The sequence below is a fragment of the Typopeltis vanoorti genome, chromosome 16, assembly GCF_054136105.1.
Source record: "Typopeltis vanoorti isolate ZY-2024b chromosome 16, IOZ_Tvanoo_1.0, whole genome shotgun sequence".
Classification (NCBI taxonomy): Eukaryota; Metazoa; Arthropoda; class Arachnida; order Uropygi; family Thelyphonidae; genus Typopeltis; species Typopeltis vanoorti.
This window is the reverse complement of record NC_143564.1, coordinates 61,150,275-61,277,500: the sequence shown is the minus strand read 5'-3', so window position 1 is coordinate 61,277,500 and position 127,226 is coordinate 61,150,275. Positions and strand designations below refer to the sequence as shown.

General features: G+C 35.3%; 1 protein-coding gene across 2 annotated transcripts; it reads right to left on the bottom strand.

Annotated features, from left to right (window-relative positions):
* Positions 1 to 19,365: 19,365 nt before the first annotated feature.
* Positions 19,366 to 103,391, bottom strand: LOC150098061 (uncharacterized). Of its 2 annotated transcripts, none has more exons than XM_090406422.1 (9): positions 102,551 to 103,391; positions 88,850 to 89,092; positions 83,009 to 83,126; positions 65,516 to 65,629; positions 56,458 to 57,305; positions 48,422 to 48,509; positions 42,397 to 42,669; positions 33,028 to 33,185; positions 19,366 to 19,717 (listed from the first exon to the last, which is right to left on the bottom strand). In XM_090406422.1, exons 2-9 carry the CDS (start codon positions 89,079 to 89,081, stop codon positions 19,524 to 19,526), a joined length of 2,025 nt encoding a protein of 674 aa, XP_090262548.1. In that variant the 5' UTR covers positions 89,082 to 89,092; positions 102,551 to 103,391; the 3' UTR covers positions 19,366 to 19,523. The 2 variants fall into 2 exon arrangements, with proteins under 2 accessions (XP_090262548.1, XP_090262549.1); XM_090406423.1 differs by lacking the exon at positions 102,551 to 103,391 and adding an exon at positions 89,816 to 90,030.
* Between the last annotated feature and the right edge of the window lie 23,835 nt (positions 103,392 to 127,226).

Sequence of the window (127,226 nt, the reverse complement as noted above, 5' to 3'; positions counted from 1 at the left end):
CTACAACCCACAAATCTTCAACCTGTTCTCATATGGTTTATTCCATAGGCCACTTATCATCTTAGTCACTCACCTCTGGATCCTTTCCACCTCCTCTCCATCAAGAAGGAACCTAGGTGACTAAATCTGGGCACAGTAGTCGAGATGAGGTCATATTATGGCTCGGTACAAAGGTAAAATAACTTGCTTATCTCTGCTTGTCGAGGCCTTTTTCAACAACCAAGTGAGTTGATGAGCTGATTTAACTACTTTTGCAATGTGCCCCCTAAACTTCATCTCCCTATCCACCAACACTCCCAAGTCCCTGGCCTCATCAATCTCCTGGAGTACAGTTCTACCAATGTGGTATACTGCTGCTAATCTTTTAACCCCAAAATGCATAACCTTACATTTTGTCACATTAAATTGACATCCATTCTCCTTAGCCCAGAACTCCAATCTATCCAAGTCGTCCTGCAAGATTTTGACATCTTCTGCATTCACTATTGCCTTACCCAACTTTGCATCATCAGCGAACAAATGAACTGTTCCTCTTAGATCCTTCCATATATCATTAATGTACAACTTAAAAAGCAGTGGTCCAAGAACAGATCCTTGTGGCACACCACTAGTCACAGGCCGTCTTGTGGACTCTACTCCTGAATAAACTACTCTTTGATCGCTCTCCCTCAACCACCCACCTATCCATCTCACCAATCCTATATCCATTCCCATATGTTGTAGTTTACGGATTAGAATTCCATGTGGTATCCTGTCAAAGGCCTTAGCAAGGTCCAGCAGTATCACTATAAACCCATTACCCTTATCCAGTTCAGCTGTCACCATGTTATAAAACTTGAGCAAGTTACTGAGATTTACCCTTCAGAAAACCATGCTGTCCCCTGTACAGTATCTCATTTTCATCAATCCATTCCTGTATTTTTCTCTTGACTACTTTCTCCAAGACCTTGACAACGACTCCTGATATGCTGATCAGTCGGTAATTTGCAACCATAGTCTTGGATCCTCCTTTATGCAGTGGAACTATTTTCCCCTCTTTCCACACCTAAACCAGACCCAAGACTCAGATTAAACAAGGACAAGGGCACTGACAGTTCTTTAGCCGCTTCACGTAAGACCCGTGCCGGTATACCATCCAATCCCACATATATATTAACATTAAGGTTCTGTAATAGACTATTCACCTCCACTTCATTCAGCACAATTCCCGTATAAACTAATGGTTCCTTCATTCTTTCAATGTCACCACCTGGATGATATACTCTTGCAAAGTGCTCACTCAGTAATTCCACTATATCGACTGATTCAGTGTCCTCCTTACCATCATCATTCCTTAAAATCATTTTGCCGTGTCCAGTTTTTTCTTGCTTGCAGCATATGGAAAGAACTGTTTGTGATTCTCTTTAGCTTGCATTGCTAGTTTCCTTTCATAATCCGCTTTTGCTTTTTTTACCACACTCGTTACCCTTCTGGCCTGCACTTTATACCATTCGTGTGCCTGCAGGTCACCTCTTTCTTTAAATTCCCTCCACAGTTGTTTCTCTTTTTGCAGCTCAAGCTTAATGGTGTTATTCATCCATTTAACGCCTACTTGTTTTACTATTCGGACTCTAGGTATACAATCAGCCATAACCTCCTGTAAATGCTCCTTGACCACTTCCCATGCTCTATCGACATCCAGCCCTTGCAGTTGTACATGCCATGGCACTGATCCAAGCAATCTCCTAAGCTTGTCATACTTGCCAGCACGGTAATTCCACATATACCCTGTCTTAATCGAAAATTCCACACCTTTAGCCACCTCGCAGGTCAAGACCTTATGATCACTCTCACCAATAGGTGGCAATATGGTCATATTCATTACAGTCAAATTCTGAGATGCTATTACCAGGTCAAGCACACTCTCGCACCCCTAGTATTTTCAATTACATGCTGTCTCAGATGGTTACCCCTTAATAATTGAATAAAATCCATTTCCTTCCTCACATGTGTCCTCTCCTCCTTCCAATCAATGTTACCATAGTTGAAATCCCCCATAATAATTACCCTCCTTCCACTCATTTCATCAATTTGTTTATGCATACTTTCTCCACCATCTATTCCATTACCTGGTCTAGAGCAGCATCCAACTGTATATTTTATTCTGCCAGTCTCAATCTCACACCAAATAGCCTCAAATGAGCTCTTTTCACTATCTTGCGATACAACTTCCATTCTCCTTGACTGCAGTTCATCAGCTATCATCAATAACACTTCTTCCCCATTATATTCTCTCTGTCCCTCCTAAACACACTATAACCTACACATTCTATCCTGCTAACTATATCATCTTCCGTCAGCCATGTTTCACTAATGCCAATAACCTGTGGCCAGGAAGAGCCAATCATGACCAAAACTTCTTCCTTCTTGTTCCTAATACTCCTGGCATTAGTATACATGAAATGCAGTGATCCCTTGTCCCACCCCTATTTTGCTGCGTTATTCTAACTATCCCATTCCGATTTTTCGTCCTTAGTACTGGCTCGGGTACGTTATATACATTCTTACACTCAACTGTCTCACTGATGTACACATATCCACCCCCCCCTTCCTTGGTAGCAGTAGTTTCCCTGGTTCTGCACTTCCATTTTCACTTCATTCAGCAACACTTTTTCCAGTCTCCGCACACCAAATCCATTCAAATGCAGGCCATCCATCTTGTATAAATCCTTTCGTCCATCAAACTCGTTCCACACCACACCGTCTGCATAACCTGCGCATAATGTCATTGCGATTATGGCCCTCCTTCTAAACTCCTCTCTGTCATACCGCCGCAACAGGCTCACCATTCTAACTCTGTCACTCATTTCTTTTGCTACCTTTAACAATACTTTCAAGTCCTCTCTCATAAAAAATTTATCTCCTTTCAATTCACCGTACCCGCCACAACTATCAATTCTTTCACCCTCTGTTTTTGCACTCTAATACTCTCACTTACATCCTTTAATTTCGCACCCGGTAAGTACGATTTAGATAGTTACTATCATAGATAAAACTATGATAGTTTTATTTTCATTTTCAATTTTACTTGGTGAGTGATATGTATGTACCAAAAGTGCCGCATGTGGCTCGCGAGCCGCAGTTTGCCAACCCCTGATCTAGATAATGTCTTTGAGTCACTACATGACATCCAAGTTCATAACTTTATTTCTTCACAAAAAAGCACTTTCTTCAAACACAATTCGCTTAGCGCAACTTTTGCCTTTTATCCTGTTGTGCTACCAAGTAATCCCTTTGCGCCTTATTCGAAAATCTGTCGGTGCTTTCTACTCGAAATCGTCATTGTACAAATTGCCACAAGATAAATCGTCTGAATTTGTAGTTGTAATCTTCAGAAATAATCTTCGTCCTTAGGTTTTCGACAACAGTGTAATAATTTCAATGGAGCTATTGAAAAAAATGAAAGAACAATACACTCTTCTAATGGGAAAAACATCGTATGATAAGATTATGAGACTTCTTCTTCTGTCTTTTTCTCATGATCAGATTAGGAGGAGTTAGCGAGCAGACGAAACAAATAACAGGTTTGTTTTTTTCATTTTCTCATTTATGTGAAAAGTATTATTATTATTATTATGGGCAACAACTCCAGGGAGTCCTTAGACTTATCGAAAGAGGCCCCAAATCATATTCATCACAACTATTCGACATTCATACAGTATCTATAATACCGTGCCTTAAACTCATTCACAGTCACAGCACCGACCACAGACTCTGGCAACCCATTCCACTCATTCACCATTCTAAAAGTAAAGAACCCAGCTCTAACACCCTTACTAACCACACTCTTGCCCAGCTTCCATGGATGTCTCCTACTCTTCCCACAACCAGCTCTGTTCTCAAAAATATCTTCTGAATTAATTTTATAGAAACCTGTCAGTAATTTGAATGTCTCAATCATATCTCCCCTCCTCCGTCTATCAACCAATTTTTGCAACCCACAAATCCTCAACCTGTTCTCATAAGGTTCATTCCACAGACCTGCTATCATCTTGGTCATTTGCCTCTGGATCCTCTCAACCTCCTCCTCCTCAAGAAGAAACCTAGGTGACCAAATCTGGGTACAGTAGTCGAGATGGGGTCTTATCAAGGCTCGATACAGAGGAACAATAACATGCTTGTCTCTGCTTGTCAATGTATTCATCAGCAACCAATTGATTTGATGTGCTGATTTGGCCACTTTTGCAATGTGCCCCCTAAACTTTAACTCCTTATCCACCAACACTCCTAAATCTCGTGCCTCATCAATTTCCTAGAGTACAGTTCCACCAATGTAGTAAACTGCTGCTAATCTTTTCACCCCAAAATGTATAACCTTACATTTTGCCACATTAAACTGACATCCATTCTCCTTAGCCCAGACCTCCAATCTATCCAAATCATCCTGCAAAATTTTGATATCATCTGCATTCACTATTGCCCTACCCAACTTTGCATCATCCGCAAACAAATGAACTGTTCCTCTCAGATCCTTTCCTATTAATGAACATTAATAGGAAAGGATTAATAGGAAATCCCATTAATGAACAAATTAAAAAGCAGTGGTCCAAGAACAGATCCTTGTGGCCCACCAGTCACAGGTAATCTTGCAGACTATACTCCTGAATAAACCACTCTCTGATATCTCTCCATCAACCACCCTCCTATTCATCTCACCAACCCTATATCCATCCCCATATGCTGCATTTTTCAGATTAGAATTCCATGTGGTATCCTGTCAAAGGCCTTAGCAAGGTCCAGTAGAATCACTGTAAACCAATTACCCTTATCCAGTTCAGCCATCACTGTGTTTTAATACGTGAGCAAGTTACAATAAACCATGTTGTCCCCGATACAGTATCCCATTTCATCTATCCAATCTTGTATTTTCCTCTTGACTATTTTCTTCAAGACCTTGATAACGATTCCTGTTATGCTGATTGGCCGGTAATTTTCAACAGCAGCTTTGGAACCACCTTTATGCAGCGGAACTATTTTCCCCTCTTTTCACCCCCCTTGGGACTGACCCAGACCCGAGGCTCAAATTAAACAAAATAGTCAAGGGCACTGACAATTCTTTAGCTGCTTCACGTACGACACGAGCTGGTATACCATCCAATCCCACAGATGTATTGACATTCAGGTTCTGTAATAGACTATATACCTCTACTTCATTCATCACAATTTCAGTATAAGCTGTTGGTTCTTCCATTCCTGCAATGTCACAACCTGGATGATACACTCTTGCAAAGTGCTCGGTCAGTAATTCCACTATATCGACTGATTCGGTTACCTCTCTACCCTCAGCATTTTTTAAAATCATTCTGCCATTAACATTTTTCCTTTTACTTGCAACATATTGAAAAAACTGTTTGGGATTCTCTTTAGCCTGCATGGCCAATTTTCTTTCATAATCCGCTTTTGCTTTTCTTACCACCCTTGTTACCTTCCTGGCCTGAGCTTTATACTGTTCCTGCACCTGCTGGTCATCTTTCTTCTTAAATTCCCTCCTCAATTGTTTCTTTTTTTGCAGCTCAAGCTTAATAGTGTTATTCATCCATTTAATCCCTATTTGATTTATTATTCGGACTCTTGGTATACAGTCAACCACTGCCTCCTGCAAACACTTCTTAACCACCTCCCATGCACTATCAATACTTGCAGTTTTACATGCCATGGCACTGAGCCAAGCACACTCCTAAGCTGGTCATACTTACCAGCCCAGTAATTCCACTCCTTTAGCCAGCTCCCAAGTCATGACCTTATGATCACTCTCACCAATTGGTGGCAACATGGTCATGTTCGTTACAGCCACATTCCCAGATGCAATTGCTACGTCAAGCACTCTCTGTCCCCTAGTATTTTCCACTACATGCTGTCACATAGTTGTCCTTTAATAACCGCATAAAATTCAATTCCTTCCTCCCTCCCATGTGCCCTCTCCTCCTTCCAGTCAATGTTACCATAATTGAAATCACCCATAATAATTACCCTCCTTCCGCTCATTTCTTCTATTTGCCTATGCATAACTATCCCCACCATCTTTTTCATCACCTGGTATATAGCAGCACCCAATTGTATATTTTGTTCTGCTAGCCTCTATCTCACACCAAATAGCCTCAAATGTGCACTTTTCTCTATCCTAAAGTTCCACTTCTATACTCCTTGGCTGTAACTCATCAGCTATCATCAATAACTCCCCCCCCCTTTTTATTCTCCCTGTCACTCCTGAACACGCTATACCTGTCGCATTCAATCCCACTAGCTTTATCATCTTCTGTCAGCCATGTTTCACTAATACCAACAACCTGTGGCCTGGAAGTGCCAACCAAGGCCAAAAACTCTTCCTTCTTGTTCCTAATACTCCTGGCATTAGTGTACATGAATTGCAGAAGCCCGTTAGTCCCATCCCTACTTTCATGCCTTATACTAACTATCCCATTCTGATTTGTTGTCCTTCGTACTCGCTTGGGCATATTATACTCATTCATATACTCAAATGCCTCCCTAAAGTCTGCATATCTACTCCTCCTCCCCTTTAATAAATCTAGTTTCCCTGAGTCTGTACATCCACTTCCACTTCATTCATCAACATTTTTTCAAGTCTCCATACATAAAATCCATTCAAATGTAACCCACCCATCTTATATAAATCCTTTCGCCCATCGAACTCACTCCAGACATCCACAAATTCCACACCACTCTCCATGCAAAACCCACGCATAAAGTCATTGGCAATTATGGCCCTCCTTCTAAACACTTCACTGTCATACCGCAGCAAAAATACTCACCATCCTAACTTTCTCACTCTTCTCTTTTGCTACCTTAAGTAATTCCCTCACATCCTCTATCATTTCCATTTTGTCTTCTTTCAAATCATTTGTTCCTGCCACGACTATCATTTCTTTCACCCTCTGTTTTTGCACTCGAATCTGCAAATTACAAATTTTGCAAATTGTAATTGATAGCAAAAAGTAGGAGGAAGAATAACTTTAATGAGTGCAAATGGTAGAGGTAATGGAGTCAGATAAAATTGATGAGCTACTGCGTGATCATTTTGCAAGGGCATATCTTCCAAGCGAAGATGTTGTTATGAAATCTTCCAAGCGAAGATGTTGTTATGAAAGAGGTGACAGGGACCGATGTGAGAACAGAAGTTGAAGAACTGGAGGTACTTAGGGTATTGCAGAACCTGTATGCAAATACAGCTGTGGGATTGAATGCAATATTGGCTCGCATTTCACGAGAATGGGAAGAAAAATTGGTGATAATAATACCCTTGACTGGGCTGTTTAATTTAAGTCTCAGCTCTGGCAAAGTCTCAAGAGAGTGGAAGGAGAGCAAAATACAAGTAATTCCTTTGCCTAATGCTGGATCTAACTCTATGATAGCAAATTGTAGGCCAATTAGTATCTCAGGAATAGCAGCAAAAGTACTGGAAAACTTATTCAAAAAGAGAATTCAGGAATGGGTGGATACGAATATGACACTCGTATGAGAGGAATCACGGGTTTGTGAAGGGACATCATGCATTAGTAATGAGAAAATGATAAACACTGAGAGGAAATAGTAGAAGTGTTAAATGAAAAAATGATTTAAGTGTTCCATCCTTGTGATTGTAACATAATGCAGAACTTGAGGGCAATGGGAATGAGGGAGGAACCACTGATGGTGACTGAGCAGGAGGTATATGAGGAATTGAGTTAACGTTATGTCAATAAGACCATGGAACTTGACGGTATCACTGCGTGTCTTGAGAGAATATTCCAGGTTGTTAACAACACCTTTCACATACATTTTCAACACGAGTATTAGATTAGCTCAGGTTCCAAAGGTTTACCACCTTTGCTTCATAAAGAGAGGGTGATAAGACTAAGCTTTGAAATTATAGGCAAATCTGCTTGCTGGAGTTGTGGTCCAGGCGTTAGAGAAGCTAGTAAGGACAAGGATTCAGAACTGGGTGGAGAGCACTAGAATTATCTTTATTGGACCCTTTAGCAAATCCATAGCATGGGTTTGCTAAACGAAGATCATGTTTTAGCAAATTGCTTACTTATTATAACAAGGTGTCGAATACACCGGGAGAGGGAGATGCATATACGAGGGTTTTAATCCTTTTTCCCACTACATGCAGGCACAAACTTGACTTACTTGGGGAAAAGGATTAAAACCTAGCTTATAAAATTGCTTGGTATCTTTAATATACTATATACCCAAGGTAAAAAACTTTCTACATCTTTTTTTTTTTTTTTTTTTATCACCAAAATGAAGCCTATTGGCTCTTTATATTTAAGTAAGTTTCTACATCTTACTCTCATCCTGAGATTTTTATTTAATAAGGTCAAAGCACCTTGTTTAGGTAAAATTTATAAGCTCTGCATTACTTCAACCTTGGCATGTTTAGGTCTGGCTCCCACTGACAAGACCTCAATAAATTTCGAAACCGGTCTGGGTAGTGACCCTTGCCTTTAATGCATAGCATCATACATCTCCGTAAGGGGATGTGCTTTGCATTAGGGGAAAATACTAAGGAAAGTGATCGGAGCTTAGTCGACCTTTACCATGAGTTGCCTCAGACTTGCACTATGTGCAGGTGCAAACTTGACTTACTTGTCTGTTTGCTTACATGGGAAAAAAGGATTAAAACCTAGCTTATAAAATTGCTTGGTACACATACACAATATAGCCTGGCGTGTTTTGGTTCAGAAAGCTGTACAGTTTATATTCCACATTGTTCATTCTGCAGCTACTCGCTGGCTGCCCATATCTACTATGTACTAGTCAATATGGGCAGTGGACCTGAGTATAACGTTTTTTTTTTTTTTAATATAAAAACACTTGTATTGTAACAAAATATAGTTAACACATACAAATTGAAATACACTTCTCCAAATTATTTATTTTTATGATTTATGATAGTTGGGCTCACTCATATATTTTCTAATGGGGAATAAAAGACGTTCTAGGTTTTTTGGTTTCGTTTATAGCAAATGCAATTTTTTTTAATGTTAGATCTAGAGTAAAGATCAGTTTTCTTGTTTAGCCTGAATTAATATAACATTTGATTAAAGGGAAGGGGGGAAAAAAGCTGACTTAATCTTCTCCGATTGTAGACACTTAGAAATTCTATTGTTTAATACAACTTCTTGCTTTTACAATTTCTAAACATTTTATAAACCCCCAATTTATGTGTAACTTTAAAATGCTGTTCTCACATTTGGAGTGAGTTAATGCTGTCCTAAAGAAGGTAGTCTATTTAACAGATGATGCCTCTCCCCCTCTCAAACCCTCTCCACTTACTTTCATATTCGAGCTCTGTGTATTGTTTTTTTGTATAGCTGTGGGCACATTTTACCAAAATATACATTTTCATTCCTTCAGCTACTATTTGACACTACACAGAAGTCAAAATTACCATTTCAACTTTCATTTTCTTTGGTTCCATTTACGCCTGTATCTTAGACCAGCTTTCTCAATGTTTTCCATAACCACAGTTCTTTATTATTATTATTATTATTATTATTACGGGCAACTCCAGGGAGTCATTAGACTCATCGAGGTAGGCCCCAAATCATTTTCATCACAACTATTCGACATTCATACAGTATCTATCATACCTCGCCTTAAACTCATTCACTGTCACAGCATCCACCACAGACTCAGGGAGCGCATTCCACTCATTCACTACTCTAAAAGTAAAGAACCCAGCTCTAACACCTTTACTAACCACACTTTTGCCCAGTTTCCATGGATGTCCCCTAGTCCTCCCACAACCAGCCCTGTTCTCAAAAATATCCTCTGAATTAATTTTATAGAAACCCTTCAGTAATTTGAATGTCTCAATCATATCTCCCCTCCTCCGCCTATCAACCAATTTTTGCAACCCACAAATCCTCAACCTGTTCTCATACGGTTCATTCCACAGACCTGCTATCATCTTGGTCACTCGCCTCTGGATCCTCTCCACCTCCTCCCCATCAAGAAGAAACCTAGGTGACCAAATCTGAGCACAGTAGTCGAGATGAGGTCTTATCAAGGCTCGATACAGAGGAACAATAACCTGCTTGTCTCTGCTTGTCAACGTATTCTTCAGCAACCAAGTGATTTGATGAGCTGATTTGGCCACTTTTGCAATGTGTCCCCTAAATTTCAATTCCTTATCCACCAACACTCCTAAATCTCGTGCCTCATCAATTTCCTGGAGCACGGTTCCACCAATGCAGTAAACTGCCTCCCATCTTTTCACCCCAAAATGCATAACCTTACATTTTGCCACATTAAATTGACATCCATTCTCCCTAGCCCAGACCTCCAATCTATCCAAATCATCCTGCAAAATTTTGACGTCATCTGCATTCACTATTGCCCTACCCAACTTTGCATCATCCGCAAACAAATGAACTGTTCCTCTCAGATCCTTTCCTATATCATTTATGAACAAATTAAACAGCAGTGGTCCAAGAACAGATCCTTGTGGTACACCACTAGTCACAGGCCGTCTTGTGGACTCTACTCCTGAGTAAACCACTCTCTGATATCTCTCCGTCAACCACCCTCCTATCCATCTCACCAACCCTATGTCCATTCCCATATGCTGCAATTTACTGATTAGAATTCCATGTGGTATCCTATCAAAGGCCTTAGCAAGGTCCAGCAGAATCACTGTAAACCCATTACCCTTATCCAGTTCAGCCGTCACTGTGTTATAATACGTGAGCAAGTTACTGAGGCATGACCTACCCTTCACAAAACCATGCTGTCCCCGATACAGTATCCCATTTTCTTCTATCCAATCTTGTATTTTCCTCTTGACTATTTTCTCTAAGACCTTGATAATGATTCCTGTTATGCTGATTGGCCGGTAATTTTCAACAGCAGCCTTGGAACCACCTTTGTGCAGTGGAACTATTTTCCCCTCTTTCCACCCCCTTGGGACTGACCCAGTCCTGAGGCTCAAATTAAACATAATGGTCAAGGGCACTGACAATTCTTTTGCCGCTTCACGTACGACACGAGCTGGTATACCATCCAATCCCACAGATGTATTGACATTGAGGTTCTGTAACAGACTAGTTACCTCTACCTCATTCATCACAATTCCAGTATAAGCTGTTGGTTCCTCCATTTCCGCAAAGCCACCACCTGGATGATATACGCTTGCAAAGTGCTCGCTCAGTAATTCCACAACATCGACTGATTCAGTTACCTCCCTACCCTCAGCATTTTTTAAGATCATTCTACCATGAGCATTTTTCCTTTTACTTGCAACATATTGAAAAAACTGTTTGGGATTCTCTTTAGCCTGCATGGCCAATTTCCTTTCGTAATCTGCTTTTGCTTTTCTTACCACCCTTGTTACCATCCTGGCCTGAGCTTTATACTGTTCATGCACCTGATGGTCACCCTTCTCCTTAAATTCCCTCCACAATTGTTTCTTTTTTTGCAGCTCAAGCTTAATAGTGTTATTTATCCATTTAACCCCTACCTGATTTATTATTCGGACTCTTGGTATACAGTCAACCATTGCCTCCTGCAAACAGTTCTTGACCACCTCCCATGCACCATCAACATCCAGCCCTTGCAGTTTTACATGCCATGGCATTGAGCCAAGCACACACCTAAGCTTGTCATACTTACCAGCCCGATAATTCCACATATACTCTGTCTTAATTGTAAATTCGACTCCTTTAGCCACCTCCCAAGTCATGACCTTATGGTCACTCTAAAAGTAAAGAACCCAGCTCTAACACCTTTACTAACCACACTTTTGCCCAGTTTCCATTGCCAATATGTATACTTCTGTTATGCTATAGATCTCGTCATTTTTTGTGTTAGTTGATAAAAAGAGAAAATTTTCTCTTATCAGCACATGCACTGTTATGACATTAGTTAATTGCTGAATTTTTACACTTTGTCTAAACTACATATCTATTATTCTAATTGTTCCCTCACTTCCTAACATCTATATATGATGTTTTTGCTTCATGTTCAAGCTCTCTGTATTGTTTTTTTGTATAGTTGTGGGTGCATTTGGATATATAGATTTATTAATTTATATATCCAAAATAGTGTGCAATCAAAATAGAGTCTGAGGAAACGTGAGTAAATTCAATCTAAAATGAAAAACTTGGGAAGTTGTAAGAAATAAAAACTAATTAAAGACTTTGCTCACCAGGATTTGGGGCTAGATTTATTAATAAAATAGAAGATATACATGAAAGAGAGGACATATCCTATAAAATATTAAGGAAGTTAAATAATAAAGAAAGATAGCATATATCAATATAAGAAAAACAATGGAAAGAACATCATAAGAATATAGGAATTTATGGTATGGCCATAAATTGGTATATTTTTTGTATACTGAACATATACAAAGATAATGAAATAAAAATAAATGGAAAAAATGTCTGAAAAAACATTTTTGCTTCTAATCTATAAACCAAGGAATAAGACAGTGATGTACTCTGTTTCCAACCCGGGGCAGAGCTGACTACTACCGGGTGCGTCCCCAGGTGGCGGATCGGGGAACAGCCTTCAGATATGGAGGCTAGCTGCGATATAAGCAGAGCAATCTGGCGAATAAGCAGCCGTGGACCAACAGCGACTGAGCTATCAGGGCGTGGGGGACCAGAAGTGGCAACTCTGTCTCACTTAAAACCTCACAAAGCCCAATGACAACTCGGTGACATGGCGAGTAGTGCCGCCATTAAATAAGTACCTGCTGGGGTCACTGCCCCTGACATTGGGAAGCAGCATTGTCAGTACTGACACAAGGTTGAAGCCAAATGATGACGGAAAAGCTTGTGATCAGAGATTTGCAGATGGCAATATGATTATATTGTGTACGTCTGTAATACTGCGGAGCAGAAAGCAAACGGAGAAACTACTGCTCTACCTTATCTCCAGAATAACCACCATTTATATTAATGAAATATTAATACTGTGGAACACCTTAAATAAACCAGATATAGAAATTTCCTGGAATAACAAAATAAATAAGCTATTATTTGCAGAATCAGGTAATATCAGATAAGGAAGACAATTTACAAAGAGCAATATATAATTTAAATATTATAGTAGAACAGTTTGGAATGAAAATATCTATAGATAAAACTAGAACAATGGTATTTTGAAGACAAACTCCACTTAGAAGCAAAATAGTTGTTAATAATAAAATAATACAACAGATAAATACTTTCAATTATCTTGAATGCGAAACATGATATTGGCAAGGAGAAAAAGACATAAAATTAAAAATGTCAAAATTTTTATTATAGGCCTGATAAACAGACCACTCAAATCCGAATATTGTACCCCCCCCCAAAAAAAAAAATGCTTGAAAATATACAATACTTTAGCAGTGCCTACATTATTATATGGCAGCGAAATTGGGCAATAAACACACAAAATAAACAAGATAAAGAATAAAAATAAGTGAAATGAGAAATTCATGAGAACTGCAAAATACACATTAGATAAAAAAAAAAAAAAAAGGAATGAAGATATTTTAAAAAAATAAATAAATAAAGAGAAGAAAATCTAAACAATTACAGACAAAATTGGATAGAACATGTAAACCAAATGGACAATACCCAATATCCACAATTAATAAACTATAAACCACAATTGGAAAGAAAAGGGTGGGCAGACCTCAAAAGGAGGATATCATATGGATAATGAGACTGGAACAGACAAATATGGTCTATATCCATAATTAGCATTATGATGATGAAATTGATCCAAATTTATTAATAGAAAATAACAATGAACATTAGTACAGATATAGAACCAAAGATTGGAAGAACTAAAAGAAGAAAAACATCAGGGGTGAATACTCCATGCTTGCTGTGCAAGCTCATTACTTGAGAAAGAAGTAATATTTATTTGTTAATAAATGCATGCATTTATAAGCATTCCATTTAGGCTTTTATTTTTGTACACAGAAGACATCTTAAGCTTGCATGGCAATAACTGAGCTTTGCGTTGTGTATCGAAGGCTGATGCTTGCTTGTCTAGTCAAAGCTACCTTGGCTTGCTCGGTTGTCGGAGCTTCCAGGTACTTGCAGCAGCAATGTGATTTCATGCGCACGCATAGCCATTTCCACTCCCTTCTCGTCGTCTTAAACACAGGCCATACACAGTCAAAGTAGCTCTAGCCAGTGACCTTCAGCCAGCCTTTACAAGTGTGCATGTTGCTTCGGAAAATTAAGTTACAACCAACTTTTTATGACGATGCTATTGACCAGTTCATAAAGAAGAACCGTAGGGTAGAATTTGTATTCAAGTAGCTAAATTGAAAAGATAGAATATCATTTGTAAAATAAATGTTGTATTTCTATGATTAAATGTACATAAATTTCTAAATATATAGTTTTAAATGGTCGGTAATTCTTTACTCTGCTAATCAGACTTTAATCACACCTCTCACTCCCTGAATGATAACAAGAGCAAGCGTGAATTTCAAGACCAGCATTCGCCCCTGCAAAACAGATATCAGAAAATAGAAAATCAACCAGATTAGATGGCATAAATACAGAGCTTTGGAAGTATGGTGAAGAATATTTATCAAAGATTCTTAAACTTAATAAATAGTTCTTATAGGAAATGTGAAATTCCAACAGATTTATCAAAAGCTAAAGTTGTATCTGAGAGAAAGTAAATGTAGTTCACTGTAAATTAGAGAAATAAGTTTACTAAATACTGGTTACAAAATTTGCAAAAATTTTACAAAAGTTTGAAAATTCTCCTTTCAGTTTGCTGAAGCACTGAAGGGAGAATTTCCAAACCTAATTTTCAGATTCATTAATGTTTACAAACAGCAATAACACAACTTAGACAAATCAGTTCAGTGGGCATCAGCACAGGACAATACAGTCTTTGTTGTCTTTGAATACCATATTCAAAAAAGAAAAAAGAAAAAAAAAACAAGCCATACTATTTACCATGCTTAAAGTTCATAGGATAGCAGATCAAAAGCAAATCAACGAAACACACACTAATCCCTTTCTTATTAATTATCAGCTTTTGCATGTCTTCTGTTGGGTATTTTCATTGATTCTCTTCACTAAATCTTGAGTCACCATTCCTGTACTTTTTCCACCCCTCCAATCGTGTAAGAACATAAGCAACTGACATCAATATACAGTTCAAAAGTATGTATCAATTTCTCATTCTCTTTCATTCAATCTACCTCTGTTTATTAGAACAACCTCCTCTACCTTTTCCCACAATAACCACAGCCTCTGGTTCTTCAATATATTGATTCTTTCTCTCTATTTTTGATAACTTACCTCATTCCATATACAAATGTTTAAATGGACAGTGCTGACCTTCAACAGCATCTCTTCTCTGCCTAATTCATTCATAATAACCTACTCTTTTCTCTGCCAAAAACAATTTTAAAGCTGCAATAACTATGACAATTAAAACTTTGTTAGAAATGAAACTTCTCAATTGAGACTGTTTGTAGGATTCATGTCTAGAAGACGGATTCTTGAATATCTAACATGATTCCATTATGCGACTATTTCATTGAAGTAAATGATGAAATGGTCAGGTTTTGATTAAAGAAGGAGGTAGCTTACAGTTAGAACAATGGCTAATGAGGAACTGTGAACATTGCTTGTATGGTGCTGAACTACATTCAGCAGTATCAAATCAAGCATCAAATTTAAAGCGACTGACATTTCATATAAGGGATTAAAAATAACCAATAATGGATTTCCTAAGTGCAAACTTAGGAAAATCCTTATTGGCATCCAGTGAGATAAAATTTCTGTAATTGTTGGCAGCAATTTACTCACAAATATTTCAAGCACATTCTTTATGTTGTTGACAGCTTCCAAGTATTATACTTCTATTGAATTTGTTGGGATCACAAGGGCAACCTCTAAAGAAAAATTTATACAAAAGCTATCTTCTGATGACATACACGTCTCCTGATTAAAACGGGGTGCTTAAGGGTCAAAGCTGTATAACTGAGAGGAGACCTCCACATAGCCTTTAAAGGAATGTGGAGAACCGACCAGGGCTTCTGACCTAATGTCCAATTCTCACCTTCTCATGGTGCACCCTGTTGGGTATCTACTTTGATACTGAACGAACGAGGATGGGCTGGCAATTTGGGATTTAGCCGACCAAATTGTATTCTTATTGGTTAAACCAAAATAAAAAATGATGGTACAACATGACAAAATTTCATGCCGGCTGGGGCGTCACCCGGTTAAACAAGGCCCCAGTTGTTTACGCCAGGGAACCAGGGCGAACAGCGAAAAGTCAGCTACTGGAACAAATCTGAAAACAAACCGCAACTCAACATCACCAGAGTTAAAGATCGGTACTATCAACGTAAGAAGCCTGAATGGCAAAGAAATGGAGCTAGCTGAGGAATTAGATAAGTACCAGATCGACATAATAGGGGTGACTGAAACAAAAAAGACCAAAACTGGTGAGATCTTTCTGAGCAATAAATACAAAATGTTATATTCAGGCAATGACAATCAAGGAAAAGAAGGAGTAGCCATAGTATTCAACACAAAATACGAGGCTAATCTTCTTGAATGGCAGTCAGTCTCAAGTAGAGTAATGTGGGCAAATATGAGAATGGGGAACTGGACAATGAGACTTATTTGTGCCTATGGTCCCACAGAAGGTTCTACTAAGGTAGAAGTGGAGGAATTTTTTGAGGCTTTAGAAAAAGCAACTGACACAATGAAAAAGGAAAAGTTGGTCCTTGTTGGGGATCTAAATAGTAGAGTAGGAAATGATTGTGAGACATACAAAAATATTTTGGGAAAATTTGGAGAAAAGAGCAAAGCTAATAATAATGGCAAATATCTGTTGGATTTCTGCTCAGGACATGGACTGGTTATTACTAACACCATGTTCCAACATAAAAATGTGCACAAATTCACATGGAGAGAAGAGGCTAGGAATAAGAAAAGTCTCATTGACTATGTTATTGTTGATAGTGATGTTTTCTCCCTGGTGCAGGACACCAGAGTGTACAGAGGATTTGAAATTGGAAGTGATCACTATTTAGTGTTGAGCAGGATAAAATTGAATTTCATATTGAAAAGAATAACGTGAAAGATTTAAAGCGAATAAAATTTGAGCAGCTCTCAGATGTGAGCTGTAGACTAAAATACAGAAATATTATTGAAAAGAAAATGAAAGAGTTTGAGAACAGGAATCAAACCTTGGAGATTCAGTGGCAAACTCTGAAGGAAACATTGATTGATTCTGCCAGAGAGGCATGTGGTGAGGTTGTGTGCAAGGATAAAAAAAATCAGAACTCCCTGGTGGACACAGGAAGTTAAAGAGGCAGTGAAGGAAAAGAAGAAAGCATATCAAAAGTTCCTGGCAAATAAGTCAGCTTTTACTCTTACAGAATACAGAGACAAATGTAAGAAAGCTAAACAGTGTGTAAAACTAGCTAAACAAAAGTCATGGGAGGACTTTGGCAAGAATATAGAAAATAAATATCAAGAAGGTGGCAAAATATTCTGGAGGTTGTTGAAGAAGCTTAGGAATGGAGGAAAGACTGCTGTAAAAGGAATTAGAGATGATAAAGGTGAAATGAAAACAGGAGAAAAAGATATCCTTGAAGTATGGAGTAATTACTTTGAAAAACTGCTAAATGAAACAAGCAGTGATGACAGCACAGTGATAAAAAACACTGACCAGGCATGCAGTCAGGAATACATATCCATACTTGAAGTAGAAAAAGCCATCAAAGGCTTGAAATGTGGAAAGGCAGCAGGAGTAGATGATATTCGACCAGAAATGCTGAAGTATGGTGGTATAAGAGTCTTACAGTGGCTGCACTGCATAGTTCAGAAAGCCTGGACAGAGGGAGACGAATTCCCGATGATTGGAGTAGAGCTCTCATAGTACCCATACATAAAAAGGGAAATAAAACTGAATGTGAGAATTACAGAGGTATTTCCCTACTGAGTGTTCCTGGCAAGATCTATGCAAGTATACTTGAGAAACGGTTGAGAAGAATTGTGGAAGAAAAGCTTGGTGAAGAACAAGCTGGATTCAGGCCAAATAGAGGCTGTCAGGATCAGATCTTCACTTTACGACAAATAGTCGAGAAAGCATGGGAATATAACAAAGATCTGTATTTAAGTTTTGTCGATTTGGAAAGGCATATGACAAGGTGCCAAGAGAGAAGCTATTCAATATGCTGCAGTTATATGGTGTCAATGGGGCATTATATCAAGCAATACTTAGTCTTTATTTGAATTGTGAGTCAGCAGTTAGAATTGAAGGAAGTACAGGAAGATGGTTTAATGTTAAATCTGGTGTAAGACAAGGATGTACATTATCCCCTCTGTTATTTATTATCTATATGGATCACATTATGAAGGAATGTGGTATTCAACCTTATATCAAAATTGGAGATGTTAATGTCAGCTCTTTGCTTTATGCGGATGATGTTATACTTCTAAATAAATCCGCTACAAGTCTGCAAGATTCTCTGACTAAATTGAATAGCTCTTGTAATAGATATGGTATGAAGGTCAGCAATAAAAATAGGCAGTATCATTGAAAATGTCAACTGTGTTGTGAATGGAGAACCACTTGATTTTTATAAAAAAATGGTAAAAAGAATTATTTTGAAAAATCTAAAATCCTTTCAAATTTCTGAGGGGAGGGGGTGAATGAGTGGTTAATCAACAAATTAAAATTTTTTTGTTTCAGTGATAATTTTTATACTAATCACAATATAAGCTACTATCATCATTCTCCCTGACAAAGCATTTATTTTAATTCTTGCTTCAAAAGATGCTAATGCTTTTAAATTATTATTATTATTTCAATTTTCCAGTAATATTTAACATTTTAAAATAAGTTCATGAGTTTAATATTAATGAACTCTAAAATAAGCAGAATTTCATCTTAATTTTATATATTTTTTTATGTGTCTTTTATTTGTACTACTGAAAAAGCTAAGTTGACTTTTCTTTTAATATTACTCTCAACAGATTGTCAACTAAATTCATTATTCTACAGCACAACAATAATTATTTGTTGTTAATTTAAATGATGCTATTTATAACATAATTATAGTATGTGTATGATTTGTGCAAAATTCATGGTATATTTTTGTACACAGACTATATGAAATTCAGACTTAGATATTCACAGAAATAACAAAAAAATAAAAAATAAAATAAATAAATAAAATAAAATAAAAACAATTACTCTCTTTATTATACAGAAAACAAGTGTTTAAAAACAGCAGATAAGGTTGTTTTGGTATCACAGAAATGTCCTTTCTCTCCCCCCCCCACCCCTCCCCAACCTTTTCATTTTCATAATGTCCTAAGTCTCTTTTAAAACTTTTATCAAGCAATATTGGTTTGAAGAATGAACAGAGCTTGAAGCTTTTTTTTTCCCCCTTCTTAACTCTTTTGGAAAATACATAACATTTAGCATATCATTTACAAATCAGAAAACATTAAGAGATTTCTTCATTTTCAGTTTGCATCATGTTAGCTCTTTTTGCAAGCATAGGGAAGAAGTGTAAGTAATACTGTATCATTTTCAGACATAATGCTATTTATTTGCTCTATGTCAGCATCCTTAACATTCATACCATTTATCTGCAGAATTTCATCTCCCACATCAATGAGACCAGATAAAAGAGTTTGAGAATGTTTATCCTTCATTCTGGATACAAATATTCCTATTAATGAATGAATAAAGCATGTGAATTAATAAATTCATACAGAAAGTTATTAGCAGGTCATGACAAATGCTGATTATGAAAATATAACAATAAATAATAAAATAAATAAAATGTTATAATGCACAGGGAATAAAAATTTTATGCTTTTATAACTGAGTTGCAGTATACCAGACATTATTATAAAATTACAGCATTTTGTGTACACATACATAACAAAATTTATAATAATCATTATGGCATTTAAATTTATAAAATTATTACTATAATAATGAATAAATTATTAATCATAATGTTTATAAGTTTTCAACTCATATATAATTTATTCCTGATATGTACACTCAATGGTGTACAAGAATACTCAGACAATAATAATAATGGAAACTTAATTATGTAGTAAAGTGATGTCAATAATTTTTCCTCCAAATTATTCCATCACTTGTCAGCACTCCAATGTTATCAGTTTTTATATAGTTCTAACTGAATGACTCCACCTAGATCTTGGTCTTCCACTTTCATGAAAACTTGGCATCAAACACCTGCAACTGCTAACCTTTCCTCTCCCATTCTGTTTAAGTGACCACTATCATAGGTTAGCTCTGTTCATGCATTCTTAAATGCTGAAAATTTCCTTTCTAATAAAGTTCCTTCCTAATATATTAATTTTTAATATGATTATGCCATTTGTTCGCTTCCCTAATTTTTCACAGAACTTTGCTTATCTGTGATCTCCAGTCTGTGAGCAACAGTTTTATATGTTACAACTAATTTGAACACTGTTGGGTATACTGCTACTTTAGTGTTTTGACTAATTTCTCTCTTATTCCATATAACTTTATTCAGTTCTCTTTCTGCTATGACCTGGCCATAGCAGGTATGATTATTTTTTGTCTATTTCCATATTTAATTTCTACCTTTGCTAAAAATTGTGCCTAAATAATTGAAATATTTTACTTGTTCTATAGGTTTGTTCTCAAGTTCATATTTTCAAGTTCAAGTTTGTTCTCAATTGAAGTTCATAGAAAACTTCAACTGCATTGAGAATGCAGTTGAAGTTTTCTATGTTCCTGACTATTTTTAATTTTTCTTTTTATTGCTAATTTTTATGCCAAACTGGTTACAGCTGATATCATTTTTGTTAAAGAGTCCTGGAGACTTGCACTAGATTTGTTAAGGAGTATAACATTATTTGCAATAAGCAAAATGCTAAGTTTGATATCTCCAATTCAGATATCAGAATTAATAACCCATGTTTCCCATCTTTTACAGCCACTTGCATGTACTTCTTTCAATTCTAACTGCTGACTTACAATTTAAATAGACTATATATTACTCCATATAATGATTCATTTATCCTATATAACGAAAGTGTTCTGAACAGCTTTTCTCTTGGCACCTTGTCATATGCTTTTACCATATCTAGAAAACTTAAGTACACATCCTTGTTATATCCCATTATTTTTTGAAGTACTTGTCATAAAGTGAAAATCTGATCCTACCAACTCCCATTTGGCTATTATCCACCTTGTTCATCTTCAAGTTTCTCTTCTACAATTTTTCTTAGCTTCTTCTCAAGTATGTTTACATATATTTTACCTGGAACACTCAGTAGGAGAATTCATCTCCAATTCTCATTGTTTTATTTCCTTTATTACAGATGGAAACTATGAAAGCTTTACTCCAATCATCTGGGATTTGACCTTCTGACTAGGCCTTCTGTATTATGCAGTGCAGTCATTGTAACATTCTCCATATTCTTGTCAAATATCATCTACTTCAGCTGCCTTTTCACATTTCAGGCTTTTGATAGTTGTTTGTATCTTTATATATACTCCTGAATTCATTCCTCTTGAATATTTTCTACCACTCTTCTCTCAGTACTCATTTCATTTAACAGTCACTCAGTAGTTACTCTAGGCATCTGAAATATATTTATCTTCAGTTTTCATGTCACCTTTATCATCTCAGATTCCTTTTACTATATTCTTTCCCAGGGGTGCGCCGGCCATATGTGCAATGCACACAGGTGCCAGGATAGTAAAAGGCACCAAAGAGGAGGAAATACTTTTAAAAAAAAAAACGTTTTTTGAAAGTGATTGGGGGGGGGGGGCACACAGGTGTCGGACACTACTGGCATGCCCTGCTCTTTCTTCCATTTTTAAGCTTTTGCAATAGACTTCAGAACATTTTGTACCATAGGTTTACTAATAACTTTTCATGGGTAGGAATCACATAAACAATAAATAAATAAAATAATAATAAAAACTGACTACAGGAATTCTCAATAAAGTAATATTTTGGATTAATGAAGAGGGATGGAATGCATGGATAACTGAAAAACACAAATAATATGAACTTCATATTGAGGATTACTAGTAAATGAAGCATGGGAATATAACAAAGATCTGTATTTAAAGTTTTGTCGATTTGGAAAAGGCATATGATAAGGTGCCAAGAGAGAAGCTATTCAATACGCTGCAGTTATATGGTGTCAATGGGGCATTATATCAAGCAATACTTAGTCTTTATTTGAGTTGTAAGTCAGCAGTTAGAATTGAAGGAAGTACAGGAAGATGGTTTAATGTTAAATCTGGTGTGAGACAAGGATGTACATTATCCCCTCTGTTATTCATTATCTATGTGGATCACATTATGAAGGAAAGTGGTATTAAACATGATATTCAAAATTGGAGATGTTAATGTCAGCTCTTTGCTTTATGTGGATGATGTTATACTTCTAAATAAATCCGCTACAAGTCTGCAAGATTCTCTGACTAAATTCAATAGCTGTTGTAATAGATATGGTATGAAGGTCAGCAATAAAAAGACAAAGACAATGAAAATAGGCAGAATCATTGAAAATGTCAACTGTGTTGTGAATGGAGAACCTGTGGAATAAGTAAAACATTTCAGCTACTTAGGCACGATTGTTACTGAAGATGGTAAATTAAATATAGAAATAGACAACAGAATCAGCAAAGCTGGTATGGTGGGAAGTCAATTGAATAAATTCATATGGAATAAGAGAGAAATTAGTCGGAACACTAAATTAGCTGTATACAAGATAGTGTTCAAACTAGTTTTAACTTATGGATCTGAGAGCTGGATCAGAAGTAAAACACTTGACCAAAGACTAGAGACAGCAGATATGAGAGTCCTAAGAAAGATTATAGGCGTGAACAGATGGCATCAATGGCAATATCATATTAAAAACGAAGATATTAGGAAAGAACTTGACATTGTCTGCATCCAGGAATGTGTTAGCAGAACTAATCTCAGGTGGTATGGTCACCTAAACAGAATGGGTGAGGAAAGATTAGCAAAACAAGTGTTCTTTGCCAGGTTGGCAGCAAAACGACCCAGATATAGGTGGATTGATATGGTACAAAGTGCCTTAGACGATAGAAATATAAGATCTGGTAATGTTGGAGTCTGGACAATTAACAGACTGATTTGGAGGAAAATTGTAGATAGGAAGTTAGTAATGATATAATTTTTTCATGTAGTACTATCATATCCTGTACACCCCTTGTGGGTACATTGGAGGAATTTGATGATGATGATGATGATAAATGAAGTGGAAGAAAAGACACTTTGCAGTAAGAATGAATGAGATATGTTCCTGACCTAAAAAAAATCATGCTCCCCCTCCTGAATTACCTTTCCATCTATTTTAGTCAAAGATATTAAAATTACACAGAAAGCCTTTACATGTGACAATATTCACTCTCATCTATAATTGTATCTGAAACATGCTGGAAACTTTTTTGCAACTGCCTCTTTGCAGCTTTCCAATATTATGAATTTAGTTTACTGTTTGAACTGAAAAAACCATCTGCTGCTTGTAGTAAAAGACTCATTTCCTCCTTCCTCATTCAGTTCACTGAACAAAGTCATGGCCTTAATCGTGTAAAGTGGATTTATCACTCCTAAAGGATAAGTAACTTTTGCGTATTTTAGATGATAATATTAGGTTCACTTATTGTAGTTTTTGTTTTAAAAAAGTGTGTGACTGAATGAGCTATTTAGTTTGTGAGTAAACCTTGTACTGTATTACTTTTTTTTCTTTAAATACAATATTATGATATGGAATGGTGCCAATGTGTGGTAGAGTAATGGTGACCAAGACTACATTGTTGGGTGATTTGAATTTGTGGGATTTTGTGCAGTGCAGTGCAGTGCAGTGTGTGAAATGTATTCATCGAGAAAATTAAAGGATATGTGGAAGGAAATTGAAACTGGATAGAGTTTGTGTGTATTAAATGTTTCAAAAGTGAGTGCCTGTTAGATGATGAGAATGCAGCAAATGTAGTAGAGTGGATAGTACCGAAGGTAGGATGGTAAATGATGTTATTAATGTTTAACATGTGGGGGTGAAAATAGAGGAGAACGAAATGGACATTAATAAAGAAATAGCACACTTGAATGTTATCCTTCATAGGACAAAGCACGAAATTAAAAAATTGCAGAAGCGGCAAGAGATTAGCAGGGCTGAAAAGAGAAAGAAGCAGGTAGTCTGAAGTAATAATAAAGACCTAACAAACAAACAACAAAAACAAGTTAAGGAGAAAATTATATACAGAGACTCCATGATCAGGAGAGTACTTAATGAAATTGTGACAAAATCGTGTTTCCCTAGGGCAAAAATTCACGATATCGGTCATGCCATACAGATGCAAAAAGGTAAGCTGAAGGAAATGATTGTCTTGATTGGCACAAATGATTGGAGAGGAGAGAAGTAATCTATGAGGAAGAATGTAAAGGAGTTGTTAGCAGAAGCAAAACTGAGGAGTGAGAAGGTGAAGAATGTAAGTCTCCTACCATGCTATGACAAAGACGAACTGAGGAGGAGGAGGTTACTAGTGAATCTATACATATCGTGGATCTGTGATTGATGGAAAGAAGGATTTGTATAATGCTGATGGACTGTATCTAAATGGTTTTTGGTGTTAGGTCTCTAGAGAACTTTGTTCTCTGAGCATGCTGAAGTGCAAATTCAAAGCAATAAGGGTGGAAGCAGGTCAGGTGAGTTTGTGTGAAGGCACCCATGAGGTGAGTGAGTGTGAGAATGACTAAGTGCAAAACCTAGTCTCTCAAGCAAAAATATTGAATAGAGTAGTCAATTCAGAAAGTAAAGGTAGGTGGGGGGCCTAAAGGGATGCTGCAGTTTCTATATACTAATGCCAGAAGTATCAGGAACAAGAGGGAGTTTTTGGCATTGGTTAGTGCAAAATTGGCAAAAGTTATAGGCATTAGTGAAACTTGGCTAACAGCAGATGATGTAGTTACAGGGATAGCATGTGAAGTGTTTAGCATTTTCAAGGAAGATACAGAAGATAGGATGGGGGGGACATGATTATTATGGGGGAAACTACTGTTTTTCCTAAAGTCCTGATGGTGCCTTCTAGCGGGCTATATTAGGTATTCTTCCTAATATAGCCCGCTTTTTGAGAACTTTCAGCCATTGGGCTGAAGTTCTCAAGATGTACGTCTCCCAAATTTGGGGCAGTCTCATGCATCCAAATTTGTTGAGGTTTGGCATGTTTCTTAGGGCTGAGGTTGATTCTATTAATAGTCTTTCGAATTTAAACTTGCTGCGGTGTATTACTGTGGCTTTCTTCCACTGTATTCTGTGGCGTGTATCCAGAGCATGGTCTGCAAGACCAGGGTGGCTGTACTGATGAAACATGTGCCTGCGTACATGTGTCTTAATCTTATATTCCCGTGAAGATGGCAACATGACGTTGCTGAAATACAGGAAGTATATATTAAAGTTTATTTTAATTTATATTCCAGTATACGTTGTGAACTCAAGTTATTTAGTAATTCGACAATGGAGATATAGACTGGAAGAAAGAAAGATCACATGGCAGGAAAGAAATGGAATTCATACACTGACTAAGAAATAATTACCTGAGACAGCATGTGATGGAGGGAACTAGCAATGTGAAAGTACTGGACTTGGTCATGGAATTAGAAAAGCTATTCATAACCATGGTGACCACATTGCCTCTGATTGGTGAAAATGACCATGCATTCTTGACTTTGGAGATTGTACAACATGAGGAATATTTTGTCAAGAAGGGTATATGTAGGACTACAAGGTAGATGATTATGACAAGCTTAGGAAGAAGATGCATTGGCATAAACACTGCAGGGTAAGGATGTTAGTAGTGCATGGGAGGTAGTTAAGGGTCATCTAGAGGAAGCAATATTAAATTGTATACTTGAGGTAAGGAGGGTTAATCAGGTAGGCGTTAGATGGATTACTAATATCATTAAGCATGAGCTGCAAAAGAAGAAAATGCTGTGGAGGATATATAAAGAGAAAGGTGACCAGCATAACAAGGAAGGCAAAATCAGATTATGAGTTTAATGAGTGATGATGATTTAACCTTAATGAGTGATGATGGTCACGAGGTGACAGAAGCAGATAAAATGGCTGAGTTATTGAGTGGCCAATTTGCAAGGGCATATCATTCTAGTGAAGTTATTGCTTTAACATATGTGACAGACACTAATGAGGGAACAGATGTGGATGAATTGAAGGTTCTCAGGATATTGCAGAATCTCGATGTAAATATAGCTGTGGGATTTGATGAGATATCAGTTCAGGTTTTGGGAGAATGTGTAAGAGAATTGGCAATGCCTCTGACCAGGGCCTTTAATTTAAGTCTCAGCTCTGGCAGAGTTCCAAGGGAGTGGAAAGAGGGTAAAATAAGACTGCAGTAACAAATTATACACCAATCAGTATCTCAGGCGTGGTGGTAAAAGTACTGGAGAAATTGATCAAAAAGAGAATTCAAGAGTGGGTGGATAAAAATATTATATTGTATAAGGGGCAACATAGCTTTGTGAAGGATCAGTGCTTTAGTAATTTGCTGTCTTTTTATAATAGAGTAAAAGCAGAGTTGAATAAAGGAAATGGCTACACGATGATGATTCTGCAAAAGCATTTGACAGAATACCACATGGAACTCTGTTATGCAAATTAGAACAAATGGGTATGGATATGACACTGGTTAAGTGGATAAGAAGGTGGCTGCTGGACAGATAGCCAGAAGTGAGGCAAAAACAGATGACCAGTGGGGCAATGGGACCATTGGTGTTTAATTTGTACATAAATGATATAGGAAATAACATAAAAGAAAATATTCAGTTGTTTGCAGATGATGCAAAATTAGGTAGAGTAATAGTTAATCAAGGAAATGTGAAGAGCTTGCAGGATGATTTAAATAGGCTGTCAGTATGGGTAAAAGATAATGGGTATCAGTTTAATGTGGAGAAATGTAAACGTATGCATTTTGGGATAAATAGATGCTGTATATCACATTCATGGCACTGCACTCCAGGAAACAGATGAAGCTATAGACTTAGGAGTAGTGGTGGACATATTGCTAAGGTTACTTAGCTTTTGAAGAACACATTATCAAGTAGAGATAAGGAAGTTGTTATTCCTCTTTTATAAGGCCTTGATACATCCACATCTGGATTACTGTGTTCAATTCTGGTCTCCTGGGTTTCTTAGGGGATGAGGAAGTGGCAGGGAGGATTCAGTGGCGAGTGATCTGTGGAATGTTCCCTAAGAAGATAGATTGAGGATGTGTGGATTGTAGAAGTTGGTTAATAGGAGAAAAAGAGCAGATATGATAGAAACATTTAAGCTGCTTAAAGGGTTTTATAGGATTGATGCAGGGGGAAATGTTTCAGCACTTGGTTGGAGGGGGCCAGAACAAGGAGGGTCATCCTTGGAAGTTGAATAAAGGTGTGGTTAATAGAGTTGTGAGGACTAGATTTTTTGCTTGGAGAGTTGTGAATGAGTGGAATGGATTCCAGAGTCAGTTGCGAGTGTTTTATCTGTTAATGGGCTCAAGGAGGTAGGATAGATTGTGTGGATACAGTGGGTCTCCTGCGATGAGTCTTCGGACTCCATGGAGGTACCTGTACAATAATAATAATAATAAATAACACCTATATTATGGGGATATTTGTATTGATTCATGTCATCAATGCACAAAATGAGCAATTTTTCATCCTCTCCATCATGCTCCCAAATGAATACACCATCTTGGAGGTACTAAAATGAACTGCTGATATGAAATTTTCTTTTTTTGTTGTTGTTTTTATTTTCTAAGAATTCTTCATTATGGCTGTAACAGTTCAACAGGTGAAGCTGAGCTCTATACAAATTAGGACTCCTTTCACTAGCTTCCATTCTTCTCATAACTCCCATTTATTCCTCCAAACTTATGGACTTGCATACTTTCTTATTCCTGTGTCTTCTGGGCCTTTCACTACTACTGGACATCATTTAACTTCTTTTACTTTATAAATTTCACAAATTTATTTCTTAGTATTATTACTAAAGACAGCTATATGCACAGTTTATTATGTGCTAAGAGTTTAATTCATTTATAATATACAAGTACAACACAGCTGAAACAGTGCATGCAATCACATTTCAAACACACTACATGGTTTGGAGGAAAATTGTAGATAGGAAGTTAGTAATTATGTAAATTTTTCATGTAGTACTATCATATCCTGTACACCCCTTGAGGGTACATGTCAGGAATTTGATGATGATGATATATATATATATATATATATAGAGAGAGAGAGAGAGAGAGAGAGAGAGAGAGAGAGAGAGAGAAAGAGACAGAAACAGCAATACATAAATATATAAGCGAAAAATGGCTCTGGTTAAATTCTGCAATAATAAATAACATTACAGAAGATTAATATAATTAACGGCTATTTTAGCCTGTTTTTGTTTAGGAGTGTCCCTTATATTTAATACATTGGCTAACATAACTCAAAAGGGGTATATATATATTTTAGGGCATTATGGGCGAGTATAGAAGGCAATTATGGCAGAATAAAAAATGTGGAAAGATTATATACATACCTTGATTTTGGTTTAAAGATGCCTTCTAAATCCAAGCTCTTGTTGAAGGGGGGGGGGGGGGGAAGAGAGGGAAAGAACATGGGGATGTACTTGAGACATGGGAAAATAAGTTTGGGAACCCGGGTTACTATTAATAATATATATATATAAATATATATATATTATTTTGTTGTGGGGAGGGGGGGGAAGAAGGGGAAGGGTATCCTTATGTGGAAACTGGGGCAAGGGTTTACGGGGTGTGGACCGTTTCGGTCATCGTCGGACCATCGTCGGAACTTTGTGGGAATGACTGTAGGGCTATGTCAAGGCTGCAAGATGTATCTGCCAATTGATTAGCGACAACAATTGCCCAAATTTGGCAGATACATCTTGCAGCCTTGACATAGCCCTACAGTCATTCCCACAAAGTTCAGACGATGACCGAAACGGTCCACACCCCGTAAACCCTTGCCCCAGTTTCCACATAAGGATACCCTTCCCCTTCTTTCCCCCCCCCCTCCCCACAACAAAATAATATATATATATATATTTATATATATATTATTAATAGTAACCCGGGTTCCCAAACTTATTTTCCCGTGTCTCAAGTACATCCCCATGTTCTTTCCCTCTCTTCCCCCCCCCCCTTCAACAAGAGCTTGGATTTAGAAGGCATCTTTAAACCAAAATCAAGGTATGTATATAATCTTTCCACATTTTTTATTCTGCCATAATTGCCTTCTATTCTCACCCATAATGCCCTAAAATATATATATACCCCTTTTGAGTTATGTTAGCCAATGTATTAAATATAAGGGACACTCCTAAACAAAAACAGGCTAAAATAGCCGTTAATTATATTAATAATGTTTAAGAGGAGTAGCATGGGAATTTCCCAGAAATTATACTTAATTACAGAAGATACTTGCTTATGTCTAAAAGTACATTAGCATTACTTTCAAGAGAAAGGAATAATACTGTTAAAAAAATCAGGAAAAATAAGATTTGTCATTAAAAAAAATTTCCTATAAGTGTGGTTCAGTTCCATGAATGATATATTGGCATTCCTGAGAAACATCAGATGATTTCTTTAACAGTATAATATGCACCTGAATAAATTACTATTTCATTAGCAGCATCTTCTTTGCTATCTTCAGAATATAGCATAACATGTCGAGTTAAACAAACAATACTGAAGTATGCATTTACACCCTCTGTCCAAAAAGAAAGCAAACTTTTGATAGAAAATAAAACACAGGCCAATTATAGTTATTCATCATTTATTTCAATCAATATACTCTCCTTCAGCTTCGATAGTGTTGGTCAGTTAATCAGAGGCACGGTCAATTAATTTGTTAAATGAGTTTTTTATATCAGTTTTTGGGATACTGTTGAGAGTCATGGTTACTGCCGCTTGCACATTTTCAATGGTGTCGTATCACTTTCCTTTCATCAACAAATAAAGATGGGGAAGAGAAAGAAGTCACAGGGTGCTAAATCAGGTGAATACGGCGAGTGATTCAACACACAAACTTGGTTTTTGCTCAAAAACTGTCTCACAATCTTCGAACGATGAGATGCAAAATGACCAGCTGCCTGCATCACAATATTCATGCCGTACTTGACGAATTCTCGCTATCAATCTTTTCAAAACTTTGAGGTAAAACTCACCACTGGCCATTTCACTAGGCGAAATGAATTGTTTGTGGATAACGACCCTTGGAATAGTAGAAACAAATCAGCGTTGTCTTTACTTTTGACTTCTCCAAGCAAATTTTTTTTGGATGCCCCTCTTCTGGTGGTCTCCACTCAGCCGCTTTGTTTCAGGCTCATACTCAAAACACCACATTTCGTCACCAATAGCAATGATTTCAAGGAAGTTTGAGTTCCTTATGAGTGGTTTTAATGAGTTCAATTCAATACATTTTTTGTATTGAATTGAACTCAACTTGTGGGGAATAAATTGCTAATTCAATTTACGAAGGTCCAACCTCTTGGTCAAAATGTTGTGCAGTTGATTTTGGAATCACCAATTCATCTTCAATCAATCTCACGGATGTTTTTGGGTTTTCTTTGATGAAATCATACACTTTTCGGATATTAACTTCGCTCAGTCCAGTTTTTGGACAGCCCGGCTTTTTGCCGTCCTCAAGCATCTCACGACTACTTAGAAATCGCTTAACCTACTCGTAAACTTCAGCACGGGATAAGCATTTGTCACTGTATGCTTTTTGAAGCATTCGATGCGTTTCGGTAAAACGTTTACCAAGTTTAACACAAAAGTCAATCGCAGCTCTCTGTTTGAAACTCATTTTCCAACCGTTCGTCAAAACATGCTGTCACTCTTGCTACTATAACTTGGCTTCTAATGAAACAACAGCTGACATAATACTAATGAAGGTTGTCACTTTTGACAACAAAAAGATACATGTAAAGCCACTAGTTTTTTCTATTTTTGAAAAGTTTGGTTTCTTTTTGGACAGAGAGTGAGCACTATTAAAGTTCATTGAAATGGCAGCGATAATTTTAGTATGCTAATTTACAGTAGTATATAAATGTTAAAAAAAAACTTCTGGAGAAATGCAATTCTAATTTTATGTGAATTCATTCTGATTTCTGCTGACTGACTTGAAAAAGAAAAGCTGACATGAGCATGACATGGGTGGCTGCTTGTCCTTCACTATGAGTTCTGATGTTCCCTTTAAATAACAAATAGAACCCTTTTTGATATCAGATAGAGATTCCTTTGATATCCTGCACCATCAGATATGCAATGGTGGGATCCTGTCATGAACATCGTATTCTACCATATCCTAAAGACACTTAATGGGATCAAGATCCAGTGACTGAGGAAGCAATCTATTAAGGCAAAGTTATTAACTTGTTTCTGTAAACATTCCTGTTAAACATATGCCCTGTGACATGATGAATTATTTTCCTGTTGAAAGTGTTCAATATGAATGGATGCACCTGGTTTGACAATGATGTTCTTGTAGATCACGCTCTTCAGCACTTTCTCTTCTGATATTAAGGAGACTAAGGAGTGTCAGAAAACAAAGCTCAGTTTGAATGTGCATATCAAACCTTTGCCTCTCACATCAATCACCTGTTCTAGCCATGTGCTCAATGTGGACTTGGTGTTTTCTGCTATCATACTATTCTTGGTATACTCAAGAAGGTGTGTGTGTGTGTGTGTTCATCTTAACAGGACGGCAGTTTCCATGTACTCTTAATGACTATCATCCTCCATGGAAAGTCAAATCCCATTGTTGCACACACATGAATGCTGATGCTGTCTACTAGTGACAATTTACTGTTTCTATTTATAGTTGGTGCCTGCCGCATGTAGTTATTTATGTATTACTGATTGATTCCATTTGACATCATACTATACCTTTTTCATCCTCCAAGAAATTCCATTTTATTATTATTATTATTACATGATACCTCAGGGGAGTCCAAAGACTCATCGACAGAGGGCACCTACTCTACAACTCTCTATCTCCACCACTCCAATCCACCAACTACAACAAACTGCAACTATACCAAGAGCATCTGCTGCCCACCACCACCAGTATTTTAACAGATAATCACAAACATCCATGCCCACAACAGGATTTGAACTCGCAGCCTTTTGGCTGGAGAGCGGATACGCTAACCACTTGGCCAACCAAGCTGGCAATTTTCTTTTTGGAAAGCATTTTTTCCAAAGAAGCATTACTTCTTTCCAAAGTTTTCTACTAGCAGTTTTCTGATACTGTACAAATACTTTAGAAAATTATTTTCACATTTGGTGTGATGTGCCAAACTTTCATTAAAACCCTTGACACTTCACTCAAGTACTTACATAGTTGTCATTCAACTGAAATGACATTTGAATTTCTCCATTTTCACATAAACTTAAAAAACATAAATGTCATTTGATCAACATCAATTCATCGCCTTGGAACCCACAGATAATTAGATTCTCTCTCCATCTTCTTTCATTCCCTCTTTTTTTCCAGGAACAACTCATCTCATCTAATATTTCCAAACAATTACCAAACACAGCTGTTCAAGAAAAATATCCCACAGATCATAAAGTCCTATCTGTGTACTACTACTGATGTGTGAGAATGATATTAAGAAAAGACCCAAGAAATATCTCTGCTGAAAATTTAGTATTTATGAGTTCTAAAAGAATTAGACAAAAATTTCATTCAACTTTCCTTCTTTCTTTCACTGTGCATTATTCCCGCTTCCTATGCAGGATCTGCGTGTTACTTAGATGCGACTACTTGTTAGTACCACTCCCAACCGACCTGTCGCCTAGTCTGCCGCTGGGACAAAAGTTTTATTCAACAAAAAACTGAAAATTACTTCTTATATTACAGTGTAATATTTACTTTCTGCAAACAAGCTAGACAAGAGACAAATGACATACCTTCACTTTTTCCAACAGTACCTCTAGCCAAATAAAATCCATATAACTGCCCATGAGCACGGATTAACTGAATTACTTGAGATCCATCAGGATATAACTGGATTAACTGACCAGTAACATGCTGTTGTTCAACATTTGATTTTAAAGCAACCTGGGAGCTATAAAAACACACATATTGCAAAATAACTATAATGTAATAGCAAACAAGAAAGTATAATGCAACAGAAAGTGTCTACTTTACTTATAAAATGAATAACTAAAAAAACAAACACAAAATTCAAACACTGATATTGAATAAGAATATTTCATTTTATGTATCTAATGGTTATCTTCTCTATAATATGCATTTTGACAAAATGATGTTTGCATGAAAAAAACTAGCCAAATGATAAAAATATTAAACATTTTGAATAAAAAGTTCAACAGGAACAAAAATTCATTTACAATTAGATCTGTGGCTTTATTTTCTGCCTATTTAAAATAATCAGTCTGTCTTTATTAACTTTTTTTTCAATTATTCCTTATTAACAAAAGTTTTTCAATCATTTTAATATTCAAACAATGAAGTTTTTATTGGTGCGAGACTCGTAAAAAAAACTAATATCCTGTCAAGTTCACAATTCCTGGATGGTAACATAGCCATAAATTGCTGAAGTTCAAGGAATTTTGTTCCTGATACTAACTCCAAAAATACTCTCTCTGACTTTATTATTATTATTAACATTTGACATCCATGGAGTCAAAGGACTTATCCTCTCTCTCTCTTGTGCAAAAAGATCATTGAAACATGCCTTAAAATTCATAGTTTCCACATAAACCACACTTTTAGGCAATACATTCCACTCACCAATCATTCTCCATGCAAAGAACTGACTTCTCACTCCACTGCTTACACCCTCCTTATACGGCTTCCATGGATGGCCTCTAGTTACACCTTTGTCTCCTATAAAAAAATCTCCTCCACATTAATCTGGTAACATCCTCTCACTATGTCTCAATCATATCCTCTCTCCTCCTTCTATTCACAAGGCTCTGCAACTTACATTCCCTCACTCTCTCCTCATATCTGACACTCCATAGACCTGACATGATTTTGTAAACCTTCTCTGTACTCCTCTCCAACATATCTTCATCCCTATGAAAACCAGGTGACCAAATCTGCATACAGTAGTCCATATGTAGCTTGATCAAAGCCTTATACAAGAAAGCCATAACCTCTTAGCTTCTGCATGTCACTGTCCTCCTCATTATTGCCATAATCCACTGTGATGTTCTTACAATTTTAGCAATATGACCCCTAAACTTCAAGTCTCTGTCCACCATCACTCCCAGATTCCACCTCCTTTAAAATTTTCCCATTAATTGTATACTCTGTACTCATTTGCCCACTCACATAGTCTGTTGAGATCCTCCTGCAAGACTACAACATCTGCTCTACTTGTCTCATAGTTCTTCCTAAACTTTGTATCATCAGTAAACAGCTGCACATCTCTAGTTAAGCTGGTCACGATGTCATTAACTGAAGAGTTAAACAATAATGGTATGAAAACAGTTTCCTGTGACATTCTACTATTACCTTTCTGTTTTGGGATATGACTGCTCCATACACAACTTGCTGATACGTATCTGACATCCAATCAGCTATCTGACGGACTAGTCTGTTATCTAATTCCATCTGTTTTAATTTAGTCACCAGCTTTTATGCGGCAGTCTATCAAAAACATTAGAAAAAGTGTATCGAAATCCAAGTACACCACTGTATGTGCATTTCCTTTATTTAGTGAATTTTTCACCTTTTTGTAATAAATGAGCAGATTGCTAAAGCATGACCTCCTCCCCTAACAATCCCATGCTGACTATTATAAAAAATACCATTATCAACCCATTTCTCAATTCTAGTCCTTGTCCACTTCTCTAACAACTTAACAACAACTCCAGACACAGAGATCAGTCAATCTTTGGTTTGCACCCTATTGTGACTCATGTTAAGCAGGTGTGCTATGATGCCATTAATTCTTTACAACATTCTTTCAAGACATACTATACTGTCTTATTAAGTTTACTTAATTCCTCATATACTTCCTCCACTATATGCTCTACACTCCAGCTTCTCAATGATATTGTCATGATGAGGATGAACAATGATAATCTGCAACTATATCCTCTGCATCAGTCACCAATCTGTTATGAATTAGCATCATCCTACCATAGCCATTTTTTGATGCTACTTGCAACATATTGAAAGTGGCATCCAAAAAATGTCTAAGAAATTAGCCAGTCAAGCTAAGAAAAATCCACTAGGATTTTTCTGCTTGATTGGCTAATTTCTTCTCATACTGCATTTGATGTCTTTACCAACCAAGTCACCCTCCTAGCCTGCTCTTCATGCAACTGATTATTACAAATGTTCATCTTGTGTTGCTTCCCCAGTGCCTTCTTCTTCCTGATTTAATACTTAATCTCTTCATTCATCCATTTTACTTGTACCTTATTGAGTATTTTCACAATTGGAATACATTCAGACATTGATGCTGTTAAACAACTCTTGATCAATGCCCCAGCAGCATGTCTTCTTTTTGCTCAACTCCAATTTTCAATGCTATAGCTCCAAGTTGTCTCCTAAACTTTTATAATCACCAGCCTTATAGTTCTACATATATTTTACCTTTGTAGAAGTTCTCATTTGACTAGCTACAACACAGGTGATCACTTCATAGTCACTCTCACCAAACAGGAAAAAGATTACACACTCCATTCCCAATCACATCCTCTGATGATATAACCGGAACTAAGACTCTTAATCCTCGTGTACCCTCCACTTCCATTCTCCATTACATATTGCCTAAAGTTGTTGTCCCTTAAGAACTCGAGAAATTCATTCTCCTTATTCCCTAATGCTATCTATCTCTTCATTCCAATCAATACTGCCATAATTGAAATCACTCATAATGATCAGCCTTTGCATGCTCACTAAGCCAAGTTACCTATACATTTCTTTGTCTCCACCCCAACATTTCCTGGCCTATAGTAACACCCAACGAAATATCTCATTCTATCAATTCCTCACTCTGCCACTTTTTTCCTGCTTGTATCTCAACCTTGTGTGGACATAATTTCCTCACTATAATCAGCAGATCTCTCTTTTCCTTCTTATCTGCATTAAAATATCATATCCTTCCATTTTATTCCTATAAAGATATCATTCTCACCAAACCAAACTATTTTCAGGCAAATAAACTCAATCAACACAAATTTCATCTCCCTAATTTCTGATATTTCTAGCATTTGTACATAAGCATAACAATTAATTTCTTGGTCTATAACCAGTTCTACCAATGTAGTCCTTCATTTGTGACTTCTCCACTTGCTCCTGTCTGTTTACCATTTATCCTCCAAGAGTCAACTATTCCCATGTACTCCAGGCTGTTCCATTCTTATGCTAACCATCCCCATTCATGAATTCATTACTGCTTTCATAATCCACTCTCCTTACATTGTGTCTCCCTGACCTTCCTGGACCACCCCCATTTCCTTGTCCAACTTGCATTCCTGTTCTCACATTCTCACCTCCATTCAATATTGGTCTCACCTGGTCCACCCTCCTGCTGATTTACATCATCTCTGACTTCTGCTGCTATCTTACTTCCACTCATTATGCTTCCTCCCAGCAACAGCCTTTACAGATGACTCACTCAAAACCATTCAGATTCAGTCCATCACTCTTATACATTTCCATTCATCATTCAAGCTCATCCCACATGTTCACAAACTGCACTCCTTTCTCTTCATGTTCCCACTAACATTCCAGTCAAGACCTTTGCTCTCCTCTGGACAACACACAAACTACTCTTCCTACCACACTGCTGTCTTACACTCTCTCAATAATCTCCTGATATCCATCCTCATATTCTCCTTATGCTCAACCAAATCATTTGTTCCAACCACAACCACTAATTCCCTCACATGCTTCTCATATTCAGTGCCTCAATCAACCTGTTCATCTTCCCTCCTGGAAAACAGACTTTGTGCACCCTCTCATCCACCACACCTTTTATAACAGAATTTCTATATAGTACTACTCTTGAGTCATTTGTTACTTCTTTTCCTCTACTATCTTTCATTTTAACTTTCGCACTCTTCCGTTTGTATCCACCATACATCTAATTTCATGTTATAAATGCCTTGTCTCATTTCTCATCTTAATCACTTCATTCTTCAATTCTTGCATTCCGGCAATCAATCCCACTATTGCTCTCTCAGTCATGCTCGATTCAGCATTTACACTCACTTTTCCTTTTTGTATTCACTATCACATTCTCCACAATCATATTCTCACATCGTTATTCTGGACATCATTCTCAAAACACGTCACAGTGAAGGGTCTTGCAGAGTTCCCTGCAGTTAGCAATGTTCTCAAAATGGTTGAAGACATAGACCCAATGTTGAACACTACTTATTAGTAGAAAGGAAAGTACATAATGCATTTACTTTTTATAAACAAATTTATGATGAAAAGGAGAAGAGAATAAGCAAAGTACATTGGACATTTTCATCAAAAAAACAAACATTACACCAGAAGAGCCACAGTCTGGTCCTTCACATAGGGAAGGTAATGAAGATGTGATTATAGAGGAAGATTTGGGTGATCATTCTCGTTTTATAGTGGCAGTAACGCACAGTACAGTTTTATAATAAGATTTAAAAATTAAAATGACAGTATACTTATTACTATTAAGTCCCTAACCCCTGTAACTCTGTTGATTTAATGTATCGACTTAAGTCCTGCCTGATGGAACGGAATCCCGGCGTAAGTCGAGGGATGACTGAAGTCTGTTATAGCACAAAGTTGGCAAATTTGCTTAGGGAATTTAGGAAAAATGCTGCCTCCCAAAGAAATAAATATTAAAGAAGGTGCTGGAATTCAGTCAGATAACTACAGCTTCTTGAACTAGCTCATCAAACCAAGCTTTAGCAGGTCAGTGCAATTACACTCTCCCCACACACACACCAAAAAAAAAAACTTAATTGGTTCTTAATTTCCTTCTCCCCTCACTCCCTCACACACACATTTGTTGAGTTTCACGTGTTGGTAGTTGGCAATTATGAAATATGTTAAGCTCTGAATAGCTAAAGACTGAACTAGATTATTTTATCACCATATAATAATTTTATATTGGGGTTGCTTAAGGGACAAAGCCAAATAAAAAGATGAGCTCTTACTAAATAATAAGTACAGGAAGTTATATTCGGGAAATAATGATGAAGGAAAGGATCAAGTAGCAAACAGCAATAGTAGTATAGTAACACCAAACATGAAGATAAACTACTTAATTGGAAGGAAGCTTCAGGGAAAGTTATATGGGAAAAACTTCAAAATGGGAGAAAGGGACATTGAAACTTGTTTTTGCCTAAGGTCCCACAGAAGGTTCTTCTTAAGAAGAAGTTGAGGAATTTTTTTTTAATCATTAGAGCAGGCAGTTGACATAAAGAAAACAAAAAAGTGGCCTATGATAGAGATCTAAACACAGTAGTGTAGGAAATGAATCCCAGGCATACAGGAATGTTTCAGGAAAATTTGGAGAAAAGGACAAAACTAATAATGACAGTAGGTATCTGCTGGATTTCTGCTCAGGATATGAACCAGGCATTACTAATACTATGTTCCAGCATAAGGATGTCCACAAGTTCATGTGGAGAGACAATGCATAAAATAAGAAAGCCTCGTTGAATGTCATCATTGATAGTGATATCTTCAGGCTAGTTCAGGATATAAGAGAGTACAGAGGATCAGTACTCTCTTGTATCCTGAACATGAATATCACATTGAATATCTTGTATCCTGAAAATGAATATCACATTGAAAAGAACGGTATATAAAATAAGTTTTAAAAATAATTAAAGTTGAACACCTTTTACAAGTAAACTATAGACTCAATACAATAATTATTGTAGAAAAAATGAAATAATTTGAAAACAAGAACCAAACCTTGGAGTCTCGGGGACAAACTCTGAAGAAAACATTGACTGATTCATCTAGAGAGAGATGTGTTAAAGTTGCCTGCAATTATTAAAAAAAAAAATAATAACAACCCCGTGTTGGACAGAAAAAGTTAAAGAAGCAGTTCTGGATAAGAAGAAAGCATATTGAAAGTTTCTAGCAAATAAGTCAGTAGATGTCCAAAAGAAATAAAGAGAAAAATGTAAGAGAACTAAGCTATGTGTAAAAGTAGCTAAATAAAGATCATGGTAAGACTTCAGTAAGAATATAGAAAATAAATATTAAGAAGATGGCAAAATGTTCTGGAGGCTACTGAAAAGGGTTTAGATACAGGGAAAAGAGTCACTTGAAAACTTGAAACTGAAGATGATAATATCCTAGATGTCTGGAGTAATTACTTTGAAAGACATAAACAAAACCAGCAGTGACAGAAAAGTAGTAGTAAATTTGCAAGAGGAAATCAAACAGGAGTATATGTAAATACTTGAGGTAGAAAAAGACATCAAAAACTTGAAATGTGAAAAGGCAGCTGGAGTAGATGATATCCAACCAGAAATGCTCAAATATGAAGGTATAAAAGTTTTAATTGCATAATTCAGAATGCCTGATCAGAGTGCCAGATTCTAGATGACTGGAGTAGAGCTCTCTGATAGTTCCTATCTATAAAAAAAGGGAATAAAGCTGAATATGAAAATTACGCAGGAATTTCTCTATTAAGTATTCCAGATAAGATTCATGCAATCATACTTGAAAAGCAGCTAAGAAAAATTGTAGAAGAACAACCTGGGTTTAGTCTAGAGGTTATCAAGATCAGATTTTCAATTTACAACAAACAGTTGAGAAATCATGGGAATATGATAAAGATCTGTGTTAAAGTTTTGTAGATCTGGAAAAGGCATACAACAAGGTGCCAAGAGAAAAGCTTTTCAAAACATCGCAATTATACAGATAAACGGAACACTGTACAGAGCAATACATAGTCTATATTTAAGTTGTCAGTCAGCAATTAGAACTGAAAGAAATACAGGAGGCTGGTTTGGAATAAAATCAGGGGTAAGACAAGGATGCATATTATCTCCACTCTTATTCATCATCTATATGGATTGCATTATGAAAGAAAGTGGCATTTAAACCTGATATTAGAATTGGAGATATCAAAGTTAGTCTTTGCTTTATGCAGATGATGTTGAACTCCTAAACACATCCATTGCAAATCTTGAGGGTTCTTAACTGCATAACAACTGTAACAAATTTGGCATGAAAATCAGCAACAAATAGATCATAAGTATGAAAACAGAGCAAACAGAAAACTTCAGGCACATTCTCAATGGAGAACCTATAGAAAACAAGTAAAATATTTCAGCTATTTAATCACAGTTTTTAGAAAAGATGGCATATTAAATTTCAACAAATAACAGAATAAGCAAAGCTAGTATGATGGGGAACCAGTTGAATCAATTTATGTGGAATAAGAGAGAAATTAGCCAAAACAAACTAGCAGTATTCAATACTGTTCAAACTAGTTATTTTTTAAGTTATGAATCTGAGAGTTGGGTTAGAAATAAAGTACTTGATCAAAGACTATAGACCACAAATATGAGCGTTCTGAGAAAAATTAGGAGAATAAACAGATGGCAGCAATACCAGAATCATATTAAAAATGAAGATATTAGAAAAGAATTTGACACTTAGCATTCAAGAATGTGTGAGTTGAGCTAATCCAAGGTGGCATGGCCACTTAAATAGAATGAGAGAGGAAAGGTTAGCAAAACATGTGTTTGATCCAAGATGGCATGAAAGAGATCCAGAGTAAGACTTAGGTGTAGGTGGATTGATTCAGTCAGAAGTGCCTTAGAAGCATGAAATGTTAGATATGACAATATTGGAGTGCTCACAAGTAATAGACTGATTTGGAGGAAAATTACTGATAGGAAATTAATAATAATGTAAACTTAATCATGTAGAGCTGTCAAAGTAGCCTGAACACCCCATGAGGGTACATATCAGGAAAGTGATGATAACGGTGATAATTTTATATTTAGTACTTTATCATTTCAATAAAAAAAAGATTTAGATTTTAACTTTGGGATACTGATCTTCATTTTAGACTTTTGTATAGACAGTGGTGTAAATCAGATTCATACTGAAATGGATAAACATAAATTCTGTTAGTGAGAGCTAAAAAGAAAATAAAGTAAAATGGGAAAAAATAGGAGGAAAAGGACAATTGGGGTGCCACAGCAAATGGAAGTTTGACTGCACTCAATTTTATGATGAACACTGTTACTTGAAGAAGGCCAATCAAAATAAATACCCAATATTATTATAGCTGAGATAACATGACTTACTGAAGAGTGATAAATTTGGAGAGAGAACAGTAGCTGAGGTCAGTAAACAGAAATCATGCATGGAACACAAACCAGCAAATGAAAAATGTACAAATTCAAACAGTAATGGGAGATATATAAATAAGAACTAGAAAAGTATGAAATTATAAAACTGAAAATCCAGAATTAATCGATGTTTAATGGATTAAGAGCTTAATGTCCAGATTAACAGATGAATTCAGGTAATACAAGAATTAATGTTTGTGTGACTAACAATAATTCTGGTACCTGAAATCTTCATAATGAAGTATATATATTGCCTACAGCATTAAAATCAAAAATATTCTGTAAACTTCAGAAGTCCACCAACTATATAACCATTCTATTTTATTACAAATGTGGAGGGGGGGGCATAATGAACGGATAACCTGTATTATTCACCTAAGAGGAGGAAAAGTGATTGGCACAGTTGGTGTAAATATGCCAGCTTCCTAATTGGAGAGTAACCTAACAATGAACAGCAGGCATTAATTTAGCTTGATTTGCTGCAGTTTAACTACACAAACAGTGGAATCATCTTCCTAGCAGACATGAATATTCACAACTCCAAGTGACTTCTGAAGTACTTGCTATTGTCAATGACATCATGTATATTGCTTACTTAACAAATCAGAATATCATATAATTCTCACCATCTTCTTTTAATTCTTGAACTTTTCATAAACCATCTCCTACCAGATATACCATAGATGTCAGCTCTGCTCTTAGTAACTCAGACCATTATCCAAGTTTCCTTTTCTATGGGATTAACTTTCCTCAGCCACATGTCTTTTGTTCCTTTGTATCACTGGACATACCATAATTATAGGACAAGACCAATATTATTAATATTAAATCAGCCATGCATGCCCACACATATATGAACAAATGAACACATTCTGATAGTGACAAAGAATTACATTAATAATTCTTATTAATTACAAAAATAACTTTCTTTATAAACAGAATAAGGGATTTAGATTTCAATTTCAAGGAGGTACTCACAGTTGCTGTTTTTGCTGTTTCTCTACAGGAATACTTCGCTTTTGTTTGCTATATCTTCCTTTTAATCTTTTAAGAAATGATTTCCTATTACTACATTTAGATAGACTACTACAAGGTTCATCAAGATTGTCAACTTCAGATTTAGCTTTTTGATTAGATAGACTTCCAGCTAGATCCTTTTTCCTAGGAGAATATATCCGTTCACTTGCGGTCCGATACAAAGATAATTTGAAAGAATTCGCCAACGCATGCAAACATCTTAAGATAGGTAACCTATGAGAAAAGATAGGAGGAAATTTTTAAATTATAATATAAACCAGGTAAACTAAGATGTTACTAATCCACAAAATGGCATCTACACTATGTTGCCAGAAGTGTCCAGATAGCAACAGTTTGTATTCCCCATTGCTACAGAGATGAGTCTCCATACCTCAGTTGGTATAGATGAAGCCCAGTTGGAAAGACCTGGGTTCGATTTGTCCAGGACGTGAGGAACCTTTATCTGGTCTCTTTCAACTAAAGGTGAGTTAGCCAGTCTCATACGGAGGTAGAGGATTTTTTCACCCAGAAACTCAGGTTGTTCATCCCTCAGAACAGGCAAACCGGCCACACACACATGGATCTACAGTCATAAAATACATACTTAATCCCTCACAAGGAGGGCTCAAGGGACAGTCGAGGAGCAAGGGGGAGCCCAACATGAATAAATAAATTGCTACAGAGTTGCTGTCAATATGAAGTCAGGCCTCCTTTCATTCTATTACAGCCATTACTCTTCAGGGTAGGCTCTCCACTGAGTTCCGGAATTTGTTTCCATTCCTCCTGTAGTATGGTGAACAGCTGAAGAGTATTAATTGGATGAGCAGGTTTGGCATGCAACCTTCGCTCCAGCTCATCCCAAAGATGTTCAATAGTGTTGAGGTATGGACTTTGGGCTGGTTAGTTCTTCCACCTCTATATATCTTCAAACCTTGTTTTGTGAGCAGATACATTATCGTGCTGATACAGGCAAGGGCCTATTCCAAACTATTGCCACAGTGTGGGAAGAACAGAGTTGTCAAAAATAGTAGGCATCAGCATTTGAAGATCCAGAGACAAAAAACCAATGGACCCAGACCATTATGCTACTGACTCCAAATTCCATGGTCAATACAAGACATTCCTGTAGGTATTCCAGATGATGTCTGGCATTGGCAGGTGTAACCAGGTGAATAGTTCTGTCACTGGCATCTATTTCAGAACTCATGTGGAAGTCGTTTGAAATGGTTGCTAAGGCTGACTGATGATTTACTGTGACAACATGCTTGAGAATTTACTGGTCCCAATTTGTCAGTTTCTTGGAACTACCAGCTTGAGAGAGGGACTTGGTGGTTCCATCATGTTTCTACTTCATGATAACCTCACTGAGAGTAGACCAGGACACATGATGTGGCAGAAATCTATTGGACAATGACTGAACTTGTGTATTGAACTCTAACTATCGTACCATGTTCAAATGGACTCGATTCTTTTCTTCCATTCATTCTGACAGCAAAAAATGACCTCACTGCTAATGCCTACATGCCTATGCTTATATAGTGTTGTGGACATGTATCTGCATCATATAAGCAAAGCAATGTACAGCTACGGAGATGTCTGGACACTTATGGCAACATGATGTACTTATAGCTTTACAAAGAAGCTGATAAGTACAATAATACCTAAATCATAGGAATCTCAAATTTGTGACATTTGGACTACACACATCCTGCAGTAGGTTTATGCAATCACATTTTTTTTATGATAACAACAGACAGTAAGATTTGTCAATTTCTGGATCTAGAGGTATTACCTGGTGTAACCACCAGCACCCTGCTTATTAAAGGCATGAAGTGGCTTAAAAATTACTGTTTGGTCTCTAGAGTAGGTTTTTTTGGATAATCCATTCTATGGTACATAAATACCAGGGGTGAGCATTCCAGGTGTGTGGTGCACATCCATGGAATATCAATATCACTGATATTATATTTTTGCATTTATTCCCGTTAAAGACTACCTAATTGTTTCCTGGCTTCATGTAATTCCTAAAATTAAACACGATATATTAATGATTCGTGAAGAGAACACTTTTCGATGCATAAACATTGCATCACATTCGTGTTAATAGCCCAGGTGTGCGTTCAAATACACACACCTTTGAGCCCTTTGATCAGATGTACAGATGGCACACAGTGGGTCAAATTCTTAGCGTTCCACTGCTTTTAAACCTCCCAGAAGGAGAGGCAGGGTGAGCGCTGAGACAATAGCTCCTAGAAATCAGTGACTGTTGATTGGTTATTGTGTCAACCAATCCAATTGAACATTATCATTTGTTATGAGTTGCTGTTTTTGTTTTCTGAGTTATCTGTTTTGCATGCGTGAAGTGCAAACTGACATGTTAGGAAAGTTTTTATATATATAATGTAGACAAGTTTTTAATGTATAATTTTCCATAAATGTATAACTTTTTGCCCATATTTACAATGGAAAACAATTTTGAAAATCTAATGAATGCCCTGTTTTCTGCTAGAACTTGTGGATTGTATGACTGTAGTCAAAGGCTGTTGTCTTCCTCTACCAAATTTATTGAGCAAGCACAAAGGTGCAAAAACTGAGTACATGAGACACTTCTCTATTTCACAACACAATGCAGTAGAATGGATTACTGGATGTGAAGTGCAGTCAAGACTTTTTTTGCTGACCTTGTTTATTATTCTTCAGAAAGAAAAGCATTTGGAATAAGCATGGATATTCCAACCTTAATCATTTAACAGCAGTAATGCAAAAACATGAGTACTCCCAATCACATGTGCGGTCATTTTTAAATCTGAAGATGTTTGGAAAACAAGGAATTGACACTCTCATTGACAAACAAAGAAAAATTGAAGTTACCCATCATAATAAACAAGTAAAGAAAAATAGAGACATTTTTAAAAAGATTAATTGATGCTGTATGCTATTTGGCTAAGCAAGAGCTTCCTTTGAGAGGAAGCTCTTGCTTATATTCGTGATGACCTCTCAAAGGAAATTATATAGAATTTTAAATGTGCTCCGTAAGTATGCTCCTCTTTTAGACAGTCATTTAAAGGATTCAACTGTATTTCAAGGAACTCCTTCCACAGTTCGAAATAATATCATTTGCGCTATATCTGATGTGGTTAAAGATGTTACATGGCATGTTAGTTTTGCCTCATTTGGTAGAATTTTATTTCTAAAATTAGCATTTGTTAAGTGTCTGGATGATATCAAATATCTCAAATGCAATTCAAATAGGTTTCAAGTTGTATGTATATATTCATTTTGGTTTTCATAAATTGGGCACTTTTTGTATCCAATGACTGTATTATAAACAGCTGTTACACATATTTTCTGGAACCAAAACTTTGAAAGTGGATGTTAGGACAAAGGTCTTTAGTTAGCTGTTATGTTTACTGGTACAATAAATCTGTTGTTGCAGATTTATTATAGCATAGTCTACAGGAGTGGAGTGTTTTTCCATTAAGTATGTTATTCGAGTTGTCTCTAATTACACTAATTGTTCCTAAATATAGTACACAGATGTTAAATATTGGAAGTTTTTTTCACTTGGTTGTGCTATAAATTAAAGATACCAAGAAATTATATACTTGGTTTAATCCTTTATCGAAGTGTAAGCAAACAAAGTTTGTGCCTGAAATATTTTCAGGACTGGGACAACTTGTATATAGAACAGCAGCAACCCTTAACTTCGACTTTTATTGAGGTCTCTTCAGTGGGAACCAGACCCAAAGGTGACACTAAGGTTGAAGTAATGCAGAAGTCATATTTTCATATACGAGTTTCCAACAAGGATTTCCAACAACTTTCTCTAATCCAGAGTAATTTAATAATAAGATATGACACCTTTTGGCAACTCATATATGAAAATATGACTTCTGCATTAATTCAACCTTAGTATCACCTCTGAGTCTGGCTCCCACTGAAGAGACCTCAGTAAAGGTCGAAACCAGTCTGGATAGTGACCCTTCTCATAATGCATAGCGTTATACATACCCATAAGAATATGTGCTTTGCATTATGGGATACTAAGGCAAGTGATGTGAAGTTATTAACTTCTATATACGAGTTGCCCCAGTATTTTCAGTTTCCCCTGAAAATACTTCAGGCACAAACTTTGTTTGCTTACACTTTGATAAAGGATTAAACCAAGTATATAATTTCTTGGTATCTTTAATTTATAGATGTTAAATATCTGTTTACTGTATTTAGTGATAAACAAAGCTACTACTTGTTTTTCTTGCTTGTGCAACATAGCATCTGTTGAGGTTGGAAAGTTTTTTTAACAGTATAGGGATGTTTTTATTCTAGTCTTCAGAAACAACAGATGTAATAAAAATTTATCTATTCCTGAATAAAAATGAATACTTCTGAAATGAAAGCCTAGAAGACATGATTGAAAAGCAATGAAAAAATTTTAAATGGTATATAATGAAGTTACAAGAGATGGTTTGGGTGCTAAGAAAGAAAAAAGAACAAGGCCTGGTTATCAACAAGACCTGAAAACTCATAGAAGAGAGGCATAAATTAAAAAAGATGTTTGAAAATGGCAAATCCCAGAGAGTTAAAGAAATTAATTTGGGCAATTATAGAGAGAAAGACAAGTTAGTTAAAAGATTTGCAAGAGAAGAGAAAAGGAATTATGTGGACAGTTTGGCAGGAGAAACACAAAAAGCTGCAATATTAGGGCACATTGAAAGACTATGAGATGACAAGAAAAAATATGCTGTAAAATATGAACACAAGAAAAATGTGTCCATTAGTATGCACTGATAAGGATGTTGAATGAACAAGGGTGAAGTAGCAATTTGGGAGGAAGTCAGTCAAACCATAATGTCTAAAATCAACAGGTGTATATGATGTATTTTTAAATTTAGGTAGCAGCTGACATCAGGCTTTACAGTAATGATGACAGATATGGTGTATCATAATTAATACTTATTATTAATTATGTATTAATTATTAATACATAATTAATAATAAGTATTACTTACTAAAGCTAATATTTCCCTTGCTTCTAGTCTGACTATAGATGAACTTTGGATAATACAAAATATCATTTGTGTTTAAAATGGTATTCTATATCATCTGAAGTTCTACATATTTAGGCACATGGATCCTTGTAGATACTAGAGAGCATGAAAGGGTGGAGAGGCTTCTTATAGGATTTGAGTCAGGGATGACTACTACTATGCAGTGTGAAAGCAATGATGAGAAGGATATATTTTTTTAATTCTTTATCTACTTTTCTGATGTGACCAATATAAGATAATAACAGCTTTACTGAGGTTTGTTGGAGAAGGGTACAGACACTGAGGATTTCAATCTATTAACTTGGAAATTATATTTATTGATTAAAATGTTTCAGTATGTGTTTGAGTTTGTGAAGACCAGATAGTTTTGCACTCTATGATAGTATCTTAATGAATTCTGTAGTGTCAGTTCTGGAAAGTTGTTTCTCTACATGGAGAGGAATTTCCTTTAGACTGCAGATGACAATATGATGAAAAAATATGCAACATGTATATAAAGAAAAGGAGTCTTGTTATTTTCCATTTCTATAGTGAAGTGCATTTGGAAAGTAGAGATGGGGTGTTAAGTGAACCAGCAACACTCTATGCCATATTGCCTTAGCTTTTTCAGTGTTCCAGTTAAACAGAATAGGAGGGGAATCTCTAATCAAGGCTTCAATCATTTTCAAAATTTTAACTTGCCACATGAAGAAAATAGCAGTTACAATAAATTTAAATAAGGAATTAGGTTGCAACTGATGTCATTGAAAAATAACTTCAAAATTTTTAAAGAGTAAAAAGAGAAAAGTTTGTTTCTAGTGAAAGTACAGAAATATTAAAAATGACTGAATCTAAGATAATCTATGGTTTCAAAATTTATTAATCTTTACTGCTATTTTGTGAATACTAATATAAGATGTTTTAATTTTTTTTATTTAAGTATTTAGTTATTTATATACCTGTTTTGCACAGATCCTTGGGAATGTGAATCATGTATGCTAGCTGAAGGCTGAGACAAGCACTGTTGGTGACTAATGGAATGGTGACCTATAAGAAGTCAAAATGAATCCTCTTGGCAGATAATTTATCCCAAAATTTTGAAATATTATTCCAAATTACAGTATACGTATATAAAGTAAAGTCACTAACAATTAATGACAAAAAGAGATAGTAATTAAATTAATTTTACAATAAGACACTGAAAAAAATGCATAATTTTATAATTTTATAGAATTAAAAATTTTTCATTCAGCAACCTATCTAACTACATGTTAGACTAAATTAATCTAAACTGTAATTAGATCAAGATTTACTTTTCATAACACCATAAAATGTTTGGGACATAAACATGGTCCCAAATATTTAACAAATGCAAACTCTATTATCCATTGCTGTAAACAAAATGAAAAATGAAATATTTTGTTCTGCATAGACATAGGAAAATAAGTTCATATGATTAAAGCTGGAATGAAACAACACAAAATACACTGCATTGCTTTTAATATCAACACAATTTTATCCTAATTATAAAGATTTCTTCATGTTGTATTAGAGACATAAAAAAAAGAGAGAGAAACTGCAAAAGAATAACATGGTATCAACAAATATGATATTACGTAAGATTCTGGCTATTCAAAAGAGTAGTTTGCATAGTAGGCTGATCATAAGGATTCATATTAAAATATACAGTCTACCATGATCTCAGTAGACTCCTTGAGACAACATATTGGCTGAGGAAAACAAGGGTTGATAGCACTGTGGCCTCACATCAGTCATTCTCATTGTTGATATTTGGGATTATGAATAAAGCAGCAATTTTGGCAGTGCATGCAATTTCTGTGTATGCAAAAATAATTAAATCAGAAAATGTTTCTTCCTTTTTTTTTTTTTTTTGGACATCTTTAAAAATTTATTTCACATGACTGTTTAGCCACTGTTCACAATACTGTTTCCCAACTGCTGATTTAGGGAATGGGAATTTTCTCGAAATGATGGAATACATGAGAATATGCAGCTGGCATCAGAGAAAGATCTACAGTACATTACATGCAGTAGTAGTAGTACTACTACTACTGCTGCTATTACTACTACTTTGATCTTTGCTTTTACTTTATGAAACAAACTAATAAAAATTAGTTCAGTTTGTTTTCTTATTCATAAACAAATAGAAGATTTCAGAGATAAGAAATCAATCTGTGAGTTAATTTCACTTATTTAATATCACCACTCATACATCCATTGCTATTGACCATAATGTATCTACATCCCCTAGTGGTCAAATGCTTTGAAGCTTTTATAACACAATCTTTTCCTCAGGTATAAGTGGTTTAAGGTAGTAAGAAGGCATGGTATTATCTGATTTTAAATGTGATGTAATTTAAAAAGTATTAGATAAGAATGGTTTAGCATCTCTGTGGGTATCCATTTTTATGTTCAGGCATTACACATTTATTACATCATATTTTCCTGATGGAGTACTTAAGGGGTCTAAGCTGTATAACTGGGAGACATCCACATAGCCTTTTATGACTGGTCATGAAACATTAGCGCCTCCGTAGCACAATTGGAAGAACGACGGTACATTGCGCCCTTCAATTGAAATAGGCCTAAGTTCGATTCTCGCCGCGGAATCTTTATCTGGACGATTTCGATCGAAGGTGAGTTAGCCGATCTCATACGGAGGTAGCAGAGTTTTTTCTCCCAGAAACTCGGGTTTTTCATCCCGCATACAGACAAATCGGCCCTTCAGAACACAAGCAATTTACAGACAAAAAATACTAGTTGTGGTGGTGGTGGAGGTTGGCAGTAGATGGTGTTGATGGAGATGATTCATAGTAGAGGTTCGGTGTAGTGGTTGAGACAGTTGTAGGTGTCCTCCCGAGATGAGTCTTCGGACTCCATGGAGGTATCAGGAATAATAATAATAATAATTAATACCAGCATGAGCCTGAGAGCAAGCAACAAAATTTTGAATGAAACCACACTACAGAACCCTCATCAGGGCAATGTTCAAATCATAACTTAAACAAAAAAAGTGATGATCACGCTTTTCTGAAATTCACAAGAATTAATCATTGAACATCTTTAGAAAAGGAATAAAAAATTAAACAGTGTGTGAGATATGAGTGATGAGCTAGCCAGCAATTTGGAATAACTACTGAGGATTGCTGCCTATATGGCAGCAATCATTACACAACCATCATTCAGATGGTCAGTAGTTATTCCAAATTGCTGGCTTATTCCAAAAAGCCCTTTGGTCAGGAAAGACCTCGGTTTGATTCCTGTCTGTGATGTGAGGAACCTTTATCTGGTCTCTTTCCATGAAAGGTGAGTTAGCCGGTCCCATACTGAGGTGTGTGTGTGGGGGGGGGGGGAGTCATCCAGAAACTCGGGTTTTTTGTCCCCCAGAACAAGTAAACTGGCCCCATGAACACACAAGGATTACAATTAGGAATACTTAAGACCCAGCCATAGGTTTGATTCGTCAACTATGCTTGTCTCAAGCCTGGATAAAAATGGAGGGATTCAAGTGGTGCCATACCTCCCCATAAAAGGGGTTCATGGCCGTTGTATTATCATACAAAATAAAAATTTTAAAAATTCAGACATTACACTTTGAGATCCATAAACATTCCCTATATAGTTACAGTTGGAGATCCATAAACATTCCTTATATAGCTCAGACCTTGTTCTGTCAAACTGTCATCTATCTGTATCATTCAGAAGGGATTTGAAAGGTCATCATTATTTGCTAGGCTCTAATACAGGGGTCGGGGAACTTTTTTACCTATTACCCCAAAATATATTTATTTACGGCGACGTTACCCCCTTGATTTGAAAGGGAGAAAATCATAGATTATTTAAATTCAAAAGGTTTATTGAATCTATTTATACGGAGAATACAATTATAAATATAAAAAGTATAAAATAAATGTGATAAAATAAATTAATATCCTCATTATGAAATAAACGGATTTCTTTGAAAACTTTTTCACTTCAGGTTTTGGAGAAATTATGTTGTTTCATTTTTGATACAATAATGTCAAAATTGGGGAATTTTGATGTCAGAGCAATTTGGATACTGTCTCCAGGATCCAATCAATTTCTCTGTTTTGTTTTTTTTCATGTTCATTAGAGTGGAAAATCCTTGTTCGCAAAGGTAGGTTGTTTGACTGCCTCCTTATGTGCAATTTTGAAAGCCTATGCAGCTATTGACATCCAAAAATATGACAGATCTGCTTTGTTTTCAAATTTAATACGTGCTTCACTATTGGATGGAAGTTCAAGAAGTGCCTCTGTCAACCCTTGAGGCTCTTCTGGTACATCAGCAATTTCACATTTAAAGGGATCTACAACCCAACTGACAGTATGTGAATCAAGATCTGGAAAGTAATCAGAGAACCACTCTTTGAGTTTGGTAAGATGCCTTATAACTGTATCCTTGATGTCATCAAAAGTAATATTTTCACAATCTTCCAAAAACAAAGCTATCTTGTTTTGTTCTGCTTTCTGTCTCCAATATAAAAGCTTTGATCCAAATGCTGAAATTATATTGATGTTTTTTCCTTGCAATTCTTTGTTCAATGCATTCACATACTCAAAAATATCAGCTAAATATGCGAGATGTGCAACCCACGAGGAGTTTGTAAACTTATCTTCGAAAACATGCTTTTGATCAACCATAAAAATTTCAAGTTAAGTTTTGAGAGCCCACACTCGGTTCAGAACATTTCCACGTGAGAGCTACCTCACTTCTGTATGATAAAGTAGGTCTGTATATTCAGCCTCACCATCTTTACATAATTCACGAAATAGTCTTGTGTTTAGTGCATTTCCTTTGACAACATTGACAACCTTGATAACATCATGCATGATGTTATCAAGTGCAGGTTCCAAATGTTTCACAAGCAGTGCTTGGCGATGGATCATACAATGGTTAACTTCAATTTTTGTATTATTCTTTCTCTCTCTCGCCAAAGCCAAAAAACCACTTACATGACCCAACATAGCTGGAGCTCCATCAACAGACACAGCAATGCAGTCTTCCCACTTTAAATTAACGTTATTAAAGTATAAGTTAAAGAGGCAGTGAAGGAAAAGAAGAAAGCATATCAAAAGTTCCTGGCAAATAGATCAGCTTGTGCTCTTAGAGAATACTGAGACAAATGTAAGAAAGCTAAACACTGTGTAAAACTAGCTAAACAAAAGTCATGGGAGGACATGGGAGTCATGGCAAGAACATAGAAAATAAATATCAAGAAGGTGACAAAATTTTCTGGAGGTTGTTGAAAAAGCTTAGGAATGGAGGAAAGAGTGCTGTAAAAGGAGTTAGAGATGATAAAGGTGACATGAAAACAGGAGAAAAAGATATCCTTGAAGTATGGAGTAATTACTTTGAAAAACTGCTAAATGAAACAAGCAGTGATGACAGCACAGTGGTAAAAAACACTGACCAGGCATGCAGTCAGGAATACATATCCATACTTGAAGTAGAAAAAGCCATCAACGGCTTGAAATGTGGAAAGGCAGCAGGAATAGATGATATTTGACCAGAAATGCTGAAGTATGGTGGTATAAAAGTCTTACAATGGCTGCAGTGCATAGTTCAGAAAGCCTGGACAGAGGGACAAATTCCCGATGATTGGAGTAGAGCTCTCATAGTACCCATATATAAAAATGGAAATAAAACTGAATGTGAGAATTACAGAGGTATTTCCCTACTGAGTGTTCCTGGTAAGATATATGCAAGTATGCTTGAGATACAGTAGAGAAGAATTGTGGAAGAAAAGCTTGGTGAAGAACAAGCTGGATTTAGGTCAAATAGAAGCTGTCAGGATCAGATCTTCACTTTACGACAAAAAGTGAAGAATCATGGGAATATAACAAAGATCTGTATTTAAGTTTTGTCGATTTGGAAAAGGCATATGACAAGGTGTCAAGAGAGAAGCTATTCAATACACTACAGTTATAGTTAATGTCATTGGGGCATTATATCAAGCATACTTAGTCTTTATTTGAGTTGTAAGTTAGCAATTAGAATTGAAGGAAGAAGTACAGGAAGATGGTTTAATGTTAATTCTGATGTGAGACAAGGATGTACATTATCCCCTCTGTTATTCATTATCTATATGGATCACATTATTAAGAAAAGTGGTATTAAACATGATATCAAAATTGGAGATGTTAATGTCAGCTCTTTGCTTTATGCAGATGATGTTATACTTCTAAATAAATCTGCTACAAGATTCCCTGACTAAATTGAATAACTGTTGTAATAGATATGGTATGAAGGTCAGCAATAAAAAGACAAAGACAATGAAAATAGGGAGAATCATTGAAAATGTCAACTTGATGTGAATGGAGAACCTGTGGAACAAGTAAAACATTTCAGCTACTTAGGCATGATTTTTAGTGAAGATGGTAAATTAAATATGGAAATAGACAAAAGAATCAACAAAGCTGGTATGGTAGGAAGTCAACTGAATAAATTAATATGGAATATGAATTTATTCAGTTGACTAATTTCTCTCTTATGGAATAAGAGAGAAATTAGTCGGAACACTAAATTAGCTGTATACAAGACAGTGTTCAAACCAGTTTTAACTTATGGATATGAGAGCTGGGTCAGAAGTAAAACACTTGACCAAAGACTAGAGACTGCAGATATGAGAGTGCTGAGAAAGATTAGAGGTGTGAACAGATGGCATCAATGGCAATATCATATTAAAAACGAGGTTATTAGGAAAGAACTTGACATTGTCAGCATCCAGGAATGCGTTAGCAGAGCTAATCTCAGGTGGTATGGTCACTTAAACAGAATGGGTGAGGAAAGATTAGCAAAACAAATGTTCTCTGCCAGGTTTGCAGGAAAACGACCCAGAGGAAGACCAAGACATAGGTGGATTGATACGGTACAAAGTGCCTTAGACGATAGAAATATAAGATCTGATAATGTTGGAGTCTTGACAAGTAACAGACTGATTTGGAGGAACATTGTAGATAGGAAGTTAGTAATGATGTAAATTTTTCATGTAGTACTATCATATCCTGTACACCCCTTCAGGGTACATGGCAGGAATTTGATCATGATGATGATGATGATGAAGTATTCATTAACTTTATTGAAGACATCAATTCCACGAGATCACAACTCGAGAGGAGAACAAAACAACAATTCCTTTTCAATTGCATGTAAACCTTTGTAGCGAACATACACCATCAGCTGCAAATTACTACTGACATCTGTAGTCTCATCAAGCTGAATAGCAAAGCATTTACTGTCTTTTATTGAAGAAATAACTTGTTCCCTCACATTCTGCTATAATAGAAATTCTTTCTTTCACAACTTTTGCAGACAAGGGCACTGAATTTAGTTTCATGGCTTCTTTCTGACCATACATAATCTCTGCCATTTTCCAAGCTGCTGGTTTAACCAATTCCCCACCAATAGTATATGGTTTCTTGTTTCGGGCAATCAACCAGGTCACTTCAAAGCTACCCTTTGATGCTGAACGTTGATTGAATGTACCTCTCAATTTGCTGTCCAGTCTTTGTCTTTTGACAGACATTTCCAAATTCACAAAGTATTCCTGCAGTTTGGAAGACAGATGTGGGTGCAAATTATCCAAGTGTTTTTCAATTGACTCTTTTTGAAAGATTCTGCAGTCAGTACTTGCAAACAGAAAACACACTGTGGTTTCATTATTCCTTTATCTTCTATTTGTGTAAACCCATAATTGAGGAACTCTTCCTGGTATATTATTTTTCTAGTTGATGTCATCTGAAGGGTAAAAAAGATAGTGACTGAATCTAAGTTTTTAAAGTTCATTTAAATTTACAATAATTTAATTGGTAAACATGGCACTAAGACATGTCCTCAAGATGAAGGCAGTATTTAATGATTGTATTGACCATCAAAATTTAATCGAGCAAGGAGAAAAATATTAATCAAATTATCGAACTAACATAAAACAAAAATATGGTTAATAAATGAAAATCTTACACTTAAAATAGAACTATTGAAATAAATTAAATTAAATAACTACTTAAATCGACTTAAACAGAGCAAAAACACATGTGTCAAAAAAATAAGGTTAAGGCAGGTAATAGACAACTGACAAATAATATCTGTTTAACCACTTGACAACACCTTAGCAACCAAATTGTTTGGGGTTCAACATGGCGTGACGTCTCCTAAAAACGTATATTACATTGGCCAGATGCAGTGTTGCCAGAAGAAAAATTTCTTCATAACAAGGAACGTGCTTTTTATATAATTTTATTTATGTCTATTGAGTCCTCATTATCCCCAAGAATTTCATTTTTACCCCACTTGGGATAATTTACACTGGTTTGCTGACCACTTCTCTAATACATCATTATGTATTAGACTGCATAAATGAATGACCTTAGCTCTTGTTCAAAAAAAAAAAACTTTTATAATTCTGCTCTCTTCATGGCATAATTAAAACAATACACTTATCTGCATTGAAAAAAAATCTCTATATTTTCTATATGAAAAAAATTCTCATACGTACTAGGAAAAAAAAAGTACTAGGCTTAACACAAGTAAAAGAAAATAGTTTTCAGAGAAGCAATGATGCTGCCTACAGTAAATGTGCGATAACACAAAATCTAGACTGCTTTCATAAGGCAAATAAAAGAGCTTTCTGGATATACATATAATACAAATACAAATACATGGGAGTTTTCCAGAAATAATATCCATAACAAATACAAAGTTTTATTTACAGGCAGGTTTTACAAGCTGAATGAAGCACTCATCTCCACCCACATGAGGGCACAAGTGAGCCTTCAGAATAGGCTTCAGCTATTGTTTATAAAGTACCAAGAGAAAGTGAAATATTACTGACTGAGAATAACGCATTTCAGTTGCAAAAATTATTATCAATGCATGCATTACAACAAAACACCCATTATTTTATAATACTTACAAAAACATCCATAGCTAAAACAAATAACTTCAGTTACTTACTAGAAATGCAGCTGTCTTGAACGTTGTCATTCACAGATTCATACAGCTGCAAAGAGCGTTCATCTGATTTCTCACAATTTGGTTCTTTTGATTCTATATCAGTGATGTCTGTTCTGCAAATCCTATGCTGGGAAGGTGAAAAGGCTGACTGCTTTGAATGTTCATCAGTAATTGTAGCAAGTTTAGTTTGAACTTCAACATAATCACTAGGTTGCATACTATATGAATAATTTTTAATATTAAAAGTTTTCCTAGTTATTTGGTTCTCAGAACAAAAAGATTTTGTATCAGAAATCCTATCACTTTCTGTACACAAATGACTGACATCAGGCCGAAATGAGCTGTTAATATTTTGATTAAATAACAATGATCTTCCACTTCCAACTGCTCCTATTTTTGAGATTCTCACAGGAAGATCACAGACAGAAGCTAGATGTGTCATACTCGAACTTCCTTTTTCTATAAAATCATCTCCAGTCATCTGGAGATTTCTCTCTGAAGAACTTTTGTTTGAGTCCATTTCATTATCTTTACCAAATGTTCCTTCTTTAATTGTTGACATACTAGATGCATTAGTCTGTATTCGATATCCCAAACGTAATGCTTTAGATGGTGAAGGAAGAGAAGAAACATTGTAATTGACCCCTGGAGTGCAGCCTGGATAATGAATGGAATTACTATTGGGCTGATGATGCAATTTTGAAATTGAGTTGCATTTCTGTGAATAAAGAGCAGCATACAGTTCTCTACATGAACGGCGAAGACCCTGCTCGGAAAGAGGTAACTGATCATCAAATCTAACTCTCTGAAGAGAAGAAAACTGACTATGTGGAAGATAAACTGATTTTCTGAAAGAATAAAAAATTAACAATATACATTAATGAAATTAATGACAAAATTTATTACAGGCTTAAAACAAATCATGAAAAAAATTATATTAAAAATCATGAACTAATCACATATACACTAAACTCACAATACACCAAAAAAGGTGCCTTGTTACTTGATCAAAGGAGGTCAGTCAATGTCTGTACAAATAAATGAGAACAATATAGATCTCACCAAGAGTCTGAAATATCAAGTGGTCTTGTCCAGTATGCAATTTCTTCTACTTACAGAAGCCAACAGACATCTACAGAACTATTTTGTGTAAAAAAGATTTTATAAAGGGAGTTCAAGGTTGAAGCTTCACTGTGCAGGCTTAATCTGAAAACAAATTGCCTTAAATTCACTTCTCAATTCTGTGAAGTGATTTTTTAAACTCTTTTTATCATTATTTTTTTATGAATCTATACAACTGTTTAGTTTCTGTTGGACTAATAGTAGTTCAGATTTTTAAATTTTATTAATTGACCATAACTTTGTTATTGCATCTTTCATACAAACTGTTTCTCATGAATTGCCCTGAAGATGGCCATAATATTGGTTAAAGATTCTGCAATAAATAATTCACCTAAGTTTATACAACCCATTTTTTAAACATGACTCTTGTCCACAAAACATACTAACCACAGTACTGTGAGTCAGCTAAAGGTTAGATAAATCCAGGAACCATTCTCCAGAGATTAATCATGGAAGTTTTTCATTCACAAACATCCATGTTCACAATGGGATTCAAATTCACAGCCTTTTAGATGCTATCCAAGCCAACCATGGTTAGCAAATTTTATTACTTCATTTGAAAAAGTTATACTTAGGAGCCATAATTTAGTCTCAGTACTATGGTTAATAAATAACTTCATTAAACAGCTAAGCTTTGAACCAAAATTTCCAAATTATTTAATAACCAATGATTACACAATTTTTGATGAATTAATCACAGCTGACTCTCACTACAGCAAACATTATCATCAATCATCAAATTCCTGTCATGTACCCTCAAGGCAGGTATACAGGATATCATAGTACTACATGAAAAAAATGATATCATTACTAACTTCCTATCTACAATTTTCCTCCAAATCAGTCTGTTAATTGTCCAGACTCCAACATTACCAGATCTTATATTTCTATCGTCTAAGGCACTTTGTACCGTATCAATCCACCTATTTCTTGGTCTTCCTCTGGGTCGTTTTGCTGCCAACCTGGAAGAGAACACTTGTTTTGCTAATCTTTCCTCACCCATTCTGTTTAAGTGACCATACCACCTGAGATTAGCTCTGCTAACGCATTCCTCGATGTTGACAATGTCAAGTTCTTTCATAATATCCTCGTTTTTAATATGATATTGCCATTGATGCCATCTGTTCACGCCTATAATCTTTCTCAGGACTCTCATATCTGCGGTCTCTAGTCTTTGGTCAAGTGTTTTACTTCTGACCAAGCTCTCAGATCCATAAGTTAAAACTGGTTTGAACACCGTCTTGTATACAGCTAATTTAGTGTTCCGACTAATTTCTCTCTTATTCCATATGAATTTATTCAATTGACTTCCTATCATACCAGCTTTGCTGATTCTATTGTCTATTTCTATATTTAATTTACCATCTTCAGTAAAAATCGTGCCTAAGTAGCTGAAATGTTTTACTTGTTCCACAGGTTCTCCATTCACAACACAGTTGACATTTTCAATGATTCTGCTTATTTTCATTGTCTTTGTCTTTTTATTACTGACCTTCATACCGTATCTATTACAACAGCTATTCAATTTAGTCAGAGAATCTTGCAGACTTGTAGCGGATTTATTTAGAAGTATAACATCATCCGCATAAAGCAAAGAGCTGACATTAACATCTCCAATTTTGATATCATGTTTAATACCACTTCCCTTTATAATGTGATCCATATAGATAATGAATAACAGAGGGGATAATGTACATTCTTGTCTCACACCAAATTTAATATTAAACCATCTTCCTGTACTTCCTTCAATTCTAACCGCTGACTTACAACTCAAATAAAGACTAAGTATTGTTTGATATAATGCCACATTGACACCATATAACTGTAGCATATTGAATAGCTTCTCTCTTGGCACCTCGTCATATGCCTTTTCCAAATTGACAAAACTTAAATACAGATATCTGTTATATTCCAATGCTTTCTCGACTATTTGTCATAAAGTGAAGATCTGATCCTGACAGCCTCTATTGGCCTGAATCCAGCTTGTTCTTCACCAAGCTTTTATTCCACAATTCTTCTCAACCGTTTCTCAAGTATACTTGCATAGATCTTGCCAGGAACACTCAGTAGGGAAATACCTCTGTAGTTCTCACATTCAGTTTTATTTTCCTTTTTATATATGGGTACTATAAGAGCTCTACTCCAATCATCAGGAATTCGTCCCTCTGTCCAGGCTTTCTGAACTATGCAGTGCAGCCACTGTAAGACTCTTATACCACCATACTTCAGCATTTCTGGTCGAATATCATCTACTCCTGCTGCCTTTCCACATTTCAAGCCTTCAATGGCTTTTTTCTACTTCAAGTATGGATATGTATTCCTGACTGCATGCCTGGTCAGTGATTTTTACCACTGTGCTGTCATCACTGCTTGTTTCATTTAGCAGTTTTTCAAAGTAATTACTCCCTACTTCAACGATATCTTTTTCTCCCGTTTTCATGTCACCTTTATCATCTCTAACTCCTTGTTTAATGTTAAATCTGGTGTGAGACAAGGATGTACATTATCCCCTCTGTTATTCATTATCTATATGGATCACATTATGAAGGAAAGTGGTATTAAACATGATATTCAAAATTGGAGATGTTAATGTCAGCTCTTTGCTTTATGCGGATGATGTTATACTTCTAAATAAATCCGCTACAAGTCTGTAAGATTCCCTGACTAAATCGAATAACTTTTGTAATAGATATGGTATGAAGGTCAGCATTAAAAAGACAAAGACAATGAAAATAGGCAGAATCATTGAAAATGTCAACTGTGTTGTGAATGGAGAACCTGTGGAACAAGTGAAACATTTCAGCTACTTAGGCACAAGATTTACTGAAGATGGTAAATTAAATATGGAAATAGACAACAGAATCAACAAAGCTGGTATGGTAGGAAGTCAATTGAATAAATTCATATGGAATAAGAGAGAGATTAGTCAGAACACTAAATTAGCTTATACAAGACAGTGTTCAAACCAGTTTTAACTTATGGATATGAGAGCTGGGTCAGAAGTAAAACACTTGACCAAAGACTAGAGACTGCAGATATGAGAGTGCTGAGAAAGATTATAGGCGTGAACAGATGGCATCAATGGCAATATCATATTAAATACGAGGTTATTAGGAAAGAACTTGAAATTGTCAGCATCCAGGAATGCGTTAACAGAGCTAATCTCAGGTGGTATGGTCACTTAAACAGAATGGGTGAGGAAAGATTAGCAAAACAAGTGTTCTCTGTCAGGTTTGCAGGAAAACGAACCAGAGGAAGACCAAGACATAGGTGGATTGATACGGTACAAAGTGCCTTAGATGATAGAAATATAAGATCTGATAATGTTGGAGTCTTGACAAGTAACAGACTGATTTGGAGGAAAATTGTAGATAGGAAGTTAGTAACGATGTAATTTTTTTCATGTTGTACTATCATATCCTGTACACCCTTTGAGGGTACATGGCATGAATTTGATGATGATGATGAACTCCTTTTACAGCACTCTCTCCTTGAGGGTACATGGCATGAATTTGATGATGATGATGATGAACTCCTTTTACAGCACTCTCTCCTCCATTCCTAAGCTTCTTCAACAACCTCCAAAATATTTTGCCACCTTCTTGATATTTATTTTCTATATTCTAGTCAAAGTCCTCTCATGACTTTTGTTTAGCTAGTTTTACACAGTGTTTAGCATTCTTGCATTTGTCTCTGTATTCTCTAAGAGCACAAGCTGATTTATTTGCCAGGAACTTTTGATATGCTTTCTTCTTTTCCTTCACTGCCTCTTTAACTTCCTGTGTCCACCAGGGAGTTCTGATTGTTCTATCCTTGCAGACAACCTCACCACATGCCTCTCTGGCAGAATCAATCAATGTTTTCTTCAGAGTTTGCCACTGAATCTCCAAGGCTTGATTCCTGTTCTCAAACTCTTTCATTTTTTCTTCAATAAGCTTTGTGTATTTTAGTCTACAGTTCACATCTGAGAGCTGCTCAACTTTTATTCGCTTTAAAACTTTCTTACATGTTATTCTTTTCAATATGAAATTCAATTTTATCCTGCTCAAGACTAAATAGTGATCACTTCCAACTTCAAATCCTCTGTACACTCTGGTGTCCTGCACCAGGGAGAAAACATCACTATCAACAATAACATAGTCAATGAGACTTTTCTTGTTCTTTGCCTCTTCTCTCCATGTGAATTTGTGCACATTTTTATGTTGGAACATGGTGTTAGTAATAACCAGTCCATGTCCTGAGCAGAAATCCAACAGATATCTGCCATTATTATTAGCTTTGCTCTTTTCTCCAAATTTTCCCAAAATATTTTTGTCTCACAATCATTTCCTACTCTGCTATTTAAATCCTCAACAAGGACCAACTTTTCCTTTTTCATTGTGTCAGTTGCTTTTTCTAAAGCCTCAAAAAATTCCTCCACTTCTACCTTAGTAGAACCTTCTGTGGGACCATAGGCACAAATAAGTCTCATTGTCCAGTTCCCCATTCTCATATTTGCCTACATTACTCTACTTGAGACTGACTGCCATTCAAGAAGATTAGCCTCGTATTTTGTGTTGAATACTATGGCTACTCCTGTTTTCCTTGATTGTCATTGCCTGAATATAACATTTTGTATTTATTGCTCAGAAAGATCTCACTAGTTTTTGTCTTTTTTTGTTTCAGTCACCCCTAATATGTCGATCTGGTATTTATCTAATTCCTCAGCTAGCTCCATTTCTTTGCCATTCAGGCTTCTTATGTTGATAGTACCGATCTTTAACTCTGGTGATGTTGAGTTGGGGTTTGTTTTCAGATTTGTTCCAGTAGCAGACTTTTCACTGTTCGCCCTGGTTCCCTGCCGAAAACAATGGGGGCCTTGTTTAACCGGGCGACGCCCCAGCTGGCATGAAATTTTGTCATGTTGTACCATCATTTTTTATTTTGGTTTATCCAATAAGAATACAATTTGGTCGGCTAAATCCCAAATTGCCAGCCCATCCTCATTCGTTCAGTATCCAAGTAGATACCCAACAGGGTGCACCACGAGAAGGTGAGGATTGGACATTAGGTCAGAAGCGCTGGTCGGTTCTCCGCATTCCTTTAAAGGCTATGTGGAGGTCTCCTCTCAGTTATACAGCTTTGACACTCTCTTATAGTGTTTATTTGCTTTCTATGTTCCCACATCTGAAGAAGTCAGACAATTCGATGAAACATGTTGCGTTTTGAATAAATTTAATTGTTATTCTAGTCTTGGTTATAGTCAGTATATATAAATATGAATATATATATATATATATATATATATATATTGTGTGTGTACGAGAGTTAACTGGTAAACAAGGTATAAAAAGTGGATTTTCTCTAACATGTGAAAAAACTCTGGCTAAATGACCATACAAAAGGATATGATTCTTGACTGAAAGCCAGCTGCTGTTCACAATTTTGTGTTAATATATGGCTATAATTTAAGTACCCAACATGTAACATGATATACAGGACAGAGGATGCCAAACTTTTATGCTTTGCATCACCCCCTTTAAATAGTTTATAAATTTCATGTCCTTCTTTCAGAACAGGTGCAAACAAACAAATGTGACGTGAAAATTTGGCAAGGAGCATACAGAGCCATCATTTTGTATATTGGTTTAAGCCAATAAGAATACAAGTTTGGTCAGCTAAAAATTACCAGCCCATCCTCGTTCGTTCAGTATCCAGGTAGATACCCAACAGGGTGCACCACGAGAAGGTGAGGATTGGACATTAGGTCAGAAGCCCTGGTTGGTTCTCCACATTCCTTTAAAGGCTATGTGGAGGTCTCCTCTCATTTATACAGCTTCTGACAATGTTGGAGTCTTGATAAGGAACAGACTGATTTGGAGGAAAATTGTAGATAGGAAGTTAGTAATGATGTAAATGTTTCATGTAGTACTATCATATCCTGTACACCCCTTGAGAGTACATGTCAGTAATTTGATGATGATCAGGGCTGCCCCTAGGAATTTTGCCACCCCATGCAGTAGCATATTTTGCCATCCATTCTCCCTTATTTTTCATATAGTTCATGACAACTTTGCAGCCCCAAAAAAACTTGCCGCCCCGTGCAAATGCACGTCTTTGCACCATCGATAGAGCCGGCCCTGATGATGATGATGTATACAGAGCCTCCATAGCTCAGTCAGTATAGACAAAGCCCTTTGGTCGGAAAGGCCAGGGTTTGATTCCCATCAGCGACGTGAGGAACTTTATCTGGTCTCTTTCGACTAAAGGTGAGTTAGCCAGTCTCATACAGAGGAAAGGGGTTTTTTTCACCTGGAAACTTGGGTTTTTCATCCCCCAGAACAGGCAAGTCAGCTGCGTGAACACTTGCGGATTATAGTCATAAATGCTGCCCTTAGGGGATGCAGCAAGGAGTGGTAACCCAGCTGCATTAATTAGCTGTAAGTCCTTTTGGTGGGGGTGGGGGAACTCAATCTGTTCCAGGTGGGGATGGATGAAGGGATATGATGATGATGATATACATATATTTTTACAACATAAAGCTAAATATCAACTTTTCAAACATAAAATATTGTTGCAAAGAACTGGCTTCTTGTTTGTTATACTGCTGGCAAATTTAAATTTTAAAATTTCATTTGAAATATTTATAAGAATGTATATTGTAATTTACTTTGTGAAACTAATGAAGCTCTATGAGTTTGAAATTCCAGTAATATATAACAACTAAACTATCTTAATGAAGCAAAGGATTTTTAAAATATTTCTCCATATATCATTAAAAAAGTGTTTCATATCAACAACACAGCAGCTCCAAACCCCTCATCTCAAGAAAAATACCTTTGCGTTGGGTATTTTTATCTGATCTGTAGTAATTTTATTTTCATTAGATTTACAATTATAAAATTTTTTTTTTCCACATTTAAACCTGCCTGCAGAAAATTCATAGGAACTAAAACTATAGTGAATTTCCTTTAGAAGAATAGTGATGCTAAAGAACTTTAGTTGAGACTTTTTAAGTAGCTTGCTACAGTGAATGAGTTCACCATAACAAACTACTGAACCGGCTTTATGAATGTTTCAAAGTATCACAGTATGAAGTTAAATAATTTAAAATGGTAATAATATTACATGTTAGTCACATGCATCATTACATGATCACGACTAACAAATTTAAGTTGTAAGATTACATAATTATTATACATAAGGATTCTCCACATGCAAGACGACGAAAAATGAAGAAACTTACAGGGAAAAAAAAAAATATATATATATATATATAGTCTCCTCAGAAAATCAATCCTGTAAGTTAAAAAATCACAATTTCATGCAAGAGTCATATATAAAAAATAGAGTTCTCAGCAGGTAAACTATAATAATATATATATAGAGAAATAAAATATCAGTGGGGATAATGGAAACTAATTCATTTTGACAATCACAACTGAGTTACCTTTCTGGTATAAAAATTAACTACTTTATTATGCAGGATTTCAAGTAAACTTTAGTGTTTACTTTATGTAAATGAAACAAAATTTATGAATATTAACTGTATCCAACTTTTAAACCATTTTTTTTATCAATTAATATGAATTTGATGGCATCCTGATGTTAAGTTTAATATCTAGAAGCAACCTTTCATACTACATGTTACCATGAAATCATGTTCATTATGAAGCACATCATTTTCAAGCAGAGCTTAAATGAATAAGCCTTCAATAAGCAGGCAGAGGTGTTATGCTAAGCAATGAAATTTGTCTAAGATATCACTTAAACTATATCAAATTAAAAGATGTGTTTTGTTGCATACTGTGATTACCGATTAGAATTTTTTGCCAAGTTATCTAATCACAGAGGTCTGTGAATCCTTAACTTAAGAACCATCTATATCCATCTTGTGTTAAATGTCTTATTATTACTTACCTTATCATTATTATCACTTATTTTATTTATTACTTACTGGGAAACAACTGCAGCAGGACTAGAAAGATTATTAAGAGATGCTGACTGATAAACTGCAGGTGGTTTTAAGGTAGGCTTTAGCAGTTTTTCACTGGGTTCTTGAATTTCTGCACTGGAAAACAAAAACGAAAATAAAAGTCACGCAAGCTGCATTAACTACTTAGGTATTAACAACAGCTTGAAACCATAGTGATAAACAGCAATTCTTTTAAAAATAATAATAAAGCAAATTATATTTTAATTTGAAAGATCATGAGGAACTGAAATAAACATTGGACATACAGCATATATACAGAGTTAATTAAACACGGAGAAAGATAAACTACAAGATGCAAAATTGCTAATGTGGAGGGTTGGTTGATTATTTAGATTAATCCCATGACTTTGAGATGTCTATGAACAAGTGTTTACAATAAAACTCGATCATGTTCTCTGGATAAAAAATACATACAAATGGTTATTGCAGGATAAAAAAACAAACAAAAAAAATCGAAGTTTGTGGAAAAGCATTACCATCTCCTTATTTATGAAAATGGCTAACTCACTTTCACTTGAAAAGTTCTTATAAAGGTTCCTTTCATTTGAATAGGATCAGAATTTCGGTCTTTTCAACCAAAAAAAGACAGGAGTATGAGTAAAAGAAAGGTCAGAAATGCTGGAAAAACAAAATGTCATAAATGTATGATAGGCAGGTTTAGACAGCAAACTATACAGATTAAAAGAATAGTCTATTACAGCAAATTTTCTTTAAAATAGCACTAATGAGAATGAACTTTCACAGGCATGAAGATCATGAAGTAAACAAGTTCACTATATGCCCTATATGAATACATCCTTAGCATATCAAAGCCAAACTTTAGTTTTTAAATTTACAGATTAACAAGCTTTTTGCTGGAATGCTTCCATAAAGAAGTTGACAATGGATAGGGAAACTGGAGCTAATAGCCATTTCTTTTTTTTAAAGGTAGAAGTTATTTTGCCACATGAAGTAATAAAGCAGAGCATGTAGACAAAGAAGGTTATTATGTCAGACAAAAATTTCTTTTGTAAAAGGAGATTTGCATTATTGATAGGGGTGTCGTAAAGAGAACAGTAATGTCAAAACCAACTAAGAGAAAAGCGGAACAACAAAAAAAAGTAGGGATACTAAATACCTCAAAAAGAGAGCTGTAACAATCTACTCCAATAAAAATGAACTCAAAATGGATTAATTTACCTTTTTTAACAAACAGATATACCAAAAAGAAAACTGATAACACAATGAACAAAAAGATAACACACCAAAAATAACAATTTCAGCAAAGCTATATCTATTCCTTATATAAAAAGGATATCTGAAAAAAAAAAAAGAAAAGAAAAAAGAAACTGGTAGAAATTTAAGAAAGTATGACATCAAAACAACCTTAAACCACCTATAAAATTAAAACATTTATTTGCTGACCAGGTTGGCCGAGTGGTTAGCGTATCCACTGTCCAGCCAAAAGGCTGCAGGTTTGAATCCCCCATTGGGCATGGATGTTTGTGATTGTCTGTGAAAAATACTAGTGGTGATGGTTGTCGGTAGATGGCGTTGGTGTAGTTGCAGTTCATTGTAGTTGGTGGATTGAGTGGTGGAGATGGAGAACTGTAGAGTAGGTGACCTCCCTCGATGAGTCCGTGGACTCCCTGGAGGTGTCATGTAATAATAATAATAATTTTTTTTTTAATTGTAATAACATTTTTATTTATCATCATACAGAGTAGTTACATATATGTAATAAAGTATACTATTACATTTTCTGTTCAGTACAAAATGTAGAGTACAGCAATTTTTTTTTTTTAAATATAAATGTACATAATTTTTTTTTCAAAATCAATATCATAGATTATTATTATACAGCCTATTTACATGTACACAATTTTTTTTTTAATATCAGTATCTTCATTATTGTTATACACCTTACTGACTGATGATAATATAATAATAATTTTTATTTTTATTTTTTTTAAATTTTTTTTTTCAATGTAATAAATTATTTTTTTTTTTTCTTTCTGTTGATCTCGGTTGGGATGTAATGCCTCAGCTTGCATCTTTGAAGCTTTGTAATTAACTTATCTGAGGGTGACACCGGTTAGATATATATTTTTTTTTATTGATTTGATTGCTGTGTTGGAAGTAGGCAGTTGTTTGGGAGGTCAAATGAAGGATCTGAAAGGTTTGATTAAAGTAAAATTGCCAATATATTCTGGTGTTATTGCATCTGTCTTGATGGTTCACATTCTTTTTTTTAATGTGGTCTTCTTTTTAAACTAATTAGGAGGCTTATTTTTTTTTTTTTTTCACTGTGGCAGCCTCTCTATGTCTTCTGAGCTTTTAATTTGTATCGGCTTTGAAGTTTGTGACTTCCTTAAGAATATCTTGGCATCTCTGATCCAAAAAAAATTTGCAATTTTTTTCTGTTTTTGCTTTTCTTGCTTGGTACAACAGATTATGGTTGAATAGTGTTAAATATTTGGATAGGAAGATCGGTGCACTGTCTTGCAATGCGTTCAAGCCCTTGGCAACTGGTTTTTTCTGTCTGCTGGCTTTTATGAGATTGTCTCTTGTGGACTTGCTTGTAAAACGAACTACGACTGGGGCAGGTCGTGGCAAGCCTTGTTTTTTTGCTCTTCCTAGGAATCGGATTTATGGTCTGAATGTCATTAAGCTGTAGGGGGATATCAATTGCATGGTCTAATTTTAAAACTACGTCTCTGAGGTTTTCTGTAGGTGCAGTTTCAGGAAGACCATTTATGAAAAGATATTTTCTATTGTTGCTGATTTAAACGTTCGTATTGTAGTTTCAGAGAATGAAGTTCCTGATGGAGTTCGGATGTTTCTTTCATCGAATTGTGTTGCCTGTCATTTAGTGCGTTAATGCTGATTTTAATGTCTTCTATCACTGATAAATTATTATGTTCGACCAAATCTTCATATTCACTAGATTTTTTTGTTATTTGTTCATTCTGTTTGTCAAAGAGTTCTTGCACAAGATCTACTAAGCTGGCTTTTATAGTCTCTAGACTGTTTTCTATTAGTATATTTAAAGAGTTGAAATTATAGGACTCACCTGCATTTTTTTGTCTATTCAGTTCATTGTCTGATTTTGCCTCTGGTATAATCAGCTGCATCATAAGTGCCTGCCTTAGGTGGGTTTCTTTGTTCCTCCTGCAGAGTACACACTTCCATTCCTCACATGTTGCATTGGATTTGCGTTGCCAGGTTGTTTCTGAAAAACCAGCACATTTTAAGTGTAGAATCCTACTGTATTTCGTACAGGTTATATGATTTCCATCGGATGATAAATCCTCCAGGCACTTGATACACTTCATGACTCACCTTTCTTCCCTTGAGCAACTGTGGTGTGATTATAAAGATGGCAACGTCCTTTGTTCTTTGCTCGTTGTTGACCACGGTCCTCTCCGTTCACTTTTCAACACTTCAAAATTTGGTTTCTTCTTAGCTGATTTCGGTGACTTTTATATCACTGTCTTTGGCGTGACAAGTACAGTTACTTGGGAACACTTTCAAATTAAAAACAGGAATTGGAACCACTTTAAAACTATAAAAAATGGAAGCGCGATGTCACCGTGCACCCGTTCGTATGCCTACACAGTGCCCGCTCAAAAAGCTAAATAATAATTTAGCACATCGAAATAGCTTCCCTCCCTTAAATTTAGTAGTGTACCAAATTAAACGTATCTTTCTGTACATAGGTGAAACAGTAAATATCAGAAACGAACAGACAATCCTTATCACTACACTACAACATGGGAGAACAGGCTTTTCCAATCATGCTCTAGAGACATTCCATAGGATTCACTGGAAAAGCACAAAACTTTTACAAAAACGTTTTGTGCTTGGTATGAAAGAAAATTTAGAGGCATGTGAGACTATCATAAAAACAGTCAAATTTAGACCTTGACAACAATATTCATTCTCAGATTCCCTAGAGCAGGGGTGGGGAACCTTTTTAGTATCAAGGGCGAAAATTGCTAATTTAAAAACTTCTGCAGGCGACTGGAAAAGAATATATTTTTTATTCAAAAAAAATAAATTGAATAAAGTTGTCAACCGGTTAATTACAAGGCACTCGCAGTACTGCATGAGAAAAACAAAGTTAAAAGTCAATATGTTTTGACACGCGGGAAAATGTCATGGCAGTAATTGGGAAGCAACCAATCAGAGAAAGTCTGAACTTTGCCAGTGAGAAATGCTCCCGATTTCTTTTTATGTTAATGACTGGTCTCGATTTGATGGTTTCCAGACGTATGACGATCGTATTTTATGTAATATGGTTATTTTTGATTTTGTATATTTAATTACTTAAATTTAAATAAATTTAATTATAATAAATTTAAATTATTATAAAATTTTATTTACATGTACATACGAGTACATCAGCAAAGGGGCGAACTGAAACAGACTTGTGGGGGAAATTTCGCTTGTGGGCGAGGGGTTCCCCCACATCTGCTCTAGAGTATCAAATTATAGTAACACTAATCTATACAAGGAAATGTAATGAAGATTACATCACCTATTGCCTATTTGAAAGTGGATAAGGTAACTTCAATAAAGAAAACTCAATGAGAGGTCCAAGTTTTTCAAGGCTTTTGGCTAAATACAATAAGTTGGACAAAGAATTAACAGAACTAAGCTGTGAATGAATACATTAATATTAAGTGGCAAGACTAATATAAGGATTTAAGAACTGGATGTCAGAAATAGAAATTTTCTGAATGTCTGATGTAATTAAGTATTTTTAATTTCTTCCATTTAATTTATTTATTTTATTTTTATTTACTGTTTTTATCTCAAGAGGTCAGGCTACGTAAGTTAATTACCTAGTTAAGTTAGTTTTAGACATTATGCATCTTACTATAGTACTGCTAGTTGCTTTAATGAAGATCATTTTAATGAAAAGATCAAAACATAAAATTTTAATATTATTAAAGTTTTTTTATCGCAAATGAGAGAAAATCTAACAAGTTGTATTGACAATTCTATTACACTGGCCAATGTAACTTTGCCACAGGAAGGAGATCTTATAGACACAAGGATATTTTTGGAGGAACACTGTCTTCTGGAGATCTCCTAATGTCTATGCTTGCAATATAGAAATTATCATCATCATCAAATTCCTGCATATACCCTCAAGGGGTGCACAGGATGTGATAGTACTACATGAAAAAAATTACATCATCTCTAACTCCTTTTACAGGCCGGCTATTTGGAATTTAGCCAACCAAATTGTATTCTTATTGGTAAAACCAAAATAAAAAATGATGGTACAACATGACAAAATTTCATGCCGACTGGGGCGTCGCCCGGTTAAACAAGGCCCCCATTGTTTTCACCAGGGAACCAGGGCGAACAGTGAAAAGTCAGTTACTGGAACAAATCTGCAACTCAACATCACCAGAGTTAAAGATCAGTACTATCAACATAAGAAGCCTGAATGGCAAAGAAATGGAGCTAGCTGAGGAATTAGATAAGTACCAGATCGACATAATAGGTGACTGAAACAAAAAAGACAAAAACTGGTGAGATCTTTCTGAGCAATAAATACAAAATGTTATATTCAGGCAATGACAATCAAGGAAAAGAAGGAGTAGCCATAGTATTCAACACAAAATACGACGCTAATCTTCTTCAATGGCAGACAGTCTCGAGTAGAGTAATGTGGGCAAATATGAGAATGGGGAACTGGACAATGAGACTTATTTGTGCCTATGGTCCAACAGAAGGTAGAAGTGGAGGAATTTTTTGATGCTTTAGAAAAAGCAACTGACACAATGAAAAAGGAAAAGTTGGTCCTTGTTGGGGATCTAAATAGCAGAGTAGGAAATGATTGTGAGACATACAAAAATATTTTGGGAAAATTTGGAGAAAAGAGCAAAGCTAATAATAATGGCAAATATCTGTTGGATTTCTGCTCAGGACATGGACTGGTTATTACTAACACCATGTTCCAACATAAAAATGTGCAAATTCACATGGAGAGAAGAGGCAAGGAATAAGAAAAGTCTCATTGACTATGTTATTGTTGATGTTTTCTCCCTGGTGCAGGACACCAGAATGTACGGAGGATTTGAAATTGGAAATGATCACTATTTAGTCTTGAGCAGGATAAAATTGAATTTCATATTGAAAAGAATAACGTGAAAGATTTAAAGCGAATAAAATTTGAGCAGCTCTCAGATGTGAGCTGTAGACTAAAATACATAAAGATTATTGAAGAAAAAATGAAAGAGTTCGAGAACAGGAATCAAACCTTGGAGATTCAGTGGCAAGCCTTGAAGAAAGCCCTGATTGATTCAGCTAGAGAGGCATGTGGTGAAGTTGTCTGCAAAGATAGAAAAATTAGAACTCCATGGTGGACACAGGAAGTTAAAGAGGCAGTGAAGGAAAAGAAGCAAGCATATCAAAAGTTCCTGGCAAATAAGTCAGCTTGTGCTCTTAGAGAATACAGAGACAAATGCAAGAATGCTAAACACTGGGTAAAACTAGCTAAACAAAAGTCATGGGAGGACTTTGGCAAGAATATAGAAAATAAATATCAAGAAAGCGGCAAAATATTCTAGAGGTTGTTGAAGAAGCTTAGGAATGGAGGAAAGAGTGCTGTAAAAGGAGTTAGAGATGATAAAGGTGACATAAAAACAGAAGAAAAAAATATCCTTGAAGTATGGGGTAATTACTTTGAAAAACTGCTAAATGAAACAAGCAGTGATGACAGCACAGTGGTAAAAAACACTGACCAGGCATGCAGTCGGGAATTCATAGTCATACTTGAAGTAGAAAAAGCCATTAAAGGTTTAAAATGTGGAAAGGCAGCAGGAGTAGATGATATTCGACCAGAAATGCTGAAGTATGGTGGTATAAAAGTCTTACAGTGGCTGCACTGCATAGTTCAGAAAGCCTGGATAGAGGGACGAATTCCCGATGATTGGAGTAGAGCTCTCATAGTACCCATATATATAAAAAGGGAAATAAAACTGAATGTGAGAATTACAGCGGTATTTCCCTACTAAGTGTTCCTGGCAAGATCTATGCAAGTATACTTGAGAAACGGTTGAGAAGAATTGTGGAAGAAAAGCTGGGTGAAGAACAAGCTGGATTCAAGCCCAAATAGAGGCTGTCAGGATCAGATCTTCACTTTACGACAAATAGTCGAGAAAGCATGAGAATATAACAAAGATCTGTATTTAAGTTTTGTCAATTTGGAAAAGGCATATGACAAGGTGCCAAGAGAGAAGCTATTCAATATGCTACAGTTATATGGTGTCAATGTGGCATTATATCAAACAATACTTAGTCTTTATTTGAGTTGTAAGTCAGCAGTTAAAATTGAAGGGAAGTACAGGAAGATGGTTTAATATTAAATTTGGTGTGAGACAAGAATGTACATTATCCCCTCTGTTATTCATTATCTATATGGATCACATTATAAAGGGAAGTGGTATTAAACATGATATCAAAATTGGAGATGTTAATGTCAGCTCTTTGCTTTATGCGGATGATGTTATACTTCTAAATAAATCCGCTACAAGTCTGCAAGATTCTCTGACTAAATTGAATAGCTGTTGTAATAGATACGGTATGAAGGTCAGTAATAAAAAGACAAAGACAATGAAAATAAGCAGAATCATTGAAAATGTCAACTGTGTTGTGAATGGAGAACCTGTGGAACAAGTGAAACATTTCAGCTACTTAGGCACGATTTTTACTGAAGATGGTAAATTAAATATAGAAATAGACAACAGAATCAGCAAAGCTGGTATGATAGGAAGTCAACTGAATAAATTCATATGGAATAAGAGAGAAATTAGTCGAAACACTAAATTAGCTGTATACAAGACAGTGTTCAAACCAGTTTTAACTTATGGATCTGAGAGCTGGGTCAGAAGTAAAACACTTGACCAAAGACTAGAGACCGCAGATATGAGAGTCCTGAGAAAGATTATAGGCATGAACACATGGCATCAATGGCAATATCATATTAAAAACGATGATATTATGAATGAACTTGACATTGTCAACATCCAGGAATGCTTTAACAGAGCTAATCTCAGGTGGTATGGTCACTTAAACAGAATGGGTGAGGAAAGATTAGCAAAACAAGTGTTCTCTTCCAGGTTGGCAGCAAAACGACCCAGAGGAAGACCAAGAAATAGGTGGATTGATACGGTACAAAGTGCCTTAGACGATAGAAATATAAGATCTGATAATGTTGAAGTCTTGACAAGTAACAGACTGATTTGGAGGAAAATGGTAATCATGTAATTTTTTTCAGGTAGTACTATCATATCCTGTACAACCCTTGAGGGTACATGGCAGGAATTTGATGATGATGATGACTTAAAGATACTCCACAGGTTTCTTTATACAAGAAAATATATATCACAAGCTAATCTGAAACCTATCACTATGTGATAGGTGACAATGCTGTCTCTTCAAAACTTTTTCATGTAAGTTTGTGATAGCTAATGCCAATGAAAATTCCACAGTCAGACATACTGTTGGTTATAGGTCATACTTTCCATCTGAAGAAAAAGAAGCAAAGACAGTATGTAAAATGTTTAGTAATGTCAGTGGCAACAGTTCATCTAATTCAAGCCAGCTAAAATGTCAGAACAGTTTTACTTGAATTCTAGATTTTTTTTTCCTTTATGAGTAATTTTTGATGCATGACCTGTGTCTTTTGGGCCAAATATTTTGAAAGTCAGAGAATTCATATTATCCACTATTTTGGTGATGGGATGGACCAACTTTTTAAATTTTTTGGTAAATCATAGTCTATGAGTAAGAAGGCAGCAGGATAATCCGAAGCTTTAAAAAAAAAATCCTCCTAAACAGTATAGTTTTCAAACTGCTTCAATGTTTGTATAATCAAGTCTGCAGTTTATCCGTAAAAACTACTCAACTATAACACATAGTGTTCTTTTCAATGTAACATCTATTTTTATCATGCTTAGCACTAAGTGATGGTCATTTCCAATTTCATATTCTCTTGAATCAGCATGAGGATATCACTATGAACAATGACACAGTCAATAAGACTTTTCTTATTTCTTGTGTCTTCTTTCCATGTGAACTTGTGCATATTTTATGTTGGAACATGGTGTTGGTAATGACCAATCCATGTCCTGAGCAAAAATCCAGCAAATACTTACCATTATTATTAGTTTTGCCCTTTTCTCCAAATTTATGCCCTGGTAGGATTCATTTCCTACTCTGCTGTTTAGATCTCCAACAAGAATCATTTTTTCCAATTTCTTTGTTAGCTGCCTGTTCCAATGACACAAAAAAATTATTCCTTAGAACAACCTACTGTGGAACCATAGGCACAAATAAGTTTCATTGTCCATTCCCCCATTTTGAAGTGCACCCACATCACTCAACTGTTTTCCAATCAAAAGTTTATCATCATGTATGGTGTTGAATGTTATCGCTACTCCTTCCTTTCCTTGATCATTATTGACTGAATATTGCCTGAATTTTTGTCTTTTGTCATAGTAATGCCAATTATGTACATGTCATACTTTTCTGATTCTTTTGCAAGTTCAATTTCCTTTCTATTAACACTCTTTATATTGATGGTCCTACCTTCAGTTCTTCTGACAATGGGTTTATTCTTATTCTTCTAGATGGTGAATTCAAGCTTGTTCCAGTAGCTGACTTTTCACTGGTTCTCTGCATATGCATATCTATGATATATATATGCAAGAAAATCAACCGGAGAACAAACAGTCAGTTAACAGATTAAAAATATATATATACAGTCATACCCCGACTTATGCTACCCGGACTTACGCGAATCCAGAGTTACGCAGTTTCTTATATGTATGTATTCTCTTCACGCCTCACAACTAGTTGTATCTTTCAGGTGCCGGCCGCATTCACAAGTGTCGCACATGCTGTGAACAAGCACTGACGTGTTTCACGTAGTCTCCATTCATACACGATTTTTATAGTCTACAAACCTTGCGATTGTTTAATGTTATGTTCTTGATAAAAATTTTATCACATAAAAAATAATAATATCGTCCGATTCTTCTATTGCTAGCAAGAAAAGAAAAACATTGACTTTGGAAACAAAACAACATTATTAAGGATTTTGAAGGCGGAATGAAAATTTGTGAGCTAGCAAAGAAGTTTGATCTACAGGAATCCACAGTAAGAACAATCATAAAAGAAAGGCTTACAGATTTTGGAGGACATAGATTCTAACGAGGAACGAATTGTAGCCACAAGGCAAGGAATAAAAAAATCATTAGCTTGCTATGAAGAAATTTTGCGTGACAAGAAAAAGACATTATGCCATCAGACGAATCTATTAGATTTTATGAAACCATCGACATCGAAATAACTTTCTTTTTTTTATGTACGAAAAACTACAATTATGATTATATTTCTTAAAAAATATAGGTGTTTTTGTAAACCTTTGGTCCCAGTTGTATGTTTGTATATATAAATTACATGCAAAATTATACCCCGAGTTATGTGAATTCGACTTACACGCTTATTGTTGGTCCCACCTACTGCGTAACTTCGGGGTTTTACTGTATATGTATATATATTAGTGAGTGGTATGTGGCTTAGTGTGGATGGCAGATTAAGTGTTACAGATGATGGGTTGTGTGGTGTTATTGTGCCCTCTGGGAATGAGTCTGTGGACTCCATGGATGTATTACTTAGTCATAATATTAGGTGACTGTGGTGCTAAACTGAACCCAGCCATGCTGAGTAAAAACTTGGCATGCCGGTTTCAAGTCCGGATAAATGGGGAGGATTGAGCATACAGCTAGCAACCCAGTCTCAGAAAAAAAAAGTTTGCTATGCAAACTGAAACCATCCAAAATGTGATACTGGATGAAGAAAATAGAATACAAACTGCCACAAACATGAGGCTACTCTGTGAAAGCCCTTCTGGGGAAGTAGAGGTGTGGAAAAAAGTGACAGACACCTTATCAAATTAATTATTCAAATTAATTAATGACTGGGAATGTTAGAACCATGTTTGAAACTGGGAAAACATACCAAGTCTCGAGAGTCCTAGAAAAATACAGATTAGAAATAATGGGATTAAGTGAAACGAGATGGATAGGAACTGGAAAAATCAAATTAAACTCTGGTCACTACTTAATCTACTCTAGGAACCAAAATACGAATGACCATACAAAGGGAGTTGCACTAATGATGACAAAAAAAAGCTCATGGTGCACTAATGGATTGGAACCCAATATCAGAAAAAATACTAAATGCTAAGTTTACAGCTGGCAAGCAGAACATTACAATAACAGCTATATACACACCAACAAATGATGCAGAGGAAAGAATAATTTCTATAACATGCTATAGAGAAAAATAGAAACAACAAATAAAAATGATATGCAACTTATAATTAATATGCTAAGGTCAGAAATGACAATACTAATAAAAAAAATTGTAATAGGAGAGAGTCTCTTCCAACATAAAAAAATGCATAATTGGACATGGATAACACCAGATAGGAAAACAAAGAACCAAATAGGCCATATACTTATAATAAGGAATTGAAGGAAATCACTCCTGGATGTCAGAGTTAAAAGAGGAGCTGAGGCATATTCAGATCAATTACTCCTAACAACTACCATAAAAGTAAAAATATTTAAAAATAAACAAACAATGAACAACAGGAAGAGGTTTAGAACTGAAAAACTCAAAAACAAAGAGATTAGAAATAAATTTACAACTCCACAGGATAAATGGGATAAATCCGAAAAAAAGAGCAGGAGATAACACAGAGGAAAAATGGACGAAGATTAAAGACATACTAATAAGCATCAGAAAAAATATTGGGATTTCAAACTAATACAGACAAAGAATGGATATCAGAAAACATTAAATTAAAAATAGAGGAGAGAGATAGAATAAAAGAGAAACCGTTACAGACTGGTGAATATGTTGAACAAGAACAAGCAGAAAGATATAGAGAAATTATGAAAGAAATAAACGCAAGAAACAATAAAAGAAAATACATAGAGAATCTAGCACAAGAGGCAGAGGATGCTGCATATATAAACGACACTAGAAAGGTATATGATATAATAAGGAAATTAAGTGGAAAAAGAAATAAATGAATAGTTCTCATATGCAATAAAGATTAACTATTATTAAATGAAAAAGAACTGATAAATAGATGGATGGAATTCTTCTCAGAGAAATTTCAAGAAACAACTGATGATGACCAGAGCCTAGAATTAAATGAACAAAATGCTTCGTTGGATACAAATTTGAACGAAATAATAAAAATAGAAATTACAGAAGCAATGACTCAAATCAAAACAAGTCAAGTACCAGGTGCAGATAACATACCAGGTGATTTACTAAAAGCAAATCCAAAACTTATAGCAGAGATGTTATATCCCTTACTAAATGAAATATGGCAGAAAGAAGAGTGGCCTAAAGAATGGAATACTGGATTACTTGTTAAATTATCCAAAAATGGGAACCTATCTGAATGCAAACATTGCTGAGTGCTACAATAAAATACTAGCAGGGATAATATTAGAAGAATCAAAAGAGAAACAACTCAGACCAGAAAAGGCAGCATTTAGAGCCAATAGATTATGCATCAACCACATTGCTACTTTACAAATTATCATAGAACAATCATTGGAATGGCAGGCAAGCTTATATTTAAATTTTATCAATTTTGAACAAGCTTTCAACAGTATAAACAGATCTTCCCTATGGAAACTACTTAGACATTATGGACTCTCAGAAAAAACAATAAGAATAATAAAAAAAAATGTATGAAGAATTTGAAATTAAAGTAATACATGGAAATACTCTCCCAGAACCATTTAAAACAAGAACAGGAGTAAGGCAAGGTTGTATACTCTCCAGTACTATATTTATCATAGACTGGGTGATGCACAATGGTTACTTCAAAACCAACTCCTCAAACTAGATTTTGCAGATGATATCTGCTTACTTTCACAGAAACACCAACATGTAGAACGAAATCAAACACTTGGAAACAGCCAAAAAAGTTGGTCCTAGGATAAATAAAAATAAAGCAATGTTGATGAAAATAAATGCAAAACAAAATAAACAAATAATGACAGAAGAAAGACTGCTTAAAGAAGTAGAACAGTTTAATATACCTTGGTTCAATAGTATCAATAAAAGGAAGAACTACTGAAGATATAAATAGAAGGAAACAGCTGGCTTATTCAACTTGCAACCAACTTAGAAGTATTTGGAAAAACAAGAACTTGTCTATAAAAACTAAAATGAGAATATTTAACTCAAATGTAAAGGCAATACTAGTGATCCATACCATGTTTCTGATCCATACTAGTATATGGATCAGAAACGTGGATGTTAAACAAAAGATAGTTAACAATGTCCAGATCTTCCTAAACAAGTGTTTAAGAATGATAATGGGAATATATTGGCCAAAACAAGTATCAAACGAAGAACTATGGCAGAGAACAAACCAGAAACCCATGTTGCAACAGATACATGAAAGGAAATGGAGGTGGATGGGGGATGTGTTGAGAAAAGAAGATAAAATAATAGTAAAACAGGCTCTAGATTGGAACCCAATGGGTAAACAAAGACAGAGAAGGCCAAGAGAAACATGAAAAAGAGCAATACCGAAAGAAATAGCAAATATTAATACTGGAACCAAATAAAAACAGAAGCAAAAAACAGAGTCTGGCGGAAAATGGTGGTGGAAGACCTATGCTCCCAGGTGGAGTGAAGAGGATTAAGTAAAGTAAGTAATGCTAGACTGACACCCGACTAGTCAGTTATCTGTCTAACTGGTGAGCCAGCACAAAATTTTTCTAGTCCTGCTGATAATTAGGTTTGGTTTAGTATGGAATAATCAAGATAACTTGATAGTAAATTGTAAAGTGCATTGTATGCATTGAAGGAAACTTTGTAGTTACTATCCAGCTGTAGAAAAAAATGAATTACCTAACAATGTTAATATTTATAAAGGAAACTTCCCTTTTGCATCTTACAAACCAAGGTCTATAAACAAAGTTTCAGAATAGAGTAGTTCCAATGATGTTACATAAACATTATACCTGGTCAAAACTTTAAAAAGAAAAGTTTCTTCTGATCTTATACATACCACCTGCCTTGTCTATGAAATAAACAGAAAGTTGTATGTGGAGTCTATTCAAATAAATTTCATTAATAAACCAACTGATAACAATAAAAAAAAAACTGTTTTTAATAGCATCAATGAGAGTACAAGCACATAAAAATGCTCCTGATGTTTTTTAACCAGTTCAATATATTTTAACAAGATGAGGAACATGGATATTTGAAGTTTTGTAAACTTTAAAAAATGAAATGAAAATAATCAATAAAACATAATAAACTATGGCCATAACAAAAAAAAATAAAATAAAATAAAAAAAATAACACCTGTATGCAAAATTCACAACAATAATCTTAATAACACCTTTAAGAATCTCCAACAAAATCAGAAAGTTTATTCAACTCCTTCAAAACATTTCCTTCCTTCCTTGACCTACCCAGGGCTGACCAAATCAAATACACTTATATGTACAATATATAGTACAAGTGAAAAAGAGTTCACAACAATACAAGAAAAAGAATGCAAAATTTCTTATATTTATTATGATGCCATTTCTTATAATAAATATAAGAAATGGCATCAGGCTTTCTGATTATGCATTTCATATTTTCTGTAAGAAATTATTAAAAAGATATCCATTCTGTATCTCATCTGGTTTGAACACAAACCAGCTGATCATCATCTGTACATCAACAAAATCTGGTTTGAACACAAACATAAAGAAACCTATGAGGTGCTAATTAATCATATTAATGGAAATTATTGTGTAAAGATTTCCAGAATATGGATGGCCTACATGTGACCTATATAACTCCAGTTATATATCCAGCTTTGTCTATCCCAAACAGGATGAATCAAGGCCAATCAACTGCTTGAAGATGGTAAGCAATACAACACCTCTTAATATACCATATTTTCCGGTGTATAAGATGCACTTTTTTACCTTAAAAATGGGGTGCATCTTATATAATGAAGGTACAGATTGTTTCCTCTTTTCAAAGTCATATGCACGCCCTTTTTTGTTCCAAGATCTTTGTAGGCGGTTAATGGTGCAATCAAATTGATGCGTGACCTTCACGTGACTTCTAGCGCATCATTGGCTAAGAATGGGCAATCCCTATTCAAGTTTCATAATATCTTATCCGAGTAATCAGTTACCAATGTTTATCAGTATTGAGTTGACATGTTGAGATATTTTGTGTTCAGTTTGATATTTCCCCGTAGATTTTAGTGATGAGAAAAAACAGGCGACATTCATATACTTCAAGTTACAAATTGCAGGTTGTAAAATATACGGAAGAACACGGAAATAGGGAAGCTGAAAGACATTTTGGACCTCCACCTACAGAAAAAGTTTTTTTTAGGTTTTTTCCAGAAAATTGTATTAAATTTCTTGGATGCGTCTTATACATAGGAGCGTCTTATACACCAGAAAATACGGTAATTGATTTAAATCTAGGCATACAAGTTCACAATTAAAATAAACTATAACCTGTATATACTGTATATATATATATATATATACTGTATATATTATTTTGATTTTCTTACAGCCAAATTTTTAATACCGTAGTGAGTTGTAGCATGCATTCCAGATGATGGCCTTAATGCAAAAGTCTGAAGATTAAGTTAATTTTATCTTAAAGTTATTACTCCAACATGAGAGGAGACTTCATAATTTTTTCTAATGAATGCTGAACAATGTGTAATGATGAAAGTAAGGGATGTCACACTTTTCTTAAATTTGTTCTGAATTTTTGCTACAAAAAATGATATATAATTCCTTTCATTAACACACATTTTGAAAGTATAAATGCATAATTCCTGTATACCTCCCCTCCCGGAGGGTACAGCAGGAATGCGATGATGATGATGATGATGATTAAATGCATAATTATACTTGATATTAAACATGACAGTACTTTAAATTTCAGAAATGAGAAACAAATAATTTCTACCAGTCAAAAAGGAGTTCATTCATTCTTCCTCATCATCCCCAACATGTTTCATTGTTTGCTGGCCTCTTATCAAAGTGATTAGAAAGAAATTTTCAAACAATGGAAGATAATTTAGCTCATTAATAGTTAACATTCATTTACTGGTAAGCTAAACACTGATAAGAAGATATGTAGCTCTTACTAAGACTTGTTTGCCATTTGTTAAATAATATATCATTTAACAAATGGCTGATTTTTGATATCTGATATTTCACAGTTTGTGGCTAAGAATGATCACGAATGTTTCTCACGCCACTCGCTTCCAAAAGGAAAAATAATAAACCATAAAATATGTCAACGTAGAAAGAGGGATCAAGAAGTAAAAGCTTCTAACATCCCACTTCCCATTTATTGAATTATTTCTGTTGAGAAATCATTAAATTTCTGAAACAAAGTGAAAGCCCTGTTGTTATTTGCATTTCATATACAAATAGCACCATAGTTAATGTTCATAAGAATTGCATATTTTTATAAAGAAACGCTTAGTCCTACTACAAAGCTTTAAGACTGGTATTATTACATTTCTGCGCATCAGCATTAAATGGCTATTGCAATCTAAAATATTGCACTATAGAAACAATACATATTATGGTGCCAGTTTCTGATTAACTATTGTCATGTTAAAATTTCTTTTTATCAGTCAAAAAATTTTTTTATTTTAAACAGGTTAGGTCAGCAATATAAATTTATGGTTAAAATATCCTAAGAAGAAACTTTTTATTTTTCATTTTCGAGAACTGAATGATACAAAAGACTGTGAGATGAAGATGAGCATTGTGAAACTGATGAACAATGACTTCAAGCTGCAAAATTACAGTGATAACTGACTCAACATTTGGCTTTAAGAACAATGGAGCATGAAGAATATTTCGACAAAGTTAATTTGTGTTGAGGCTACAAAGCAACTGTATGAGAAAATGTCAGAAAGAAGTAAAAGCAATCATGTCTTTCTAGAATTGAATGTCATAGATGGTGAGCTGTGTACAAAATGACCACCTAGAGACTGAAGAGCAGAATGCAGAGTGGAAGTAAAAAAATACACCAATACCTGAGAATTGAGAATGAGATTCAAAAATCAAAACAATGGTGATGATAATCTTTATTAATAAAGACGTCCAAGAATTTTTCTCAAAAAGTCATGCCATTAACATATTTTCTTCAGATACTGTACTAATGAAAATGAGATGGCCAGTTTAAAAATGCCTGCCCATGATTTCCCAACCTTGATATAGCTTTAAGAGGGTGGATTCAAAAGCAAATAGTATGTGCGTGTGTCAACTTTTTTTTAAATTTGAACTGACCTAGAACTTGAAAAACACACACATCACATTCTACATGTATTTTGTATTGATAACTCAACCATTTACTTACTGTAAATCTGGAAATATAATCAATTTCTGGTTATTTTCACTCCGTACACTTGATTTTTCACTATTTTCGGAATTCATTCCTATCCCAGAATCTTCATCACTGTCTTGTCTATTTCGTCCTAAAAAACAAAATTTAAAATACTACTTATATTTGCATATACTACAAAAAAATTGCAGATTTTATTATTAAAAAAAAAAGAGCATATTTCTTATATTTTTATACAGTATAGAACATTATCATCATTGAATTCCTGATGCGTCCTCAAGGAGTGAACAGAGTATTATAACACTACCACACAATTAAGTTTACAAGAATTTTTCTCAAAATGAGTATCACCTGTCCATACTTTAATATGATATGAAAAGTGCCACTGATGCAATCTGTTCACTCCCCTAATTTTTCTCACAACTCTCATATATGTGGTCACTGGTCTTTGATCAACTGTTTTATTTCAAACTCAACCCTTAGATCCATAAATTAAAATTAGTTTGAACACTGTCTTGTATACCGCTATGTAGTGCTTGTTCTAATTTTTCTCTTATTCCATATTAATTTATTCAGTTGGTTCCCACCATACAAGAATTGTTTATTTTGTTGTTTATTTCCATATTTAATTTGCTATCTTCACTCAAAACTGTGCTATATAGCTGAAATATCTTACTTGTCTATTAAGGAGCTGATGATATCTGATTTTGATATTGGGTTTAATGCTACTTTCTTTCATAATATGATCTATATACATGATGAATACAATTAATTTTATATCATGCCATCTGTACTTCAATTTGGACTAATGACTTACAACTTAAGTACTAAAAAAATACTGCTCTATAAGTCAAATGCTATGGTGTATAATGTAACCATTATATACCATATATATATAATACCATTTATTATACACCCTCTGTCCAAAAACAAACCGAACTTTTGATAGAAAATAAAACACAGGCCAATTATAATAATTCAAATCATTTATTTCAATCAATATACTCTCCCCTCAGCTTCGATACAACATTTGGCATGGTCAATTAATTCGTTATGTGAGTTTTTTATAACGGTTTTTGGGATAGTGTTGAGAGTTGTGGTTACTGCCACTTGAACATTTTCAATGTTGTCGTATCGCTTTCCTTTCATCGGCAAATAAAGTCAAGGAAAGAGAAAGAAATCACAGGGTGCTAAATCAGGTGAATACAGTGAGTGATCCAACACACAAACTTGTTTTTTGTCCAAAAACTGTCTCACAATGTTCGAATGATGAGATGGTGCATTATTGTACAAAAGTGATGCAGCTGCCTGCATCACAATATTCATGCCATACACGAAGAATTCTCACTATCAATCTCTTCAAAACTTCGAGATAAAACTCACCATTGACTGTTTGGCCAGGCAGAATGAATTATTTGTGGATAATGCCCTTGGAATCATAGAAACAAATCAGCGCTGTCTTTACTTTTGACTTCTCCAAGCGACTTTTTTTCGGATGTCCCCCCCCCCCTCTTCTGGTGGTGTTCACTCAGCACTCTTTGTTTTGGGCTCATACTCAAAACATCATGTTTCGTCACCAGTAACGATCGTTTGGAAGTTTGAGTCCTTACAAGTGGTTTTAATGAGTTCAATTCAATATATTTTTTGGTCGTCAGTCAACTTGTGGGGAACAAATCACGAATTCAATTTACGAAGGCCCAAACTCTCGGTCAAAATGTTGTGCAGTTGATTGTGGAATCACCAATTCATCTTCAATCAATCTCGCAGCTGTTTTCGGGTTTTCTTTGATGAAATCACAGCCCGGCTTTTCATCGTCCTCAAGCATCTCACGACCACTTTGAAATCATTTAAATCACTTGTAAACTTGAGAACGGGATAAGCATTCATCACTGTATACTTTCTGAAGAATTTGATGCATTTCTGTAAACCTTTTATCTAGTTTAACACAAAAGTCAATCACAGCTCTCTGTTTGAAACTCATTTTCAGACCGTTCGTCAAAACACACTGTCACTCTTGGCCAGTGGAGGCTCGTGGCTTGAAATCGTGGGACAGCTGCAACTTTCGAAATATACATATACACTGTAAGTACAGTGTATACATGTTTGGATAAAATATCAAAATTATGATAAAAAATTTTTTTTAAAAATTAAACATGAAAAAATATTGTTTATTATCAATAAAATTATAGTTTGGTTCTTCTTGTTTTGTTTCATTAAAAAACATTGTTTATTATCGATAAAATTATACAGTTTAGTATAATTCAAAATTACTTAAAAACAAAATCCATTCTTCTTGTTTTGTTTCGAGCAAAAAGGTCAATAACTTCTTCCTTGATGTTTGTGTGACTGTTGAAGAATTTTTTCTCCATTGAAATCATCACAAGGTGCATTTAACCTATCCTGATTCATAGTACTCCTCAGATATGTTTTTATTCTCTTTAATGTTGAAAAACAGCATTCAGGCTCTGATGTAGTCATAGGACTCATCAAGAGAATTTTTATCAAGTAATTTCACTAAGAACTAAATTATTTTCTGTTATAAATTTTAGAAAGTCAATTAATTTACAATAATCATGCATGTCGGATCTACTGTAGAATTCTCGAAGTTCAGTTTCAAGTTTTTCTTTGTTGATCATGGGATATATCATGTTTACTCCATAAACACGATAAGCACTACAAACAATCTACTACTGGTGCAAACTGCATATAAACAACAATGGAATTGCGCGACAGACAGTGCCGCATTACGCTAATAGCTCACATCTCACTATGATGTGCATATGCTTGCGCGCGTAGCAATATGACACTGTGGTAAACACAGTGCTGCTAGCATCCTTCACCCTCCTAAGTGCTACAAGATGGATTTTTATTATTTTTTATACAAAATAAGAGAATTGTATAGGATTGTTGATGATAAAATTAAATATTACAAGCAAATATAAATAAATTAATAAATATATTTATATATCGAGAAAAATTGGGGGTGCTGCAGTTTCGCAGTACCCCCGATTTGCTCGGGGTTATAGAGCCAACCTGCTCTTGGCAATATAACTCGGCTTCCAATGAAATAAATGTCATAAACAGTTGACACAACACTAATGAAGGTTGCCGCTTTCGACAACAAAAAGATATAACAGGTGGCATCACTAGTTTCTTCTATTTTCGAAAAGTTCAGTTTCTTTTTGGACAGAGGGTGTATAACTGTAGCATTTTCCAGGTCTCCAAACTTAAGTTTGATAGGAATACTTGTCCTATTTCCATGATTTCTTAACTATCTGTTGTAAAATGAAAATCTGATCTTGACAATCCTTATTTAGCCTGATCCCAGTTTGTTCTTCCCAAAGTTTCTCTTCCAAATTTTTCCTAGCCTCAAATACGACTGCATAAATCTTACAGTAAAAAAATCCCTCTGTAATTCTCATATGTTTCATTTCTCTCTTTTTTTTTTTTTTACAAAAGGCAAGCACGAAAACTCGACTCCACAATTCGATCTTCTAATCAGGCCTTCTGAATTATACAGTGTAGCCACTGTGAAACCACTCCATATTTGAGTATTGCTAGTTCAATGTCATTTAGGAACTCTAGAAGGAAATGGGAATCCCATTTCCTTCTAGAGTTCTGTCACTCATTTTAATATTATTTCAAAGAATTACTGGAGACTTCCAGAATATCTGAATCTTCAGTTTTTATATAATCTTTATCATTACTGATTCCTTTTACGGTGTACTCTTTCCTCCATTCTTAAGCTTCTTCAAAAGCCTCCAGAACATTTTACCATCTTCATGAGATTTGTTTTTTATATTCTTACCAAAGTTACTAAATATATGAATATGAAGAGACAAAGGCTTCAATTTGGCGACATAACTTATTTAAGTTAAGGGATATTACATCCCATATTATTTCTTAGCCGAATAAGAAACTCAAGGAGTTTCACGCCGAATATAAAAACTATATATATATATATATATAAAGTTTGGCGATTCCAAGCGTAAGCAAATACCTGGATAGTGCAGCAACTGACCGTTAAGGTAGTGCAAGCTGAGGAAACTCATAGCAAAGGTGGAGCAAGCTCCGATCACTACTCTTGACATTTACCCATAATGTGAACTTAGCTCCTAGGAGCTGTATTACTGTTCGACATTATGAGAGAAGGTCACTACCCAGACCAGTTTCAACCTTTATTGAGGTCTCATCAGTGAGTAAGTAGACCTAGTTAGTAATAGTTAGTAATACCAAGTTTGTAGCGAACAGAACTTACATCCCTTCTATGAGAATTGCCAAGAGGTGTCCTAATAAATTACTAAATATATGAAGAGCCAAGGACTTCAATTCGGCGACATAACTTATTTAAGTTAAGGGATATTACATCCCATGTTATTTCTTAGCCGAATAAGAAACTCAAAGAGTTTCATGCCGAATATAAAAACTATATAAAGTTCGGCGATTCCAAGCGTAAGCAAATACCTGGATAGTGCAGCAACTGACCCTTAAGGTAGTGTAAGCTGAGGCAACTCATAGCAAAGGTGGAGCAAGCTCTGTTTGGAGCAAGGTGGAGGTGGAGCAAGCTCCGTTTGGAGCAAGGTGGAGGTGGAGCAAGCTCCATTTGGAGCAAGGTGGAGGTGGAATAAGTTCTTACCAAAGTCTTTGCATAATTTTTGTTTAGCTACTTTTATACATAGCTTAGCTTTCTATTCACTAGAAACTTTATATTTGATTTCTACTTTTCCAGGACTGTCTCTTTAACTTCTTATGTACAACATAAAGTTGATTTTTCTATCCTTGCAAACAACTTCAGTACCTTCCTAGCTGAAGCAACTAATGCTTTCTTCAGAGATTGCTGCTGAGACTCCAAGGTTTGGTTCTTGTTTTCAAACTCTTGTTTTTTTTTGAACAATATATAACAATATTTGTGTTGAGTCTACAGTTCACCTCTAAAAGCTGCTTGAATTTAATTCTTTTAAAGCCAATACATATTTCAATATGATATTCGTTTTAATCCTGCTTAAAACTAAATGATCGCTTCCTATTTCTAATCTCATGCATGCTCTTGTATGCTGAACTAGCTTGATGATATCACTGTCAATCTTGTCTTATCTCCATTTTAATTTATACACATCTTTATGATGAAACATGGTGTTAATGATGACCAGTCAATATCCAAAATAGTAAGTCAGCAGGCACTTACCGTTAACATTACCCGTTACTCCAAATTTTCTCAAATATTTCTTCTATGTGCCTAGCATTCATTTCCTACTTACTCTTCAGTTTAGAACTCCAACAAGGACATCTTTTCTGTTTTATGTGTTAACTGCCTTCATATTACTAAAGTACTATGAATACTGCTGACAATTATTGAGAATGTCCAAGACTATAAACTACTGCTAAGATAATTTATAACATGAGTATCCAGGACTTGGGACCTTAATCAAGATAAAATGTGAGAAAATTTACTCAACTAATTGCCTAAATACAAATCTCTGATAGTCACTAATGATTAATTATGTTATGAATTCAGCTTTCCTTTCTATTTATATGGAATAAAAAAAATTGATCCAACTTATAATGAACTGTCATCAGGAATTTATGATCTTTGGAAACCTCAAAGTTATACCTATCAAAAAATAAATATTATAATAAGAATAAGTAAATAATACCTTTTTTTAACTTTCTTTCTTTCTATACTAACATTCAATTAATTTAAGAAAAGTGTGAAAAACATTTTAAGAGATAAAAAGAACTTCTCACAATGGATTGGACTTCATGGATGCCTGAAAATAACACTAATAATTTTATGCAGTGTACATGTTAGTGTACCATTATATATTACCAAAAATGAAGATGCAAATGAATATATACCTGTTTTAGATAAACCTAAAATATTCTGTTGTTTATTCATGGCAGGAAATTTTGTCTCGTTTCCTCCACTACAAATCTGCTTAGTAGATTTATAATCTTCCTCACAAGCACTGTCAGGAGTTACTGTCCGAGATTCACTACTATTAATCACCAGTTGTTCTGTACAAAGTGATTGTTCACACAGAGTTGTATCTGCCACAGACTTTTGATGAAAGAAAGCCACAGCTGTCATAATTTTCTATCCTATATTAAAAAGACTGGCACATTAATTACATCAGACAGTGTACGAAGATTACTGAATCTATGAAAATATTGCATAACAAACAAGAAAGAATGAAAATAAAAAAAAGTGTAGAAGAGATTCATATCCTGCACATAAAGAAGTTTTAGTTTACATATGAATATTTAAAAAACTTTATATTAATGTTTACCATTTTATCATTTTGGATTTAGCATGTCAAAAGATTTTACAGAAGATAAGCAATGAACAAATAACTAAGGATGACAATAATTTATTCGGTGTTTCAACATTAGCAGTAGAAAATCATAATGCAATACTACAGCCAACAATTTTAAAAAAAAAGAAAAAAGTCACCCATGATATAACCTACACATTTGATTCACTAATGAACTGGTGATATACAATACTGGCTTAGATGACTGAGTGGTTAGTATTCACTCCCCAACAACCAACCAACTGCAGGTTTGAATCCCAGTCCAGGGATGAATGTTTTGTGAATGTCTTTAAGTGACAGGTAATTCCACTGCCCAGCATGAAACCACTACCCTATTATTGAAGACCTGAAGAGACTTGAAAAAGTTCTATGTTCAGTCTCTTTGGGAAGAGTTCCAGATTATCTAAACTTTATCCAACCCAAAGTGCTACTAATGCTAATGTATTATAGCAGAAGCAGCCACAGTGTGGCAAATTTGTGGAAATTACATACTTCATAATTATAAGCATACCTTATAAAAGACTTCTCACATGGTCACCCTCCAAGAGTGGCTTCATGTAATGAGTCTTTAGACTCCATGGAACTGACATGGAATAATAGATCACCCACAGTTAGAGATAATACCAGCTGGAATCCCTAGATGGTAGATAACTTTTATCACCTGAGACATTACTAGATTACTTGTTTACTGGAAGTTTGAAAAGGCTATTGCTGTTTGGTCTCCAATGTCTTTCTCTCCACCAAAAAAAGTGTGCATGCAGTGTAGGAGACATACTTCATAGGCATGCCAAAAATCCTGCAGTTAACTAGCGAGCCAGTGCTTCTTCCATGTAAGGCCTGCAGCTAGTCTAGATAGGCAATTAGTCAGGAATCTGTATCCATAGAGAAAGGTTTAGGTATTGTGGTTATTTATAATAGTACTTCATGATATAATCACTACAAAAAGAAGAAACAAATTTATTTATTTATTTATTTAACTTATTATGTTATTATTATTATTTGACACCTCCAGGGAGTCTAAAGATTCATCGAGGGAGAGTGTGCCAACAGCATCGAATGATTGGTCCCCTTCCAACTACTAACTGCACTCAAACTTACTTAACTGAGCCATTAGTAGCAGAGGCTCTACCAATCGACCAACCTTTGCTGGAAAATATATTTTGTAATTTTGCTGGTTTTCTAACTGGAATCATATGAGCATGAATTATAACTGTGGTGATGTGTGGCACTCAATTAGAATATTATGGAAACAATTCAAATCATAAGTGAAAAAGAACTAAACAAAGGCATCCATCCTCAGGGGGTTGGATGATAGCAAAGTTAATTCAGAGATTCATTCTAATGTGGTCTTAGAATGACACAGATCTGTCTCCCAGATCTTTTTGGCAAATTAATAAAGTCATACTTGTTGTGATTAGACTGATATTGATTCTAAAAATAGTCTCATTACTTTGTCAAAGCTCCGGGAGAAGACCATCAATCTAAGACCATATTAGCAGTTGGTGGGGAAGCTTTAAAAGAAGTAGAAGAGATGAGAGATCTAGAACTGATGGTGAACAAGGACCTGAAATTCAGGGGCCACATTATACAAGTTGTGAAGATGCCACATCGGATAATGCCATTGATGCGGAGGTCTTTGGAGTGTGGCGTATGAGGACAGATTGAGAGAATGTAAGTTGCAGAGCCTCATGAATAGGAGAGTGAGGGAGATATATGATTGAGACACAGAAGCTAGTCAGGGGTATTATCAAGTTGATATGGAAGAGATTTTGGGAGAGAAGAAGCCATTGCTGGAAACTGTATGAGGAGGGTGTGAGCAGAGGAATGAGGAGCAGGTTCTTTGCATGGAGAGTGATTGGTGAGAGGAATGCACCTGAGTGTATTGTGAATGTACACACTAAATCAGTTTAAACCATGGTTGGATGAACATTGTGTGCAATAGTGTGTACCTCCCAAGATGAGACTCTGACTCCATGGAGGTCAGATGTTAATAATGATTAGCATATACTTCTCTAAATTAGCTTCACTGTTATCCAGTCCTAGACAGTGTTTTTCAAACTTTTCTGAAAACAACCCATAGTAAGAAATACATTTTACATCATAACTCAGTACATCAGTGGTGCACCCAGAGGAGGGGGGGCACCACTGATGTACTAAGAAAAAAGGAAATGTACAAAGAAAAAGGAAAAAAAAACACTAGAATATTTTCCAAAAATCTTTCCCTAATTAAAATTCATTTATTTATTTATGTTTTGTCATGTCTTCTGTTTCTATACTACTTATGAATGAGTGATCATTACATATGCAATGTATATGCATATGATATGCAATGATCATTGCATATCATATGCGATGCTTAGTGTGTATTCTCAAATCGTCTACTCAACTTGGGCCCCCTCCAAGATTAAATCCTGAGTGCACTACTGCAGTACATCATATATATATTGCCTGTATCTGTCTACATATAGATATATACATATATCTATATACAAGGTGATTATAATTAAAGTTTACATTTTGAAAGGCTGTAACTGGGTAACTACTCAGCAAAACAATTTAATATTTAACATGTGTGTGGCAATTGAATTTTATTTTGTGCAAAAACCCCAATCTTAGTTCTAAAAGTTGCCACTAGGGAATTGCCTAGTAAATGTAAATTACATATGATAATCCTGGTATGCAGTGAAACGCTGCGACCATACCCGTACCATTTATGCAAATGACCAATGTCCCCAATGACATATACTTCGAAAGAAGCTTCTATATAGCTGTGGAATATGTCAGTTTATTGCCAGTAAGCAACACATACTACACACACCTCATACTTATTCTTGAATTCATTCACATTGCTTGCACGCACAACAATCAATGGCAACCCATTCCAATCACACACCACCGTATGACAGAAAAATCTAGCCTTCACCCCCTTCTTAGCAGCATTCATTCTCAGCTTTCAAGGATGCTCTCTTGTCTACTGAAATCCTGTATGACCCTTTCGGAAGTTTGTAAGTCTCAATCATATTTCTCCTGTTTGCAGTCTACAAATTCTCAATCTGTCTTCATAATCAGTATTCCACAATACCGATATCATTTTTAACACTCTCCTTTGCACTCTCTCCACTGTATCAGAATCACAACGGAAACCAGGAGACTAGACCTGCACACAGTAGTTCAAATGAGGTCTTATCAAGGCCTTGTAAAGAAGCAAATGACATATTTATCTTTACATGTGAAAGTTCTTTCAGTATTGCAATTATCTTTTGAGTTATATTTGCAATCTTTGCTACATGGCCCCTGAACTTCAACTTGCTATCTACTTAACACTCCAAGATACTTAACCTGATGTTTCTTCTAGCATAATCCCACCAATATAATATGACATTGGATATCTAATCATACCATCATGCATCACTTTACATTTACTGATGTCCATTTGACCATGTCCACAATTTCAGCTATTCAAATCATTCTGTAAGTACTGCATAGCAGCATTCCTGATTACCCTACCTATCTTTGCATCATCATCAGCAAATAGCTGTATGTTGCATGTCAAATACTTCCCAATATCATTAATGTACAAATTGAATAACAGTGGACCAAGGACTGATCCTTGTGATACACCATTAGTTATCTTAAATCATTCACACTCTTACAATCTCACACTCATCTGTATATCACTTTTTGATATCTGTCAGTTAGCCATCCTCTTGTCCAGACTAATATTTTATAATCCAAACCCATATTCTCCAATTTATGCAACAATCTTCCATGCTGTATTCTGTCAAAAGCCTTAGAAAAATCTAAAAGTATCATGATGTATCCATTCCCCTTGTCTAGTTCAATGGTAATTGAACTAGACAAGGGGAATGGATTCAATTATAGAATCTGAACAAGTTGCTAAAACATGAATTTCCCTTAGTAAACCTATGCTGTTCATTGCAAAGTAGAGATTCACTGTCATCCCATTTCTCAAAGCAAGCCCTAACCAATTTTTCCCAAATCTTCACCACCACTCCTGAGATACTGATTGGTCAATAGTTGGATACATCGGTCTTTGCACCACCCTTGTGCAATAGGATTACCATACATTCTTTCCACTTATGGAATCTTCCCTCTTCTGAGACTCAAATTATATAGACTGGTCAAAGGAATAGCCAGTTCAGGAATAGCCAAAGGAATAGTCAAAGGAACAGTCAAAGGAATAGCCTAAACATCCTTTTAGCACATGTTCTGATAGCCCATCAGTCACTATTGCTAAATTCTTATTCAGTTTGTGCAACAGCTGTAATACTTCATCCTCATAGACCAGAATTTTTGCAACCAGTGAAAAGGTAGCAGTGAGCTCAATGTAGCATACACCAGGTTCATAGCTTTTAGCAAAATGGACACTCATTAGTTGAACTTATTAGTCTTCTACATCTGTCGCCCTCACACCATCTGCATTCAGAAGAGTTATTCTTTCTTTCACCTGCAGCATACCGATAGAATTCTTGTGAGTTGTTTTTTAGCTCGCAGAGCCAGTTTCTTTTCATATTCAGCTTTCCATCCAACAGTAGTAACTATTCTAGCCTGCTGCTTATAATTATAACTGACATCAACCTTATGCACATGATACTCCTACTACATCATCTTTTTCTTACGAATCTCTTGCTTAATTAGATTACACATTCATTTGATTCCTACCCTAACTCACAGGACACATTCTGATATTGCATCATTTAAGTATTTTTTTAAATGCTTCACATGCACTGTCGATATTCTTCCCATCCAGCAACCAATACCATTCTGCTGAACTCAGTATACTCCTTAGTCAGTCATAATTTCCTGTTTTGTAGTTCAGGCATGCAACCTTTTCTGAATGGAACATTCATAAACTTAGTCACTTCCCAAGTGAGCACCACATGATCACTGTCAGCAATCAGCACAGAATAGTTACATCTTTAATTGAAACACCCTTTGACATTATAATGAAATCTAACACTGTTAGATATACGAAGGTTTCTGTGGTTAAACAGTTCTGTGAGAAGTTTTCAGTATTGAGACCACATTATAATATAAATAAAGAATTTATTAAAAATAAGCAATTAAAGCCCAAAAAGTTTTGTACATCGTAAGACTTACCATCATCAGGGGTAGTGGTACATGAAAGTTTTACACAACAAACTATTAACAATTAATTACACATATTAGGTGTTTTTGATAACTTCTCAACTTTTAAATATTATTGTTATTATTATTTCGTGGCACCTCCAGGGAGTCCAAAGACTCATTGAGGGAGGGCACCTACTCTCTAGTTTTATCTTTTTAATTTTTGCATTGGACAGTCAGTCCTATTAGTGTTTCTTAACACCATGCAAGTAGATAAATACATTATTCCTTTCGGATAGCTGACTGAAAACAGTATACCAATTGACAAACCTTACACATTAATGGTAATATCACCATCCTATGTGAGCAAGCATATAGTAAACTGCTTACAAAATAATAATAATAACAATCTCGTCCCATCTTCTGTTAACATATTCAAAGAGAGAGTAATGAATATTTAGGCATGAGTAACTAAAATGGGTCCTCACACTTGATGAGTCCTTCAGCTTCCTGGAGATGCTATGATAATAATTTTTTCCTAATGTAAATTTTATACCATTTACTGTTATCCCATCTAAGCTTGGTGTACATACTGTCCTGCATTCTTGTATCAGTAATTTTGGAGAGGGTCTAGAAAATAGCAACTTGGGCAGTGTCAGATGAGAACAGATTAAGAGAATGCCTATTTGCAGAGCTTGGTGGATAGGAGGAAGAGGGAGTAATACAACTCATAAGGATAAATTAGTGAAGGATTTGTAGCAGCTTAATGTAGAAGAGATGATGTGGTTTGTGTATAATTTTCAGGAGAAAAATTCCTGCCACCTCCATATGAAACTTGGTGAGCAAAATGCACTGCCTGAGAATGTGGTGAGTGTGAATACAGTGCTTGAGTTGATGACATGATTTTAGAAGGTTCTCTCACAATGAGTTTTTTGACTTCATGGAGACCAGATGATAATTTTCTTTTTTTTTTTTTCTTTTATGAGGAAGGCTGACAGAGGCAGGTTTCACATGTTTGTGTATCATTTTCAGGAGAAAAATTCCTGCCACCTACATATGAAACTTGTGAGCAAAAAGCACCACCTGGGAATGTGGTGAGTGTGAGTACAGTGCTTGAGTTTAAGACATGATTTTAGGATCTCTCACAATGAGTTTTTTTGACTTCATGGAGACCAGGTGGTGATTTTTTATTTTTTTTTATGAGGAAAGCTGACAAAGCAGGTTTCACGTGTTGCAGTTGCAATAAAAAGGAATGATGAGAAGTTGCTGTTCTTGTTTTAACAAGTCCAACAGAAGGTGTAGGAAAACAATGGATGCCAGTTCACTAGTCTGAGTGTCTTCTAGGTACTGTAGAAAACACTCAGTTGAAACAATGCATCTGTGAAATAGAGGGATCATCTATGAGCCAAATTACTCTCTTTAGGACAGCATGAGGAATTTTTAGGTAGCCTGCCTGAAACATGTGAACAGTAAAAGATGGGTGGATTTGGAATTTGTAGAAAGCTAGTAGTTAGACAGGTGAAAAACTGCACCTTGAACAGAAAAGAATGCCTAGTTTTTGAGAGGCTAGGGAAGCTACTGATGTGGTGTAATTAAACCAGGAGAGGCTGGAGGTAGATGTCAGTCCAAGGAGAGAGATGCGATCCTGGTGATTTGTGTGTAACTGAAGATAAGGAAAGGTGAGCTGAGATCCCTTTTTCAAGAAAAAGGCAAAACTACATTTTGGTGGCATTGAAAGTGACCAGGTTATCCTTGTCCCACTAAAGATGGTATGGAAATCAGTGTTTAAGGCATTGGTTGCAAATAATCTTGAAACTATGGAGTGTACTATCAGCAGCAAAGCTATGGATAGAATTAATGTTACTGAGTAACGTTAATTCTATTCATAGTAATTCTCAGTAACTGTAACGTTAATTAATATTACAGTTACTGCGAATAGATTGCTTATATATATGAGAAAGTGCTTAGGTGACAGAATAGAGCCCTGAGGTGCTCCTGAATTGGTGGCAGAGCTCAAAGAGAGGGTGCCATCTGCTATGCAGTGAACAGCCAGAAAGAAAGGTGGCTTGATGAGCATTATGTATAACAGAGAACCTCACATGGCACAAGGAACTTCATGAGGATCTGATGCTAATAACAATATAGTGTTATTTATATGACCAAAAAAAAAAGAAAGCATTAGTATACAGTTTCTCATAAAAGAGGGAAGGGAGGGATTTTTAAAATTTTAAAATGCAAGATATTTACACTTTTTGGTTGCATTTCAGAATAATGTCTACACCTCAGGGCAGTAGCCTCCAAACGATACATGGCAACATCAGCAATCTCTCTCATAACTTTTGGAAATTTTGTTATTCTAATCTATTTCTTTCACTTAAATGATTTTCTCTAAATACGTTATCTAAATTTAATGAAACTTCATAAGTTCTTGATTACTGCACAGATTACTTAAACTCATATAAAACTGATGTTGAAATCTTTCAAAATGATTTAAATAGACTGGCAGTATGAGCAAAAAGGTGATTGAAAGAAAGGTCAGTAAAAGAAATGATCTGAGATGCTACATTAATTTTCTCTTTCCATCCACATTAGATGTACCTCATCCCGCCATATACTAGGTCAATCCCTCTAACCTATCATGTTTTCTTTCACTCTCTATAGAGCCTCCATAGCATAAATATAGAAGCCCTTTGGTCGGAAAGACCTGGGTTTGATTCCATCCATGATGTGAGGAACCTTTATCTGGTCTCTTTTGACTGAAGGTGAGTTAGCTGGTCTCATACGAAGGTAAAGAGTTTTTTTTCATCCATAAACTCAGTTTTTCATCTCTCAGAACAGGCAAACCAGCCCTGTGAACACACGAGGATCTACGGTCATAAAATATACTTAATCCCGTATTAAGAGGGCTCAACCTGCCCTAAGGGATGTGGGAGGATAGGGAGGAAACCCCATATGAAATAAATAAATTACTCTCTATCTCCAATATATTATACTCCCTCATGACTTAAGTCTGCAATCAAACTAAAAATAACTGCCTTTGTAGTACCATTGGAAGGCTGACAAGACAAAGCACCATTCAATTGGGAAATATACAAATGTGATTCTCATTATGAAGAGAGAAATCTTTATGGACTTTTCCAAGTAAAGATCTCAAAAGAGATGATAGTTGCAGATTGCAGAAACTTGTGGTCTTCATCTTACATAAAGACAAATCAGTCAAAGAACACATAAGCAATGAAGATAAAAATGCTATTAGTGGATGTAATGGTGGCATAGCATGTAAATGGTAGAGGGAATAGCATGGATTATGGATTGTATTAGTGAGCAGCATGTGACATAGTGTGGATGGTGAATAAAGTTTTGACTGAGTTTTGCCCCCAAGAGATGAGACATTGAGCTGCATGGAGGTATCACATAATAATTAATCATAATAATCTCTCATACTCCTACTATGCATTCAACTGCTTCTGACTTTCCAGACTGGAGTTCAAGCTCTCACAAACCAACAATATCTTCAAATGCCTAATTCCAAATCCATTTAAATGCAATGCATCCTGCCAAAACAGCTCCTTTCCCCCCCCCAACCAACTCATTATAGACATCTACATAGTGCACAATACAATCTCTCACTCTTCTCTTTGCTACTTTCAAAAATGCTTTTTTTATTGTTTCTCAAATAATCATTTATCTCCATTCTTACCTGCTAACACAATTCTGTTCTTCACCCACTCACCCTGGGTAATAACAATCTCAATCACATCACAAATTTGCTTCCAGTGCATTACACTTTTGTGATGCAATGGCAACCAGGGCTCTCGTAATCACTGAATCTCCATTTCTAGGCTATCTCCTTTCTCTCACACTCACATGCTATTTCTTCCTCTTTTCTTTCAGATGAGATTAATCCAAACTTTTATAACAGTGACAGCTGGGTAAAAACAGGATAGATGTGGGCAGCTGCATAGATAGACTATGAGACATCTATATTGTGTTGGTCAGCTATATTTTTTGTCCAGGACTTAGATCTAAAAGCACTAATCTACAACAGTGGTGCACCCAGACAGAGGGGGGGTGGCCCCCAAATAAAAAAGAAAAAAACACTAAAAAATTTTTCAAAAATCTTTTCCTAATTAAAATTCATTTTTTTTAAATTTATGTTGTGTTGTGTCTTCTATTTCTATACTACTTATGAATTCGCAATCATTGCAGTTGCTCAGTCATAGGTTGTATGCGATGCGTAGTATGTATTCTCAAATCGTGTACTCCCCTCGGGGGCCCCCCTCAAGATTAAATCCTGAGTGTGCTACTGATCTGTGAAGACCAGAAATGAGATTAGAGACAGAAACAGGAGGTAGGTGTGTGTGTGTAAGAGAGAGAGAGATTCTTTGAGATAATTTCAATATTTGCATCATTCTGAAATAGCCAAACTTTCTTTTTTCATGAGCTACATGAATGAATATAATGAAAGTTTAACCACCCAACTGGCCAATACGTATATATACGCCCAGGTTACCATGGATGCGAAGTGCATATTAAAATTGTAATACCATTGATATTACATTGAAATATATGATGGATACGAAGTGTAGAGGAGTGGTGTATTTTATCCATATTGATGGCAACGTGGTTAAAGGAGGTTGTTATTAAATTACAACTAAGATTTTTTTGTTTGGTTAAAAAGGGTGCCAGCATGAGCATGCATATACATACATACAGTTATAAGAACATAAAGTTATAATCTTATAATACAGTTATAAGAACCGTGTACATATTCTTGAAAAACTGGTTATATAATCATCTTGAAAAAATGATTTCATATAAAACATATTTCCAAGACAGTGGGATTCAGTCTGAAGTATCTGCATGGAAAAGAATTTACAACCATCCATAACTAACAGCATGTGATAGTCATATCCCATAACCAGGAATATGACTGGATCAGAATGAAACTGTGTGGCATTTCTGTATCTTCTAATTCAAGAACAGTATTTCAGGTTAGTCTAACATGTGACTGTGAATTCTTTATGAATTTTATTATTATTATTATTATTATTATTAAACAAGACCTCATGGAGTCAAAGACTCATCTAGGAGGTCCTTTTATCTCACACACATCTCATCATACCGGGTCTTAAACACATTCAAACTCCTTGCAGACACCACACTCTCAGGCAAGGCATTCCAATCATTCACAACTCTGCACGAAAAAAACCTGCCTCTCACTCCCCTACTCACACCCTCTTTATACAGTTTCCAGGGATGACCTCTGGTTCTCCCCTGATCTCCCACTATTCGCTGTAGAACTTCTCCACCATTGATCCTATAGCAACCCCTTACCAACTTGTAGGTCTCTATCATATCTCCCCTCTTCCTTCTCTCCACTAGTCTCTGCAAATTACATCTTTTCAATCTTTCCTCATACTCGACATTCCAGAGGTCAGAAACTACCTTAGTCAGTCGCCTTTGGACCCTTTCCAACATCTCCTCATCCTTCTGAAAACCAGGTGACCAAATCTGAGCACAATAGTCCATGTGTGGCCTAATCAAAGCCTTATACAATGGAACAACAATCTCCCTACTTCTACACGTCAGTGTCCTCCTCATCATTCCCAGAAGTCTTTGTGTTGTCTTCACAATTTTGGCGATGTGACCCCTAAATTTTAGATCCTTATCCACTATCACTCCCAGATCTCTTATTTCCTCTACTTCCAACAATATATTCTTACCAAGCATAAATTCTGCATCCCATCTTTGTTTTCCAAATTTTAAAACCTTACATTTTGCAACATTGAACTCACACCCCCATTTGCTTGCCCAATCACTCAATTTATTCAAGTCTTCTTGCAAGGCCACAACATCTTCACTACTCTTTATGGTTCTTCCCAACTTTGCATCATCTGCAAACAACTGAATATCTCCATCCAAATCTTCGCCAATATCATTAATATACAAGTTAAATTTTATATTATGAGTTGTTGTTTTTTTTTAAATCCAGTGCCACCTTACTTTTTGTCATCTGGAATTTTCATGATGACACTCGGGAGACAACCTGGAGCAGTGCCATTACAAAGAAGACTCAAGGGAGGGATCAACAGTGCATTGGAAATGGTCAAGAGGTTTTTAAAGGAAGCTGTATCAGACTGCATATCACGAATCAGGAGAATAATTCGAGTTGGAATTAAATGAATAAGGTAGTAAGTATCATAAAGCAGGAGTTGAAAAATAAGAAAATGTTGTGGAAGAAATATAAAGGTGATCAGCATGCTCGTCAGTGAACAGTACAAAATACAGACAAGAAAGGTGACCAGAATGTAAGGAAGGCAAAATCAGATTATGAGAGGCAATTAGCAAAGTATGCCCAGGGGTTAGTGTAGGCCTCTGTAATAAGTCTTTGGATTCTAAGGAGATTCCTGTATAATAATAATAATGCTGCAATCTACTCTCAAACTATATGAAGTCCAACAGAAGAAATAACAGGAGTGTCCTATTAAATATTTGAAAATGAAAAATTCCCTTTAAGCATATAATCACATTTGAAGTAATCATGGATATCAGTTTGTTAAACTGCTTATAAGGACTATCATATTTTCCTGCATATTTTTTATGAGCTAGAAGTGATCTCTTTGATGTAGTTTTTTTTTTCAATTCTCGTAGAGAAGTAAAATGGATTAGGCCTGATGATTATGTGCTCTATAACCCTCATTTTGACTTCATTTAATACTGGTACATTCACCATATGTGCTGGCAACATTCTTATACACTTCTTCCATAACCTGTCAACCAATACAAAATCTCTCCTAAATCTATTCATTTGGTCATCCTTACAAGTTTATAAGTTTCAATTAAATCATCTAAATTTCCCTTATTTGCCAAGCACTACAACTCTATAGTTCAATAAACTTGAATTATTCACTTCTGGATGTTCTCCAGTGTTTCTTCTTCCCAAAACAATGGAAAAAAAATTGTTAACAAAAAAAGTCCTAGCTGTAATCCCACCAGAACCAATACTGCAAACAATGATAAACATTAGCAGACGATATGTTGGAAACTCAAGCAACTCAATTTTTGTGCAATAGTCCAGATGAACTCTGATTAAAACAAAACAATCACTTCATCATTACTAAGTATCCTTGTCATCTGTGTTGATTAAATCACCATCTGCTATACAATTATTGCAACTTCAACTCTAATTCATAAAATTCCACCAAATATCTCGTATCTCCCACTAGGTTATGCGATTTCATTTGGTAGCAAGTGTCAGAGAGCAGATTATCATTGTATGTATGTGTGTGCATGTATATATCATCATCATCAGTCATTGTCAATCCACTGCTGGATGAAGGCCCTTCCAAGATTACTCCAAAACTGTGTGTCCATGGTTCTCCTTTCCCATGTCACTCCTGCAAATCTGATGATATCACTGATCCACCATGATTTAGGTTGCCATCGTGGTCATTTTTCCTCTCGTGGAATCCAATCCAGTACTTCTTTTGTCCATCATTGATCTTGTCTTTGAGCAATATGCCTAGCCCATTGCCACTTCAGATGTTTCACTCTTCCTATGACATCAGATATATATAATATATATATATATATATATATAGCATAATTTCAAGGAAAACATTAAGTGGCATGATAGTATTGGAAACAGTAAGTTGGGTGTATTAGAGTAGTGTGCTCTCTCACAACTCCCTGGAGGTGTCAGGTAATAATAATAATACATATATATAAAATATTGGCAAACCCTAATATTACTCTTCTGTGAGCCACTGCTGCTCTGTATACAGCTGTCACAAAATCGATCTTTGACCAAGTGAGGCATTCTTCCCAAATTAAGATGGTGCAATTTTACAGAAATGGAATTAAAAAAAAAAAAAAAAAAAAAAGATAATCTTTACAAAAATATTAACTGAAAAAAAGATGCCAATTTATAAAAAATGTAATTTGTTAAAAAAAAAAGCACCCATCATTATTTACATCTCACCAGAAAACTAAGTTATAGCCATGTCTATTATTATCACCATTTTCTCTTTAATTTAAATACTAATTTATTGTGTCAGCTATGCCAAATCTAGAAATATGGCACTCCCTGTTGTCACTTATTTTAGATATATACAACGATTTATTACATTATTACAGTAATAATGCCATCCCTTACCAAAGAGATTCAATTTCTTCTCATCCAGTCCTGTATTCTAGTCATGATAAAATTAATTAAAACTTTCCCTATGTCCCAGGTACAAACCAAACAACGATTAGATGCCTCTGTTTGAATATATTATTTACAGTATTGCTTCCTTTAGGACCTTTGCGGTTGTAAACTTCACACAGAACAATTAAACATAGGCATTTTAAATGATTTATGCATTCCTTTGTATCATCGTAATATCACATCTGGTCTGAATGCCAATGTAAACCTCAGCTGTGTTCAGTGTTATTTCAATTCAGCCACAAATGAAATGACCACAGCCAACTAAATCTCAGCGCAACTGTTCGTAATTTATTAAACATTAGCACACTCACTGCAATTAAATTTCATTAATACAAAATTGTTGCACCCATATAAAAAGTTGCTTTTATTGATTAAGGATATTAAATCTACACCTCGTTAAGTTCATCATTAAGCTGGATCATAATTTACATCATGGGCCTACTAGATGATCCCTGAATTTTCAAAAAAAAAAAAAAAAAAAGATAAAACAGATTACTGTTTGTTATGTTATATTTCTTTTGTAATATAGTGATGCCGCCAAAATCTTAAAAGCAGAATTGTCATTATGAATGCTTCAACAACTGGCTTACAACTTTATTATATTTAACGAAAGCGTAACGGTTCATGAAAAAGAGTGTAAGCTACAAATGACTGATAACAAGTAAGCAGCTGCATGCGTGTAAAACCAATTTCAGTGAACATGGCATGATTGATTAAAAGCTTACATGACAAGCACGTTTACCAAATTGTGTTATAAGCGGACTTGCACACGCACAACAGTTGTTAATGTTAATTCCGTAAGCGAAACTACTGCACCCCACGGCAAGATTTTCAGTTTCCTGGATACGAAGTAACATACGCACAAACACAAAACTGATTTCGTTATTACAATAAAATATCTAGTTCTAAAATTACTTGTATTATTTGAAATCAAATTTCAAATAATACAAATAAACAATGCTTAGAATGACCCTTCTTACATATTTGCACAGCATTAACATTAAAAATAAAAATGCACGACATGAAAATATTACTTAATTTTGGTTTCACTCTATCTCTTATCTTTTTTACCAGATTTAAGGCTGTAATTACAGTAGAACTATTAAGACCATGAGGCCAGAAGATTATCTGTTAATTGGTATATTCTCTGGCCAGTATACTTATTTTGTGAGATGAAAAACAATAATTTTCCAGGAAGACTTATCTTAGTAGGAGATCAAGTAATAATTGATATGAATTATAAAGGTTCCTCGCATTCCAGATGAGATTCGACAACCGATGAACATCCTCGCGAATACATTACCAATTCTAGATTCAAATGGAGGCTATAAACTTGTCATGATGAATGGTCCTAGGTCCCAGAACTGTATGCATACTGCTTAATGTATAGGGTGTTAGGGTTTACTGATCGTCTGAAAACTTTTCTTTTATTCGATTTAAGTGGATAATGAATCCAACATTTTTTTTCAAAGCCGATTAGAGAAACTACAAGAGTTTCATGCCGAATATAGAAACTATAAAGTTTCGGTGGATCCAAGCGTAAGCAAACCTTTCATGACAGGGTAACTCGTAGTAAAGGTGGAGTAAGCTCCGATCACTATCCTTAGTATTACCCATAATGTAAAACATGTATGATGTAATACATTATGGGGGTCACTACCCAGACCGGTTTCGACCTTTTATGAGGTCTCGTCAGTGGGAGCTAGGCCAAGAATACTCAGGTTGAAGTGATGCAGAACTTATAATTTACCATACGAGTTGCTAAAAAGGTGTCGCATCACAAAAGGCACCAAGAATTACTGAAAAAGAGAGCCGAAAGGCTTCACTTCAGCGATGTAAAATTATTCAAATTAAGTGGATAATGAATCCAACATTATTTCAAAACCGAATAGAAAAACTACAAGAGTTTCTGTGACATCTTTTTAGCAAAACTCGTCAAAAAAACCGGTCTGAGTAGTGACCCCCCCCCATAATGTATAACATCATACATCTTCTAGGCTGTGTTGTGCATTATGGGTAATACTAAAGATAGTGATCGGAGCTTACTCCACCTTTACTACGAGTTGCCCTGTCACGAAAGGTTTGCTTACGCTTAGATCCACCGAAACTTTCATGTAGTTTCTCTATTCGGGTTTGAAATAATGTTGGATTCATTATCCACTTAATTTGAATAATTTTGCATCGCCGAAGTGAAGCATTTTGGCTCTCTTTTACAGTTTTCTTTTATCTCTTTACACTCTGGTTTTAGAAATGCAAAATCCAAACAAAGCTGTGCACGAAAAAAATATCATTTGCATCAAAAAAGGATTTAAATCGAAAAAATATAAATAAATAAATAATGTAATACATTCCTTAAAATTATAAGCTGTATTTTATATTTTACCATTATTAGCTCCTCTCAGGAAAAAATAAATAAAATGAAAACTTCCAGAGGAACTCGATTCAATCTCCTACTTCATCAAGGCAAAGCCTAAAATCCACAAAAACTTACTTCATCCATGTTCAAAGTCTCCTCTCAGGGAAAAAATAAATAAATAAAATGAAAACCTCCAGAGAAAAGATGAAAATGGGCACTTTGGAAGGGTAGGAAAGTCTCGATTCAAACCTCCTACTTCATCAAGCCAAAGTTGACATGATTTTAAGTAAAGTAGCCTCTTGGCTCTTTAGCGTAGTAATTTTAAGTAGATGGTATATGTGGCAACTTCGATATACAGTATAATGCAAAGTACTGGCTATTTGCGGCACTACTAATCACATTCTAGCCAAATCATAGCTGCTCCACTAAGTAACTGTGATTTGACATGTAATGATTGGAGTAACGCAGTGCCTTAACTATTTTTTGGGGGGAAAAGCAACAAGCTCTCAGTCGGTAGTCCCTTGAACTCTTCAGATGGGCTCTCTTCTGCCAATTTACCACTTTCGTAGATTTTGGAACTTTTTATTTATGAGGTTCCACCCATGGAAGGTTTTTTTTTTGTTTTTTTTTTGAAAACTTATAGTACATTTATGATGAGTGGACTAAGGTTTTTGATATATATATATATATATATATATATATATATATATATATATATATATATATATATATTGCATTTTTATTTGTGTTATATGATCTGGAAACCCTGCTCTAGACACCAAACACAGAACTTTCTCAAGCCGCTTCCGGCCTCTCCAAATAAGTAGGGCGGTGGGCTCGCACAGGAGATGAAATTCATCTCCCACCTAAAGACAATCACGAAGTTCTGAGTCTTGACTAGAAAAATAAAATCCTCTAACGCCGTTTATTTCCCGAGGAAGCAGACAAAGCTCATTTACTCTTAACGTTTTGAATGAAGCAAGACAGTCTCCCTTTAGCAATAGCTCAACTGTCAAACATCTGAGCCCTAAATTCTAACAGCTATATATTGTCTAAGAGCCTGTGGTAACTCAGGTCTGTTTTGAAGATCCTTTGGGTGTAAAGACCTGGATTCCAATTCTGTGTAGAGTGCAAAGAACCTTTATCGGGGCTTTTCCACAGTGGAAGGATATTTTATCCCGCAAAACAAGCAAACCAACCAGAAGAAACGCAACAACTGACAGTCATAAAATACGCTGTACAGATAGGACTAACTGCCCTGTAAGAACATTAATCAGGTTTCAAACAAAGCCTAGTTACTGGACCGTGACAGACTACTGAGTCTAACATGTCAGAAAACTGTATGAATTCTCTGGTAGTTTATATGTACACACAGAGAGAGAAAGTTTGAGAACTTAAAATCCGAGTTTCCAAGAGAAGACGAAGAAAACAAACAAAAAACTAACGGCATATCGCAAAGATCGACTAATTCGGAAATGGGCCAAAGAAAGGTTTAGAAAAAATGTGTGCTACTCGAGGTGACTGGAATCGAGGCTATAATGATTCTATAAATATTTTCATGGAAAATGCTCATCGGAAACAACATCAATAATTCCCCCACGTGTACTAAACCCATTGGAACACGTACAGCCATCGCCCAACATCCCTTCATAGTACACCTTGACACCCACAGAACAAGTTTCTTTTCCTCCTCCTCCTTCATCCCTGCTACTGCTGAACTGTGGAAGTCTTCCCCCCCTGATGTATTTCCCAAGGAATACAATATACAGGCTTTTAAATCGAATGTCAACAAGTTTCTCTTTTCCATCCCACTACCCATATACGGTACTAAAGTACTATAGGTTGACCAGCCAACCTCTCGCCCAACATAAAAAATAAAATAAAATAAAATAATAGTCCTCCTTCAGGGGTAGCGCTATGGAACCAAGCTCCAATTTCACAGGTCGTTGCAACCCATTACACAACAAAGCCAATATCTAGAAGTGGAGAGTTTTATAAGATGGCAAAACCAGAAAAGTTTTATCTCAAAACATCGTGTTTTCTTTATTCTTTCTTTTCTTTTTTAATATTTCTTGTTTACGTATAATTTGCTTCAGATTTTTACTAATAATATTTATTACAAATATTGAATTTGTAATAAATTAATACTAAATTTTCATTAAAATATTATATTTCTGGCTGAACCTAAAATTCACAGTATTACTTAGAGATAAATTATTAGGGATTGGAGTAAAAAATGTCTCCTGGTCAAGCCAACTATGCCGGTCTGGCATAATTGGCTTGACCAGGAGGAATTGTATATTGCATTTCACCTGCTGATTAAAATATGTTTGATATTATTCCAAATCAAATAACAACAAGTTCATCTCGAATAAACTCGATCATAGAGAGTGAGAGAGAGAGAAATTACCATAGCAGAAGACTGTAACTTTGAACTGAGTTTAAATAAGTTTAATTTGACTGGCAAAGTCAATAAAGTCTTGAGTTTGCCACCAACAAAGGCTGTGAGGTCAAATCTCACTTCAGCGCCTGAACCTGCTTAACTCTGGGTCCTTCTCCAAACTATCACGGTAGTTACTTTACTATACTGATATCTGTAAATGCCTCTGGATAGTTGATTATTTCATGTACCTTTAGTGACACTGCCAATACCTTACTTATTAGAAACTTGAAGCGCCATGGAAAACTGATTGGTCTTTAATGTAGATGTAGCATTTCCTGGTTGGCCGAGTGGTCAGCGTATCCGCTCTCCAGCCAAAGGGCTGCGGGTTCGAATCCCGCCTTGGGCATAGATGTTTGTGATTGTCTGTGAAAGTACTAGTGGTGGTAGTCGGCGATAGATGGCGTTGGTGGTAGATGATGAAGGTTGGTGGAGTAGTGAGACGAGGAGTTGTAGAGTAGATGCCCTCCCTCGATGAGTCTTTGGATTTCCTGGAGGTGTGATGTAATAATAATAATAATTTCCAACTTATCTGATCCATAACTCATCCATAATACATACTACACTTTCATGGTTTCTAGTAATAAATAATTCTTTCGTGTGTATAAAAGATATATTATATATATTTATGTAGCTATGTAAGCCAATGAAAAACAAGAAGTTTTTCATACTACATTCACTGGATGACTTTTCAGCCTATTTTCCTATTTTTGTATAATGAAAAAAAAAAAACTATTTTTCATCTTACATACATAGGATGAAAATTCCGACTTTCCACGTACAGTTCTTTTCCAACCGGAGGGCGCAATGTCCCGTTGTTCGTCCAACTGCACTATGGAAGCGATTTATCCCCCCCCCCCCATTATCTCTGGAAATGGCAGTGGACTACTGTGCATAAAATACAATATTATATTTTATTTATAATCGATATACTGAAATTTGTCCGCGCGGTCAGCCTAGTGGCTTTGCGCTTCGCAACCATATGCCTGGGGAAGGAGTGTCCTAGGTTCGATTCCCGTCAACGACGTGAGGATCTTTAGGATCTTCCTCAGCCATAGCCAAGTTAGCCGGTCTTGGGCGTGGACAGTAGAGTTTTTCACCGTTTATTCTGGGGGTATCATCCCGCAAACAAGCAAACCGAACCCGTGAACACACAGGCTACAATCATAGAAATACGCCAAGGAGGCAACGGGAAACCGCCTTGCATCATTATCTCCTTAGTAATCAGCGGCAACCCTCTCAAAGAGAGGAAGCCAAAGGATCAGATCAGATACTGAAATTACATAGAATTCCGAATAATAAATTGTCCTTAAACGTGGTTTGTTCGAGATGAATGTGTTCTTTAGTTTAACAGAGATTAGTATATATAGTTACACTTGTCGACGAAAAGCACTCAAAATGCTTCTATGAAGAAAGGCTGTATAATTGTTACCACCCCGCTGTTACTCAGTATGGCAAAACAAATCCTATAAAAAACGCTTCATAGTTGACTATGGATTATGGAAACACCATAGTAGACTATGGTGTTTCCGGGAAGCAGACGGCTTCTTGGTATCATTAAATGGAAATCTTTACTTCCAATTAGTAGGTGGTAGTGAGGGAGATGTTTGGGTATTGCTATTATCAGGTGAAGGACAACTTAAGTACAGAATCAATGAAATTTCAAGAGAAAAATATAATGGGTCTCCTGCAATGAGTCCTCTAACTCATTGTAGGATATCTGTGGAGACATCTGTATAATACTAATAATAACAATACTAATAATAAACAGATAAGATAGAGCAGAAGAGGAGTTTATACAAAGACAATCCGATTTAATGTGAGTTAACTTGAACATAAAACAACTATACTATACTTCTCAAAATAAAGCATACTAGATCTAAAAGACAACTTTGAAATCGCTGTTGAATAACATGCAGAGCGGAATTACCCAACAATGGCGACCATGTGGGATGCGTGTAACAAGCATCAAGAATATAATTGATGGCGTCGCTTAAAAGATGTGAAGAATACGAATGCTTAATCTGATACAGATTGATTCTGATATATTCTTCTGAAGGGGAAAATGTACTATACTCTGGATTTATATTTGTAATACAACGAAATAAACGTTCGGTATCTCACATAATCAAATATCGATTTAAATTACGCTCATTTCACACAACGTCCTTTCAATCTGTGACTGCAGTTTAGCATCCCTTGGCATTGGCAACAAGCTTTCGACAAGTAGTATGTACCCCCCCATTCTTCCCCCCCCTCTCTCACACACGCACACACACCTTCTGCAACCTTCATTGAGTCCACTAAACATTCTATAAGTTGTCTCATCCGCATTGCAAAATATCGCAGTATGGAAGTTACGACTATATATTTGGTATTCAACATTTTCATTCTACTTTAGCTTTATTAGAAAAAATCTTACTGAGTTGGTTCCTTCCCCTGTGATACACAGTTACTGTATATTGTCAGAAATAATATAGCTTATTATGAAATAAGGCATACATAATATTAAATAAAATGTTTATATATATGTGTGTGTGTGTGTGTGTGTGTGTGTGTGTGTGTGTGTGTGTGTGTGTGTGTGTGTGTGTGTGTGTGTGTGTGTGTGTGTGTGTGTGTGTGTGTGTGTGTGTGTGTGTGTGTGTGTAAATAAGTTTTTTACCTTGGGAATAATGTATATAAGGGTTACCAAGTAAAATAACCAAGTTTATAAAATTACTTGGTAACCCTAATATATATATATATACAGGCCCGGCTGGTGGCGTGTGCGACGTGTGCAATATACACAGGCGCCGCAGAAGAAAAGGCGCCTAAAAGATGTCAAAAAAATGTGAGATAAGCGTTTAAACGAACAACGAATGGTACAGAATGGTACATATAATTAGGAACGTACGTCGTCTTCCGTTCGGGCCCCTTCAGATCTTCCCGGAAACGAACAAATAAATTCTGAAATTGTATCCTGGACCCGATTATATCACTGTGATTTTTATTAAAATTTACAAAAATATACCTAAAATAGTTCTTTATTTTTTGATGTATCATAAATCAACTTATGGTTAATTGTTGAGTTCCGTGTAAAAAAAAAAATTGTATAAGCAGGACTAATCCGTAGGGTAACATTATACTGTAAAGCGGTTTTCATTTGTTTTTCATTTCCTGTTCGTTTTATTCACACTTTATTCAAAAAAAAACTTTTTTGGAAAGGCGCCGAACATTAATCGCTCACACAAGAAAAATACTAGGCTCCGGCGCTGTGTGTATATATAAAAGGACAAGCCGAAATTTGAAACGTTTTTATGTCATGTTTTTTGTCTCCGGCTTACCGGGGGGGGGGGGGAAATCCCCCTAGTATATATATATTATATATATATATATATACTAGGGGGATATATATATATATATATAAATTAAGTACGAGAAAGCGCATGGTTACAATCACTAAATATTTATTGAGACAAGAAAATTATTGAAATCTGTCTAAAGATGTTTTATAACAAAATTCGTCGTATAGTGAGTCATTATCACCGTAGAGCCGTGACTAATTCTGCCATTAAAATGATCCAACAGTCAACAAATTTTAATATTGTTGTTGTTGTCAGCCTGTAGAATCTCACTGCTGAACAAAGGCCTTCCCCATATTATTCCATTCGACTCGATTTTAATTTTAAAAGAGAGCCTAATAAATTTTAATAGCGATCCTAAATAGCAAATTCATTAAATTTCATGAAGTTAAGGAGAAATTATTTTCTTCTTATTTTTCAATCTAATTACGTAATCTGCGAAATGCAGTAAAAGGATGAAAAATCTATATTTATAACGAGTGAGGGCCTGATTTTTTTTTCTGAACAGAATTCCCCTGTTTTTCAGCTATATCAAAAAAAAAAAAAAAAAAAGCGGGAGGGGGGGGAGAAGAATGTGTATAAAACTTTTTTTTTCTTTTTAAAACTGATAAGTTAAATTTGTTATTTTTTGTTTACAAGTTTGATTTAGAAAAATAAAGGAATAGTGATGAATATTTTTACTTTAATTAAAATTAACTACATAAAAAGGGACTCTTTTATATAAAACGAAACTAGATTAAGATTATATGTAATTTTATTTTATTAAAACAATCATTTAGCCGAACTCTGAATATCAGTGTTTCTCAACGTTTTTTGGATCATGCCCCACCTCAACGTCTCAAAGATCTTGATGCCCCCCCCCCAGCATAATAGTTAGCCAAGTTCTGAAAAAGTATAATATAAATATGTACATGTACATTTTCTAATTGTCCCCCTGTGGGGCGTACGTTGAGAAACACTGGTATAAATGAATAACACTTAAATAATTCTCTGAAGCCTTTTATTTCCCAGGGAGGTGTGCGGGAAGAGCTTTAGCCTTAACTGACTTTTGGAAATCTGTAGGGCGGCCAGGCTCAGTCCATGTCCTCAACGGATGCCAGCATGTAAATACTATGGCGGCGGCGGGGGGGGGATCAGGCAGCTGCCACCATCTCCTATTATATTCCAGAAAAAAAGAAAAAATTCTAGTCATCGACTGGAATCGGATTCCGTAGATTTCGACTTACTTCAATCGATCTGGAGCCTCAGTGGCTCATGAGTATCAACAACACAGGACGACTCGTGAGTAGTATCATAAGTCGTACTGTGTTTAAAAACCAAGGGCGTCATAGGTAACCGTACGGCGATCGAAAGGTTTTCCTCTAAGAAACTCGGATTTTTTCATCTGGCAAAACATGCAGACTGGACAGAACACGCGCAATGAACAGACATAATACATAATGCCAGAACCTTAGTTGCTTCGGCCGTAATCCCAAACATCTACCGATCTAGCATCATTGAGTATCTCGAGACACTTCAAGGATATATGATATATAACCTTCGTAGTGATGAAATCCTTCTAAATAATAATAATAAGTTGATTTACATGAGCTGTAGGAATCGGGGAAAGAAGAGAATAGTATAGTATTCAACACAAAGGATGGTCATAAACTTCTTGATTTGCGCAAGCTAAAGCAAAGTGATACGGGCAAGTTTCAAAATGGGATATTGAATAATGAAACTTATTTGTGGCTATTGCCAAATGATAAAGTTCGGAGGAAAAAGTGGAATTTTTTATACCTCATTTAGACAGGACAGACAAAAAAGAAAACAGATAAGTTGACTGTTGTTGATAACATCAATAGCAGGGTAAGAAAATAACCGGACGTATAGAAATGTTAAGAGAAGTTTGCAGAAAAGAGCAAAGATAAGAGTAATGGTAACCTGTTTATGATCAGGACATGGTATAATCACTCTTAACACCATATTTCAACATAAAAAACTATATAAGTTCATGTGTGGAGAAAACACACGCAGAAAAGAAAAGAACTAATTTTTTTTTAATAATCAACGTCAAACACCTCTCATATATCAACTGGAGACACAAATACAAAAATATTACTGGGGAAAAAAATAATGTTACTCTATTGTTTTTGCTGCCCCATTCAAAAGTGTATATTGTTTTCGAAAAATTGAATTGATCATTTAAAAAGTGTCACCCCGGAAGTAGTAGGGCCAATGGCCTACATTTAATTTCTGAATAAAATGAAAGCATCTTGAAAAAAAGTAAGCCCAGCCAGAAATAATAAATGAAATTTAGAAATACAACAACAATGGGATACAATATACTGAGACTACCACGCAAACAAAAATCAGAGATAATTTGAACATACTATATAAACGCAAAAGATAGGGAAAACTGGAAGAGTTGTTTATAATGCGCGAGATGATGATAAATAAGTCACTGTAAATGAAATAATACAAAACGAAATATCTATAAATAAATCACGAGCAATAGAGGTAAAGATTACCATTTAAAAGTTAATTTACTTCGAAAGTATCTTTTACTGTAACCCTTAAAAATCATAAATCCTTCGCAAAAAAAAAAAATAATAATAATAATAATAATAATTAAGAAAGAAAAAAGCGAAGCGTATAAACTAATTCTATGACTTACTAAACAGCGTTCCAAATATCCAAAACTTCTTTGATAATTTTACTACCTTAACGCACCACGTGAAAGTGATATTCGTAGCACAGTGCCTTTGAAACGTCAAGTGTAACCGCTCCGGCTTCGCTTCCGTTTTTCACAGTGAGTGACCAGTCGCGGAGTAAACGTAATCTCTAAGCCAGTCATAAGATTAAGGTTAAGCAGAAAAGCTTCGGGCAAGTAAGGAAGGTCCCCATTTGCTCCCTGTCTTGGAGAAAGGGAGAGGGTAAAGTTCTTCAAGCGCACGCCTTATCGCAGACAACAATTACAGTTGGTCTACTAGTAGAGATTAATTTTATTAGTCCCCTCTGGGGACAAAAATGAGAATAATTAAAATAAATAAAAACTAATATTAATATTAATATTCTAAAGAAGAGTTGGCATTTTTAAATGAGGTACAAATACTATTTTTCAGATATATTACAGAATGAATTGATACAGACGAGATAATAAAATAGCTTGCCACACCGCAGTGTCTTAATTTGTTTTCCAATACATATTGTGCTTTCACAGATGCATAACGTTCACTTAACAGCAGATGCATAACAGAATCTCGGTATGCATTACATATTGCGCCTCATATAGCTATCTAATTATTATCTTATTGTTATTCAATTAGTTCTCAAATAATGAAAAAATCCAGTCAGTTTTAGTATCCTGAGGACTGCTTAATTAATAGTCACAAATGTAAACAGGGCTGAACAAAAGTGGGAAAAAGAGATGAAACAGATACGAAGTATCTAGGCTTGAGAATTTAAAGTCCCCCACCCAAATAAAAATTTGTTAGCACTCATTATTAATGTCTAATATTTATGTAGCTTATAAAATAGATAAGCTTAGCTTTGAGAATAATATTTTCATGAATATATAACAGACATGGTTATCCAATGTAAGCTATAAAGTAATGCCTCTTTTCCTGTTAATTCTTTTTTGCTAATAATATGGATAAATATTGCATTGAAACCAAAACTGAATTTAATTGAACTTTATTCAGCCATTTTGCACAATCATTTCTCAACATAGTAACTTATACTATTTATAAACCTTCATTAACTCTCAGGCAGATGCATATGTTTTTTTTTAATGGCTAAACCGCATTCACTACTGTTCTGACTTCGCCTTTGCCTTCTTTAATTGGAGACTCATTAAAATCATCAACTAATTTAGCTTATCTGATTAAGTAACGTCCTATCAAATTTTCCTTCAGTTCAGGAACAGTGAAAAGTCAGGCACTACGTGAGGAAAGGATGTCGCAGAGCTTCACATGTGAAAGGTGCAGATCTTCCAAAAAAGATTTACTGGCTTCACTAGACATTCTGCAGTTGAGGCGATACACGCCTTAGATGAAATGTATAACTCTGATCCAAGCAAAGTATTTGGTAGGTGGGTGGGTGAGTGTGTCTCGAGATAGTGAAATCCACTCGTGAAACTAAAACAGTGAATCTGTTCAGCTGGTTGTGAGATAACAGCTCTTCTACATTGCGATGCAGAAAGGCTGCTACATGTTAGGAGATGAACTTTTCGAATCTTTGTCTTCAGATTTTACATTGTTCCAATGTATTGTTCAAATTAACACTAATAACCATGAACTCTGAATGCACTACGCCAGAGTTTACCAAAGTATGGACAGCAACCCGCCACCGGTAGTTCGTAATATATATATATATATATATATATATATATATATACACGTCCGTAGACAATATCAAAATTCATATTTATGGCAAGTAAGCTGACGAGAGAGAAAATCAAGCTATAAACGATAATAAAATAAAAATGAACGAGAAAATGTGTATCATGCTCATAAATCATACAAATGCACTCTTAGTCCGGCCCGTTATCTAACCGATACCAGACACTTGTAAAAAATATCAGATGTTATTACTGATATTACAAATCTAAGTATTTGATTCAGCAAACTGCATACATTCATGCAAGCGAATGTGTGTGTGTGTGTGCATTTGATGGCTATTAAAATGCTGCGATACATCTATTCACATCCCGTGAAGCAGCGTTATACCAGTAAAGAGTTTAATCCAGAAATCGCAGAAACGATCGCTTCCTTCCATCAGTTAAAATAAATACATAAAATCCGAAACCGTAGCTGAAAAACATCTGAATTCGGATTTATTTTATTTTATTTTATTTTTTTAATGCCGTTTGTTACAAAAAAAAAAAAAAGGAGTCTTAGAGTAGCATTCTTTTAGGCCTAACTTCCTGGGATTTGGCAAGTAGCCTTCTAGGAATATTCGTTCTCCTATAGGTATTCTGTAGGAAAGTAGGCAAGAGTGTATAGAAATATACTGATGTGACATACGTTTTTTCGCTTTTGTGTTTCTAAAAACAATCCTCAGATTTGTTTTTCTAATACTATGAACATATGAATCATATGAACATATGAATATGCAAAAGAGCAGTAATAAGTATAGCCTACGAATGGATGTAATCACTTGAACAATAAATTAATAAAATTAACGGAAATGCATAAATTTGGAAATCAATTAACTTCCTTGATATGCAAAAGAAAGATTTAGAATGAGTGTCATCTCCGACTAGAACTTTTTCTAAGCTTTGTTTTAGGCTTTTTTTCGACGTCAGGTAAGTAACTTTTTTTTTTAAACTTAACAACACACATTAGTACATTGAATAATTACTAGTCTCGGATTATAAACGATAAACGTTTTCAAAAATGTAAGACTAAAAGACGACTTCCATCAGCAAAATGGTCGTCTCGTCCCTTTGTAAAGTTAGACGAAAAAGTTAGAGGATTTCTTCATTTCATTATTTTAATTTCTGAAAACTAATTTCATGTAGCTCCATTTTTTTTTTTACAAATCATGTGTATATGTATTAGTTAAAAAAATTGAAATTTCTTAAAAGTAAAAATAACTGTCATATTTATGTAAACCAAATGAGGCGCATCATTTTCATAGCATAGCAAAAAGAAAAAAAAAGGATATAATCAATAAGTATTTATTTGAAAATCAAAATTAAATAAAAAAAATATATTTGGGACTAGAAGTAGTATGCATGTGCTTCGAAAAACAGTCATAGCTCAGAAATTTTAATCACACTTATTAACACTACGCATCACCATGTAATGATGATTATAGTATAGTTATTCTTCAATGCCGTGGGAGAATTCGAAATTTGCACTTTGAATTCTATCACAGTTTTCTGTCACACACTTTTAGATTCCCCTACCACTCCAGGGATAATTAAAAAAAAATGCAGTAAATAAGCATTTATAATATTCAGAACTTATTTCTATTTTTGTAACAGCGAGCATCACTCAAGAAAGACTCATTTATGCGAGCATCACTCAAGAAAGAATATGGAACTTGTTCAAGCCAGCTCTTATCCAGGGCCGGCTCTACCGACGGTGCTACACCTGCATTTACACGGGGCAGCAAGTTTTGGGGGGGGCGGCCAAAATGAAAGTGAATAAAATGAAGATGTGGAATAAATAATAATAATAATAATAATAATAATAATAATAATAATAATACTGCGTAAGATTGCAGTTTTTATAATATGTTGACTAGTGACTTATATGTCCATGATGCTGTTTCTATTTCCGACAATCCGTCGACCAATAATACTCGCGTAATGCTCTTCGGTAATCGAAGCTATGTGAGTATTCTTCGCTTACTTTCTTTCCCTTTCCCTCTCGCCTCTCCTCTCTATTCCTTGCATATGCAACAATGGAGTCTGCAATAAAACTGCATTTAAAAGTTCATTATGCGATATTATATTTCCATCTTGTGCTTATTAACTTACTATGAATTGAATTTCCCACTGTTAGCTGGTGTTAAATTCTGAGTGAGAAGAATTATAATATAAAAGTCTCATTCAGAGTTTAACATAATCTGCCATTCCCAAGGCCAATTTTGTTCATCAGAATAAATGTTAAAATATTATCTACTGTTGTGTGCCACTATTTTGTATAATATATTGTAATAGGTTTGTAAAAACTTGTAGTTGTTAATGTATTAATCATGCTAATTCTTAGTATTGTGTATGCATACCATATGAACTAAACACGGGAACTTGGAACTTAATCCGATTATATGAATTACTGCCTAAGGCAAGACACGTGTAGAAAACGAGTCATATACGAAGTACGGTAATTGAAATTTCCACTAGAGTCTTTCTCTTTGAGTACCGACCGTCGATACTGTAATCTACAGAACGTTTCAGTTGTTTTTGAGTGTGTATTAAGGAAAGTTGTTTTGCTCACTGTTAGTGACTGACAGTGATAAGTTTTTTTTAGAGTTTTATGTAAATTAGTAGTTAGTACAGTGTTTCAACCTCCATTAATTACTAAATAATACCATACTAATAATAATATTTTATTGTAGGGTTTAAAAAAAATTTAATATTCAAATAGATTACAATGTCCGATAAAAGAAAAATACTATCAGATGCAGAATATCGCAAACGGAAAAAGAACGTGATATTCAAAAACATAGCGGGACTTTACTTAAATATCTAAAAACTGAATCAGCTGATGTAGGGCAGGAGGAAATAAGCAAATGTACCGAAACCAATGATTCTGAGCTCATGGCAAGTACTTCTAACTCGGATCCCAGTAACATAGACATTGCAAGAAATCTCGAAAATGAGACTGATATGACAATTTCTGAATCTAGAGATTTAAGTGATGAACTTGATAGGTACACTCTGATCCAGCTAAATGGAATCCTTCTTTAAGCGATGCCGAAAGACCTGGAAATCGTAAAAAAGGGCCCGCCAAAGAAACCAAACAGTGATTTCATTTTTCCGCGCAGCTCTAATGGTGGAAAATTTTCATTAAATATTTACACCAGGGAACTAAGCAATGGAGAACATATTAATCGATCATAGTTAGTGTATTGAAAAGAAAAAGATTCTGTATTTTGTCTCTGCTGTAAGTTGTTTTCCTGTAATATAATGTCATTCACTACTGATGGATATAATGATTGGAGTCATTTGTATGTGTATCTTAATGAGCACGAGAAATCTAAAATCCATTTGGAGTCCCATAAAAAGTGAATTGAATTATCGTCTAGACTTAAATTAGAACAGGCAATTGATTCAATGCAGCAAAAGTTATTAAATTCAGAAATTCGGCACTGGAAGAGCATAATAGAACGCCTAATTGCTGTTGTCCAGTTCTTGGACCAACAATGCTTACCATTTCGTGGAACATTTGATAATTTATATGACCCTAACAATGGAAATTTTTTACAGCTTGTTGAACTGATTGCCAGATTTCACAGTGCTATGTCTGAACATTTAATGAGAGTAGCTTGTGGTTCGGCCTAACATTATCTTGGGGAAAATATTCAAAATGAATTGATTGCTCTCCTCTCTGGAACCATAAAAAAACAAATAATTTCTATGGTTGAGAAAGCTAAATATCACAACATAGTTGCACACTGTACTCCCGATGTAAGCCACATTGAACAATTAACACTAATTGTAAGATTTGTTAATACGGATCCAACTGATATCAACATTCATGAGCATTTTCTTGGTTTCATTCCTGTAGAAGCCACTACAGGCTCAGCGTTAACAGAATGTATCGTAAGAAAATTATCAGACATGAATATTCCAATCGCAAACATGCGTGGCCAGGGTTATGACAATGGATCGAACATTAAAGGAAAGCATTCAGGAGTTCAACACCGCATTAGGGACTTGAACCCAAGAACCCTATCCTTTGCTGTTCTCATTCTCTCAACTTGGTGGTCAATGATGCCGCAATGTCATCTAGAGAAGGGATTTCATTTTTTGAAACGTTCAGAAATTGTATGTGTTTTTCTCAGCGTCAACGCTACGTTGGGGAATCCTTAAGACACATATTACAACCCTAACGCCCAAGCCATTAAGTACAACTCGCTGGGAATCTAGAATCGATGCTATTCGTCCTTTAAGATATTATATTGAGGGTTTTTATTATGCACTGATGGCAATTGCTGATGATGAGTCAGTAGACAAAATGGCGAGACACGAAGCTGAAACCCTTGCTCTAAAACTTAGATACTTTAAATTTTTATGATGTCTGGTTATATGGCAATGTGTTTTAAATGAAATTAATGTTGCAAGTAAACTATTGCAAAGCATAAAGATAGAATTGTCTAGTGCCATAACAACATTGCGTAATGTTCTCAAAAGTCTTAAGAATCTCAGAAATGATAAATCATTTCAAAGTCGAAGCTGATGCTGATTTGAAACCAACATTCGAAAGTTTCAGATTGCGTCAACAGAAAAAGCAACATGATTATGAAGCAAGAGATGAATCTATTTTAGATCCCAAAACAAAATTCAAAGTTGAGTTTTTCTTTTTTATTATTGATGTTGCAACTAATTCTATTGAAAAAAGGTTCGAGCAATTGGAACATCACAGTTCACATTTTTCATTTTTATATAACATTTCTAAATTAAAATCTGAGACGATAAATGAGCTCTTAGACAATTGTTAAAACCTAGAAGCCGTTTTAACACATGAACAAAATAGAGACATCGATGCAATTGAGCTATGTGATGAATTGAAAGTAGTGTCCAAATTAGTACCAGAAATGCGCCGTCAATTGAAGTTCTTCGTTTTATTTTTGAAAATAACTTTGCTCCGAATGTCGCTGTCGCCCTAAGAATATTACTGACATTGCCTGTGACGGTTGCAAGTGGTGAGCGTAGTTTCTCAAAACTGAATCTTATTAAAACTTACTTACGCTCAACAATGGCCGAAACTAGATTGGAAGGACTTGCCATGATTTCAATTGAACATGAAACTGTCAGAAATTAGACTATGCAAACCTAATTTCTGATTTTGCAAATATGAAAGCAAAAAAAAGTGTATTTTTAATCAGTAGATACTAAAAATAATATGAATTCTAATTAAAATAATGTGAAAATAGTGCTAAAACTATAACGTGTACATTCTGTAGTTAAGTGTAACTCAACAGTTCACCATTGTACAAGTGAAGATCATTCCATATATGTAAGTAATAAATTATAACTACATTTCATTTAATTGTCAATCGATGAAGTCGATGGTTTATTTTATGAATATGCAGTATTTTAATCACTTTATCAGTGCATTATTATTAATGGTACTATATTTAAAATTAATGGTCATGAAACTAATATTGAACATAATGGTTTTCAAAATTCCAAAAGTTAATTTGAGGTGCTGGGGAGGCAAGTAATGGATTGCACAGGGCGACAAAAATTCTAGAGCCGGCCCTGCTCGTATCTGCGGAGTATTGAGCTCACACAGGGCGATGAAATTCATGTCACCTAAAAACATTCGTACCCGTTAAGAATTCACCACAGCTTCTTGATTAGAGAGCGAGTACTCGAACCACTTGATCAGCCCGCCCTACAAGGAAAAATCACTTTGTCAGCCAAAATTACAAAATATCAAAAATGAGATTACCATGTTTTTTTCATATCACAAGATAAATTAGTTCTTATTAGATTTTTGAAATATGTTAAGGGTGTTGCGTTTCTAACTGAAACATATTTTCGTAGTAGTGGAATCCCTCCTCCCTTCATCTTCTGTCATAGATTTGGAACTTCAGACTCTTTCGTATCACATCACTTGAACAATAAATAAATAAAATTAACGGAAATGCATAAATTTGGAAATTATAATTATAACGATAGATAAATTTATTTCTGTTTGTATACACCCATTTTGAAATCACTTAATGAATTTTGTTCATAGTTAGCTGATTCGTGTAACCGAATAAGGAATTTTAATCCTGATAGTCAGCACGAAAACTTTTTTTTCTGAATTTTGTAAAACGATTTTTAAGAATTTTAAAATATGAAGAAGTGTTGTGTTTCTAATCAAAAATTCAATTTCATTATTCTTGTGACGTCAATTTAAATAACTCGACTCTAGTGTACATTTTGCCTTTCCCTTTCTTTCCTAAAATTGCGAAATCATTAGATTGATTTCAGAATAACTCTCTTAGCAGAACTAAAACCGTTACATTCCGAAACTAATCCCATCAGTTTTCTCAGAATTCCACACTACTGTGGTTTTAATCCTTTTAGACAAAAACTACAAAACAAACCTGTGTATTTGTTTGGAATTGTTGACCAGCTCATCATCACTCTGTTTAATTTCTCAGAAGCGTGTTCACACACACACACACACACACACTTCTTATAATTTCCTTAGTTTTTTATCTGCAGGCACACAGCAGCATTTTTGTTTCGAAAGAGTCTAAGTGTAAAAATACATAATTAAATCAGTTAATTAAATTAAATTAAACATAATCTGAAAATATATGGAACATTACAAGAAAAAATTATTTAAAAAGATGAAGATTTTTACACACACACACACACAGCGTTTTCCTCGCTTCTGGCTGGAAAGATTTTATTGAAGTTCAGTATTTGGAATCATTACAAAAATTTTAAGAGGCAAGATAAAGGCGGAGAAATGTTTTAAAATTATATATATAGAAATATCTACTCCCTGACTAGATGGAATTTAATAAAATGTAATATTTATGACCGATTCGAAAATATGTCCATATGGTACAATCTTGGTTTTAATCGGCTCCTTTTCATTCAAAAAAAAAAAAGAAGAAGAAGAAGAAGAAGAAAGAAATTATAGTAATTATTCTGCATTTATTAGATTGAAGTTAAATGATTTTTTTTTCAATGTGATTCCCACCTACGAAAGGTTTATATGTAAACCTTATAGTACGCGAGGGAGGGCTGAAAAGTGTTCTTATAAACACCTAGAACAAAAATGATATTAAAACAACTGATATAACCACAAGAAAGAACATATTTTAAAACCCTTTAAACTTCATGTTTCATCAAATTGTAATAATTTGTTCTTTTTCTTTTATGATATATAAGGAGGCATGTCAGATGTCAATTCCTTCATTATCACAACTTTTCAGCACACCCTCGTACATTCGTACTGTGGATAAGCTAAGGATGTTTTCTACTTTTATTGATTATATATACTTGTATATTTTTAAACTAATTTTTTACATAGTCCGGAAACCCTGAACTAGCGACCAAACATGGAATTATTTTCAAGCCATTTCAGACCTCTAATAAGCGGATAGATGGTCTCACACCAGGCGATGAGATTCATCTCCCACCTAAAGACAATCACAAACTTATATACCCACAGGGAAATTCGAACTGGTAACCATTGGACTGGGAATACCACTCAGCCATCCAGACCGGGGGGGAAAAATTGCCCCGAACTATTTACTGGGTAAAACTTAAACGATTCGCACAATAATAACAGTTTGTCCCTGGTTGTATGGAATTTAAGGACATTTATTACTCGAGACCTTTTAAAATTTAGAGTTTATTTTATTTTATTTTATGTGAGTCCCATCCACGAAAGTTCTGAATCTGTAGTATTAGCATTCCAAGTGAATCAAGGCTATGGAAATCTGGAACTCCTGTTCTATAAACCAAACATAGGTACTTCTTTTCCCAGTCACTACAGGTTTCCAGTAAGCATGATGGCCTCGCACCAAGCAATGAAAATCATTTATCACCTAAAGAAACATGCAATCATGCCACACTAGAATTCCGATCGACAACTTGTAGCTTGAGGAGCGTGGATACCATCTACTCTGGTAATGAGGTCTCGTCAGTGGGAGCTAGACCCAGAGAAAGGTCGAAACCGGTCTGGATAGTGGCCCTTCCCTTAATGCATAGCATCATGCATGTCCGCAAGGAGATGTGCTTTGCATTATGGGAGATGCTATAAGTGATCAGAACTTATACCACCTTTACCACGAGTTTCCGCAGTCCTGAAAATATATAATTGGATTAAACCAAATATATAATTGGTAGCATAGCCAAGTGAAAATACTTCCATCAAGTATCTCTAATCCAGAGAATTTTAATAATAAGGTGTTGACACCTTTTGGCAACTGGTATGACTTCTGCATTACTTCCACCTTAGTATCGCCACCTGTGGGTCTGGCTTCCACTGACGATCTCAGTAAAGGTCGAAATCGGTCTGGATAGTGACCCTTCCCTTAATGCATAACAGTGTACATGTCCGCAAGGAGATGTGCTTTGCATTATGGGATACTAAAGCTAGTGATCAGAACTTATGCCACCTTTACCACTAGTTGTCCCAGGCCTGAAAATACTTCAGGCGCAAACTTTGTTTGCTTACATTTGAATAAGGGATTAAACCAAATATATAACTGGTAGCATAGCCAAGTGAAAAAATACTTCCATCATGAGACAATGTGTGTTTAAGAGCATCTACTAAATTGCTGTTGTCTTTTTCTTTTTCTTTTTTTTGTCCTGGATCTGTGGATACTCTCTCTTACTCTTCTCACTCTCTGTCCTAGTTCATCTAGGAATGTGGGAAGGGAGGAAAAGTTCAGTAATAAAAGAAAGAAAGAAAGAAAATAGGGAAAAGAAACGGAATCTCTAAATCTCTGCATTATATATGCAGTCTCTACAACTGCATTTATAACCAATGACAAAGCCTTTGATTTGCTTGTTTGAGTCACGAGTCGTAGAGTTCCATAGGATTTTGTACGTGGTTGATATCAAAACAAAACTGCAAATTTTACCCGAGTCAGCATTTCTGGAGCAATGATCAAGATCTTAGAGAAGTTTGGCCCAAATTCAAGAATGGGTTTAGAAATGCTGAGAGGATAATATGATGAAAAACGATTCTGACATGAGATCCCAGCTAAAAAAAAATCTGTATACCATATACTGCTACGAACAAATAATAATTTGTTCGTAGAAGGATGCAACAATAATGGACATCATCTCGATGTTTTCAAGTGCAAGGTTATGCATATTGGATTGAATTTGCCGCCCGTGTACAATATCGACGTTTCCATTGCCTTAAACAAGTTACATATTTCAGAGTAATATGCTTATCACATTCTCTTTTTTCTATTTACTAGATTTTATATCTTCTGTTTGTTCTCACAGTCAACATTCCATAGTCCCGATATTATCTTGTTGACTTGCCATCGAACTTTCTCCACGATTTCCCTGAAATACAGACGACTGAATCTAAACATAGTAACCTAAATGGGATCATATCGAGCTTTATAAAGAGAACGAGTACTTTCTTATCGTTTTTCGTCAGTCTTTCTCAACATCACTGTTGTTGTGCTGTTAAGGATGTTTCAGGATATAGTGAGAATGTGGAATGACAAAGGTTGCGATTTCACCTTTGTAGCATGGTTGTCTCTTTAAACGAAAATAGAAAAGAAAAAAAAAGTTCAATAAACTCCCTATTTCAACATCACTATTATGTGCTTTTATTTATAATTTTATTCTATATTACATACTTATTATTCCGAGAATGTTTAAGATCATATCAGATGGTTGGTTTCTGTGCAAGCTATCAGAAACCCTTTCAAACTCAATGAATTTCACAAGGAAAGAATATTGATTAGTTTGTACTGTTTGTTCCATTATAATTCCTAACGGGAACTGGATGGAAAATCCGAAGGTCACCTGATCAGGTTTCAATTTCTTATCGATCGTAATCTTAATTTCTTTCAAAGTAACTGTATACATATCGCTCATATTATATTGAATAATATTCTACCTCATCCATTCATTTAGCCCTTGTCTTTCTTCGGCAGTTTAAGTAATCTCCTATTAATAACATGTCTCTTAATATTTAATTTAAGAATTTTTATTATTGTCTTCTTATATCTTCGATACCTTCCTAGCGATAAACTTCAAGTTATATCCCCATTGTTTATCATCTTAATTATTTCTTAAACTTTGTATTTACTTATCCCTGCAATAGATTCAGTAATATGTTTTAATATGTTTTGTAATTTGTCGTCATGGTTGTTGGTCGACTGGCTAGCGCACTCGCTCTCCAGCCTGCGGATTCGAACCGCGCCGTAGGCATGGATGTTTGTAATTTATTTAGGTGAGAGATGAATGTCATCGCCCGGTTCGAGATCATCCCGCTCTTGATGGAGGCCTGAAGTGGCTTGAAAAAACTTCCATGTTCGGAACGGACTGAAAAATATAAAAAATATCGCTAGCCCGCCTATTGTAAAAATGTAATATAGGTTTGCAAATAACCTTTCGTGGGTGGATATAAACATATAAATATAAACATAAAAAAACCGGCAAAATTCTAACAAAATATTGCATATTTTGTTGAAGTATTTCTACCCCCCCCCACATCTGTTTACATTCTTTTTCGCAGTATAGTCGAAATTTGTTTTTTCTCTCTCTCTCTCTCTCTCTCTTTTCCACTTTTGTCCAATACTTGAAATAACTCATGAGAGTTCCAGTTTTTTTTTTTTCAATCTCATTTAGCGATGTTTTCATTTATTATCCCAAAAGGATGTTATTTTATTTATTTTTATTTTATTTTATTTTTTTTTGGGGGGGGGGGTATTCCTACCGCATTGTTATTTTAGTCCTACTCTCCACGTGATATCACAACTTAAAAAATTTTTGCCATTAAAATTTCAAGATACATTTATATCTGTTTTTCTTTCTTTTTGTTATCTTCAACAATTATTTTGAAATCAATAATTAGTGCCTCAGCTAAGTTGGTTTCAAATCATATGAAAATAAAGAAAACAAATAAAACAGAAACCTCAAAAAAAAAAAAAAGAAAAAGAAAAAAGATCCTGGTAATTTTTGTACCCTCGCGCAAAGGTGGACCAGCTAATAATGATAATAATATTACCAAAAAAGCATATGCAACATAGTTTGCCCTTACAATTTGTACTGGCTTAACCCCCCCCCCCTCCCCTCCTCTTATCGGCAAAACAAGTATAAAATCTTAGGTAGTTCAGTTCAGTTAGTAAAAGCCACTGCTAATAGACTAAAAAAGCGTGCTGGATCAAATTCAGCATGTTAAGGCATCTAGATTAAAAAAATGATAGCAAAATATGTACTTTGCATAATATATTAGTGTCTATTACAGTTTTTTGTGTGTTTATGAACTTTTAATAGGAACAAAGCATCTTATTTTATTAGTTGAAATGATTTCAAAAGCCTTTTCTCTTGAAAAGTTTGTATTTGTCTGGAGTTCACAACATGATATTTATAAAGGAAAATTGTTAATTATATCTGTACAAATAAGAATTGACACGAATGAAATGAATATTCCAGGTTTAAAAGGGCATCCTAACAGTAGACAAAACCGATCTTAATCGTCAGCAGAAGACAGCTGTTTTCTTTTCTTTTCTTTTTTTTTTTTCCCGCACAGTGAAGAGTGTCTGATAAGGCACTTCACATTCGGTAATTTGTGGGCTGCGGTCCTGCACAAGTCTGTGGCACGATCTTTTGATAGCAGCTGACTTGGAATACAGATTACGCTTGCCACTGAGTCACTCACGACACGCTTAAGAAACACTGCTCTAGGGTAAACTAGGTTAAGAAGGCCGATAGCAAGATGTATACTACACTTAGTGATAGTACCTATTAATACATTATTGATGTTCGATATTTATGAACTTTTAATAGGCATATTAAATTATATGAACGATTTTATTTCATAATCTAAAATGATTTCAAGGTATATTTTTGCACTTTGCGTGGAGAGAGAGAGAGAGAGAGACAAACAGATAGACTTGTATATAATAAAGAGAGCTTGTCGACCACCTGCCTCCTTCACCGCACCTTTCTTAGCGTCCCCTCTTCCTTTTGTACATTCACCCACCCATCTGGCTAGCGTGTGGCTAGTGTAACACCTGGCTCTTACAAACAGCGCACTGTTTGTTCGAGCAGCTGGAGCCGAAACTCAAGGACGTATATATACATAGATGTCATACCAGAACCTACTACGATTTAAA

Bases quoted from the DNA above. Each gene is read 5' to 3' on its own strand.
- LOC150098061 (XM_090406422.1), bottom strand. From the start codon at position 89,081: ATGACAGCTGTGGCTTTCTTTCATCAAAAGTCTGTGGCAGATACAACT. The intron at 65,630-83,008 runs GTAAGTAAATGG...TTTGTTTTCCAG, and splicing joins ATTATATTTCCAGATTTACA to TGCAGAAATTCAAGAACCCA. The intron at 48,510-56,457 runs GTAAGTAACTGA...GACTTCTTATAG, and splicing joins TCAAGACAGCTGCATTTCTA to GTCACCATTCCATTAGTCAC.